The sequence below is a fragment of the Nomascus leucogenys genome, chromosome 23, assembly GCF_006542625.1.
Source record: "Nomascus leucogenys isolate Asia chromosome 23, Asia_NLE_v1, whole genome shotgun sequence".
NCBI classification, from domain to species: Eukaryota; Metazoa; Chordata; class Mammalia; order Primates; family Hylobatidae; genus Nomascus; species Nomascus leucogenys.
Genome location: NC_044403.1, coordinates 17,189,766 through 17,312,400, shown reverse-complemented (window position 1 = coordinate 17,312,400; position 122,635 = coordinate 17,189,766). Strand labels below are relative to the sequence as shown.

The 122,635-nt window shown below is 35.5% G+C and overlaps 1 protein-coding gene across 8 annotated transcripts; it reads right to left on the bottom strand.

Annotated features, from left to right (window-relative positions):
* Positions 1–10,796: 10,796 nt before the first annotated feature.
* Positions 10,797–73,444, bottom strand: LMO3 (LIM domain only 3). 8 transcript variants are annotated; one of them, XM_003265561.3, is made up of 5 exons: positions 71,119–71,395; positions 69,245–69,311; positions 63,834–64,047; positions 23,822–23,947; positions 10,797–13,744 (listed from the first exon to the last, which is right to left on the bottom strand). In XM_003265561.3, exons 3-5 carry the CDS (start codon positions 64,037–64,039, stop codon positions 13,639–13,641), a joined length of 438 nt encoding a protein of 145 aa, XP_003265609.1. In that variant the 5' UTR covers positions 64,040–64,047; positions 69,245–69,311; positions 71,119–71,395; the 3' UTR covers positions 10,797–13,638. The 8 variants fall into 8 exon arrangements, 7 of the variants coding, with proteins under 7 accessions (XP_003265609.1, XP_030660872.1, XP_003265607.1 ...); XM_030805012.1 differs by lacking the exon at positions 71,119–71,395 and adding an exon at positions 72,944–73,444 and having other exon boundaries at positions 10,835–13,744; XM_003265559.4 differs by lacking the exon at positions 71,119–71,395 and adding an exon at positions 70,002–70,425 and having other exon boundaries at positions 10,835–13,744.
* Positions 73,445–122,635: the final 49,191 nt, after the last annotated feature.

Below are 122,635 nucleotides of genomic sequence, written 5' to 3'. Positions count from 1 at the left end.
AGGCATTTCCATACATATTCTGAAATCTAGGTAGAGGTTCCCAAACCTCAATTCTTGACTTCTGTGCACCTGCAGACTCAACACCATGTGGAAGGTGCCAAGGTTTGGGGTTTGCACCCTCTCAAACCATGAGCTGAGCTGTACCTTGGCCACTTTTAACAATAGCTGGAGCAGCTGGGATGCAGGGCACCAAGTCCCTAGGCTGCACACAGCATGGGGATCCTGGGCCCAGCCCAGGAAACCATTTTTTCCTCCTAGGCTGCCAGGTCTGTGATGGGAGGGGCTGCTATGAAGACCTATTACATGCCCTGGGCACATTTTCCCCATTGTCTTGGAGATTAACATGTGGCTCCTTGTTACTTATGCAAATTTCTGCAGCCAGCTTGAATTTCTTCTCAAAAAATGGGTTGTTCTTTTCTACTGCATTGTCAGGCTGCAAATTTTCCAAACTTTTATGCTCTTTTTCCCTTTTAAAATGGAATGCTTTTATCAGCATCCAAGTCACCTCTTGAATCCTTTGCTGCTTAGAAATTTCTTCTGCCAGATACCCTAAATTATCTCTCTCAAGTTAAAAGTTTTCCAAATCAGTAGGGCAGGGGCAAAATGCCACCATTCTCTTTGCTAAAACACAGCAAGAGTCACCTTTGCTCCAGTTCCCAAGTTCCTCATCTCCATCTGAGACCACCTCAGCCTGGCCCTTATTGTTTGAATCACTATCATCATTTTTGTCAAAGCCATTCAACAAGTCTCTAGGAGGTTCTAAACTTTCCCACATTTTCCTGTCTTCTGGGCCCTCCAAACTCTTCCAACCTCTGCCTGTTATCCAGTTCCAAAGTCGCTTCCACATTCTCAGGTATCTTGTCAGGAACACCCCACTCTACTGGTACCAATTTACTATATTAGTCCATTTTCACACTGCTGATAAACACATACCTGAGACTAGGAAGAAAAAGACGTTTAATTGGACTTACAGTTCCATATGGCTAGGTAGGCTTCAGAATCATGGCAAGAGGTGAAAGGCACTTCTTTTTTTTTTTTTTCGAGACGGAGTCTTGCTCTGTCACCCAGGCTTGAGTGCAGAGGTGCAATCTCGGCTCACTGCAAGCTCCGCCTCCAGGGTTCACGCCATTCTCCTGCCTCAGCCTCCAGAGTAGCTGTGACTACAGGTGCCCGCCATGACGCCTGGCTAATTTTTTGTATTTTTAGTAGAGATGGGGTTTCACTGTGTTAGCCAGGAGGGTATTGATCTCCTGACCTCGTGATCCACCCGCCTCGGCCTCCCAACGTGCTGGGATTATAGGCGTGAGCCACCGCGCCCGGCCGAAAGGCACTTCTTACACGGCAGTGGCAAGAGAAAATGAGGATGATACAAAAGCAGAAACCCCTGATAAAACCATCAGATCTCGTGAGATTTATTCACTACCATGAGAACTGTATGGGGGAAACCACCCCCATGATTCAAATTATCTCCCACCAGGTCCCTCCCACAACATGTGGGAATTATGAGAGTACAATTCAAGATGATATTTGGGTGGGGACACAGAGCCAAATCATATCAGACAACTTTATTGAAATTAATATGGTGGGTTAGGGTAACATATAATCTATCACTCTGAACTCCTTAATTTCTTAATCTTTGTTTCCCATCAACTTCAGATTAAATTTAACACTTTAAATAAGATTTTTACATTTGAGAAGGTAAAATGTACCCTACGATTTTAACAGGTTGTCTGAGTAATACAATTTAAAGAGTAAGGGGGTATTACCTTTACCACCCAGGTACACAAATACTTAATTTCCATGGTATCCTAATCATAAATATTCTTTTAAATTATAAATACTTGTAATTACATGTTCTATCCCAAGACAATTTCAATGCAATGAGTCTAAAACTCATCTTCTTCCACAACAAATGACCACCTCCTCCTGTACTGACTGCCTCCTAAGTGTCATGGAAGTGTACCTTATCTCTCATTCTGCTACTCTATTCGTTTAAGTGTACCCATATTTGTCAACTGTATCAGCTGGTCCCCGCCGTATAATGCTTGCTGACTCTACCCCTGCTTTCATAAGGCCACCAGAGTGAACATCCTAAAATGTAAACCTGATCATGCCTTCCCCGGTGTTGTAAGTTTTCACAGGCTCCTCATCTTCTGTGTCAGTGGTCTTCATGTCTGATTGTTTTTCACTTGTATGGAGCTCAGGGCATGACAACATACCAACTGACTCAAAATACACACATACATATATTTTTAAAGATTTGGAGACTACTATTTTATAAAATAAGCAAGGCCCTTCATCACTGGATTTTAATCTGCAACTCCTCTACATACTAGTTTAAGTTCCTTTAACATACTGAAACCTCTCATACTTGGAAGCCTTTGTGTGTGTTTGGAATGACTTTCCTTCCTTTCCCTAACCCACTGGAAGCACCATTTTTTACTGCTCAAGACTCAGCTGCTTTTCTCAGAATATATAGCTGACACTCTTAAAGTTGAGCACTCCTTCCTCCCTGCTCCCAGAGTATCCATTCCAGACTTTAACAGCACCACTTTGCAATGGAGCTGTTTTGCCCTTGCTTTCCCCACAGACTGTGAGCTACTTGATGTTGGAGCCTTGATATCTCCTTCCTCTTTCTTCTCCACCCTTTTCTTTCCATGCTCCTGGATTTACACAGTGATTGGCCTAATTTATTTTACTTTTTAGAGCCAGGGTCTTGCTCTGTTACCCAGGCTGTAGTGCAGAGCTGTGATCATGGCTCACTGAAGCCTTGACCTCCTGGGCTCAAGCGATCCTCTCACTTCAGCTTCCCGAGTAGCTGGGATTATAGGTGCACACCACTGTGACCAGCTGGTGATTGGTGTATAAAAGGAACTGAATATGTGTTCTTAGAAGCATAAGAAAGAAGAAAAGAGGATGAGATGAAATACTCTTGAGATGATGCTTTGGAAGTTTGCGAATTATTAAATTATCTTCTCTATGGACAGAGGAAGCTATAGCACTTGGCATCTGGACAGAGCGACATTTAAGATTGGCTTGGAAGGTTGTTATAAAATAAAAAATTGTATCTGAGGCAAGGTGTGGTGGCTCATGCCTGTAATGCCAGCACTTTGGGAGGCTGCAGTGGGAGGATCACTTGAGGCCAGGAGTTCCAGACCAGCCTGGGCAAAATGGTGAAACCCCATCTCTACCAAAAATACAAAAATTAGCTGGGCATGCTGGCACATACCTGTAATCCCATGAGAATTGCTTGAACCCAGGAGGCGGAGGTTGCAGCAAGCCAAGATAGGGCCAATGCACTCTAGCCTGAGTGACAGAGCAAGACTCTCTCTCAAAAACACAAAAATAAAAATAAAGAAATTTTAGAGGGGCACAGGGTTAAAACCTGATTTTGGATTCACAACCAATAAAACCAAATTAATTGATTTCACAAATTTGTTATGCATATTTTAATACACACATATATTTAATAGGGAAAAGAATGAAGTGGCAGACTCTTTATTTCTTCATGTAATATTTTAAAAACTAGACCTATTATCTAAAATCACAATACTTTCATTAAAAAGTCTATTTGTATACCAAGACAAACAGGAAAAGTAAATATCAAATTAAATAACTTTTTTTAGTAAATACAGTTGAGTAAAATATATGTAAATATTATCTTTGTTTTTCTTTTTTTTCCCTGCAAACAGGAAAAACTTCATAGATCAGAAATGATCTTCAGATAGGATTTGGAAATAGGCAGAAAAACTTTCAAAACTTCTTTTATATCCAAGGCAAGGATCTGACATTATCTCCTCAAGGTGAAATAACCTTGAATGGCCTGACATTTGCACAATGGCTTTGTTTTTGATCTGTCTGTAGTTCTAACTAATTACTTGAAAATACCTTTGCTATTTCTCTGAATCCTTTTTCCTATATTGTTTTATGACAATATAACAATATAGGAAGCCTTCCCTACTAACCATACATCAAATTAGATAAATTGTAACATTCTAATGGAAATACTAACTTTACATTAAAAAGTTAGGGTAGACTTTTGGGATTATGCAAGATCAGAGAGAAGATAAGACACAGATACTAGAAACTATTCTCAGGTCTCTTTTTTTCAAGGATTATGGTTTCTCATGTGATAGGAGGGAGCCAAATTGGAAGGAGAAGTGACGAAATCATACTGTGGGCTCTTATAATGGACTCTGCAAAATTTCCCTTCTTCAAATCAGGCTAAATATGAATATCACAATATACTGTATCAATAAAATTCCTAAGTTTTGGTAAGCCAAGTATATCAGGTAGGTGTTGCTTTTGACTACATATAACAGAAACTCAACCAGAGTTACAAAAGTAAGTCAATCATGGTGACAAGATGCCCAGAGATAGCCTAGACAGTCCAAGTTCAAGTCAGTTTAAGTCCGCCCTGCTGCAGTGGCCCCAAAATCATCAGTGGAGCTTTTAGTTTGCGATTTCATTCTCTTGGTCATCTGTGCTTTAGATGGTTGGTCCACGTCTAGTTCCCATTTGCATTTTTCAGGAAAGAGGAAGGAAACAATAGCAAAGAGAGAGTAATTCCTACATCTGGAAAGACTCATAAATCCTCCATTGATTAATTTTCATCAATTAAAATGGTGTGAAATGGCTATTCCTGGGTGCAAGAAAAAAAGCTATGAAATAGAAACCCTTTGATTAGGCACAACACTGGTCCATACGCTGTTAGTAAGAATAAAAGAAAGAAAATACATTGAGTGGACAACTAGCAAATTCTGCCACTCCAATCAAAAGCATTTATTTATGTCATATTTGTCCTTAAAAGCCCAAAGAATTTTTGAAACAGGAATACAACTGCACTTTCGCTTGAAATACGGCATTCCTCATATCCAGGGAGTCATCGAAGTGCATACATTTCTTAGTCCCTCTTTTGTAAGTCTGTTTGCTACATTAACTATAATAATTTAGGGTAAAATTCTCAAATCTCAGAGTCATACTTGACCCTTCTGCATTGTTCCTTTCACGTTCAGTCAACTACCATTTTTGGTAAAATTTCCTCTTCTCCATTGCTATTTCCCATTCTTCTCATTCTGTGATGGCTACTATGAAATGTAGATGCTTAACTCTTTCTTTGGCTTTTACCAAGCCGTCTTGACTAAACTATCAACATCCTCTCTTGTCTCTCCCCAAGTCCATCCTGTATATTCCAGTTGAGTCAATCTTCTTGAACTTTGGCATTAGTTATGCTATATATCTGTTCAATATCTGTGATGGCTTTCTCTCTGTCAGATAGATGAGTCACCATGAAACTAATTACTAGTAAACTTAGATTGGGGTGGTCTCTGTACAAACACCCACATTCCCTTCATCCTCTGATGGTTCTTCAAGACTAAAGGTAAATGTCGATTGTGAAGCCTTTTCTAATGTGCCCAGACAGAATAAATCACTTCCTCCTGGGTGCGCCCCCAGCGCTTTGTAGATATCTCTACTTCCTCAGTTATTACGTGTTACTTTCTGTGTTAACAGTTGTTTGCCTGTCTTCCTCAAGTGCAGGGACTATTCATTATATTCCTCACAGAACATGGCAGAGAATCTGACATGCAGAAAGTGCCCAATAAATGTCTGAATGGCTCACTACATGAATATAGTGATTACTGAGTTCGTCTTGCTAAATATCAGAAGCAGAGGCTTCCCTAGTATAAATGCTAGACACATACATGGAACTTAAAACAAATTTTTTTTGAGACCAAAAGAAGGCATTTAAGAAAATACCTTACCATCCAATATCTCTGACTATGGCCTGAATCCCCAATTTACTGTCCTCTTTGAATCTCAATATTTCACTTAGAAGAAATTGCCTTGTTTGCTTGTTGAGTGCTCATCTGTAATTGTTATTATTTGGCCCACGTGTACCTAATGGAACGTAAACCATGCCTGATGCTCATCCAACGCAGATTAGCACATAAATGACTCTTCGAGAATTTGAGATTAGTAAAAATAATAGTAGTACTAATAACTTGAACACTGTGTATCAGACATTATGTTAAATGCTGCCTTAGATTGTTTCATTTAATCTGCAATAAAGCGCTATAAAGTAGGTATTACCTCCATTTTACAGATGAGAAAACTGTTACTAACATAAAGCTAAGTAATATTTTCAAAATCATTTTCTGCCTGATGGCAAAGCCGATGTTGCTAACCAAGATCTTCACAGTCTCAGTTTCAATGGGAAAAATGTAAGGGTGAATTGAGACTAAGAAAATTGTGTTTTGAGTTAAACAGTAATCAAGCTAACTTTAAAAATAATAACTAAAATATGGTCTTGTCAAATATTCTTAATTAAGACTGGGGATAAATTCTTAAGTCATCGTCTCAGCTCTTGACTTACTCTTCTGTTTCTTTATTGACATCTCGGTGTCCAACTAGTGTAAAACACTGATACTCTTCCTAAGTGTAAGCAGGTGGTTTCTTATACTGCTGCTTTATACACATTTGTTTGGTCGCTGCAGTTTTCAGGTTGAGTATTCCTTTCTGGAACAGTTCACAGCATCTTACTGTGCTGCACTGCGTTTTTCTCATGCCTTTTATTTTTGGATTTCTGGTTTTCTAAGGTATTGTCTTTCAAAACAAACTTTTTAAATTGACACCTTAAGTAAGAACTACACACACACACACACACACACACACACACACACAAACAATAACAAAAAAACATAACCTACTAGTCAATCTGCCTGCATTGCATCAGGGTCTATAAAAGCTATGGGTCCACAATTGTACTAAAAAGGGGAAGAGTTAATGTAATGTATACAAAAGAGTTGTCATACAAAAGAGAAAAGGCCAAATATGGTATATGTGGCTTGTTTCTTCTATTGAGTGTGTATTTACTTATATAGCATCAATTTGTATTCATCTCTATTTTCTAAGTAGATAAGATTAAATGTAGAGAATTAAGTCAAACCATGCCAAGAACACAAAGTGCTAATCAATACAACTGGGAATGAATTATAATCAGTTCAGAAGTGGTCCAATAATTTGTGTGAGAAAAAGAATTAGCCAAATATCTAACAGGAAATTTGACTACATAGGTTCAAGTCCTTATTTCTGACAGGACAAAAATATCAAAATAATCATATAGCTTATAATGAGATACTAAAATCGCATACATACGATTCCAGTCAATTTGGGAAAAAGCATTGAGTTATGAAAAATTATAACCTATATGAAAGACTTGGAATTATGAAAGTTCCATTGATGTGATAGGGAGGATGACTATTAAATTATTGGCTAACTTGATGTGCACTGGCTGAAGTTTGCGTCATTTTGGACAGCGTAGCTAGTTCTTGTGCCCCAACCAAGGTTCATACAGTCAATAACACAGATCCTGTAAGTTTAGCAAACACAATATTTTCTAAATTTTTAAAGGAATTACTAACCTTAGAAAGATATAAAGCGAAGTATAGAAATTTTAAATTAAATTAATATTTTTGTTACAGCTTTAAGTATATTTAAAAAATATGTTTGGCCCATTGTGAGAATTTTTGTCTGTTTTTAAAGTACTTGAAACTTATTACATGGGATTTTATTAAAATGTTTAGAAGAATTTGACTAAGATTCTAATCAATGTTTAAATGGTTGAATCTGATTTATTAAATTTACAAGTTTTGCTTTATTAGCTGCTTAAATGGTGTTCAAATGTTGAGATAAATTGTATTTATTAGAGTTGTATGTTTAATAAATTGGGCATTAAACAAAGAATAAGTAGCAGCAAACATTATATTTTATGCACCAATGTCTCTCAGGCAAATAAAATTTAAAGAGGACTGGTGTGCTGCTACACACAGGGTAGGTGCCCACAGTTCTGACATACATAGTTTCTCTAGGGCCTTTAATTTTTTTCATCTCATCTTCTGGAAGTTTTAAACTATCAAAGACAAATAACATACTCATTCTGGAAGTTATACCAAAGACAAATAGTGTACTTGTATTATCTTGATTCTGAGACTGTAGCCTCACATTATTATGGCATATTTATCCTGATGCTGAAACTTGCAGCTTTTTACTTCAATGTACCCTCACGTCGATGCTGACCACTCTTGTTTCCATTACTGCTATACGAAGAATCTTCTATTCTTGGTATCCTAGATTTACAGGCTCAAATAAATGCCTTCATGTTATGGTCGAAAGAAAGAGCTCCCAAACAGATTGCATCTAGGAAAATATAATCACTCTCATTCCCAATTTTTATCTTTAAAGATAATATTAACTCTGATATGTTTGGAATTTTTGCTCAAGCATCAATAACTCCTAGTTCTTGGCTATTTCCAGGAGCTAGAAAAAATAGTAGTGACAATAATAATGACAACCCTATAAAAGATGATATGGTAGAGTGAAAAGCACTAGACCCAGAAAACTTGTGTTTAAATCTCAGGCCCACTACTTTCTGACTGTATGACCTTGGGCAAGTTAAGTAACCTGTCTGTGCTTTCATTTTAATAGTACCTATGTCATAGGGGTGTTGTGGGAATTACATGGGTGTGCAGAACTACCTGATACATGGCAATTGTTTGGCAAATATTCGCTATTATTACTAAAAGTTATTGAAGATGGGTCATATGAAAATGTTACCTGTTTCAAATGAACTGTTTTACTTTAGGTGATTTAAACTCTTCTCCAGGGGCAGGGTGAAAAAAGATTTTGATAATGTATTATCTGAATGTCCCTTGTTCCCATTTTAATTTGTACTGTGTCCACTAAATTTGGTATAGTTAATGCCAACCACTTTGCCCATAAAGCCAAAATATTCTGTAATCACCCCCGTGATACCAATTTCGGGTATTCAGCTTCTGAGTCCAGAATACCAACTGTGTAAAAAGTGCAGAGAATTCCAATTCACTTTTGAATGTAATGATCTGAACCAAACACAAAACCTAGTTGATCCAAGATGATTTGGTCTTTATAATTTTGTGCATTACGTGATCTGCACGCCCGAAACAGGAGTATCTTTGAATTTAACATATTTTCCTTTTCAGAAAACAGAATTCTTTTAATTAAAAACATTTTTAAAAAGTTCAGTGTGTGTAATTGTTAACACCTGCTTTGTGTTACCAACAGATGTTTCTTACTTACCTAAGGGAACTGTTATAATTATTCTATAAGCTTACTGGAATGGCATTTACCAAGATAGTTGGGAAAGTTTAGTTGGTGACTTTTTATGTCAGGTTTGGTATTTTTTTAAATCCCTTCCCCTACTGCTGTCAATATCCACAAACCTACCCCAACCAAGCCTGCCAAAAGCAAAAATGTCATTTTGGGGTACCAAAATGCAAAACTGGCAATGATCATGCATATTTTAGTTTTTATGAAAAGTTACTGAAATTAAATCGTGTGTATACTAAAGTGTTGTAAAATTGACTCAAGTGTTTTAGCAGCTATTCTTTGTTCTGTTCAACATGGAAGTCTTACATCTTGATTATAAAAGTAAAAATATACCTTTCCGAATAATACCCTTCTAATAGCATGGCTTCAAAGGAAGCTCTAGTAAAAATGAGAGTTTTCTTTATTTTTCTGGCCATTGATAAGGTCTTATAAACCCTAGGCATTCTGAAATCTTCATTTATGATACTAATCACACAATTACCTACAGGCATGTGTTAAATTTGACACTGGTTTCAGCCAAATAATGGACCAACTGCAAACAATGAATAAAGAGAGGCAGCTTCATTTATAACCGCTATTTCAACAAAGCTCTATTGTAGTCATAGCAATCTGAGGGTGACTCATTAATTAATTGATGTTCTTTTTTATTATGTGCTATTGAATTAATGAGTAATTTGTGTGAGATAATTCTCTGAACACATTGATTACTTGAGATATTTTCTGGGGCTTTCATATCAATGACATGCTGGATAGGTAGAAGATGCTATTCACTTTTGTGTGCTCATTATTAGCAGGTTGGAGATGAGCACAAACCAGTGCAAAGACATGTTAAAGTTATTTGATATAAGCCAACCCTAAGTCTGCCCAACAGGAGGCTGAATGCTCAGGGAGAGGCCTGTTACATAGTAGGTGCTCAATAAATGTCAATTGAACTAATGACTATTAAATCTCTGCTTTACCTTAAATTACATTAAAACCACATTTTAAAAATATAACAATGTTTTTAAGAAAAAGTAATGATCAAAAAGGCTTTTGCTAAAATTGTATTTTGTGCTAATGGCCTATTACAATAAACATGCAGATTGTTTTTGCAACTTACTGAAGTGAACACTAAACATGTTTGGCCTATATAATTTCTATGAAATGGTTTAAGTGACGATTCAGAGAGTGGTTTGCCTAAAGTGATAGTTAAAAGGAAAACACTTTTGTATGGCATGTTTTACTACAGATACAATTTTCAGTGCCCTGTTTCAGTTAAGGTGCAACATCTCTTCTGTAAAAATGTAGAATTGAGTTTCCTGTTTTAATTCATTATAGAGAATAGAAAATTTGAAATTTAATCTGACAACAGCAACAGAGTTGCTTTCAGAAAGATCACTTAAAATTTGTATAAATGTGCAAAATTACACCCAGCAATTGCTACCTTCATTTTTGAGAGTTTTATTTTCCCCATAAAAATAAATAGCGGTAAACGACCTAGCTCAGAGATCCTACACATAACATTCAGAGAAACATTTGGGGTGCTTTGTCTATGTTTGTTATGACTTAGCTTTAGAAAGTAAATGTCCTTACACACCTTTTTTTTCTTTTCACGGACTTAACATATGCTTTCTAGAGATCATCTTAAATTTTGCCAATTAAGTGCAATCAAATAGTGTAACACCCCTTTTATTAAAAACATAAATCCAAATGTAAAAAAGTGAATGAAAGAATCCAGCAGATATTTATTAAGCAAGATGAAGGTGAAATTACAAACACAGGTCAGCTTTTAAACTCAGCACTCTGTTGGAGTGGAGGTGCACGGTCCTTCATCATAGGCAGCCTATGTGAGATGCATCTTAGGAAGGGAACTTTCGCTGCTCAGAAATCAAAGCTCCATCCGAGGTGTCCTACTGGAGGCATCAGACAACAAGCTAAATGACGTTAGGGCTACACAACACAAAGGGGAAAGTTGACAACAATTCAGGGGCTTTGAGTAGTCAAGACAATTAGCTTAGTACTTCAGGTCAATAAATGCTACAATTTATGGGCAATTAGCTGTAAAATGGCCTACAGCTGAAACACTATTCCTGTCTTGTTTCAATTTCATGGAGATTAAAGATAATCTAAACAGATTAAGGCCTTAATCTTTAATCCAGGTGAGTAATTTTGCTTGTAGTTAAAAGCATAAGAAATAATTCTCAGCATATTATGTAAAAGAAAAAGCAGTGAAAACCTTGTTTGGTCTTCCAGTGGCAAGGATAGCTGAACAGCTTCAAGAAGCTGACAGAAGTTTGTTCCCAATTTACAAGTATTTTGACATATATATAAACAAAAGCAAAACCAGTGAAACCTTAAAAGATCATCTGAATAAGATACTGACAATTATAATTTTACTTCCACATGAATTTCAAGCAATTGTTAATGGGGACCAGCAGGGCTGCATTAAGAAAACCACTTTTCACTGATCTCTCTCCCACACATTTTTAATTTGTCTTGCTTTGTTTATTTTGGTTATGCAAGTCCTTTCTCTTCATGAAACAAGTGTAAGGCTCTAAGGCTAAAATGATAGTTATTTTGTGGGCCCCAAATAGCTATTTTCGAATTTCTTTCTTTAGTATATCCCAAATCTGGGGAACACGGGACTTGAAGACTCCTAACCATGAAGCATTTGTAAAAATACATATCATTCACTTTTCACAGAACCATTTTCTTAAAAATAAGAGGCAATATCCAGATTCACATGCATGTTCATAATAAAGCTTTGTTTTAAAACAAATCCACACCAGCATTATTTTCAGCTTAATATTTTGGCCCCAACCCAAGAATCCAGGTATAACATTTAATTTTCATCTGTAATGCATATATTGGAAGGACAAAATATATATGCAAATAACACTGGAAAATATTGTTTCCTATACAAGTGATCAAGAAAAAACAAAGAAAAAGAAAACCCATAGCACTAAGTTTGCTGTAGTGAAAATATGGTTAATGGTGCCGTGCAGAATTAGATTTGTTGAAAAGTAGTTCCATTACAGGGAGCAAAAGCAAAGAAGCAAGTTTGCGGGCAACCCGGAAAAGGGGATCATATTCTTATTTCCTTAATTGTAATTTAAATAATCATTCTCCATAATTTCTGTTTCTAGAGCTTTCTTCTTTGTATGCTATCATGTAAGGTAGTACTATTTCACCTTAAAAAATGGAAAGACAAATTTCAGCCTAAGAGTGATGTATTCTGAGTTGGCAATTACTTAAAACAATGAGAGAGTAAAACACATCAAACTTAAAGTGTTTACTTTTTGAACATTAAAATAAAAGTCAGGTAAATACAGAAAAATATATAATCACTAGTTCTCAGCTTTGTATCAATCCCTTTGTTTCTCTTCTTCTAGAAGATTCTATGAGCATTATGTTGCTCCAATCAAAAGTAACCTCATTACTCAAATACCATCATAGCTTCAATGTGCATTATAGTGATTTCAGTAGATTCACACTCAAATCTTTTCAGTGTCATACATTTATTAAGCCATAAAGTTATTAAACCCTCAGCTCTTGTGGAGAGATCTGGGCAGAATTTATACAAGAAGTTTAATTTATCACTTAAAAATCATCTCATAATTGTGGTAACAGATTTTTAAAGTAACCCTTTGGAAAAAATTTTATGTGATACCCAAAGGCACTAGTTCACATAAGGGGTGTGGCTGAAAAAGCAAAACAAAGCCATTGTGTAGGTAAAGAGCACACAAAAAAAGGATATTAAAAGGAAACCTGTTAAGCTTTAAAGTTATTCTAAAAATGGCACTTTTCACGTTGGTATAAAATGAAAGTGCTTTAAAGATGAAATTTTTATGTATTTTTTTAAAGCTGATCTTCAACCCCCTGAAAATAGGGGGTTATAACAAGAACACTGATAGACTCTAACTCATAGCGGCAATAAGTAGTGGATGTCACTAAAATGCTCTGTGTGTCTTTATTTTTTAGTATTTTTAATGTTGATAGACTTGCTTTATCTATCTGTGTATCATTAGTGAGATTTGCTTTTCAATTCTTTACTAGAAAGTTACAGCTCATTTAAAATAGCTGGTAAATACAGAAAGCATAAATATACAGTAAGTTTAAACACTGATTGTACTAAATGCAACAATACAAAGAAGCAAACGGAACACAAATGGTAACACAATAAAACTGTATTACATTTGTGCTTCAAATATTACAATACATTATATACAATAGTCCAAAATAAACATCTCATGCCAAGTGACACAAAAACGAATAGCAAGCAAAAAAATCCAGCCATATGTACATTACTTTTTTTTTTAATAATAAACATTCAACTCTGAACTGGGGCAATTTCACTACATACAGATGCAGTCCGCCTTTTATTCCATATAACCATCCTGCCTTCCTATATCTACGCTATTCAGTAGGTTCCTGTGTCAATTCTTATATACATGTGGAGCAAAAAAGATAAAAGAATGTAGTGCTTTGTATTCTTAATGGGGTGATGTTGATAGATCAGCGAACCTGGGGTGCATAACCTTCTTTCATTAAACCTTCCTCGTAGTCCGTCTGGCAAAGGATCATGTTATTCTTTAGGAAAAATTTGTCTCCAACACAAAATCTGAAAATATTTTAAACAATAAAAATGTGGTTAAGACCATTTCACTTGGATCTATAAATTTGAAGATTTATTTTCCTATTAATAGTTTCGCATGGTAATTCCCTGAATCTGAAAACCTGGCTTAGACAGTTGTCTTCGTTATCAGAATTAAACCATTTACCATTTACTTCATTTAGTGAAATGTTGCACACATTTGAAATCTTGCCTTTGCATGCAAAACTTATAAGGATATTGAGATAAACACTTTGGGCACCAAAGATGACTTGCTTTTTTTTTTTTAACCACACTGGAAAGAAAAAAAATAAAAAGAACTGATCTGTATTTACACCCATTAAAATAAAAGAAAGAATGATAATAATGTTTCACTGCAGTAATTATGGATGATTTCATCTCTGGCCATTTAGGCACTTAATAAAAAAGTAAAAGGCATTAAAATGAATCAAACAATTAGAAAATAGCCCATTTTAAAGCTTCCCATTTAAAGCTTTCTTTTACTCTGTTATTAAAATGTGATTAAATTTTAGTAATCTAGAAGTGATCATTCTGAAATGAAAGTTGCTTTAGCATCAGATTCTGATGCTGAGCCATTTTCCTTTGTTTGTGGCAAGTTCACCAACGTGAAATAGTAGATGTCATTTCTTAGAGCACTTCCAATTTAACCAAAGGGAGTAACCTAAATGAACTACTTAATATTGATGTGATAAATTAAACTAGTTTCCAATAGCTAATTATGCATTTTATTTTATAAAGCATTGTTTAATGTGCAAGACTGTAATGTTTTTAATAAGTGTTCTTTTTGTATGATTTCCCCATGGTGACACTTTGGACACAATTAAGGTCAGAAATAAATGCTTTTTCTGTTTCCGGTACATTTAACAATAAAGTAACTCTGGGGAGATCTGTATATATATTTAATTGTAACAATTTAACCTTCAAACAGTGGTGTCTGGTAGAGTTGACCCAGTAAAACTACTTGTAATTATACAAGTTGACCTCTCTGACCTTTGATAGTAGTCTCTCTTTATCAGATAGTCAATTTCAAATGATGCTGCAGCAGAAATCTTAGTGGATAGATTAAATTGTGTAGTGAAAGCCACCCTTTAATGTTTTGTGAAGTTGAAGGTTTAAATGAGGAGCAGTTGGACTGATTTACATTTGCAAAGATTGGAATGCTAGACAAACAGTGAACCTATTTTTTTTCCAACTGGGTAGCTTTGGGAATTTATCCTTATACTAGCTAAGTAGATAGAGGGGAAAATAGTGTAATAAAAAAAGTAGATTGAAAAGAATTAGCTTTCCTCTTAAAGGAAAATTGGTCTGTTTATTTGTGGAATTTACTTTTTTTCCCCAGGATTACTGCCTGCTGATGATGTTGATTGAAAGCACAGACTATGCACTGATCTTGAAATCCTAGGGTTGTTTGTGGTCAAAGCTACTGGATACAATGAACATTCAAGTTTGGGGCTTTAAGTATATTTTCTTTGTATTAGTTGTAACCTGTATACTTTAAATGTTGCACTTCAATAATGGTGTTTGTGCAAACCAGTTTGATATCCTGATCACTAAAATATGTTGAATAAAAGGAAATATTTCTCTTGCTGAATAGACTTAAGTAGTCAAATTGATAGCTTATTTTTTATGTGAAATTATATAAAATAGAATGTAGAACATGTTTACTGTTCAAAGTTACAAATTTATATTACTGTTGAAGTTAATTTTGACTAATATGCAAATAATAAAATGTCACCAAAACCAAGTAGATTCAATAAAATACTCTGGTGTTCCAGCTGATATTACTGAATCATTTTTTCTAAAAACGATTTAATCCGGAAATACTCTCTTTTAACTCCATATTGTTTAAAATTTTGCTTTCCTTTTTTAGTAAGCCCTAAAATTCTACTAGCCATCAAATAAAAACATTTTCTTTGTCATGTTATCATGTTATGTCATGCCATTTATACCTTCAGAGGCCTTTGCATTTAGAAAATTTGTATTTGTAGAATAACAAATTCGAGGTAATTATAGTGAGAAAACACAAAACCAAGAGCCTGGGGATCTGTCTTGAGTCCTGCCTCTATCGCCTACCCATTGCAAGACCTGGGGTACAGTTCAGACTATCCCTGTCTCAGTTCCCCATGTGTAAGAGAAAAAGAACACTATAAGTAGATTATAGAGAAGTTCAAATGAAAAGTGTCTGAAAGGCAGAGAGGTATCCTGCAACCAGCAGGGTCCAAACTCTACCTTCCCACTTAGGATAATTGAAAATAAAACTTTGGTTTTTAATATCTGTGACATCAGTTGCCTTTGTAGGCTTGTGGGAAGGAGTAGAAATGAAATATCTAAAATCTTACCTCAATGTTTGAAATATAGGTAAAATAGCCATCTTTTTATACTTACCATGTGCTAAATGCTAAGCATGTATGTACATGATCACATTTATTCCCTACATCCAGCCTAAAAAGTAAGCATTATCGTGGCTTTTTACAGAAGAAAAACCTAAGAGTCCATTCCAGAATTTCAAAACCCTGCCCAAGATTCCATAGTTACAACGTATGTAGTAAAGGAAGGAAAATAACCCAGTCCTTTTTGGATTCAAGACTCAAGCTTTTACCTGAGGGCAGTAAAGCATGCAGGCTACAAGAATAATGTGAAGATTAAACGGTTATACAGGGTATAACTGGGGTTTCTGTATTACTATTATTCTTTTGCATAACTTTAAAAAAGTCTGCCTACTATTTAATTAGGTGGTATATATAGAGCAACAGAGAACTTTTCTAAAATATTTGTACCTGACAATTTTATTACTAATATGTTATCAACTGGAAAAGTGCATTTTATATGCATTTCAATTTATACTTAAAGGTCAAGACGAAACAGAACACGGATGAGGGATGTCACACTTGCACATATGACTCAAACAAAACAGCCTTGAAAGCTGTGGTTAGGAGCAGATTACGACTGGTATGCCATTAAGGTTGACATCCTCTTTAAAAAATGCTTCATATATAAATATAAAGAAATTTCAGAGACAGCAATACAGATAGTATGTATTTAACAAATTAATCTGTAACTGTGATTTTGTAAGAAATGCTAATTTCCAGTGTGATTTAACCAATCTCTTACGAGAGTCAGCATTTGCAGGAAAAAAAAAAAGTATTATGAAAGCAGTGATAGCCAGAGGATACTGTAAGTATATTAACAGGCTACAATTACTAAAAATAAACATAATCTTTCTTGTAATCTGACCCTAATTACTTGTAGTATGCTCAGTTCAATTAGTTTTACCCTCATTTAAAAAAATTATGGTAAGGAATAAGAAGATGTCGAATTGGATTATTAAACCATCTAATTCTGATGTTTTGGAATATTAGATTTAATTTCTAGATATTTTTGAGTGATTCTAGCTGACTTCATATAGTCTTAGAGACTTGAGAAGTATATGAAACAAGTATAACTAGTAAATCATCCTTATAAAATATAGTGCTTAGTTTTAAGCAGGTTATCAAAAGCCTATGCTAAGAAGCTTCCACTGGTAACATCCCTTTTAAGAAATAAAAATGTTAGCCTAGCCATCTTCTTTCCCTAATGTGAGTGACTGACAATTATGATTAATTTTATCTTACAACACTTAGATAAGAAGGGAGAGCCAATCCATATGTCTAGTGTCTATACTTTCCTATTCCACATCTTCAGTTAACGGTAAGTTAGAGATTTCTATACTACACTGTTTTCAGTAAGAAGTCCGGGTTGTGTACTCATTCCACCACTATACACCTGTGAACAAATTTACTGTCTTTCCCACAGACAGTCCGGCTGTCATTATACATCTCACTGCTAACAACCCTTAGTGTATCAAATGACACTACCCACACCCCAAATCTTGCTATACATTATTCAAAGTTTACCTTACTTTAAGTCCACTATATCTATTCACATTTATATGCTCTTAGTCACAAAATAAAGTACCTCTCTTGAAATGGGCCTGACTCCAGAGAGGGAGACCAGATTCCTTGGGTTTAAATCTTTTTTTTTTTTTTTTTTTTTTTTTTTTTTGAGACGGAGTCTCTCTCTGTCCCCCAGGCTGGAATGCAGTGGCGAGATCTCAGCTCACTGCAAGCTCTGCCTCCCGGGTTCACGCCATTCTCCTGCCACAGCCTCCCGAGTAGCTGGGACCACAGGCGCCTGCCACCTCGACCGGCTCATTTTTTTGTATTTTTTAGTAGAGACGGGGTTTCACCGTGTTAGCCAGAATGGTCTCGATCTCCTGACCTCGTGATCCGCCCGCCTAGGCCCCCCAAAGTGCTGGGATTACCGGCGTGAGCCACCGCGCCCGGCCGGGTTTAAATCTTGAGTCTACCATTTTCTTCTAACTGTAATCTTGGGCAAGTTACTTACATTTCCTACACTTTACTTTCCTCATCTGTCAAATGAAACTAATAACAGTACCTATTTATGGGATATTTTGAGTATTAAACGAATGAGTACATGTAAAACACTCAGAACAGTGTTTGGTGTTTGACTAATACTTTATCAGAATTCGCTATCATTATTATTTGGTAATGATAATGTTTTCACCTTTACTTAAGTTGTTCCCTAGCAAGAAATATTTCTCCCCTTTTTCTGTCTACTTAAATTCTAACAATCCTTGAGTTCCCATTCCCTCCATCAACATCCTCTGACCATGTAAATTTGCTTATTCTGATCCTTCCCAAAGCACTTATTTATTGGTGTATTGTTTATTTTGGTGTTTCGAAAGTTCTCATGAACGTGTAACCGGTTTCCCATTATAGTTGGCAGTTCTGCGGTAAATAACCACAAGTTTTATTTCTTTTGAACCCTTTGCAGAACCATCATAAACTGTACTACCACTTAAGGTGTGTGGTCAATAAAAATTGGTTAAGGTAGATTTATTCCAGAAACCAATAGCTTTAAATAACAAATGTATTTTAGATGACTAATTTAAATTTGTATTCACTTTGACTTTTATTTAATGGCTTTTCAAAGACTAAGTTTACAATTTCATTTCCTCTAGGTGCTTGCTCTTTCTACTCCTCCATGTGCCTACCAAACCGCTTCTCTAATCTCTGAACACACTGAGCTGCTTTTCACTTCCTAAACACGTCAAATGCTTTCACATCTGCATGCCTTTGCACGTTGCTCAATTTGCCTGAAAATTCCTTTCCTCACTGCTCCCTGGCTTCCTTATCTTCCCGAACCCCCAGCAGACACACTTCCTATAAGTCAACCAGTTCTAGGGAGTTCATTTTTTAAGACCCAGCATTTCAGGCCTTTGATGCTTCCCTAACACTTCAAGAAGGATGGCTCTCTCTTCCCTCGGTATAGATCTATTTAGCATGGATTACACTCTTTTGTGAGTCTTTGATGTCGTGTCTCTCCCATAGGTCTGGACACCTCTAAGAAATAAACTAGATTTCATCCACTTCAGCTTCCACAGTGCCTAGCACAGTGCTTTATTCTTAAAAAAAGAAAATTAATTGTTACATAATTTTACATATTTGGGAAAATTTCATCACAAGCTTTTTATTTTTGCTTTTCTTACAAAACTATCATTTAGTTTTATTGAGTTTTCTAAGAAGAAGGGGCTTATTCACCTTTAAGAAATTAACCTGTTATATAGAATCTTCCAATTCTGAATGAGATTCAAGATATCATAAAATAAGCTTAAATAACCCTCCTGCGGTACCTTTTAAAATAGAGAAACTAGCAGAATTTTAACGCAGGATTCACGTTTTAGCTATACTCCTCTAAAAGGGGCAGAGGAGATCTATATATAAGGGACAATCAATCCTGAAAAGTTATTATTACTGCTACTTTTTAAAACATTCAGAAATGCTTTGGATCTTAATGATACTTTGATTTAAAGGTAAAAATGAAATGACTGCTGAATACAATGCACAAACATGTGTAATTCCACAACTTCAGAAGTCAATAAAGTTTGCTTAAGGGAAAATGCCTACGAATTACCTATTTGCCTTGTGTTTCACTTGAAAAGTGCAATATTGCGACAATGATTTGGCTACTGGAAGTGGGATATGGGTTTCCTGGAGGGGACTGAAGCAAACTTCAGAGTAGAAGGAGAATCTCCTATATGAAAACCTTCTGTATCCTGGGTAACAAAATTTGTGTGCTTTGCTTGACTGATGAAGATTAGCTGACTTCCTGCATTAAATAAGTTTGTGTTGTAGGGGCTGAAGTGAAGACAATAACTAAGTGCTAATTGTGCATAACTGGCAGTAAAGATATGCAGTCCCATTATGGCATGTAATAAATGAAGCGAACACAGAAATATATTAGGTACCTTAATAATGATACTAGAATAGTATTTCACAGCAATAAGAATGTGAACAGTTTTAGAGTCAAAATTTAGGAGTGTTTGTCTTACTTGACTGAGTTCTCCTGAGGAGACAGACTTGATTGTGAATGCAACTTTTTATTTCAATGGTGAAATAAAACTGATATATGATTTGTAAATAGCATTAACAACCTACAATTACTTTGCATCATAATAGAATTTAGGCTGGCTTTAGCACTTGAATGATGTTTTTATTTTCTGTGTAGAACATGGATAAAATAGGTAAGCCTACTTAATAGAAGACAATGGACAAAGGACATAAACTGCCTACTTCTCTAAAAGAAAGAATACCAAAGGGCCACCAGGGATCAAATAAATGCCAATTAGAAATTATAATAAAATACTATCTTTCATCCCTCAAGGTGGCAAGGATTTTTCCTTAAAAAAACATAATTCCTAGTGTTAGAATGAATGTGAGGAAATGCATAGTTTTGTAGATTTCTGCTAGGAGAATAATTGGTATAAGTTTCCTGGAGATCATTAAGCAATGTATAGCATATGCCTTCAAACTGTTATACACCTTGTTTAATTAATTATGCTCTGTGAATTTAACCAGACAGAGATGTGGGCATTTGTTTTTATACAATCTGAATATCTACACTTAGCAAGAAACACTATTGTGATATATGTCTTGTGGGAAAGTCAAGTGAGTGGAATATTATTTGGTAAATTATGAAAATAACTAACTTTTGAGAACCAGTTGTGTTCCTGAGACTTAATATAAATTATTTTATTGAAGTTTGAGACTCTGCGAGAGGTATTAGTGTTTCTATTTTATAGGTGTGGGAATCAAATTCAGAGAGATTAAGTAACATACTCAAGATCACACAGTTAATATATCAGCTACTATATGGTGGTGCTGAAATTTGAATCTCGTTCTCACTATAAATGTCACATTCTTTCTACTATTCTACAGGGTCTCATAAGGTCCATTTTTATATTGATAATACTGATAATATTTACAGCACAAAAACTTTTGAAGATACAACTTATATATATCTGATGATAGAAGACATATGTGAAGCTCTGTCCATAAAACTGAACTCAGGAAAGCTTAAAATATCTTAAAAGAATTTTTAATGGCAGGTAAAAAAGGCACACAATATAAATTGAGTGAAAAAGTCCAAATATCAAACATTGGGATTCTCCCTTGTAACTTTAATTTGCTTAAATGTGAGTGTAATATTTATACAATGTCATTTGTCCTATATACATAGAAACATGTATAGCTGGCTATATATCAAAATATTAAAATGTTTTCTTTTAGAATAATGAGACACGGGACAATGTCTTGTTTTTATCATTTTCTATTTTCTAAATTTTCTACTACAAATATGTAATCTTTTATAAGTAGAAGAGCAATGACTTTACGATTCCATAATGGGAACTGCATGGTTACTGGCTGCTATTAGTTGATCAACATGACAAGTCAACAAAAGTATTCTAAATTTACTACTAAGACACCTTTAAAATGTATAAAATACACATATACATGCACATAAAGGTGTCTGTATGGATGTGGGAATGTTTGTGTTTGTGTATCCTTATCCCTACCAAAAACATGTGCATTTGCCAATTTATTTTCGTCTAAATGTTACCCTAGACTGAATGAACTTACTTTGATTCTCAGTATTTGCTGAGAAGAGTCAAGACATTGTAAGATAACATCTTAAGTGACTGTCTGGGTAACTATTATATTATAAGGTACACTAGGCCACAATCTGAATATCTACATTTAGCAAGAAACACTATTGTGATATATGTCTTGTGGGAAAGTCAAGTTAATGGAATATTATTTGGTAAATTATAAAAATAACTAACTTTTGAGAACCTGTTGTGTTCCTGACATTTAATATAAATTATTTCATTTAAGTTTCAAACTCTGCAAGAGAGATATTAGTGTTTCTATTTTATGGGTGTGGGAATCAAATTCAGAGAGATTAAGTAACATACTCAAGATCACACAGCTAATATATCAGCTACTATATGGTGGTGCTGAAATTTGAATCCAGTTCTCACTATAAATGTCACATTCTTTCTACTATTCTACAGGGTCTCATAAGAAGATTCTACATCAAATAGTACCTTTCAGAGTAAATTACAATAACTGAGAACTTGATGCAACTAATACTTACTGATTATATACTCTGTCCAGGTGTTCTCACAGAAACTCAGTGAATTCATTTTCATTAAAATATATCAAGTGTTCTAATTTTTGAAATGTTGTATTTTTAATATGTACATTTTAATATTCTAAAATCCTCTCCATTTATCATATAAAACAGGTGCCGGTAGTATATAGTTTTTACAGAAATAAGAAAATATATAACTTTCAATAAGTAAAAATGGAATTAAATGATAATACTTTTGAGCTGAAAGAATTCTCTGAGATGAACTAATTCAGCTTCATATGCTACAAATGAAAAACCTGAGGTCCAGAGAGGGAAAGTGTTTGGTTTAAGATCACACAGGTTATTAGTGGCAGAGCCCATACTAGAATTTAGGTTTCCAGGTTCCCTGTTCAACACTTTTTCAAATGCTCCTCTCCAATGATAATAATTGTTTAATTATTAGCAATATCTGGACTGATTCTCAAAGATATTTGAAGTAACTGCAAAAGTACATATAGGACAGGGTTAAAATTTAAGGTAAACATCTAGATTGGGTGGGGGTGGTGGCTCATGCCTATAATCCCTGCACTTTGGGAGGCGGAGGCGTGAGGATCGTTTGAGGCCAGGAGTTTGAGACCAGCCTGGGTAACATAGTGGGACTCCATCTCTACAAAAAATGAAAAAAAAAATTAGCCAGGCATGGGAGTGCACACCTGTACTCCCAGCTACTTGGGAGGCTGAGGCAGGAGGATTGCTTGAGCACAGAAGTTGAAGCTGCATGAGCCACGTTAGTGCCACTGCGCTCTAGGCTGGGTGACAGAGCCAGACTTTGTATTAAAAAAACAAAAACAAAACATGAGAGATAAGGAATTTAAAATATAAAAAATAATAAGAATATAAAATACCTGCAACAAATTCCTGTATATTTGCTTCATTGCTAATTTATTTACTCACATAAGTAGTACAAAAAAGTAGATATTTAAAACTACTTTTAAAAAGACAGGAAAATAATAAAAGAAGGAATGAGTAAAAGAAGTCAAAGTTTACAGAAGTGTTTCCATTTTCTATTACTTGCTCTTATATATTACTTGCTCTTTTCTTTCAGGTAGAAGTAAGTCTTAAGACCTTTCTTCTCCTTAGTGGTTTGTCTCTGGCATTGGATTAAAGTTTACAGAACAGAAAAACGCTGAGATTGATTGCTTTAAATGTATGAATATGGCCGGGCGCAGTGGCTCACGCTTGTAATCCCAGCACTTTGGGAGGCCGAGGCGGGCGGATCACGAGGTCAGGAGATCGAGACCACGGTGAAACCCCGTCTCTACTAAAAATACAACAAATTAGCCGGGCGTGGTGGCGGGCACCTGTAGTCCCAGCTACTCGGAGAGGCTGAGGCAGGAGAATGGCGTGAACCCAGGAGGCGGAGCTTGCAGTGAGCCGAGATCGCGCCACTGCACTCCAGCCTGGGCGACAGAGCGAGACTCCGTCTCAAAAAAAAAAAAAAAAAAATGTATGAATATAATTTCCACCGATTAAATAAATAGCCAGCACAGAGAGGTTTGCCATTTTTTAGAGACCAAAAAGAGATCTGCTTACCTCTGATTACAAAGCTGACATGCAAAGCAGTCCAGGTGGTAAACGTTGTCCTTGGCACGCATCACCATCTCAAAGGCAGGGATGAGCTTACTACAGGCAGCACAGTTTCCCGTCACACCGAAGAGCCTAGAATAAGAAACATTTTTTGTTTTTTACAAACTCTTACAGAGAAATCTGAGATCCTGAAGAGAGATGATGCTAATATACTCTGTAAAGCTACAATACACAATGCCTTATGACATACGCAAGTGGATCTAATCCTAGGTGTATGCATAAATATTCTTCTGCAATATATTCTCCATTGACCTTCCTTGATGAAAATCACATCTTGTTTGAGAAAAAAAGGAAAAGACAAATACATTAGGAAGCTTACATAACTGCACATAAACAGAAGTCAATGGGGTGAATTCATAGCAAAAATCTTCTCTGGGTTAGAGTATATAGAAAATATAAAAGCAATGTAATTTTGATCTTAATGCTATATATTAAACATTTTAGTTGGGAAAGGAACCAACTAATGAATGACTCACTATTTTTTGACATTTAGTTACTAAAAGGTTTGCCATTATTATTAAAAATACATTTATGAAGAAGCCATTTAAATAGTCAAAAAACATAGAGGCGCATGCATGCACCTTATGGCTGTATACCATAGTTATAGCTATGATTATGTTATTCAAGTAGCACATTAAAGTAAATGAGGCTGTAAACTATATATAGCTACACCAGAAATTGAAGGATAATATACTGTCAGAACCACTGGAATTGTCTAGGATTTTAAAAAATTCCTATTTGCTGCAGATTCCTGAGAATCATTATTGTAACGACCTAAAAAAAGTACAAAATAAAATGTCTCTCATTTCATAATGTGAAGAAATATTTTATCCATTTGCACTGGCAATATTTAAACCAAGTTTCTTTAAAGTTAATAATGGTGGGGAAGAATTATTATAAATAATATTCCACGCATAGTAGTTAATACACTTTTTTAGCAGGAAGCAAACTAGATGAAAAACACCACATCTGCCAGTTTTCTTTTTTCTCCAGCGTCAGGCTGACAGGAGGAAAATATAATGGCTCTCATGGGAAAGACCAAATTAAAAGCAAGTTCTAAACTAATGAATCCAAAGGTGCTATAGAGAAAACTCATTTTGGTTATAAAAATGTACTTTTAAAAAACTTGGCCTTTCATTTTATTGAATTTAAGGATTAGGCACAAATGTGCTGAAGTCTCTCTTACTACTTTCTACAGACTCCAAAGAGAAGTCTTTTCTTAAGGCATGCATATTCATTTTCAAGTTTATAACTGTTTCCTTTTAGCAGGATAATGACAATTGTTGGAAACAGTTGTGAGAATGGCTTCTAAGTGTCTGGCAAAATGTGCAATAAATATTTATGCTCATATTTTTGTTGGATTGTCTCTCGAAGAGCATAAGCGCCTTGAAGGTAGAAACAATAAACGCATTTTAAAGACTGTGCTAACATAGTCTGTGCACTTGATAAAAAGTAAGCGAAGTTTACATTCAAGAAGATCAAATTCACAATTGTTAGACACTTATTTTCCTTAATGAATTAAAAAATACTTTAGTATGCTTATTTTAAGGAATATAACCCAAATAACCTTCATGTTCTCAGTTTGTAATCTGTATTTTGATAAACAATATTTATTTAAAAAGAACTTGCTTGAAAATGTAATATCTTACATCTCCTACTGGCATCATCAAAAATGAAATCATCACAAACTAAAGCTTTCATCCTATTCATTTGTACGGAGAATGTTTTAGTTCATTCTAACATTTCATATTTATTTTTCAGTGTACTTAACAGGATCTGCTTAGGAGGCACATCACTTACATGTGCCATTGTTTCTTCTGTTCTTTATTATTTTTGAGAAATAAGAAAAACTTAAAAGTTCTTTATTCCATGAATATAGATATACTTGTGTATATAACATCTGGTTAACATGCGATAAAGCCGTTTGTAAGAATTATTCAGTTTGTTCATATCTAATAAACATACACACACAATGCCATTTTGAAATTCTGGACGTAGTTTCCCCCAATTTCAATTGCTCTCGCTAGCTGGGCATTTATCAGCTACCTGATTAGAATTTGTTTCCACACAAACCATTGATCATCAGCCTATTACTAGGCAAATGACAGTTAATTACCCACTACATTAACCACTGGGACCTGAGACCTGCTTCTGCTGCCATCAGTCAACATGATAAATGTGGCAAGTTCAGTAATGCATGGCCAGCCCTGAGCTGCCTGCTATACTGCGAACAACCCTCAATCTCACTTCCAGGCCCAGGAAAATCTATGGCAATCTGCATAATTACAAGCTCTGGGTTAATAACAGACAAATGATTTGTTGCATCTAAACAAAGTCCTTGGAATGGTCCGAGTCTCTGATGGCTGCCCGTACGGCGCACTGTTACGAGTGTACTTTCCACTACAATGTGCACAAAACAGTTCTCTGACTTTATAGCCTTCCAATTTGTTGCCCTCCAATTTATGGATTCTGCATATGTGATTTTTAATCATTAAAAGACTCTTGAAGCAATATTATCTTAATTATTCTCTGCTGTAACCAGGGAATTAGGCTTCAGATAAAATTTTCTTCTTCCACGCACTTTCCCTGCCTCGCTGGAGGCTCCATCAGTTTCCATCTACACCTGGACTCTGATATCCTAATGATGAATTATTGCCCCTTTTCCTAAGAGGGCGAACCTTACAAGGGAACATTTTACTGAACTGTCAGCTCACAGACTGAGTGCGGAGATGCGGAAATCTGATCTAATTTACTGCAAAGCGATGCATTTGTTAGACTTTTTCCTCAGTTTTGTCCAAGGATCAAGAGATCATTCTATAGCTACATTCGAGTTCTCTTTTTTCTCACTGGGACAAACCCAAGATTCTCTGAGAAAAGAAACAAAATATTATTTTATAAAATGGTTTTTTCAAATGCGTAATGTTATCCTTTGGTTTCCAAACATGACATTTGGATTTCGAGGCAAAAGAATTTTCATATATGTCACTTAAGCATAAGACATGCATAGTTCTCATTTGTAAGAATTTTTTTTCAGATTGTGCCTAGGAAATATTTAAAAACAGTCTCTTAACTATCTAATTCATTTTGAGTACTCATAATCCTGAAAATTCTTGTAACCCCTTCCTCTGCACTCTTTACTCCCACACTCGTTTATAAAGATATCATAGATCCACTTTTCCATTTAAGCTGGAGATCCTTGTAAATTCTTGTTTGTAGTGCTTGTACAGTCGCATCCCCTACATAAGAGGGCCTAAGAGTTCTTAGTCATACACTGAGACAGACAAAGCATTATTTTAAAAAGGAAGTCATTTTGAAATTTTGATCTAAATTAATCACAACATACCAGCTTATACATTTATGGTAAGGAAAAAATAAGCTCATTGATCTATTTTGCTCATTTTAAGATGTCTTATAGATTACTAAATCATGGTACATGGTAATTTGCCAATTTATGGGCTAGATTTTTCCCTATCATTTATGTTCATAGTAGGCCTTAAGCAATATGACCTTTATCTTGTTTCTGACACACTTCCAAAAGTAGGCCTATAAGGTAAAAGGTGACAAGTATCGGCTATACAATATCAGTGCATATAACTATTAATATCTGTAGAAATGCCAAAGATGTTTCTGTCCCCTTTCTATTCCAATTTTTGCTTTCACTACCTCGTTTTGTCTATCTAAAAACAGATATGAATACAAAAACCAAACAGACAACTTTCTAACTTTTTTATGGGTAAGAACTCAGCCTACCTGTATGCTGCATTACACCTGGCACACTGTAGTGAGCATGCAGAGAGAAATATTTAATAACTTTTGCGTATGAGTGGCATTGCAAGAACTAAAACAAAACAAGTTCAGATGTTTTTAAAGGCGCCAGAACATTTTGCATTTTTACTAAATGTTCAACAGCCTCGGCAACATTGCCATAAATCAAGCAAACTCTTTATGGTTTAGTGTATATCCCTTTCTAAAGTTCCTGCGGAATGGGGGTAGGGAAAAACTCAAGACATATAATCACTTAACATAGCAATAATGAATACGGTTTACTACAGGCATCAGGGGAAAATGAGTGTTCATTGTATTAGTGTCTTTTATTTCACAGCACCAGATGTTTCTATAGATCTTTTTTAACCAGGTCAGTGGCTCAAGTCACTAAATCAAATTCCCCCAAGCTATGGAAAGCATAGTATTCGACTCAAATTAATTTAATATTTGAGGAAAATGCACAAATATGTCACTGCAGTAAACCTTAATTCTGAATAAAGATCAGATCAGTAGTCAAGCAATCCTCATTTAATGAGATAAATATGCATAAATTTAGAAGTTATTTTATTTTAGACAGAGTCTCACTCTGTCACCTAGGCTGGAATGCAGTGGTGTGACCATGAGTCACTGCAGCCTTGACCTCCTAGGCTTAAGTGATCTTCCTGCCTCAGCTTCCCAAGTAGCTGGGACCACAGGTGCATACCAACACACTTGGCTAATTTTTTAAAAAAATTTTGTAGAGATGGGGTCTCTCTCTGTTGCCCAGGCTGAACTCACACTCTTGGGCTGAAGCCATCCTCCCAGCTTGGCCTCCCAAAGTTATCAAATTATAGTGTGAGCCACTATGCCTGGTCTAGTATTTGTTAAAATATTAAGGATAAGACTAGTTTAGTTATAATCCTATCTTTAAAAAGCTATAGAATAACTACAGATGAACAGAGAAAGGAAAGTTTGGCTTTTGAACAATATGAAATTGTGATCAATTGAAAAGATTTTTAACTTTTTTGGATGGAAAAGTTTTATTGAATATGTTTTGTGGGAAGGAATGAACATTTTCACAGGTTGAAGGACAATTGCTTTTTTGTCTATTACAAACATGCTTCTCATCTACTTTCTTCTTTTACTTTTTCAACTAAGGAAGGTAGTGATAGAAAATGAAAACACTTTAAACATTCAATTCTTTTGTTTTAAACTTAAAAAGTTAACCCATTACAGGCTGTAGACAGTGAGTCTATTGTTCTTTCTCTTTTTGGGTTCTCAGCATGTGCTCCACTGTCATAGAGATAAAAGTATTATGAGAGTTAAAGAAAAGTAAAAAAGAAAACACTGAACATTTTAGAATGTACATATAAAAATATAAATGCTTAACATTATTTTGAACTATGTTTCTAATTGTTGCAGTTAGGTCTACCACATATTAAATATTTTCATAGATGATTTTGAATTTTCCTGAAGTTAAGATTAAAAGGCTGAAAAAAGGAACAGTGACACTCTGTTGGTGAGATTACAAATGAGTACAGCCATTATAGAAAACAGTATGGAGGTTCCTCAAAAAATTAAAAACAGAACTACCATATGATCCAGCAATCCCACTACTGGATTAAAATGAAATAAAATCAGTATGTTGAAGAGGTATCTGCACTCTTCTGTTTATTACGGCACTATTTACAATAGTCAAGCTATGGAATCAACCTACATGCCCATCAATGGATGAATGGATGAAGAAAATGGAGTACTATTCAGCCATAAAAAAGAATGAAATCCTGTCATTTGTGACCATCTGGATGAACCTGGAGGGCATCATGTTAAATGAAATAAGCCAGGCACAGATGGAAAAATAGCTCATGATCTCAGTCATATGGAAGCTAAAATAAAAAGTCGACATCATAGAAGGAGAAAGTAGCATAGTGGTTATCAGAGACTGGGAAAGGGAGCAGAGAGGGGAGGAGGAAAGGGAGAGATTGGTCAGTGGGGCCAAAATGACAGGAGAAATAAGTTCTGGTGTTCTATTGCACAGTAGGGTGACTATGGTCAACAGTAAAGTACTGTATATTATAAAATAGGTAGAAGAGAAGCTTTTGAATGTTTTCAACACACACAAAAAAATGACAAATAATGTATGAAGCGATGGGTATTTGAACTACCCTAATTAGATCATTACCCAACATACATATGCATTGAAACATCAGACGGTACCCTATAAATATGTACCATTATAATGTGCTAATTAAAAAAAGAAATTTTCAAAAAAGCTTAAAAGTTGACCATAGATTAAAGAAAAGACATTTTCTATTTTAAAACCTGACATTATTTATTTCATAATTAATTCTATAATATTAACTCTAATTTAGCTTATTTAGTTCAGCCTTTGTAAATAATATTTTTCTTTATTAACATATACAGATCATGCCAAAACAGAAACATAAAAGCCATTTGCTGAAAGTTTAATATATAAATTCATTCTCTCTCCAAACAAGCACATACACGCATAATAGGCAGATATCACACTGAATGAAAAGGAAAGAGAAGAAAAATTAAGTTAAACTTGCTAAGTGCCTAACTAAAATTTCAGTAAAAAACTACCAAAAGCCCATGCTACATAGTAATATATATGTTAAAAACCAGCTTGGCACTTGAGGTCAGGAGTTCGGGACCAGCCTGGCCAATACGGCAAAACCCCATCTCTACTAAAAATATGAAAAATTAGCTGGGCATGGTGGCAGGCATCTGTAATTCCAGCTACTCAGGAGGCTGAGCCAGGAGAATCACTTGAACCTGGGAGGTGGAGGCTGCAGTGAACTGAGATCGCGCCATTGCACTCCAGCATGGGCAACAAGAGTGAAACTCCGCCTCAAAACAAACAAACAAACAAACAAAAAACTACAACTTGGTACCTGAAATCCCAGCAATAATTCATGGTACTGAGAGAAAGCTGAGTTTCAATGAACCTTTTTTAATGAAAGTAGATGCCTACTACGCGCAAGGTACTTCGTGGGAAATGTTCAGATGACTATGGGTGTGTGTTGCTAGGCAACCAGTGAGAAGGATAACCCAGGGATAGAATAGGAGAAGTGCTCTGCAATAAAGGGGAGGATGGTACATTACTTGGTAGGCTTGTGCTGGAGGATCAGGGAAGACAAACCAGCTGAAGCAGGACTTGAATGACAGATGGCATTTCACAAGTAGGGAACTGTGGGGAGCTGAAAGAAGGTCATCGTGGGATGATGTTAGAGGGTGAGCAGAAGCCTCTATATGGTCAAGATTAGGGTTTATTTAAAGACTGTTTTTTAAAATGACCAATATGGTAGTAGTGGAGGTTAGGTGGAGTAGGTAGAGAAACCTACACAGCCTGGATGGGTGATGACAGCTTGGATGGTAGAAGCTTCATGTTTGGTGAGTTGGTATTTTAAGAGGATCCTCAGAATATCATCCCTCTCCTACACTCAGGCAAAACTCCACACTTCCTTCAATCAGACAGAACACCACCAGGCAGCAGTGGGTGCTCAAGCCCACTCAGAGGGCTCATTCCTAAGATCCGCCAGCCACTAGTTGGACTTACTGGGTAGCGATCATGATCTGACCCATTTAAACAACATGGTGGAGGTAATAAAATTACAGGTAAAAATTATCGCTGAACAGGAGGGAGAAAGAATATTTAACTTTTTGATTTTTTGGAACTCTTGAGATCTAGACTTAGCACTACACTGGCAACAACAGAAAATTAAAAAGGAATACTAAAGGTGAGGAAAGAGATCTTAGTGAAAGTTATTGTCATCTGTTTCTCTGGGTATTGTATGCTAATGGAAACCTGATTTCCCATTAGAACTATACAAGACTTGTAAGAACCTAGCATTACAGAAGAATCAAGTCAAGCTCTATGAATAATCTGTATAAAATACCTGCCATAAACAATTACAGAATCCATTCCAATTTGAAGGTTATGATTCAAAATAGATTGTTTTAGACTTGAGATACTCAGAGAAACATAGAAAACAGAACAGCAATACCCTCCATACTCTGGATGTGGACCTTTCAGTTTTACCAAACGGCTGGTTTCTTCCTCACCTTGAATCCACTCATAATCCAAGCTAAGTACCCATTCACTTACTGTCTATTGCTGTACTGACTGGCATTTTAGCCACTAGCCACATGTGGCTATCGACTACTTGACACGTAGTGAGTCTGAATTGAGATGCTCTAAGTGGGGCATATGTACCAGATTCCAAAGCTTAGCACAAAAAAGAAAAATATTTCATGAATGATTTTTGAAAATATTGATTACATATTGAGATGATAATCTTTGGATACATTGTATTAAATATGTTGTTTAAAAATTTCACCTTGAAAACACTTTCCTTGGCTACTTTGGCTACTAGAAATATTAAAATTAATATGTGGATCACGTTCTATTTCTATTGGACAGTGCTGGTCTATAGCTTCAGCTTTCTTTACATCCCTGGATATATGACAATTATAACTTTCAAACAAATGGAGATCCAAAATTTTCTAACTGAAATCCATCCTAGAAATCTCTCTTGTAATGTTCTAAGCTTAAAGATGAGAAAAAATACAGGCCAGAGACATTTTTTTCTAACTTGAAACTTAAAAATATGTATGCTAATAGTGTGAATCATTATAGCTCTCTCATAATCTGAAATAGATGACAATGCCCCACCTATTGTTCCAGTTTCAGGCTTACTCAGTGTTAATTCCTTTCTAAACTTGCCATTTTCTGCTCCATGAAGACAGCAACAGAACAATATGTAAAGAAAAATGGGTTGACGCTTGGGCTAATTGGCCCTGTCTTAGCTCTGCTACAGAGAGCAGAAAATATCCCATGTCTACACACAAAACCTTACACAATTATTTAGTGTCAGAGCTAGCATGAGAACCTATGTCCCTTATCCAAATTTGTTTTTCCTTCTCACTATACTTCTTTGTTTTTCCCTGCAAAAATGGGGCAAGAAGGGGTTGCTTTGAATAAAAGTCTCTAGGTTTCTGGCCTGACAGAGGGTAATGGCTGATCTACATAGAATCATGTCTCTTTCTACACCTGACTCTTAAAAGTTGCAAACAGTGTTTAAACATTATACTTTCCCTTTCAACAAATAATTGTCAATTTTTTCTCATACCCATTTTCCAAAGCCTTACAAGCAGGTGTTACTGCTATTTATGATCAGAACAGCAGCCTACTGGGAGAAGCTATGCAGAGAAAAGTAAAATAGAATGTTTTTTCCTTAACATTTGATGAGAAAAATATTTCCAGGCAAATATGGCAATTGTACCAACATTTCATAGAATCACAAAATCTTAGATCTGAAAAGAATCTTTTGTTGCAAGAACAAAAGAAATGTGTCAAGCTTGGTATTTATTGTTTTGATATTTAAAAGACAGGATTTTTCAAACTTTTAGACATAGTTATGGAAAGAACTAGAATATTAAAAGGGAGAAGGGAAAAAGAAACAGTAAAATAAAGGATAACACATAGGTACTAAAACAGAAATATTTTAACTATATTTTTAAGTAGTAGAAACAAATATTTTATCTAATCACTATAGCTCCTTGTTCTAATTTTAAGGTAAGTTTATAATGAAGGGAAGGCCAATCAGCCACAATTACACGAGCATAAAAATCTACAACTATTTTAGATATCGTGGGCAATTTAGGTACTACACATCTCTCCCTTGATATAGCTCAGGAAGCTGCTACTTTAAGCCACAGTACAATTAATGCTAATTGGAATATGCTTTATACAATTTCATAATAAAAGGTTTTAAGAATTTTTTGTGATAGTCTATTCTGTAATGAGTTTCAGAAAGCTTTGTCGACTTAAAATTGAATAGGGTTTTCTAGGTGAAACTTTTTATGTAAGTAATACTTTCCTAAAAATCAGCATTGGAGTCTTTTGATATCTTTACAGACTTCTTAGAGACTCATAATTACCTTCTTTTCTATCTTTCTTTTTCATCCTTTTCTTTCCATACACTATATATAAAAGTGAACAAGAAATTAAGTGGAGAGGTATCTGGTTTGAAAATATTTTTTTTTACTCATCTCATAATTAAGGCACTTCAAATACTGAAATTTTCAACAGAAAAGAAAAATAAAGAAAATGAAAAGAAGCATTATAGGAAAATGATCATGGTCATTTTGTGAACAGTTGGGAAACAATCCTGGGAAAGACCTTGTCTTAGATCTTTGTCAAATAAGTCGTTTAATGTTTTCATGTGTCAATTTCACCATCTTTCCAAGAGCCACTTATTCACTCAGGCACTAGCACAGGCTTAGCAAAGCGCCACTGTGAAACATGAACGAGTGATTGGTGTAATCTGGACTGCAATGCAAAACTCACTTGTTCTGATGTAAAGGATATCTTTTATATCCAGAGATTGTGATTTAGTGACAATAGTCACCTGATTATTCATAAAAAGTTAACAAATCACTTACCTTGAATAGGTAAGGTATTATTTAATTCTTGCAGCTAGCCAGTAAAATTTCAGATGATCAAACATTTCCTCTAGGGTTAATTATTATGACTTACTTCAAAGAAAAAGTGCTATGTAGGAGAATAATGACAACCCATATAAGAATCTATTATCTAGAGTTTAGTTTGAAATTTTATTTAATATTCTATCTTACCTCCTTGAAGAAACAACCTAATTACTAGTGTTTTCTTTTAAGGTAAGTAGCAGGGTTTGGGGCATTGCGTCACCTATTTTATAAATTAAATTTTCCAAAGAAAAGGGATGCAAAAAGTGTTATCACAGATATTCATCCTTGTATTTAACTAAGGATATGATGTTATGAAGGCATCAGTATTGTATTGTACTGAATTTCTTTGACATAATCACCTAAGATTCATGAAGCATATGCTATTTGGTCACTTTTGTTAAAGTACTTTCTGCAAAGCAAATTTAATATCCAACACCATTTATCTCATTAGTATAAATAGTATACATATTTGTTTTCAAATTCTTTAAGAAGGTACTGTAAACACAATCATTTGAAAAAATATATAGATTGAATATCTCTAAAAGCAAGGGTATTCATATGTCACAATTTTTCTAGGACAACCCTGGATATAAACCTGTTGCCTAGTCTATATACTCATGTTATCTTTATCAAAAATGTCCTCTGTTGGGTAGAAAATTATATGGCAACCCTAGTAATAGCCAAAGAGCAATAAGAAATCAAAGGTTTCAAAATTTCTCTTCTTTGGTTCCTTCATTGATTCAAATATGCAGATTGAATTAAACACCCTTTCAAGATATTTATATAATTATAAAATTCTGTGATTCTTCATTCTAAACAAAGTGTAACTGAATCATTCAGCTAAAGCTAATTTAGAAAATCTGACTTAGTTTTCAGACTGAACTTGTAACATTGTCTCAAAACTCATTGAAAAGGGAAGGTATATAACTTTTATTTAATATAAGCTAGTATTTAAAATACGTACACATTTTTTAAATTTGTGAATCCTTAAAAGGATTTTTGCATTGCCTCAAAGTGGGATTTAAGAGAAAAATCCCACGTTATCAAAATAAAGCCATGAAAGCAATTATTTGTAGGATTAGATGAACTCCTTTTTGGAATAAGAAACTGACAAAAGGAAAGAGATTCAAAAAGACAAAATGGTTTTCTGCAAGAAAAATGTACATTTCATTAGTATTAATTTGTTAAAACTTGATGCTTTCCATAATAAATTACCACAACTCTCAATCCAGTATTAAGAAGGAGAAATTATTAAAGTTTTACTTTTACGTAGTAAAGCTCTGCAGAAGGAATTAAAATAAAACCTGTAGATTACATATTTATATGTTCACATACAATATTGTTCATAAACATTCTCTGTTTTCTGCATAGTGGTCCAAACTCTTTCTTTTTTCTTTTGTAAAGAGCTGTTTCTACAGTGCTGACTGTAAGTAATGATTTTGGAATGTGTATCTATCTTCTTTATTAAAAAAATAGAGCTACTAAGCTATTTCCTTTATTGTGTCACCTTTAGGACTTATTATTTGAAGTACTTCTTAGAAGCTGCTATGCCAAAGTGCCTAGAATTTTAACTGTTTCTTAAACAAATCTAAAACTGGATGTCAAACCCTTCATAAATAGAGTATGTATTAGGGCGTGTAACATCCACGTATATCCAACTTCCAACTTATAAAATATATTTAAGTCAGTTACCTCTAGAACCACACATATATTATAAACCATATAATGCTCTGCTCACTGTCAATAAACTAAATATTTTTGTAAGAAACAGAGACCAACCACTTTGGGAAAACCTGTTCACGAAATATAGGTTAAAGTAATTTGCTCCGAGGATACTACCTTAAAGCCAAACCTGCTAAGATATTTGATATGAATTTATTCATCTAATTTCTAACAGTGTGATAATAGCAAGTGGATATAAAATTGATCATCCAAATTGGAAATTATAAATATGAAATCCACAATGCTTGAAAGTAGAGACTTGTTAAAGGAGTGCGATTCTTAAAATTTTCCTGTTTTTATTATATGTTTCTGTATCCAGATACATTTTATAAAAGGAAAGAAAAATACCTTTTTTTTTCCTATGAAAGTTAGGAGTAAGCCACTCAGTCAAATCACAGATAGGAAAAAACATTAAATAAATATATTTCAATGTCTATTCATAAGTGCCCCGGACAAAAACCTCATATTAGCATATTATTCATATAAATACTATTTGGGGGTTTAGAGAGAATATTGAATAAGGCAGGTCCAATTTAAAATCATTAGTGAATAAAGTCAGATATAGTTGAAACAAAGATTTTGAACTCAGACATATTGAATATTAAAAACATGAGGTACTGGAATCATTTGACAGCTGATATTCAGTGGTAACCAGCGGCCCTGAAAAGACAACTTAAAAGATATTTGAACGTGTGTGTGCGTGTCTTTCTATGTGCTTGTGTGTCCACATGTATAAATAAAGTACTAACCTACTAGTTATCTCTTTTTACTCTCAGCCTGTCAAAAAAACCTGTCAGCTGCAAAGGCGATAAGGGGGGCAGTTAAAAGAAGATACTGGAGCCTTAAGCTTCTTAATGTGCCAAGAATCAATCCCATGAAAGCAAACAACTTGAAAAAGGGTTATATGTATTTAGGAAATCTCTGAGGCTCCCTTCCTTCTCTGCTCGAGCTGGAGCGAGTGCTCAAGTTTTCTCACCCTAATGACCCCTGAAGCAGCCCTGAGGGATTGCAAAACAAGGCCGTTACACAAGGCAGCTTGCTAATTGAGAAGTTGATCGGGGGTAGAGAAATCCTGCTTTACCACGTTAAGTGTCGAAATCAAGCATGACTAGATTGACGTCGCCAAATCACCGTCTGGAGGCCACTCCACGCCAGGAGCAGCAGGGCTTTTCACACCTGATAGGCCCTCACTCTATCTACATCAAGTCACATTAAGAAAGGAATGTATTACCGAACTGGAGTCCGTGCCCCTCAGAGCATTACTCCACTGCCTAATTGCTGCTTCTCCGCTTCCCCGAAGTAACAAATGTGTCCACGTGGACCTGCAGCCTACCTGATCCCTTTGGAAAACCAACCTTCCTCCACCTACTCTGCCGATTCGCTCCATTATAAAAATGCAACACCACCAAGACCCAGAGTAAGTTAGAGGAAGACAGTAGGGTTAGAAGTTTTGTATTACATATCTCAGTCACATTGATTTAAATTACAGGGACCTTGGAACAATGTATAAACGATGGCTCTTTAAACCTTTTATTTTTAAGTGAAGTTGCAGATGCAGGATGTCTGATCAATGAAAACGCCTGTCTCTCGGACAGTGATTTAGACACCACACGGTGTGTAGAGAGGAGAGACCTTCTGCTTTTGAACTTTGAGTCCCCAGTCACGGATTTGCTGCTCTCCAACCTAAAATCTCCTGTGACAGATGGCATAATAGATATTCCCAACAGCCCAGACTAGCAGGCTGATATTACTTGGTATTTTTTCCTATACTCTTTCTGACAGGTTCAAAGCACTTAACCAGTGATGTGTTTTAGATAGGGGATAAAAGGTGACTTAGGAACTTTCCCCCTATTTGTACCACTTTTTAAATTTTAAATCTCAGTTTTCTTACTGACACAATGGAGCTAATTCCTATCTGTGCTCTGTTAACTACAAGGCACATAGAGAAGAAAAATGGCTTGTTTCCAGCTGCAAAGGATTTACTGGCCATTAGAAAAGAAAGTCTTCTATAAATCTGTAATAGAAAAATTAATTCTTACCATACATTTTGAGAGGTGGTAAGTGGCATCCGTTCTGTGAGTGGGGAAACAGAAGTATAGAGGTCGCAGTGACATGTCTAAGATCTCAGAGTCACTAACAGCCGTGACAGAAACCTGGCCGAGTCTGAGTCTATGTGTTCTGATACCTAGAAGGGTGCTCCCTACATAAGGCACCTCCTTTCTTACCCTCAATTGAAGTATGATACATAGTATGACAAACTAGTAACAAAAAGAAACAAACACAAAACACACAAAAGGTGTTTTTGTTTGTTTGTTTTTACCTAGCAAAACATAACAGGGCAATCTACAGTATTATGTAACCTAGTACTGACTTCCAAGTTATAATCTAAACTTAACATTATGATGTCCATCATGTTTTTATAAAAAGCTCCGTATTCTCTTTTGCAGCTCAAAATTCATAAATAAACCCATATGAATTAAACCCCACTAAAATGGAAGCTTTGTTTATCTTCAAAAATATAGGCATAAGGTCAATTTCCACACACTAAACATCACACTGTCTACAAAGCCTTTTTAATGGAAAAAGCAACCAAAAGTCCAAGTCCTCTCTGATGATGATACCTCCGCAAATTAGACAAATTAGTCCAAAGATTTCCCTTTGCTTACATTTTGAAGAAACATCTGAAATCAATATCAATATGAAATTTGGTCAATTATGTAAGGGCTTAGTGTATAAGGGCTAATGTTTATTGGGCCCTGTCTCTGTACCAGACACTGTTCTAAGCATTTCACACGAGTTATTTCATTAATCCTCAGGACGACTGAATGAGGAGGGTGTATTCTTCCATTTTATGGATGAGGAAAATGAGGCAAGTAGAATTATGTAATACACCCAGCGTCACATAGATAGATGATAGGAGAGCTGGACTCCACACACTGCACCATTTAGGATTTCCCCTCTTGTCTCAAGAGAACAACAGAAGGAACCTCAGAGGCTATTCACTACTACCTCTTAAAGATCGCTTTTCATGTCCTGACCTGTAGGAAGTGCTTATACATAAAGCGAAATTCTTCAGACTTTCTACTCACCAGGGCCTTACAGTCTAGTTCTCCCTACACGACATCCTTCTCTTCTGCAGACTACATTACCCTCCCTCTCCCCATGTTCAATGCACGTAGAAATGAATGTCGGAACATTTGCAAGTCCCTCGAACCACAGGTCTTGAACTTAACTTTGAATTTGCCTCCTCTTCTCAGACCCCCAAATCTAGCCCTGCCGCTGTGTTAAAAGGGGATCTGTCCTCTTTTGTCTCAGTAAGCTACTTCTAGTGCACATCACTTTTCCCTTGCACTCATACTACAACCTCCCAGCTGAACATCTTTCCACCAGCCTGCCCTGCCCTGCTGTCCGCCTTCCACTCTGCAGCCGGTAGCCTTTCTATAACACAGATCCAACCCATTGATCCTGCTTATAACCTTCCATAGCTCCCCTACTGTATGCAGGATAAATGCAGGGAAGCATGAAAGGTCCATCCTGTCTGTCTTCTTTTCTGTCTTCTATCCCACCACTGAGCCTCACCCCCATTGTGCTGTCTACTCCCTGGACTCAGCATCTACTTTCACACCTGATGTCCTACCACTCCTGCCTGCTAAGTTCCTACTAAATCTATTCTTCCTGAAAGACTACTGCTCCTTTTTTTCATATTCAGATCAAATGTCAATGGATCTATGAAGCCTCTCTGATTTCCTTGAGGCAGAATAAATAACACACTTCTTTAGACATTTAAGCACTTGTTTTCATATACTACTTCATCTTTCAGAATCTGTATCAGTTATGTACCTATTTCTCTCTTTCTCACTAGATAATAAGCTCCCTGAAAACTTGCCTTCTCCTTTACTCTGCATCTAATACATGTGATGTTCATATGCTCCATAACTGCTGAATTAGAATGTGGAGATATAAATGGAAATTAATATTCTTGCATTGTCCAACTATATAGACTGCATACAGGGATTTTACTTATGACCCCTAGATTAGTACCACCTATTTTTAAGTAACATTTTAAATTCAGTGTACAATGGACATAAGACCTGTAGGTGGAAGTCAAAAATAAATTACATAAAGGTGTTACAAAGAAATGATTATACCACCCTTCCCATGTTCTTTCCTAAACTATCTATTTTAGACATAACCCAATAAGGACAAAGCTATATGAGTAAAACTACACCGGAAACTTGCTAGGCAACATGAGAATCTACTTGCTGAAACTCAGCACCAATTCCATCTGTCTTTGATCACACTCAAGATGGTTTAGGTGCCAACACATCAGAATTCTATTATTAGCAGATGAAGAAAACCTGTGACTGGTAACATCTGTATCCATCATATCTAGTGATATTTCTTTACCATCATTACCCCATTACTCTAAAGAGTTAACAAACAGCATGATATTATATACCTAACTTAGACAGACAGTCAGAAGGTGCACGAACATCCACCTGAATTCTGCAAGGAAGCAAACTTTCTTCTTTTTAGGATCATCTCCTAAATTTCCTTTTCAGCTTCTAGGACCATCTCTTACCACAATTCTTGCATGAAGGCCTCCTAAATAAGCTCAGTTATTAAAATCACATTTTCCTAAGTAGTTGGCAATTATTCTTCATTATTTTCATCATATAGGTTGTCATCTTATTGCATTTATTTCAGCATTCCTAAATATATTATTCTACCCCACTCCCTCCTCCTACCCTCCAGTCAATATTTATTGAGTACCTATTATCAGCCAGATTTTCTACTAGACATTGGATATAATAAAACAAATAAGAATTTCCCCTGTTCACAAAACGTTCGTGGTATAGTTTTGGAAGAGAAGGACAAGTAAGAATAATAACAAACAAACAGAAAGGACATTCTCATCTCCTAACAAATCATTCTGCACACATCTAGAGGAGAATTTTTTTCCTTAAGGCACTAATTTCCTCATTTCACTCATCTGTTCAATAACTTACAACGGCTCCATCTCACCAACATAATAATATTCAGGTTGCCCATGACGGTTCTCTGGATCAATTTAATAGGGCCACAGTTCTTTCTAACTTTCTTCTAAATGTGCCACCTAATTATGGTTGCCAAATTTAGGATTGCGAAATATTTCATGTGACATTTTTAGACTAAAATAATTATCCATTGTTTATCAGAAATTTGAGTTTACCTGGGTATCCTGTATTTCGTCTGGCAACACTACAACTAATTCCACCATCTCATTTGGAATTAGATGTACAATGGACTCCAGTCCTCAGTACGCAACCACTTTCATCAGAAATGCATTCTGTCCTCATTGTTCATGGCATCTCATCTCCTCCCAGAAGTCCTCCCAGGCAACAGAGACTGAGCTTTTCTTTAAACTCATAGTTTCATGAAACTTAGAAAATGTTAAGTAACTACCTAAAGTGACAGTACTGTAATTTTCTCAAATTCATGTACAATGAATGTTTAGGGGAATTCTAAGAGAATTTTTCTCTTCCAAAGCTTGTATAAACTACTCAAGTTTGAGAAAAATTGTATTTTACTTCGCTCACCTGAACAATATAAATTAAAAATAACTTCCTACTTTTAACTTTACATGGGGTAGAGGGAGAAAGGGGAGGGGTCAGGTAGAAGGGATGGAGGAGCAGGGAAGAGAAGTAGTTGTGCTCTCTTTGGAGTAGACAGTCTCAGGCTGGCCCATGCTCAGGTCTGACCTTAGATCTAAAAGTTTCAAAGTACTAAAATAAAAATCACATTAGGCCAGGCGCCGTGGCTCACGCCTGTAATCCCAGCCCTTTGGGAGGCTGAGGCGGGTGGATCACTTGAGGTCAGGAGTTCGAGACCAGCCTGGCCAACATGGTGAAACCCCATCTCTACTAAAAATACAAAAATTAGCCAGGCGTGGTGGTGCATGCCTGTAATGCCAGTTTCTTGGAAGGCTGAGGCAGGAGAATTCCTTGAACCCGGGAGGCGGAGGTTGCAGTGAGCCAAGATAGAGCCACTGCACTCCAGCCTGGGAGACAGAGCAAGATTCTGTCTCAAACAACAACAACAACAACAGAAAACATTAATTCACTAGAAGAATATATTCAAGGAGAAATAATTCATAGTTATATACGTAACAAAGTCTCACTTGAAATAAAAAGGAAAAGTTCTTTATTCTAATGAAGTATATTGCATTGTTAAGGTCTAGTATATTACATTTGTACACACTCTTGACAGACTGTATCATTGCAAATAGGTGACCTTTTCCAACCCAAACACTCTCTAGAGCCTAGTTTTTTAAAAAGGCATTGATTATAAAGGTCATAAACTTCCATAGGGATTTTTTTTTTGAAGAGAACAACATGTTTTCTCTTCTAGCATTAAATTATATATATATATATATATATATATATATTCCCTTAGATACACATAATTTAGATATTTAGGGTAACCTTCATTAAATGGTTTGGCTGTTTTCCAATAGAATTAGGAAACCAAGAACAAGAATTGTCCAAATTTGTTCAGATAATTATTACCAGAAAAACAATAGCTGTGTTTCACAAGGAGGTCTTTGGTGAGCCTCAGAAAAGAAGTAAAATCAAATGTGCCTGATGCCACTGATGAGAAACAATTTTTTGGTAGGATTTACATAAGCTTCCAAGTTTACATTTAATTGACTAACAGTTTGGTGATGGCATATCAGTAGCTTAAAAGGCAATGCAGATGTGTAAGTGAATAGTTCCCTTGCTTCTTATTTGTCAGCATTATGGCCTAATAATTTGAAAAAAAGGTTTTAGAATCTTAGCCAGGGTAATGGCTCTAAGTAAAGAAAGACCACGTTGGTGGAATCCTCTAGTTGAAATCTTACTCAGTAGGAAGGCTGAGGCTGCCTCTTGTCTCTCAACCCCACCTAGCCTACTAGGCACTCAGTAAGAATTCAGAAAATGTGTATCTTGTTTTTCCAGTAGAAATTGTATTTCAGAATGACCAACAGATTCAGTGGCCGAGTGAATGTGATACTTTACAGAAAAATACCAGCTAATAAATGTAGAAGTGATAGGACGACAATCTAATTTTTCAACCTGTACTGATTAAGATAAGGATTATCCATTGTTATTTATACCCACTAGGTTTAATTGCCAACAGAGAACCAGGTATCTGCTGGTATTTAAGTAATGTTGCACAGGGTGCTTTCCGGTCACAATGAGAAAGGTGTAACTGCACAAAAGCAGGATTAGTTTATCATCTCATGATCAATTTAAGTGTCACAAATAGTGAGATAAGAGATATTATGTATTTCCTGATATTATACAATATGACATCATTTATCATGTATCTAAAACAAAAGATACACCTATGTTATTTTTATTTTTTAATAGAGATGTGCTCTCTCTATGTTGCCCAGGCTGGCCTCCAACTCCTGGGCTCAAGTGGTCCTCCCACCTCAATCTCCCTAGTAGCTTAGACTACAGGTGCATGCCACTGCTTCTGGCAATATCTGAATTTTATCAATGCTTTAAAGCAACTTCTATTTTTACTGGGAGCACTAGGAACAAGAGCAAAGACACCACAAGGATGCAACCAACCAAATGAAGAAGGTGAAAAATTTTAGAGGACCACTTCTATGGTCTCTTTAATAAGTGGAATATCATGAAAATGACAATGCTCAAGATTAAGAGAAACTTAATAGACATAAAAATCAGATGTAAAGTGAAATCTTGGATTGGATCTTGATTTGGAAAACCTTTGGAGGACTTTTCTGGGGACAACTAGAGAAATCTGAACAAAGATCAGGTAGTAGATTATATAAAATTTCACTAGCATGGAAAAATGTAGATCATAGTCTAAAAAATTGGGTTACAAAACAGTAGGTAAATACAATCTCAATTTGATAAAAAATACATACATGTGCATAAATACGGGTAGAAAAAGATTTGGAATGATGAATAATTAGAGCAAACATTAGTAGGTTCTGGTAGAATCATGGTGCTTTTGTTACGGCATTTTTGCTAATCTCTATTGTTAAATTGTTCACGATGTTCTTATGGTTCCTTTGCAATAAAAGCTTTTATTAATTATACAAAGAAACAGAATTGACCACCCAGAATTGATCACTGTTAACACTTTATTTGTTTTAAATCTATTATGAATAAGTATATTGTGTATTGGACATGCTATATACAACACAGACATTCAGTCATCCCTCAAGTTTATGTTTTCTGTGCTATTTTATAACTAATGTTTTGATGAAATTGTAGCCACTAACATATTTTGTTTTCTAATCTATAATTAATCAACACTGTAAATAGTTAGGTACAAGAAAACCATTGGTTATCTGGAGAGAAACAAAGGAAGTTCATCAGTGCTTGAGTTTGAACGATTGAAAATTCAATTACAGATGACAGGATCAATTTATGGTGACCTCAGAGTAAGTCCCTGAAGCCATGTCCTCAGTCACTAAACACTAGAATACAGCTCATGAGGATGGGTTCTGGAGTCACACTGTCTGGATTTGAATCCTAGCTCCATCACTTGCACCTTGGAAACTTTGACTAAATGACTTAATTACCCTCAGCCTCAGTGCCTTCTTCTCTAAAATGGGTTTAATAATACTGTAGTTCCCAAGGGCTAGAGGAGATTACATCTGTACAGCACTTAGCACAGTACATAACTCATTGAGAATACCTGAAAAATAATGCTAAAATATAGGATACATAAAGGCAAGTATTTCTGTCCATTTTTTTAACTGCTGGAGCCACAGTTCCTATAACACTACCCATTATAGAGTAAATCCTCAAGAAATATTTGCCATGATCTGAGTTTCATTCTGTTGACTTTCTTTCACAATGTTAAAACAAACACTCAAAATTCCATTGCTATTATAACGGGCTTACCCTCAGTCTCATTGAGATTTTTCTGTGATAGTTATCTAGCAGGGAAGAACAGAAAAATAGAGGACATTTTTTTCAGCAGAGTTTTCCTTTAAAAAGATCTCTTCATATGAATGCTGAACTCTAAAGCATATGTATTTTAATAATTGTATTACTACTCTTTATTAATTTCTTTTCTATTTCTAACAAGCTATTTTTGGCATAGAATAAAACTATAAATTTGATTTACTTTTTTATTTAGCTGCTATGCTAAATGTACCTATTTCTTGAGTTTTCTTGATTTTCTGCAGATAAAATAATTATCTTTTTTACTATTTATATTGATTTACTTCATTTTCTTATCTTATTACATTGGCTAGACCCTTTAAAACATTAAATATGAGGGACAATAATGAGTATCCCTGGCTTTTTCTTGACTTTAATGAAAATTACTTTAGTATTTAGCTGTTTTATAAATTTGCAGTTAGGTTTCAGTAAATTTTCTTAATCATATTTAACTGGTTTCCTCCTGTTTCTCTTTCGTTGGAAGTTTTGAAATGGCTCAATTTTATCAATTGCCTTTTTGGTACACACTGCCATAACTATGGTGTTTCTTCCTCCAGTTCGATAATATAATGAATTAGATTGAGATATGTCCTGGTGTTCATTCTCTGAATTCTAGAAAAATCTTACCTGTTCCTACAGTATTATCCATTTTAGACAGTGACAGAGTATTTGCTAATATCTTTCAAGTTTTTATATCTGTATTCAAAAGTAGCATTAGTTTTTTATATTTTATATTGTCTTTATCAGGTCAAGGTACTGTATTAGAGTTATCTTACTTTTGTATAAGCTGCTTTACATATTTTGAACTTAAGTTTCCTGTGTAACACTTAATTGTGGATGCTATGGAAGTTGCTAGATATACATTGCTTAAGCTCGTTGGAGAGTAACGGGCTGCGGGTAGAGATTAAGTCATCACAATATGAGGAGGGACTGCAACCATGAGGACAAATAACATCTAGGAAAAATAAGTATACCACAACAAGATCACTGTTCCTAGGTATGGTCCTTCATTCTGGTAAAGTATCTGATGGGGATGAGACACCCAGAAAAGAATCAGAACTAGGCCGGGCACGGTGGCCCATGCCTGTAATCCCAGCACTTTGGGAGGCCGAGGTGAGTGGATCACCTGAGGTCAGGAGTTGGAGATCAGCCTGGCCAACAAGGTGAAACCCTGTCTCTGCTAAAATAAAAAAAATTAGCCGGGAATGGTGGCATGCACCTGTAATCCCAGCTACTCGGGAGGCTCAGGCAGGAAAATCTCTTGAAGCTGGGAGGCAGAGGTTGCAGTGAGCTGAGATCACTCCACTGCACTCTAGCCTGGGTGACAGAGCGAGACTCCGTCTCAAAAAAAAAAAAAAAAAAAAAAAAAAATTCTAAACTGTGTAGGGTCATGGCATCCAAGACAGTAGAAAGCTTTTAAAGAGAAGAAATGATCAACACTATTAAAAGAGAAGAGAGACTGTAAGATGATCCCTGATAAAATGCCCATTGGCTTTAGCAATTGGATGTCAGTAACGGTAGTATCAGCAGAGTGGTGAGAGACAGAAGCCAGATCACAAGTGGGTAAGGAGCGCAAAGGAGGTTGAGGGAGTATGGATGACAACAACAGACTGTTCTTTTTTTAAAAAAAATTAGACAATAGGGGAATTGATAACACTAACATAAATTTGAGGGATAAAGAATCTTTTTTCAGAACAGAAAAATCTTGGGTGCAGCCATATGTTGACAGTCAAGTAATTGTAGAAAAGAAGATACTAAAGACTGAAGAAAAACAAGATACCTCATAAAACGAAGACACACAGAATACTGGAGGGAATGGAGCCAAGGACATAAAATTGGCCTTAGAAGGAATAGGAAGACCTCATTCCCATGGACGGGATAAAAGAAATTAAAGATAAATGGAAAAGTAGATAAAATGTAAGAGGCTGATTTATATCAAACCTGATAAAAAACCTCAGGGAGTATCAATCTGTATGTTATTTGCTTATTTCTAGCAATGCTTAGCCACACTGTAGGAATGGATTAAAAAAGGGTGGCATACCCATGGCAATTTGTTAGACTGGAGCAGTGGCGAAAACCGAGCTAGCACAGGCATGGGAGGAGACACAGAAGATGGAAGTGAAGGGGACTTGCCTGATTGACAGCTGGGTTCATACTGGGCAGGAAAGATAGAAGCCTTAAAGGTTTGACCAAATTAGGAGAAAGAGACATAACAGGACAGCTGAATGTCTGAAATCAAAGATCAGTGCTATTACAAGTGAAACAGCACTACAGTGTGGAGTTTAAGATTTCTGAGATGAAATACTTTTCCATAAGGAAAAGACACTGTATGTAATTCTGGGATGGCAGGCTGATGTTCAGTAGGGTCAAGGAGGCTCAACAAGTTAGGGCTTGGTTTCAAATGAGTCATCTCTAAGCCTTTTAGAATCCCTAGAATTATGGTAAGAGGGAAATGACAGCAGTGAGAAGGGGTAAAAGGTAATATAATTAGATGTATGAGTTTTGTTGGAGGATGCATTTTTTCGTAGTGAGTGGGGAGAATTATGTGTATCTAAGATTGCCAGTTTCTCCTCTTGGCTTCATGGAATGTGGGATTTACATGAGTAACTAGTACCTTGCCCCTGTTGACAGCTGAAAGAAAAGTTGCCTCCTTAAAGGAGAGGCAAGTTTCAGGTAAGGCAACAGATGAAATTCAGTTAAAACAATATTTTGATGGGAAAGGCATCTGGCCAAAAGACTGTGGACAGAGCAAATGTTATTGACAAGGACATGAGGTTTCTGGAGGACCCAGTGGAAAAGTGTTGAGTGAAGGTAACGGCAGAAATATACAGAGAATGAGGCAAGGAATGGAAACAAGAGAAGTTTTAGATTAACATTGGCGAGTGGAGGAGTGGTAGGGGTGGATTTGCCTTGCATTCAGGAATGAAAAGTTATCAGGTTAAGAGGCCTGTTTAGAGGTGGATGGCCTCAAATGTCTTAGCTTTGGCACAGCGAGCATCCCAGAAAATATCCCACTTAAGTCCAAACATATTGTAATGGCTGCCATGAAGTTCAAGAAACAGCAAGAGATTTCTTTTCTCAGGACGGGCTGCTTCTCGCTTCACAAAGCAGTGCCAAGGCTCCTTGTTAGGCTGAAAGCTCCCGGGAGATTTCTGAAGCAGGAGTGTAACTGGTATACATTGGATGAAGGGCTGTGATCCTCTCTTCAAGAATTCAAGATGCGAGGAAATATTTTCAAACACCTTAGCGAACTGTACACATTAAAGGGCCTGATCAGTTATCTGAAACTAGAATTTTATGATTCTGACCAAAAAGTTACATACTAGTAGCTGTGTGCCACATTAGAATTAGTTGCCAATGTCTTACATACAAGAGATTTTACTGAAATATCTAGGAAAAAAAAATCTGGTTTATCCAGAAAAATCAGCAACATTAGGCCCACACTCGTACGGTGTGCTGGAATTAAGTCATGGCTTCCCCCTTTGGGTGGGGCATGCAAGCCCCAGTTAACATTATTTTTCCTGCCAGACCCTGAAACCTGGAGGCATTTGAGTTTGTAATTCCTGTCTTAGCCCTTGGCAAGATAAAAATTCAGCCTATTTTATCTACATTAAAGTATCATGGTAGAAAACAAGTTATTGATTACTGCTTCAAGAAAAAGGATTTGCATATTTGTGTATATATTTTTAAAAAGTGGATTAACTTTATGCTAAACAATCACTTGGCCACAAAGATTAATATTAACCTATATTAAAGGTTATATTTGCTATAATCTTTATCCTACATAGTGAGCATAAATGTTGTTTCAAATATTGTTCCCAAATATTATTCAAATTCACCTAATTTTACATATAATTGCAGATTAGAAAACTAATTTCATCACCATCTCCCCTTTCCTAAATTCCTCCCACTCAGCTCTCTGAGCATCTCTCATGCATCAGGCCCTCTGTTCCCACCTGTATTTTCTTTCCATTGAAGTCCACCCATTCCAATTATTTAAGTGATTTCATTTGAATGATGCCAAAAATAATCCTCTGGTGATGTAAACAGCTCCAAATATAATAACAAAAAGGAAAATATGGGTGAGAAATTACAAAAGTCTGGAGAATCAATTAACATATACACTTCTAAACAATTGTTAGAAAGTAAATTTGATATGGGCTTCCCAGGAAACAAAGAAAAGAGGGAAAATGTAAACAAGTATATGACTATAGGCCCAAGAAAAACATCATTTAGACATTTATAGTCTCAGAAATCTTGCTTATCCTAAGATCTGGGCGAAATTTCACCAGTGAGGCGGTAGAACACTGTGTGATACAGTAAACAAAGTCCCCAATAGCATCCTTAGGACAGTGATGTTTTCGCAGCTGTTAATGAAAATCTTCAACACAGGAAAACAGCAAAATTTTGATGTACAATTCCATAAAAAAGTTTTGAGGCACCAAAACAATAGAGGTCAAGATCAAAGACACAGGGAAGGATAAATTAAAAACCATCAGAAAGAATAATTTAACATCCAGTTTTTCAGGTAATCTGCTATAAATACTATTTCCTTCAGATGACTTCTTAAAACATAAGAATGGAAAAGCAGCATTTGAGGTTGTAATCTCTGGCAAGAACACAGGGTGCTAAGATGTCATGATACGATGAAGTCCACATACGGAACAACTAAGAAACAACTAAAACACGTGCATGAACAGAGAACTACTGCACGGCTGTGGTAAGGAGAGCAGAGGATCCCAATCTTCCCCAGCAAGCCTTTCTGGGTCTCCTCCAACACACAGCTGAGTCACGGAGGCCCTGGACAATGTGTCTGGACAAATCTCACTCTAAGCATTATCTTCTACATCCACAGAAAAAAATCTGTTGTATAATATTGTCAGATTCAGGCCAACTGAATTCTGGAGGACATCTGCAAAGACACTGCATTTCATCTTTGGACGTCCTTTCTTGGCAGGACCACTTGTCTCCCAAAGCCTGTCCTAGGATGTGGCAATAAGTCTATACCGTCGGGGTAGAGAATTCAAGATACACATCTTTTGACCGCCCCCCCCATCGCAGTAGATGATGTTTTTTTCCGTTTCTCTGATACTCGAGCTAAGCTCCTGTGGCTCAGATTATTTATTGCATTACTTTTGTAACCTTTCTCCCAAAGGAACATGTAAGCCATACACAGTTGGCATCAAATATTACTGGATGACAGATTTGTTTTTAAAATGGTAAAATTAGACAATACATCTCATCTAAATTCATGGAATTCTCCCCTCTAATAATAGAGTCATGGGATAGCTTAAAAACACATGCTTTATCATCATTCAGTAGCAGTTTATTCATTAGAACATTCTGTACTCCTCTAAAAATCCAACATATCTCATCACATCTCATATTTGGTTATTTTCCTCCTCAAAAGGTCTATGTTACAAATCTGATGCATTTAACTACCAAACTATGCCCACAAGGGTACTTGGACAATGGCTTACATTTTAAATTATAGCAATTGTGGGTGCTGCTGACCGGTCAATCTCAAATATATTCATAAGCCACACACACAAAAATGAAATGAACAAAGTGATTCAGATTAAACAGCTCTGACTACCCATTTTAAGAAAATCACTGGGTGTGCCTAGGATCCAATGCTAACAATTTGTTACGCACTGCAGTGTTACAGCTTTCTAAATGGTAAGTAACTGTTTAAAAATTCCAAAGCATTCTTAAAATGTTTCACTTAAACATTTCTGCAATAAAATCTTATTGAACTGTTGCTTTCATTAATTTTCTACAGACTAGAGAGCAAAGAATTCAAGTTCGATTTTTTTTTCTTTTAACTTTGCCTACTACTAGCAAATAAACTGTGCCTCTTTTTTTAAATAAACCCCTGGCCTTGAGTTTTGGCCCCTTAATAGTAGCCTACATGGTTGACTACCCTTGGTGTTAAATTTTCTTAAATTGTATTTCTGTCAGTGTATCATTTTTTTAAGCAATGGACCCTATAATAGCAAGCACTGGTCTGTCAGGAGTGCATTTTAGCAGCACGACACAAGTATTTTTCACTACAGGAGACAAACAATGATATGTATTACATGCAGTAAACACTGCCTTTGGTACACAGGGTTCTCTTAGCATTTATCTGTCTAAAAATCTCACTGTGTCCTGAATGGGGGGTTTCAGGGGGAGGGAGAGGAAACTTGTCTCATATTAATGCTGCCAGTAGCTATGATATAGCATTAGAAAAAGTCCACAAGCATTGCTACATTTCTCATGAAAGAAAACCTTGATTTAATTTTAAATGAACATAGCAAGGAATATTAATTCATGCTTAAAAAGTCCCTTTCTTTCAGATAATTACCCTGTCTTTCTCTTACGACTTCTTTTCCAAGCTTTGGTATTTTCCCCCTTTTATTCACAAGTATCATTATCAAACAACTTTCAATTAAACATAAAAAGCTACTAAGACATAGTGCTCTCCAAATTTAAGGTGCAATACTCCAAGAAATGCTTAAAAAATTATTAGCATTTCCATGCATTTTCTGCTTTTTCCTTTAAACATTGTTTTCATAATTTTTAAAATGTATAATAAAGTATTTACAATTTATAAATATATACAAATTGAAGGAGTGCAGTTAAATTCCTTTAAGAATAAAGATATATAATCAAATTGTTTAAGAGAACACTGTGAAAAATAATGTGAGTAAAAAAGTTGGTATTCAATTTCCTTGCCACCTGAGAAAAAGATGCAAAATCAACACTATAAAGAAAACCTAAAACAACCTAAAATCTTATAATATAATTCTACTCTATGGAATATTAAATATAATGCTTTACAAGGCCATAGAACTTTTATAAGCTAAAATAGGGAGAGCATGGGCATATAAGATATTTTAGAAAACCATCACCTCAGTTACAAAGGAAATAGAATTTTCAGTAATTTTCCCAAAGATCCAAATTCATCCTAATTTATATAAAGCACACTACACTCTTAATTTAACAATCCATTCCAAATTCCAGTAATCTCCAGTGTTGAGATATTTTTTCCATACAGCCTAAAGTGCACGTATTTAGACATTTCTCCACCCATCTCCTTTGTACATGAAAAGTTGGTAAATGATCTTATTATACTAGTAGCCTTTCATATTCTTCATTATTAATCACTCTTAAACCTCTTTTTTAATCTCCTCATGTTTAATTTCTCCCTTATCTTATCTTCGTAACTCAGTGCCATTCTTCCTTCATAACAACAGAAGCTGACATTGGAGGAGTATCAGCCAATGTGTACCGCTCTTTCCCTACTGTGTTCCACTGTCACCCCTAACTATTTTATGAACTGGATTCCTATTTCTAGAGAAGAAAACTGAGACTTGGAGAGGTTCAGTAAGTTGCCTAGGAACGTGAAGCTGGGGTGTAGCAGAAGGGGGTCGACGTCAGGTCTGGATACCTCACCGTGATGCTACCTGACATGCCTCTAAGATCTAGGAATTAAATGTAACCTCACCCAGTTTGGAAGATTTCAGGGAAGTGACAAGAACTCATGTAACTTTTTATTTTTTAATGAAGTGATATTCACAGAACATTAAAACAACAGTAGATGAATGCATCCTAATAGGAATACATGAGTTATCTGCCACTGATGATCATTGATGGAGGAGGGGCAATACCTAATGTACTACTACATTATTCTAATGTAGTAGAATAATGAGAAACATAAGGTGAGACATTTAAAATATACTGTACATATTACTATGAGTGCAGTATAAGCTTGTGGCTTTACTTTTACTTGTGACTTCACAGTAAAAGATTAGGTTGTAGTGCAGATGAAAGGCTCCATATAAATTAGGAAGGAAAAATTTAAGAAAAATTAATTTAAAATCTCCTGAAAAATTATATCTTTTTTAGGTTGCTGCAGAAATCAAGAGCTAACCAAGAAGACAAAGCATGTAACATATTTAATCAAATAAGCACATCTATTGTAAAGAGAGTGGTTTGTTTAATAACTATCACTGACAAGATTATTTCAGATTATTTAAACACCAAGCAAACTATCAGGTCAAGATCAAGCAACTTTTCTTTAAGATCAAGCTCAAATTGATCTGCCTTGGAAGACGAGGATCACAAAGTGATTAGGAATATAGGTTCCTCAACTCAATCTGGACAAGAAAAGTATCTGCCAGGAAGAACAGAGGGGGACTGTTAGAAATTGTAACACAAAAAAGCCCCCAAGACGCAGACCACAGTAGGAATTAAGCCTCGTAAAGCTCTTTGGCTACCATCTCCATCTAGCTTTCTGGGAAGTATGTGTTGGATTTTTTTTGTGCATGAAGTATAAATGCCACCATTTTTGAAAGCCCACCCATTCATCCTGTACCTCCTTTTAAGATTCAAAGCACATTTGCATAGCTTCTTAGCCAAGCACCCATGAAGACACCCCAGCCCATTTTACAAATATAAATACAAGCTCGAGAACTTTGATTTGTACCCAAAGTTTAAACTTAAACATTTTTAAAAGACACTTTGTACATACAAATCCCACTGTTATAAATAGAAATTAATATTTAACTTTTGGCTTTGAGGATTATGCTTAGATCTTCTTGAAGTGAAAGTAACATTAGTGAGCTAGGATTAAGGTTAGTGGGTTAGGTTAGTGGTGAGAAATATAAGCATAAACAAACTCTCATGTAACATTTGTCTTATCAGGAATGTAATTCACTAAATTGTTTTAAATAACAATATGTCCTTAATGTATCTTCTCTAAGTGCTGGATTTAGAAACATTTATCATAACTAGAGCAAATATGTTATTTTACATGTTTTATGACTATAAGATAATTAAATAGGGCTTGGCTTGACTTTTAAGAAGTGAAAAAAAGACAAGAATATCACCCTTCAGACCTAGAACAGCTGACTTCAAGAGTAGAAAATTAATGGCCTTTGAAAAATCCACATCTTTGCAATTTGTATTACCTAAGAATTAAAAAAAAAAAATCAGTGTCATTGTGATCAGGTCAGTTTGATGACATCTTTGGCCAAGATCTTACTCTCATAAATGCTGTGTTGGCAGTCCTAGCTCATCAATATAGGCATTTCCTTGTATTTCACACTGAAATACTATGATGTATAGATATTCCATTTGCCATATTAATAGATGAATGTAGACGCATCACTTTAAAATCAAACATGTGACTATATCATCCCTCTTAGACTGGCAACAGATCATCACATGACCAAATCCAGAAGCCTATTTTCAAATTCATATTTCACAACTATTACTTAATCACACAGGGTCATCAATGGGGCCAAATAAAAAGACATCCAAAAAAACTTCCAGTAAATAAATGAAAAATAATCTCATTCAATTCAGCAGATGAGTTCTATAATCCCAAATGAAATTGATTTCACAACTGCCTCACTGAATAAGCTTTACAATGGTTTTCAAATTGAAGTATTATCACTTTTCTAGGGGACATTTAGAAATGTATATGGGGCATGGGGCATTGTTTGTTGCAACAGTGATAGGTGGTACCATAGACCTACACAGTGGCTACCCCTTATTCTTGCCTCTCCTGCTCTCACACACCCCAGCTGCACTAGTATCTGTGATGTCCTTCAAACATACGAGAAAAACTCCCACCTCAGGGCCTTTGTACTGGATGTTCCTGAGCCCAGAATGTCCTTCCCATACGTGATCATGGCTAGCTCCTTCACTTTCATCAGGTCATTACTCAAGTCACCGTCTCAGTGAGGCTGTCTGCACCCCCTCCACACAAACCAAAATTCTACAAACCTCTTGTACTGCTTCATTTTCTCCTCATTGTGTTTATCATCTCCTCATGTCCTATACTTATATTGTTGATTATCTATTTCCCCTAAGTAGAATATAAACTCTACAAGGGGAGCAGGTATTTTTGTGTTTTATTTAGTGCTGTATGTCAAGGCCTTTTACAGTACTTAGAATATACAGAATAATCACATTTATTGAATGAAAAAATGGGAATGGGGATGATTAAGTGTTTTGCAAGAGGTATCAATTGTACAAGGAATGATAAGCATTTTGCAAGGGGTGTCAATTACTGATAACTTACTGATATCTGTGATAAGAGATGGAACAATACAAATAGCATGAAAGTTACAAGCTAAGTCTGTCTTGCTCTGCACCCAAAATATAACCCGTGAAGCTCAAAGCTCAGCTTTTATAAGAGGACCACTGGCTTAAGAAATAATTTTTATGAAGTCCAGATACTTTATAACCTCCCTGCTTCAGAATATTTTCTAATCTCTCCTGATCATACCTCTTGTCATCCTCTATATTGGTTCCATGGGACTTAATTGGAGTGCAACTCTTTATATATTCTACTTGGTTATTTGACAATAATAGTGACTATGTTTATCAGGTGTAGAAAATTTGAAAAATAACTTACTCTTAAGTTCTTTCCAATTTTCCCAGAGTGGATAGCTTTATTCTTCACAAAAGAAAATATTTATAACTTTGTACTTTATATATTATATAAAATTAATTAGAAATATAGTATTTCACATTCATTATTTATAAGAATGAAGTATTGGCACTCAAATGTTTGTCAAGTGACTAAATGGTTTCATGGTAAAACTGTTAAAGAGATAGCAAAGCAAGTAATCATAAACACAAACTCCAATCCCGCCTCTCAGCAAGGGTGCACTGTGAAAGAAGAGATTCTTCCAGCTCAGGAACTTTCTAATATTTTTCCTAATAAATGGTCACAGAAAATACTGGTTTATAAATTTGAAGGCAATTACTTATAATTTCTTTGTATCTCCCAAAGTGCAAATGTTCCTCAGTGGATATTCACATGCAATATTTATAGACTCTAAAATTACATTCACAGTACAAGTGAGCATCTCACCTGTAAAATGCAAATAACCTGCTCATGGAAACTAATACTTGCATGAAGTTATGACTGCTTTTTCCATCCGCTTCCCTTACTCCTACCCACCCAGGTAAAGGAACAGGTACTAATCCACTCATGTTACCATCTTTATACATAGATATTGGTAAGAATATATTTTTATTGAACAGTTAATAAACAAAAAATAAGTGGTATGCTCAATGTTGTAAGGTATTTTAAAATGTAACAGTCTTGAGTCTTGATTCTTCTATTTTTTGGTGAAATGTGAGCAGCATGTCAAAAAACACTATTCTAGAGATGGAAAATTAAAAAAAAATTAAAAATAATTACTAAAGAGATTTCAAAATCTTTTAAAAACAAAAAGAATAAAATAATTTCAAAAACAGGTAAATAAACATCTCTGTTAGAAGTGCTAAAATAAAAACATAACATTGTTCTAAAAGTTTTAGAAAGTAGGAGTAAACTAATGACATCTAAAATTAGCTTTTCCCTCTTGTTGCTTGCTGGGATCCCACCGCGTAAGAGATATGAGACAGGAATTTATTTTTTCTCTGTGGTACCTGGATTACCGTTAAACATTAGGATTAGCACATTTTATGAAGTTCCATGCCTGCTTACTAGTCCTTGTCATATCTGATATTTATGTTTACTAAAATTGATTTTCTCTTTTTATTAATAGGACGGGTTTAATGTGGACGATGCTTCGCTGCATTAATAATAACAATTTTACTTAAATATTGCTTTGGTGTGCGCTTCTGCAAATACTCTTTCAATTCCTAAGAGTCTTTTATTTTCCCAGTAGCCCAGTTGGAGAGTTTTAATATTAAATTGAATCATAACAACACATGCTGATTAGAGTCTAACTTAATACGTGTAGCTTAATGTTAATTTTCCAACTTCAAATCAGGGATTTGACTATCCCAAGATGATTATTCATCTCAAGTGTGATTTCATTTTAAACTTGTAAAGCCCACAACTAGAGATTTTTACATCAGAAAACACTAACATGATAGCGCAAAGGAATTCGGCGAAAAGAGAATCATTACATAACTACAAAAATACTGTTGAGAAGAAAAAGGTTTATCAAGAAGATTTTGTAATACAGCACAGAAGCAAAAAATGGCACAAGCAAATGCACAGTTGGCTGATATAGTTAGTTTGTGAAGATAGCAAACATGTTTGATTTCTATAATAAGAGGATATGCTTAGGTCCTAATTCCTTTAGAGAAAGTTATCCATTAATACTGATAATAAAGGGGGAAGGCATAAGCCAAAGGAATTGTTTTAAAGTTAGAAATGAAAACCTAAATGCCACATTTCTTGCTTCACAGCATAAACTTCTACTTCAAAATAAGCTTCGTGTAAGCACCTTGAAAAGGGAAATACATGGTTAATCATCAAAACAAGTATAGTATGATAGTAAAAGCAGAACTAGAGCAGGCAGTATCAAACTCCATCGGAGCTAAGAAAAACAGAATTAGGTATTTAAAATCACAAGGAAATAAATTTAGGCATTCTGTAGTTTTATAAAAGTTGTCTTACATGTTAGACTGATTAATATCCTGTAAGAATAGATGAGTGCTATAGTTTGCAATACTAATGAATTAGCTGGTGTCAAGTGTTTGAATTTTGCAAGTTTTAAAGCTTACCAAGCTATGGTGATTTGTTGGCTAAAGTCAATGATGATAAAAGGTAATGGCCATTCTAAGGTTACATAGATTCCAATCTCTGTATGTGCAGCATGTATATATATAGATCCACACCTCTTCAAATGCTTAACAAGAGGAAGTGCCATGTATCAGAAGAAGTAATCATATACATAAACCATTTTTTATAAGCCAATTAAACTAAAAAATAAAAAAGAAAGAAAAAGGCCATTTATAGAGACATGGCTAATACAAATGGAGTTTTATAAAAATACCTAGGAAATTGAACAGAGTATTACTATTTTTATTTTTATTCCCTTTGTTTTCCAGATCTTGTCCAGCATTTACACTTCATATATTGTATTTTTTATTGATAAAGGTGAGAAACATTGGCTAATTTTTTCAGAAGACGGGATGAAGATGCAGTACATGACTTTGAATAATAGAAGACATTCTCATACGAATTGGAAAAATCTTTTCAAACCAAATACCAAAGTAAGACTTCAATGCCTCACAGTGTGATGAAGGGAAATACAATGGTCATTTAGGTTGGTGCAATTCATTTTTTAGGCTATTTCATTTTTATGTGAGGCAGAAAACAGAACTACATAACACATTTCTACAATTTATATATTCATCAAAACCATTTACAAAATTACCGCTTTCAGCATATTTTAAAAATGAGATTGCTTAACAAATTATGTTTATGTAGTCAAAACACACCATTAAAATTTATTATTAGTCACTTAATGGAAGTTAATGGTGAGTTTACAAATGAAGTGCTGGCTTACTTTGATATAGTCTAAGAGCAACCAAAAATAGAAATTATTTCCCAGAATTCTATGTATTTATAAAGTGCAAAATAAGCAATTTTAGCAATTCTCAAATGTAGGTTTTCCAGATGCATTTAATCCTAAATACACTTGTAGAAACAGAATATTTTTCTGCTAAGTCAGGTATGTCTAACTTACCCATCTTACATGTAAAAACTATCCTGACTGAAGTATTTCATACATATTAAAAGATAAAAAACTGTAAAGATACAGAAACATTATAAAATATTTTTAATACTCTGGGGGGTGGTGAAATTTCCAGTGAAAATATCTCAAGTCTACAAAACAAACTAAAACAAAAAGCCACAAAGCTAAAATAATTATATTGGTAAATACTCATTGACTGAAAATGAATGCATTATAGAATTAAAGACAGAAAGATATTGTAGATAAATTTACCAAGGAGAAGAAATTCTGTATGTGCAGTAAATATTTTTAATAGAAGTTGTTTGGGGGCAGTTTTTGCTCAGGAAGTCTAGGGTGAATCCACCTACTATTTTCCAGAGTGAGGGGCACTCTTCTGAAGAATTATAAAAAAAAATTCTCACTCCTAATTTGTATTGGTTCAGGAGTAGGATAAACGCTAAAATGTTTAAAACAGAATTCAATAATGCTCTTCTACAATAAAGGGAAAAATGATCTTAAAATTGTAACTTTTTATAAAGCCACAAATAAGATAATTTATAAGGAATATAACAGTATTTTTGTAACAGATATGGAGCTCAATATGCTCATATATCAAAATATTTCATAATACTAATATTAACTTGGACATTCAAACATAAAAATTATGACAATAATATAGTGTTTAAAAGCTCAAATGAAGCTTATAGAAATAAAGCTCATTTGTAGAGTTGCATTTCATATAAAAGTTTATACTTTCAGAATTTAGAACAGTAAAAAGTGGTTTTTCAAATAATAAGAATACATTGCTTTCCTGGAAAAATACTTCCAAATGATTAATATTAAAAAGATGACAATGAAAGAAAAAAGAATGAATATTGTATCAACATTAAAAAAGCATCTGTGCTATAAATTGCCAGATAAAATAATACTAACAACATATTCCTATTTACCTTTACACTTATAATTATGTACCAATATAAAGTTGACCTTACATAAAAACTTAGAAGCACCAGGTTTGATCAGTGTGAGATAAAGTTACAGCTAGATTTATGCCCTATGTGGCATTTTATTTTTATTTTCTCTTTTAGAGTTATTATATTATTATATTAAAGCATATAAAATTTGTAGTCAGCATAGCAAGCTTCAAATCATTTTAGTTAATTAGCAACTATGGTGAAGCATGAAGCATCACTCTTTCCCAGTAGTTTCATTTTAAACAAATCATCCTCACATATAAAAATAGCGAATTGCATTAAATTTTATATAAGACATTTTACAGTTTCTTATATAGGAAAAGCTATAAGCAGCTTCCATGGCACATACCACAGCAAACAGCTTTGAATAAACTCTGGCAAGATATCATTCATAGAGATAAAAGATACATACAGCCTATATCGACTTAATGCTTAAAGTATGTCACAAAAAGTTGCAGGTTCAAAGAAAGAACAACAAAAAATTGCCCAGAAGTTGAGTTCTGGTTACATTCTGACATCCTTTACTGCCTTCAAGTTCAAAAAGAAAGTATTTTGGTATTTCTCCTAGTTCTATTTAATGCTTGCTGCAAAACATTAAATAAAAGCATGTAGAATTCCTAATTCTAAAACTCTGATTATGCACTGGCTGGCTACTTTATTCATATTTTTCAAACTGAAGTAAGGCTGATAGATCGCAGTGATAAGAGTCCCTTAAACATCATCGCTAAAACTTTGCTATTTTTACACAGTCATTTTTAATCTACTTTAGACAATATCAATTTTAAGCTCCAACTTAAAGTACAAATATGCTTCTATATCTAATTTGTCATAAGTTACTCTTTAAAAAAATAAAAATAATTATAAATGCATTGGATAGATTTTTAACAGATACATTTCTTGGTCTGCCTGGCATATAAATATTGACTGGGTAGACTTCATAATTTCAGTCAGAAACATGTTAGAGGAAGTTTTAAAAAGTCAGTCCTTCTCTTTCTTTAGCTAATGAGTTTCCAAAGGAGGAAAGCAATCCCACAAATGGGCAAATTCTGTCTCATCAGATATGTACATTTAATGTTCCACAGCTAAATGAATGATATGCCAGTCCAGTTCTGGAAAGTGAAAAATTCCACTGTTAAGATTTGGTACTTCGTGTACAAACTATGGAAGATTTTTCTTTCTTTTTCTCTTAAATATCGCTACTAGTGCCATAAAGGAGAAAAAAAAATGGAAAGACATCAAATTTTCCATAATAATAGTTTCTATAACCCTTAAGAAAATATGTTAGTCTAAATTATTATATTTTCATATTATTTAATATCTCAAATCATTCAAATTACTTATAAATCACATCATCATTGTCACTACTCAAAGTAACACAAATAAAACACAGAGCTTTAAGACTCATTGCTCATAATCAGGAGTGTTTCTTTCTTTCTGTTTATGGAGGGAGAAGTGTATTAAGAAGCTAAATGTAACTGGCAAAAATATTTTACTTTTCACTGTATGTAAAAAATTATCTGGCCCAGGACAATACTTGTAACTAACAATTTATGTGGACAGGCAAATTACTATTTTATTACTTTCCTTATTCTTACTTACGTTCTTAATAATTTAGACATGAAATATAAATATGTAAGTTATTTATGTTTAGTTCGGTGCCTCAGAGAAATTACATAATATCCAAGGGCCAAAAATAAAACAACTTTTAAAATAGAACTTAAGTGATTAAACATTCGTTGTATAAAATACAAAATGGAAGTATGCTGAATTTGGAGGAAAATGAGAAAAATTACTTTTAAAGCTCAGGAAAATAACCACAGAATATTACTTGTTCACTGATTATATTACAGATTCTATGTAATTAAATAAACAATTAGTAGCAATTTTAGGTGTACCTTCCTTTTTCCTTTAGCTAATTTCACCCATTGCCTGAAATCATACCTCTCACACAGTAAGCATTTAATAAACATTTTTGAACAACTATTTGTACCTAATCAAAGAAATTAATTTGTAAATAAAATCTGCTTGACTATATTTGTTGATTTACCATACAGAATCAGACTATTTTAATTTGCCAATCAGAGACATATGCTGTTGAACATCTACACAATTTCACTGAGACACATGCTTTCCACATAAAACTAAATACCACATCTGCGGCATAATCTATAACACGTAACACAGTGTTTTACACACACCAATTCTCCATTTCACTTCTGCAATTTTAAGTGTTGATGAAGCTGCCAAATAAGTCACATTATATACAACAAACTTTCCGTTTAAGTAAGGGGTAAGATTGCTGTTAACAACTTAGTTTGAAATGTTAACAACCCTTAGGCTGTTAACATAACAACTGGCCATTAATGTGGTAATGACCAATTTAAGAGGAAATCGTACTCTGAGAAATGAATATATTGGCAATCAGGACCAGGGTTTATATCTGAAAGAATATTACATACTTTTAATAAGCTAACCAGCATTAAAAGTTTGAGCCTATCAGGAGGTAACTAAAAGTTATTCTACAAAAAGCCACATACACTCTTATAGAGATACAAAAACTTCTGATATGAAAACTATTTTTGATAAATGCATTTTAGCAAAACACTTGAGACTATCAAATACCAGTTTAAAATCATATATTTTTACTACCACAAGGAAAAATAAAACAAAACAAATCTAAGATTACTGTCTTTGCTCGATAGTATGTTGACAGCTACAAAGCATGTTATACTCACAATATAGGTATTTCCTTGGCAAATTTTTATTTTTGGTTTTCAAAAACCCCAGATATTTCAGTTGACATTCTTTCAAGTTTACTTAATTTTTGTCCTTTGGTTTATTAAAACACCTTAACATTGCCCGGGCTATTTAAACTCCTTATTTGAAACGGTAACATAAATCCACTTCAGATACTGAAATTACAAACAAATGTAAAAGTCAAAAAGAGTCAAAAAGCTATGACTATTGGTTAGTACAGATAAAGCAAAACTAAAAAGCAGTATTAAATCACTAAAAGCAAATACAAATGCTTTATGTGGAAATGAGGCTCTAATTCACAATGGGCAGAAGAGAAATTTTTATTTCAAAGAGGAAAGTTCAAAGACTGGAGAGTTCTAAAAGAATGAACATTATACATTAATTTTGATTAGTTGTGCCAACACAATGAGGGAAATTCTGGCTAGAGAGAGTGACTTCTCATTGTTGGCACCTTGCATGTGTTTTACGCACTTGGAACACAGAGAAGTAGTAACAAGTGGCCATAATTAGTCAGGAGGCTGTCAGATGAGGCCGTCCTCAGAGCGAGAAAGAGTAGAATCTGATAAACAGTACCGCTTTCACCCTCTTGTAACTACCATTAATCAAATGATATATTTTTATATCTAAAGATTGGATCTGACTGAAAATAGCTGAATTATATACTAAGAACGACCAAATTTCCTAGAAAACACCTCACCAAATGACCAAGGTAATAAAGGAGTTACTGTTGATTGATAAATTTTGTCATAAGGGGAAAAATTCCAAATAAATCGCTTAATGTCAGACCAGAAAAATGATTAATTGTATTAAATATGAAAATCCCAATGATGCCATATATCATTTCTCTAATTTGATAGATCCTACTTTATTAATATAAGTAATTTGCAGCTGAAGTAAGTCACAAAGTTGCCTGCAAAGCAAAATAATTTTTCTTCAGCAGAAATTCTGTGTTGAGTACTTAGTGCTGGAAAACAAGCTTTAGTCGGCTTCATAGCTTCATAACTAAGAACACCCGCCTTGTCCTGAAAGTGTTCAGATGTTTACAGGTTGGAGAGTAGCTGTCATTTTCCTATAATGATGGAGGTCTTTACTTTGTTATTATCCATAAAACTACTGGCAAGTCTGAGGCGGTTCAATTGCTTAGTTGTATTTTTGAGATTCCCGTTTAGAATGTCATGGGGTGGGGCCGGGGGGAAGATGTATCTACACTTGGGGAAAGTTTTCAAAACTCTACAATAAATGCACTAATAGATATTAGTCAAAGATTTGCACCTGACTTCCTCTGACACACCTGAAACACAGAAGACAGCTGAATAACTCTAGAAGAATAAATTCAGGTCCAACTAAGAGGCAACAATTAAACTCTTTTACACAGTCCATTTTTTTCAAGTTGAACTTTTTAAAAATAGAGTTAAGATATTTTGCCAAATGGCTGATTAATTTCTTTGTGTTATGCTCAGCCCCCATTTCCCCTTAAGCTCCAAAAAAAAAGCAAAAATAAATAAATCAACCTGAATGCTGATTTCGACCAAATACATCCTTGACATTAACTGGCAGTTTCAATATAGGCAGCGCTATAACCAATTGCCTGAGTGTGCAGGCAAGCCAAAGTGAAATACTTTAAATATTGTGGTTTGTTGGCTATTCCTTAAGCATTAATTTGAGTAACACACACAGGGCAACGCTTTGAAGGCTGACAGGTCAGCTTCTTTCAGGAATATAAGCTGGCAGTAAGGAAATGAAACAAGCAAACAAAAAATACACTTACAAAAGTACTTTAAAAGGCATCCAGTCATCACTGGTGTGCAAGGATAATTCCTACCTCAGATAGTCTCTGCGACAAAGGATAAGATTAGCTTTAGTGTACAGGGTGGAGCCCACCTCTCCCAAGCGACAGTCACAGCAGGCACACTTCAGGCAGTCTTCATGCCAGTATTTGTCCAGTGCCTTTAGAAGATACCGGTCCTTGATCTTTCGGTTGCAGCCAGCACAACCTTTCGGCTTGGTGTCTGGCTGGACTGAGAGCATTTGTATACCTAAAGGAAGACAAAAGCAAAAAAGAGAGCTGAGACTACCGGACAGAATAAAAAGACGTCAAAAGACCTCAAACAAGTGAAATATTTAATATTTCCTTATTCTAGGAGTGTTAGCTCTTCTTGTTTAGGGCTATACTGAAATCAAACTAAATTTTGGAAACAAAAAGTCTCAAACTTTATCAAGTGCTTATTAAATCACTCATAAAGTTACACACATGCCAAGTGGCAATAATAATAAATTCATGTTGACCATGGTAAATTGACATTATAAATATGAAGTTTAATAACATTAAATAATTTTACAGTATTTTCATTCTCCCCATAGAGCAGTTCCTATAGAAGAAAATGTGAGTAAATATCAAACTGAAAAGAAAGCTATTTAACAAATTAATCTATGCACAGTCCCTAGAAGTAAAAAAATGAGTTTCGCTAAACTGTTTAAAAATTTCACTTAATATGTGCTTGATGGTGGAAGGAGAGTGCACCTGGTATGGGGTTACACTAACCTTATTCAGCAGTAGAGGTGTTTATAGTTAAGTACACAGAACAGCTACCCGAAAAGCTCACCAATCCTATATTGCTTGCTTGCATCCAAATACTTCCTTCTATGTCCTTGATATTTCAAAGTATTCATTGTGTTCAGATATAATATTTATACTCACAAGCATCAGTCAGCACCAATATTAATGGCAGTTACTTAACTATATACCATATGCTTTTATGTAAACCTATAGTATATGATTGTGCCATTTATTACCATAAACATGCAATTATTTGTTTTATAAAGGAAAGAAAAAATAGAAGGCAAGATCTAAATATATATACAATTATACAAACATATAAGTAAATATATATATTAAATATATACTATGCTAAACATAGGAACATTTATATATTTTAAAGATATAAATCCATCATAAATAAGCAATCCAGCTGGATTCTATGGGTTTTACAGTTTGATTGAAATCTTTTGAATGAATAGATATTCACCTTGAGTGTCTTCTTATTTCCTAGGTATTAAACACCCAGCTTTAGCAAGAAGCTGGACCAACTATCCAGTGCCTCATATTTATCAAATGACTCATTTTAAGCACTATAAAGTACTGCAGACATCATCAATTCCAAATTCCCTCATTTTACAAATTATGTCACACAGGCCCAAGAGAGGTTCAGAGACTTGCTCAAAGCTGAAAGACAGTTACGCTATAGACTCTGGCCAAATGGCCTTCTTACAGTCCAGAGACCCCTCTGCTGCATTATGTTTGCTCTCCTAGGCATAAAGTTTTAAACTTGCATGTAGAAGGATACAAAACACCAAATGTGCATGTATTATAGGATAAGAAATGTCAAGCTATAATCTGCACTTTTGTACATTTTCCTTCTCCAAAACAGCTAACCCTCTTCCAGTTTCCTCTGATACCTTATGATGAAGGCTTCACCCCCATCACAACCTTCACAACCTTTTTTTTAAAAAAATCCCACTGATAAGAGACATCAAGGCATCCGCAGAGCGGAATAACTTTTCTAACTACAAATAATACATGAGTTGCACAAAATATTGTTAGGATGTTGAACTTTCATTAGAAAATAACTTGTCTGGTAGAGTTGTGTAGGGAATGGCACGAAATAAAGCAGAGTAGCTGTTCTTTCTTTCTGCATCATAAGCATAGCTGTAGTCACCGGAGCTGCAGACTAACAGCTGGATTTGTAAGAAGAGCAGGTGGTATCCCTATAGCCTGCTTTCTGTTCCTTTCCTTTGAAGGAGCTAAGGGCCTAGTGTAGATTAATCACAACCCTTGATAGCTCTGCTAAATCTCACTCTCTAGAACTTCTAACAAATGAAGTTTCTTTGATCAGAACTAGTTATCCTCTTCTAGCAAGGTTCCACAAGGAATGAATCCCATTAATTACAGTGAACAACAGACCCAAGTGCCTGTTAACCATATATCTGGCGGGGGGGAGGGAGAAGTTTTGATTTACTCAGTGAAATTCTGGATGGTGTTACTGAAAACATCTAGATAATAAATATTAAGAGAAGTCATTCTAATTAAGCCATCCTAATTAATGGCCATTCTATTAAATTTATAAGGCTATTATTTTTATGTATCACAAAGCTTAAAGATGAAAAATCAAAAAAAAAAATTCCCAGTAGCAGCTAAGTTATATTTCCCATAGTTGTGTTTTTACCATCAAGCATAGAAGGTCAGCTATTTTATTCAAAATGTTTTGCAACCAAGACAGGGGATACCAACATTTGGCACAAGTAACACTACCCTACTTGTCTTCACAAAATGTTTTTGTTGTGTTGACATTTTAATTTAGCACTCAGAGGCCAATTAATATTTGAAACTCTTACATTCTGTTTGGCCTTGGGCATAAAAGGTGTTTGATATTTCACACTCCATCCTGGTACCTTCTTTTAGAGAACATCATGGCATTTCTCTTGAAAATGGAATCTCTTGAATTCCATGCAAGTTAACAATTGTAGCAAAAGAACTATTTTGCAGTCACCATGTTACCGTGTACTTAAAAGGCATAAAGCAGTCAGCGGCCTCCCCTCTTCCTCCAGAAGAACATGTCTGGGTAGAGTTATGTGTTTGTAGCTAAGAAACATTTCAGAAGTTGCTCATAGCACATCAGAACTCGTAACTAGTTTTAGATTGGCATGTAAATTGTTCTGAGGGAAATTCTTATTGCCTCTGAGACCCTGCCATTCTGAGTTATTTGACAGTTTAAGGGAAATCATAATTAAAAAAAAGACAGAAATAATAGCCTGTGCAGTGTGGTGTGCAGAAATAAGTAGAACCATTTCATTTAAACTCTGGTGAGCTTTTAATTGCCTGGATTGCATTGTGAGGCGGCCTAACGGTTGATTGCCTCCATTATGTTCCCTTGTTCTGTGCCATTCATCCGCACAGTCTCAGCTTCAGTAGTTAACACAACAAAGTAACCACAACTCCACAACACACAGGGGTTTAAAAAATAATAATAATAATGAAAGATTTGCAGCACTTAGACACAGTCTTACATTTTTGGACTAACTACACAGAGTGAACAGAAAACATTTTGTCCCTGTCGGAAAATTCACAGAGAACAATCTGGGAGAGGGAAGAGGAAGAGGGAATACATAAAGGGGGTTGGAAGAGATGAGGTGCTTCAGAAAGATGCTAAAATGGGAAGGCAGGTTCTGCAGCTGGGAGCATTGACACAGATTAAAAGAATTTGGCCAACATGGCCATTCGATTGCCAAGAGGCACCAGACAAAAGATTTTCTCTTCTCCTGCCCATCTTCATCCTCTTCCCAGCCCCCAACCCAGGTTGGAAAACTGGATTGGGCCTAAAAGCTTGTTTCTCTCTGTTCACTGGCCCAGAGCATCCCTACAGGCTGCAGCCCCCTAAGGGACAACAATGCAAATAGATGTCCCCAGATCTCAGGCACTGGAGCTGCTTAACTCTGTTCTGCCCCTTCAACTCCCAGCCCCCTCCCTATTCTTCACCCCCCCCTCCCCTTTTGAGCAATGGAGCTGGGAACCAATTTGATTCCCTTTTTCTCCAATGCAGCTGCAAGGCTCAGAGATACTGACATTTTTCCACTCTTATCAGTTTAATTACAGTTACCATGGCAGCAAAGTGCTAGTGCTTGGCAAAGGCCAACAAGAGATTTGCAAGACTGAGTTCAATTTTGATGCAGCTCACATGCAAAATAAAAAAAAAAAAATAAGAAACATACATACACTCTAACAAAGAATCCCTTGCGGAGTTTATGCTCCAGCCTTTTGTGGTTGTGTCTTTGCAGCCACACAGGGATGGTTTGCAAAGAATGTAGCAGTATTTGTTGCATCTAGCAAGATTAATTGGTTTAAGCAGCAGTCTTTCAAAGCAGTTACAACAATAATATTTCGGTTCTTTCAGAAAGACACAAAAGCAGCGGAAAAGCAGAAAGCCTTTTGAGCAGCCAAGAGTGCAGAGCGCCAGCAAAGTGCATCTATGATAGATTGTAACCTTACCAAAACTTTTCTCCTTTTTCTGCATGAGTTGACTTAGGCGTGCCTGAGTTGCAGCAGCTTCGCATTGAGCACCAAGCCCAAAGGTAGAAGTAGAAGGGGGTCTCCTTGATTTCGCTTAAGTGTGGACCTGGTGCGCAGCCTACACCCCCGAGGACCGACTATTGTGAAGCCACTTTGGGAGCGGGTCGGAGTGGCGGCAGGGGGTGGGGGAAGGGATGAGGACGGCCAGACAAGACAGGGCGCACACACGGAGCCCCTCGCAGTGTGCAAAATGATGGCGAATGACAAAGCCACATGCTTCCCTAACTCTGCCCGTAATCCTAAAATCCCAGCGGCCCCTTTTAGCTTCCTGGTAACAAATGGATTTGATTAAACTGTCACATGCAGCGTTAGCATAGCATATCATGTTCAATATGAAAAAGATCATAAATCTGACTTGTATTTCATAACAGCAATCTGGGTAGTCCCCGTAAAAAATGTGCTGCATCAGTTTGAATCTCAATCTATTAGGACATAGGCACCTTGGTCCAGGGATCTTCCCTCTTCTGGCCACTTCTGCCCCTACCCACCTGCCCCCCCATGCCCAAACACAGACACTTTTCCACGGCAAAGGAACAACATTTTGTTACTATGGCTGCGTGGAGAGAGGCAGAAGTGTCAACAAGGACCAAAAGATTGTAATATCAACTCTTTAAGAAGTGGGGGGTCATGAATTCCAGCAAGTAAGGGGGAGGGGTCCGGAAACCCACCCAGAACTGAATTCTTTTCCTATGGGCTGGGAGCAAACACTTCCTAATTCCAAACTCTCCCTGCCCCTCTCTCCCCGGGAGTCAGGGGTGTGGAAATACTGCAGTTCATGGTGAACTTTGACTATTATCCACTCGAGTCGTACTTGAGACGTTCCGCGCCGCAGCCGCTCTCCCTCCTTCCATCAACATCTTCCGCCTGCATCTATTTCATGTCTCATCATAAAAATAATGAAGCCTCACATGATTTAAACAAAACCGTCTCAGTAGAGCTGCAGCCCGAGTGAAAGTTGCAGTGCGGAGCTGGGTTGCAGCTCCAGTTTATGCCTCATTAGCAGAGGCTGGGGAAGAAAAAAATACCCACATCCGCACACGCACGCGCGCACCCGCAGACACACACACCACAAATAAGCCGACGCGTGTGTACACAGTTGCTGCACTTACCTTCTCAATTAAGCGATACAGGGGGAGGCCGTTCAGTAAGCACAGTGGCTGCTTTGTAGCGCTTCTCCTTGGGAAAGGTCAAAAAGAAGCATTGTTTGAAAAAAAAAAAAAAAAAAAAAAGACGGGGGAGGGAATGTCTATTTTTTTAAGTTTAAAATAATGAGGTCCTCAAGGATCCGCCAAGTAATGGTGTTGACCGCATCTGAGCCACAGGTGTCCTCCTTTTAGGCAACTGCAGTCCGAGGCTGTCTCTCTCCGTCCTGGTTCAAGACAACTTACCCCAGCAGCGTGCGAGGAGCCGAGCTGAAGGAAGCTCCGGCTCTCAGCTGCAAAATGCAATCCCTTCCCAGCCAGACATAATACAGCCAAAGAAAAGGTCACTCAGTTATTACTGAGCCGGCGGAGCCCAGGCAGCGCTTGTCAAGACCACAGAGAAGCAGCTCCCTTCCGATTTAAGACTATTTACCTCTCGCCCCCACCCCTCCCCTCTTCTTTCCTTCTCTCCCTCCCTCTCTCGCTGGCTCCCTCGCTCGCTCTCGTGTGCCTGTTCTGCAGCTCAGTCAAGTACAGCCGCCCTCGGAAAGTGCAAAGCAGCCACGAGACAGATCGGGCTTTGTTGCTAATTTCCCAGGGTGAAAATTTACAAGCCTGCGAGTGCAGTCAGCACAACCACATGCATATGCTACTCACAAACGCTGGGGACAAACCCGCACACAAAATGTGACCTCTGCAGGAGTCGACTGAGGAAGGACCCTACCTCCTGGACCAGTCCAAAAGAAGAACTCCTGCGAGAGAGCTCCGGAGGAAAAGGGTAGGGTTCCTAAAATAACCAGGGCATTTTGGAATAGGGGGCTACATTTAAAGCAAATTGCCTTCCAAAGCCATTTCTGAAGCTACCAATTATGGAAATTAAAATAAAAGCAAGAGAATCAAACTGCTACCAGAATACCCTGGAAAAGCACACAACCCTCCCCTTTAAGAAATGCCTGGAGGTGGCTGCAGTTGCTGGTCTCTCTGTGACTTCCATTCATGAACTATCTGAAGTCGCTGCTCCGCAAGTCCGCCACACAAGCCTGGTTCAGAGAATCACACACACACACTCTCCTTCCTCCCTTCCTCCCTTCCTCTAATGGCCCAAGACCCAAACTGTGAACTTGTTCTCCATTCACTAATGCTGACCCCCACCACCACCACCCCGAAACACACTTCCTGCAATTACTTGAATTCCTTACTACTTAAAACTCACACGCTCCAATGAAAAACAGCCAAGAGCACTGAGAAACATGTTTTCAGGACTAACTTGGTCAAAGAACCATAGTTTCTGCACCATTACCGCTTTGTCTTCACAGGCTTGTTTTAAGGCCTTGACAGATTTTGTTTTTTTTTTCTAATAGGTCCCATTCTCTCTAACCTCTTCTCCTCTTAACTTTCCTTGGCATCTATAAAGGCCACTGGTAGCTTTAAAATACCTTACTATTTTTCTAAGTTTTCAAACTTCAAAGTCACCCTCTCTTTGGGCTGCTCTTAAAGTACCCTCACCAGATTTTACAAAGCTTTGTCAGAGGTCAAGCTTAAAAATGGTCCACATTTGAATGACACTCACTGAAATGTTTAAGAGCCAAGAAATACTCAATTGTTGAACTACAAAAAAACTTTTTTCTTCTCTTCACCATCAGTTTTAATCTAGTTCTAGTTTTTAAAAAAATCATAGCACCCCCCATGAGTATTTAAGCTAAATTTTGTTTTTCTTCATAAAGAATAAAGGCACAACATTGATAACTAGTTTTTACCCCCTCCCTTTTGAAGGCTCATAATAAAATAGCCTGTGGTTTGCTTTCCTCTCCCTTTAAAAGGCAACAAAACTCAGAACTAACCTGAAAAATAACGATATTCACAGACGGTAGGTTAATGAGAACCCCTTAGTTGACTTGTTCTGTACATAGGCAGATTTCTTAAGTTTGGCTTTTCTGGCCCGTCTAGGCAGGCATACATGCACTTCACCCATCCGCACAGCTCCCCGCTGTTCTACCCCACCTCTCTGCTACAGCCACTCTGAAAACACCCCAGTATGTGTGAGTGTGTGTGTGTATGTGTGTGCGTGCATGTGTGTGTGTCTCGTGCGCTCTGTCTCAGCCAATGCACTGAGAAGAAGAAAAGAGGGAGGGAGGGAGAAGTATGTGTGGGGAAAGGGAGAAATAAAATCAAAACAAATGGTACAGCTAATGAGGACAATTAAATTAATTATGTTCAAGGAGATGAGATTTTTTTTTCCCTCCAACTGTATGATCTGTTACCCCTCGCTGGCAACTGCTGCTCTGTAATTCATGGCAACTGATTAGTGCATCTATGCAAATCTTTGTTTAAATCATTCAACTAATTAAATGATGGGATTATTCCTCTGCCTACGGTGACATCATTCGCAGTAATTAGTACTCTATTTGGATTGTGGCAGTAAGATTCCTGATATCAACACCAACCTGCAAAGACATTAACCACTTTGTCACCTTTTTTTTAAGGGACAAACACCCAGATCTCTAATTGCATCCCATCCCCTTCCTTTTTCCCCAATCTTCCTATTCCTCTCAATTTTACCATTTCCCCCACACTTATAAACAAGTAATACTGGCAAGCAAGGAGGCGAGAGAGAGAGAGAGAGAGAGAGAGAGAGAGAGAGAGAGACAGAAGAGAGAGAGAGAGACAGAGAGAGAGAGAGAGAGAGAGAGGAACTTAGTGAATAATATGCCAAACCACATGTGTAAAGGAATAAAATGGAATAGTTAACATTCAGCTCCATGCCATTCATTTTCCCCTAAAATGTAATGATAATTAGATGGGTCATAAAATGCTCTTCTTTTCATTATGACTGATGAAATGCATTAAAGCTGACAGGGTATTACCTGACAGTAATTAGGTTTTGTCATGAATTAAATTATTTGAAAGCAGGCTATCTCCCCAATCACGCAATTTACAGCAAGATTTTTTTTAATCTGTGCTACAGAAGAGAGAGAGATAGAAAATAGCAGTTTTTCTCTTCATAATCATATGAATTATTCACAGAAAAAATCATCAGAAAAACCCCGTGCAGATGAAGAGGCTTGCCACTTAATGTACTGCACAGATGTGATCATCAGCGGTTGCCGACAATGAAATATACAAGTGCACACAAAGTGATCTGGTGAACAAGAGGTGGAATTTAATCATCTTCTGTTGACACTTTGCGAAAAACACCATTAACCCTCAGCAAACCCCCTGTTTTCCTGGCTCCCCCCAACCCCAAAGTCTCACCCCTCCCGCGAGGGAAAAAGTGAAAGAAGAATTTGTGCTTTTGTTTACTCAGCCAAGCTAAAGGTTGGATCCAGCCAGGCAAGCAGTTTCTTCATTTCCTGAGAGTAAACTACCCAGTTTAATTACAGATCCTTTGGAAATCTTTGCGAAAGGATTGCCATAAAGAGCCACATCTTCTTGGTCCGATTACCTTTTGCCTGTGCCCTCTTTCTGCAACTCATCATCAGACGTTTGATGAGAGAATTTACTTCATCCAGCCCCCACCCCAACACTTATTAAAGGAAAAAAAAAAAGGCAGACTGTCTTCTTCAGGGGTCTTATATTGTGATACCTTGATGAGGGGAAAAGGGGAGGGGAATGACAAAATGGGGTGGAGGAGGGTGCTGAGGGGGTGATTAGATATATACTACTTACCTTTGCCCAAAGGAGATCTCCCACAAGAAAATAGTGTGTATATATGTATATTTCTAAACACGTCTTCAAGTTTTCAGCTGTTTCTTTCTTTAAAACACACCTCACAGATTACTTTTGTGTGCGGGTGTTCAGTAATGATTTCTGTGGCGTCCCAGAGATGCTCCGGTTAGGTTGCCGTCTTTTTTTTTTTTAATTTTTTTTTTTTAGGGCAGCAGACAGGTTGTGGGGGGGAGGCAAAGCATAGCACACCCTGAAAGTCCAGGAGCAGTGAAAGGTCTCGGTCAAGGGAAGGATGAGGTTGATACTGCCCCCACCACACACACTCCCACCATCACTCTTCGAAATTCAGCAACACAAATGAAAGAAACCTCTGCTTCAGCCTTCCTGTCTTTCTTATGTGCCTCTCCCTTTCTCACTTTCTTCCCGAACTGCATACAAAACCTGAGTGGGCCAGAGCTGCTCCTCCAGTATTTAAACACCTCGCCAGGTCCCTAGTTAGCAGCTTCCTTCAGCTCATCCAAGAAGCTGACAAGTACTGTTAGAGGAGGCTGTACATGTTGCTCTAATGGACCTCATTAAGTTCTACTTACAGATGTTCTCTTAACATAATTGATCTGCGGTGAGTTGAGAGGACTGCAACTTATTCCCTAGCCCCCAATTATGGTTGGGTAATTAGATCCCCAACCTCCAATTTTTCACATTCACCCTTCTAACATTCCAAAATATCAAAGTATCTCTCTCTCACCAAAGCTCCCCCTTACCGGACTCCACTCTGCTCACTGTATTGACAGTTAGATCTGCTCTAACCTTTGTAGTGACGCCAGTTTTAATGGTGCATTCAGTCCATTGACAGAGCTATGTTTTCTCCCTGAGCCTCTCTTCTCCTTTCCTCTCCACACTACCACCCCCACCCCACCCCCTTAACCCTCAGAAACAAAAGGGTAAAAAAAAAAAATCCTCTAACTTGTATAGTTTGTACTTTTGATAAAAGGTTTCAGTGATGAGCTTTGGCAGTGGTGCTTCCTTTCTAATGTCTTTTTATCTGTATTAATTCCTCAGATGAAAACTTTAAGGAACAATGAAGGAGAGAGGTAGTGCTCTGAAACGGTGAGAAGAAAAAAATTACACAGCACACCTGGGACAGATGAAGCCAAACTAGTGCTTTTATAATGCCAATCAGCAGGGCTGTTATCATCCCTCTAATTAGGAAAGCAGCCTAAAACAGAGAGCACTTGGGGAAATGGTAATGTTAGGGTTTTGCACTTAAAAGGAGAGACATTTCCTGCACTGTAAGAATCTAGGATTGGGGCTGACAAGTCCTTTAATTAATGGGCAGGATTCCCTGTGTGTGCAAGTGTGTGTGCATGTTTTAATTCATAAAAGTGGACAAAGGGTGTTATGAGGAGGGGGGAAGAGAGTGATGGGGGAGGGAGGGTGAGTCCATTAGTTTGAAGATGAACAGAGTTCATAGCTACCTTCATCTTTTTTTTTTTTTAACCCCCACAGGACTGAGGTGCAGAAGTGGAGTGAGCTGTTTTTCTAGGAATTTGAATGTTATACTGAATAAAAGCCCCAGGCCATAAGGCAAACACTAAGTTTGAGAGAACCCATATTTCAAGTTGGCAAACCCCTGTGTCCAGCTTGCCCCTGGTCGCTATCTCTTTGGGTTGGTGTTTCACCCAGCTCCTCTGGGCTTTGCTGTAGACTACTTTCCCACACACAGGTGCCTAGGATTCGCTTTCATTTTGCCGTGCTAAAGAAATATGTAGCTTAAATAATTCCAGCAACAAGATTACTCTTACTGGTAAAAAAAAAATGTGGCCTAGTATCCTAAGACAAAGAGTTAATATTTGTCTTTTTGAGGGTTTTGAAATTGAACACTTTGAACCTGGCAGTATCGAGTTCTCAATACTGTTTTAAATGGCTTTTTAACACTTAGGAGAAATTCTCCAATGACTCTAAGAGATACTTCTCAATTTTTTCATTCCCTCTCTCTGCTCTCTGCTATTATTCACGGATATGCATATTCCTACACATAAATACATATGCGGTAGATTGAGAGATAATTAATCTAAAATTTAGTAAGATCTTACCTAGTTTATTATTTCTTTTTTCCAGAATAAATTCAAATGCTCTATTGCCATCTCAGATATACTAGTGTGTCGCCTAAAAATTACACTTAGATATTACACTTACACCAACATACTAAAGGGATGCTGATTTTACAGTAGTCACAGTGATTGATTAAACAAATTTATCTTATATCAAACTAGTGCTTGGCTTGTAAGTCTAACTATGTAGAATAAACAAGATTCTTAAAAAGAACACACATTATTCATTTAATTTTTGTAATAGTATCAATGTCTTTTTAAGGGAAACATAGCCTCTGCTTTCAAAATATCACTAAATTTAGAACCCTGAATTTACCCTGGTCAGAAGAGAGCAGCTTTACAATAGTGTAATTTTATTTTAACATTTTGTGAACTAATTTAAGGTAAGAGTAATCCTTAAAGAAAAAAATGGGGTTAGTCGTTTTCTTATACAGTTGAAATGGCAAAGCAGCCTCCTTCTAATTTAATGGAAGCAGAAAGTGAAACCAAATAATCTAATATTCAATACCTTTTTAAGATAAAAAGAAGAAACTAAAATGAGGCCCCAAGATTAATTTTATAATTTACCAGAGATTATTTTCAGGAGAATTTAAAACAAAATAAATATCATGTTGTTTGTACTCATTTGAAAGAAAATTTTCATCACTTTGAAAGAAAATCACTTTCTGAACAAAGTAGTACATGGCATTCTCATATGCCTCCAAGCAGCTGGGAAAAATATGTAATTATTTTAAATATCCTTACACAATGTATTGAACTATTAAGAAACCATGCCAAGTTTTAATTCCCTGACAATTCTTTCCATGGGTAGTATTTTTTTAAAGACAATGAATACTTTTTGAAGAAAATGAAAATGAGTTTTAATTTCCAATAACCTAGGGTGGGTAGTAAGCCTAACAAGAGAAATAATATTGTAATAGGCAATACTTTACTTCAGTTTGTAAGAAAGAAAGAAAAAAGAAAACAACAGCTAAACAAACAAAACAAAGTTTCTAACAGGCTTGATACCTTTCCTCTGAATCACTCCACAAGAGCAAAGTGCTCTCAGTTTAAATTATATTGCATGACAAGTTGTTACTTACATGTTGTTAATATGCTAAATGAGCTTTCAAAATGTTTGCTAATTCTTTACCTATACAGACATCACTGCAGACTGGATTTCATGTAAAACAAGCTAAGAAGGCAAAGTAAAAATGACCCACCTGTCCCTCCTGCAAATTTTGTAAGTTTTCATTCATAAATGGAATTTTCTCTCCACAATTACACACTTCTGTTTCAATTTTCCACATATTGGACAGAATCATTAGCCACTGCTAAAAGAAAACTTATCTGAGGCTTTAAAATAATGGTATCTTTCAAGAATCTGGGCCAACCACAATTCTGGCTATTGCTAGTCCCTATTCAATTTGATTTAGAGTTGTTTTATTTTTAAGTTGTAATATTTATTTTTACATGGAAAACATTTGTCACCACTTCATATTTCAGAGACAAATTTAATATGTTTATCTTGGTTGAATTCTTTTAGAAGTTAGATGTATACAATCTAAAAGAAGATGGCACCTACTTTACAATCCTCTAACTATTTCTTTTTGAGTCTGGATACTGTTAGAAAGTTTACATCTTTATGTGGCTGTAAGCCAGGTCTGATAGGCAATGTAGTCTGCCAAAGGCGCTAAGTTTAATGCAGCTAATGGTTGCCCAATCATTCTCTAAGTACTTAATTTTTATTGTGTTTGCATCAAGTAATTGTCTTCCACTGAATCCCATCCGCACCCTCATTCCTCCCCAAGAAATGAGCGGAAAGATCTTTAAGCAATGTTTCAAAGGCATGCTATTCCAGTTTGGTTAGGCCCTCTGAACTGATGTAGATAACGCAAAGTTAAAAATATCTTCATTTTCCAAGATTAGAGACAATGTACAGAAAACATCTACTATAGTGATTAGCTTATATAAGCATCTTAATAAATGGTACTAATTATTATCATATTCAATATAGCCCAGCTCAATTTTTTACTCTTCATTGTACAATCATTCTCGTTGTGATCTTCTGTGTTTCTGTGCTTCTTTAACACTTTCTGTGGTTTATTGAAAGTGAATTATGGATAGTCTGTATTCCCTGCTAGTCTAAAAACCTGGAGGATTCATATATTGTCTTATTTAGCCTTGCATACCACACAGTGCCAAGTAGAGTGTCTTGCTCACAGTAGACATTTATTAAATGCTGATCAAATTGATTTGAATTAAACGAAGAAGATACAGTGCTAAAGAAAATGTTTAGAATGAAAATTTTAAATCTAAGTTATTGATAAAAATAAAAATCTAAACATAGTAAAGTCAGATGTTAGTTGATAACATTTCGATATTTTATGGCTGGCACGGTGGCTCACGCCTGTAATCCCGGCACTTTGGGAGGCCGAGGCAGGCAGATAATTGCTTGAACCTGGGAGGCAGAGGTTCCAGTGAGCCAAGGTCATGCCACTCACTGCACTCTAGCCTGGGTGACAGAGTGAGATCCTGTCTCAAAAATAAAATAAAATACAATAAAATTAGATATTTTTACATTATGCAAATATTTAAAAGGATTTATTAGAGCATACTGTAAATGTTGATTTTGTCATCTGTCTTCGTGAGTAGACCACAAGTTCTTAGAGGCAGAACATATATTTTAGTATCTGCAGGGCACAGTCTAGCACACAGTAAATACTTAAATGTTTACTGCATGAATAGCAAAATAGAAAAATAAGAAGAAATAGAAAGATTCAATGGACAGTTAATCTAAATAAAATTATCATTACTTAAAATCACTAGCTTTCTGTGACAAGTAAAGGAGATACAAAATGGAGGTCAATGGAATTTTAACACAAACTAGAAATACAACAGCTTCCTGTAATATACAGAAATTTAGAAGTTTTACAAGGTTTATAGTGGTAAGAATGCTTAGGCTAGGCAGATGATATTTATTAGTTATTACTATCAGATATCAAATAACACCTTTAAGAATCTACTTATAGTGATGCAACATCTTAGGTGACATTTAAAAGGATGTAGCTTTTCCTAATTATGTCCTAAAATACTTAAGAAAACACTAAAAAGACAAAATCATGGCATCAAGTCTCAAATATACTAAAGCTAAGCATCTAGGTGAAACACCTACCAATTACAGTTAGGCCAATTTTCTTGGCACTCTCAGGTTTTATCTCATGACAAAGTCAACACCTAAAGTGGAAAGGAAGGCACTTTGGAGTTTTATCATGTTATGCCTACTGGTCTATACCCAGAGTATATTTTAACCAAAGAAAAAGAATGCCCAAATGTTGATTGTTGAGGCAATTTTAGGTCAATTCTCAGATCTCCATCCGGTTCCCCAATTGCCATCCCACTCCCCATTTAGAAACAACATCTTTCAGAAACAGGTAAGCAGGAGCTATAGAGGGAGACTACTGATTGCTCATTGCATCCTGGCTGCTTCTCCCTCCAGAAGAAATGATCTGAAGATGGTGAGAGAAACATCCTAAATACATTGAATGCTGGGACTTTTAGACCGTTGTGTATTATACCTTCTCAAAGTTTCAAAGGACCAGGCAGGAGGTAAAAGAGAAATCACCATCTCAGTTAAAAACTGAAACTAATATTGGAATCTGGGCAATTAACTTCCTTTCTAGATGTGAATCTGAGAAGGAGATTTTGTTGTCATTGTTGCCATGCTATTTTTTTGGTCAGAGGGTGTGTCTAAGGACAATCCACCCATCCTATATTCTGAGAGTCACTGAGTTTAGAAAGTACTCCATTTAATCATTTGTAAAGAGAGGTAAAAAGAAACAAAACATTAAGCACCAAGAATTACTGTGGAATAAGGGAAAAATAATTACCAACCTGGAAGCCCAAAGGAAGAATATGTTTTTAAAATTGATTTCTTGTAAGACTCAAGAAAACATTTCTGGAACCTGTTTGCTATATTCAACAAAATGCAAAAAGAAATGCTTCATGAACCTCCATGGAGCAGGATAATCAGCCTACAAGGAAAAGGGTGAGGTACAAAAGAGAGACAGAAAAGCTAAAAGAAAATTTCAATAAAACTTAAGGTGTAACAGAAAAATTAAGCCCCACACTTTAAAAGGTACTGAGAATACTAAACTCTAGTAATGGTAATACCGAAGTAGGAATGAAGTGACAGGGAGGATGGGCTGAGAAGCTGTCATAAAATGTACAGGATGAGGACAAACAGATGAAAAGTATGAAAGAGAACATGATAGATTATAAGACCTATTATGGAGCTTCAATATAATTAACTAGTGGTCCTGAATAAAGAATTACAACATAATAAACAGAAGCAGTAAATACAAATATAACAGAAAAATTGACTGTTTGACCTACATATTCGGAATTGATTGACTTTACTAACTTCAAGATAAAACGATAAAGGAGACCCACAAAACTCATATTAAAAACTTTAGAATTGTAAAAGAAACAAATAATCATTTAGAAACTCAAGTGTCCAAATAAGGGGGAAAAAGGAAAAGAAGGGATTTTCACCAAAGAAAAATGTATCCAGCTAGCTTCAGACACTGTAACTGTAAATATTTCAAAAAAAGAAAAATAAGAATTTTAAAAGGATGATATTGTGAACCAAGAATTTCATATCTACACAATGTATTTTCTTGTGTAAAAACCATTTAAGGATGGTTCGTATGTATAAAGGTCAGCAAAATGAACATTTATGTACCTTTACAAAACAAATGACTTGAAAGATTGCTCTAAATGAATCTAAAAGAATCAGATTTTAAAATCCAAACATGGGAGGGTCATGGCACAAAAGGATTGGGGGTTTTGCCTTTCTCTATTTGGATCAAAATTTTAGGTGCAACATTAGATATTTCATCAAGCAGTAGAGTATTTCTGTAATCCAGTGATTTCATTTGATTCTCTTCAACTCCCACCACTTCCCCATCACCAGGAAGTATATTTCTTATGTCTCATTGCAAACTTCACAGTTCAGATGGAGCCTCTTGTTAGGTCCAACGACCTAGGAAACTAGCACTTGTGAGATGTCCAAAATATCATACAGTTGGCCCTCTGTAACTGTAGGTCCCATATCCATGGATTCAGCCAACTACAGATAAAAAATATTTGGAAAAAACTGCATTTGCACTTAACATGTACAGACATACTCTTGTTGTTATTCCCTAAACAATATAGTATAACAACTATTTACATTGTATTTGGTATTACAAGTAATCTAGAGATTATTTAAACTATACAGGAAAATGTGCATAGGTTATACACAAATACTACACCATTTTATATCAGTGACTAGAGCATTTGCTGTTTTGATATTTGCGGGAGGTCTTGGAACCAATTCTACATGTATACTCCGGGACAACTGTATTTACATGGCTGAGAATTGTGCTTGACAGTTTCTGTTTGCTATCTATATGGCAATATATTGTCAACTTTTTAAAATAATTTATTTGTCTCACTAATGAGGCCTTTATCACGACTAGATTTGTTTTACAGATTAGGAAATTTAGGATGCTTGGCCAACTTTCTCAAGACACCACGCTAAGTAAGAAATAAATTTGAACTTACATTTTCTGACTTCAAATCAGATATATGCTCCATATCTTGCCTAACATAGGAATGCTTCATAGACTTTTAGAAAATAGTACTTTATATTATTTTTCTTGGTTGTATCCCATCATTTGAGTTGGAAAAAGGTAATGATCTTAATGTCACTTAATACTTCAATCAGTTTAACCTTATTGTTCAACTCTCAAGTGTACAATTATTGTACATAATGGTATTAACATCTAAAAAATTACTTTTATAATATTCAGTTGATATGACAGTAGGTTCCAAACTGCTTTTTTGACATCTGTTTGTTTGATTACTCTGAATCAGATAGTTCAGCATTACATTTTTTGGAAAGAAATTTGAGGACCCTTAGTTTCAGCTACAGTAAAGCTTTTTTCAAAACAATAAATTTTGACATAATTTCAGACTTACAGAAAAATTGCTAAAACAGTATAAGAAACTCCTATATACCATTTACCCAAATTCAACGATTATTTGTATGCTGACTCATTTACTTTATAAATCTCTGCCTCCCTCTTCATATGTATACATACATGCAAATTTTCCTTTAAATATTTGAGAATACATTGGAGACATTGTGCCCCTCTACCCTTGAATAGTTTATCATGTGTTTCTGGGAAAACAAGAACAAAAAATGAAATCTCAATGTTCTCTTAAGTAGTTAAAACCCAATTATAGAAATCAGAAAAACTTAACATCCATAAAATACTGTTATCTAATTCACAGGCCATACACAAAATTCATCAATTGTCCATTAAGATCCTTTATAACCCACCCCATTCTGTCTCCATCCAGGATACAATTCAGCATCAGGCACTGCATTTAGTTATCAAATCTCTTCTTTTCTTTCTTTATGAAGAAGCTTGAAGTCCAGAACACATTTCTTCTTATGGCCAGTAAAGTTTGGAGGCAGACCAGTTGTTGACCATCCTGGTTTACATTTAGATTTATCTGGGGAAATTTGCAAAGCCATTTTACTATTCCCACATTACCCTTGCTGACTCAGAATCCCAGGGAAGGAATTGCCCCAGAACAGATATTTGTTTGTTTTATTCTTCAAAAGATCTAGTCACTCTGATGATCAGCTAGCTTTGAAATCCCTGAGGTCAACCAATGATAAACTTAGAGAAGGAGAGCAACACTGCTGAGGCTAGCCAGAGAGGCAATATTAGAGAGAGAGAGAGAGAGAGAGAGAGAGACAGAGAGAGAGAGACAAGAAAGATGACATGAGAGAAGAGGAATGACACAGAGGAATCAGAGGGATGTCACAGAAGGTGGAAGCTTTTCCAGTAGGTACTTAAGAATATTTACCCCAAAACGACCACTAGTAAAGACAGCTCTGGAAAGAGCAAAACAGAGACCCTTTTGGCTTTCATAATTTTAAGATATCTGTAAGCAGCTTGTTTCTTGAACAATTATAACCTCTTTGGCAAGAAAACATTTCTGTAACCATGTAAATCTGAAGAACAAAATTAGTGTAATTACCTTCTCACCACCTTTAATATATGAAAATTCATCATAAATCTGCAAGAGTACAAAGTATTTCCCCAATTTTCTTGACATCACTTTTTTGGAGGCATGCCTATTAGTTAACACATCCACTTCACTGCCTAAGTGGCTCTAGAAGTTGCATTAAATTCTGAAAAACTGCACCATATAACTCAGGTAAATTTTGGTAAGGACATTCATAAGGGCAAAATTATAAAGAAATATCTTTTCTTTAACTGTTTTTAGTTTAGGATTACATATAAGCAAAGAACAGCTAATACTATCAACGAAGTCACATAAGAGTATAAAATGATGAGCAGAATTATACATGAACCATACAAGTGACTAATGAAGAACCATATAAATTGCTAACAGCAATGAAGATGATGTTTGCCAGATCAAAAAAGATGTATTCTGAGGCAAAAATACACAATGTTGAGTCCTTTACTCCTAAAGGTTATTATACACGACTTTCTTCACTAGAAGATACAGACTAATATCAAATTTTAAAAACTTGTTGTATTAAAAACTCTTCCTAAATACTCTTTGAGTTCCTATAATTTAAAAAAGTTCCATAAAGTTAAAAAAAGTAAAATCTTAAAGCAATAGTTCAAAGATCCAAGCCACCTTTGTTTTTCCTCCAATAAGAAATACTAGAGTTGTTCCTATAGAGCCCAGTCGTACAAAATATTAAAAAATAGGGCTGATATACTGGATTATCTCCATAATTGCTGCTTAAGGAAAATATACAGTTTTATACTTTTAGGAGTCTATTGTGTTTACATTATTACCATATGATATGACAAAATGAAAATTAAGAAGTAGCTTTAGGTTGGCTGTGCTCAGCTGGGGTGGTTTTCTATTATTTGTACTATAGCTGAAGTTATTCATGTGCTTGCATTTAGTTAGGTCTCTGCTGGGCATGTCTAAGATATCCTCATCTTCCAGGGTCTTTCCTCCATAAAGTTCCCCTTTAGTTCAACCTACAGCATGGCAGCTGGCTTCCAAGAAGAACCATTCCAAGAAGACAAGTCCCAGTGTACAAGTATTTATTTGTCAAGCTTCTGCTTGCATCACACTTGCCACTGTCCCTTTGGGCAAAGCAAGTCACATGGCCAAGCCTAGAGTGAGAAAGAACTATACCAGAGTGTGAATACTATGAGACACGGTGCTCATGGTGCTTTAGAAGCCATCAGTATAATAGCCTGCCAAGCAGAAGGGTTTTTGATGCATTTCTGTCTGTGTTGGCTAATAATTTGCATCTGATTATCCATCTTCAAATATTGCAACTCTAGATAAGGATAAAGCAAGAAACAGAGAAGATAGGTATATATTCATAAAAGTGCTTAGAAATATCCATTGAGATATATAGATTTTTTGGCTAAATATATTAATTACTCTAAATGGAATCACATATTATTTGATTAGCCAAGATTAGAACTGATAGTTGAGCTGTTTCTAATATGTTGACTACTAAAAGTAATAGCACAGCTAATATCAGAGTGTAATAAAACAGAAATATTAGGCTAGGACATAGGACCACATAAGTGTCATTAAACTATGTGCCTGTAAGGGTATCATTTAAATTCCTTAGGCCTCAGTTTTTTATATATTAACACAAATGTCTTAAACTATATTTCTTCTTAGCATTTTTTCAGCTCAAAAATTTGCCACATCTTTAAAAATTCTTTAAGTATTATTAGCAACACACACACACACACATACAATGTCACCCAAAGTCCCTCATTAATCAGTTAGCTATGCCAGGGATTGTGAGAAATATGTAAACGTTAATTTGTGGTTATTAAAGATTTAATTCAACCAATTGGGCCCTGTTAGTTACCTATTAAAATCTCAGTCACAACCGATAACATGGTCAAGAGGGTGTTTCCATGTTCTAGGTTCCCCCGGATATTACCAGATAGCATCGTGATTAGAAATAAACAATAAACAAGGTTTTTACTGGGGGGCAGGCTAAGGATACTCTGTATAAATGTGTACATATTATAATTAAAAGAAGAAAAAGGGGGGTTACAATGTCCTAATGTACTGGGAGCTAAGAAGTGCTTGTAATCTCTGGTCATCAGAGATGCTGTACAAGAAATGTTTCTTACTTTAGAATTCTTCTTCCCAGATTTTTATCCTTTTCAACACGATGAGGCGACTGAAGCAACAGAATATTCATAACTCCTCCTCCTCCTCTGCCCCAATTAATTCTTTCCTCCTCCAGCCATTTAGTTTAGCTTTTCTTTTACTCTTACAGACAAACCACCAGAAGTTTACAGCAATCTAAGGCATTAGCTGTGTCTACAGGTGAGCTGATACTTGCAGGATAGAACTTTTGTCAGATCCATAAATTGCTTTCTATTGTTCCTTTCTCTAGTTCTTATATTCTTGCCCTTGGACATTGCTAAATTGTTATTCCACTTCCCATATGTATATATGGCATCTCCAAATAAGCTAGTTCATTCCCTTCCTTTCCTCCTCCTTATATGCCATATCCTTCATACTAATTGGTCCATCCCTCTGAGAAGGTAAGTTCTACATGACATATAGGCTTTATGGAGTGCTGAAATACGCTTTGCATCCACAGTGGAATTTCCATGCAGGACTTTTTTTTGTCTTGGCTCATTGATTATTAAATCGAGTTTTCTGTGTCCTGCACTGAGTCTTCTACATCTTTTAGGTTGATCTTGCTGTGAAGTAAATACTATATAGAGTTGTCTGAAATGACTTTCTAGGATGATAGATATGGTCTCAATCTGCATTGTACAATACTCTAGTCTCTAGCCACATGTGGATATTGAACACTTGAAATATATTTTGTGTGACTGAGAAAGTGAGCCTGTATTTTAATTAATTTTAAATTAAATAATTATGTATGACTAATAGCCACCATGTACCGGTAGTGTAATGGCAGAGAGAGTAGTCATTTTGCACTTTAAGAGTTATTTTCTTGACTTCCTGACACATGTTTCTTACACATTGAATGTCCAACCTTAGAAAATGTTACCCAGTCTGATAGATCTAGATCCAGATTTATCTTCTACAGAGTATCTTCTTGCCTTTGAGTCTGTACTGATCCTCTTTTTGTTGAAACATTAAGTGTACCACGCCTCTGGCACTTAGAGGAGACTATTATGCATTGTAATTTATCTGCAACACAAAAGTGTGATTTTTTTCCATAATCAGATTTAAAACTCTTTGAGGTCAGAAACTCTAACATTTCTTTTGCATTCCTCTTGGCAACATAGCCTATGCTGGGTACCTGGTTGTTGCTCTATAAATATTTATTGCATGGATAAATAAAGTAGGTTACATCAGGGAGTACGGTGACGGGGCAGATGGTGTCCAAATGACAAAAGCCCCACTTCTTCCTGCTTGAAGTGATGGCATATTTTGATAAATTTCCCATAAGGTCCTAGAAAAGTCTCTGAGAACTAGAATATGCAGTTAAGGAGGCTGGCAAGGAGAGAGCCAATTTCATGGAACTTGCAATGTGTAGTTATACAATTGCAGTATGTTGCATACAAGGGCCTCTCTGATTTCCTCCCAGTATAAAATACACTTCAGCAGAACAGAGAACTGGAGTGAAATTGTAAGCTTCCTCTCATGTGTGTAGAAAGCCACATGGTGGCTCCCACCACTACTGATTTCAGATCTGTGTAATAGTTTCTGCTTTGACTTTTTACAAGTTCTTGAAATTGTTGGCTATGTTATTCGAATATACTGCGTAGTCAAACTGTTATTGTAAAGACTATTTTCCTGAACTTTCTAGAGCTGAGTAGGATAAGAAAACAAAATGATAAAGCAAGGAATACAAACAATGCAACACACTGCTAATGATTTTAAATCATGCTGACAAAAAGTTTCTGAATAGCTCATGAAATTCTTGATATGTTTGAAAAAATATACCATTTGAAGTAACAATACAGTGTCACTAACATTTTTGAAAACAGTCAACAATGTTTAGAATTTGTTTATATATATGGCATGCATTTTAGATGTAACAGCCAGGAAAATCTCATTATTGTAGACTTCACTGGAAGATCTCTGAGGTCCCTTCCAGCTTTAAAATGCTGAATATAATTCAGAATTTATGATAATTTGAACTAGGCAAGGCTGAAATTTACTTTTGTATGATCTATGAAGCAAGGATTTGCTAATAGTGTAAACAAGATTGCTTGAGGCTTTTAACCAAGCTGTTTTTAAAGATTTTAACACATTGTGTGATACAAATGGGTCTAATTTCAAATGATTCCCACCTATTTATTAAAGCACGCAATGAAAGACTGTTACTTAGAAGTGCTTTTATTAGCAGCTAAATGTACACTGTGAGTTTGAAAATAATAAATCTGCATTTCTTATTAGAGGATATAGTTTGTGTTGTACTTAATTCTGTTTGGTTTCTCTAATGGTAGAAGATATCAATGAAGGTTTTCTGTAATTAGAAATGACTACTTCAAATACAATTGTCTATTTCATTAGTTTATTTTTCCCCTTCTTACTTTATGCATTCTTTATCACCTTGATCTGTTTAAAAATATATTTATGAGGCACTGATATTTCACAAGCAATGTAATTACTCTTTGAGGAATAATTAAAAACCTAGAGCTTCTTAAATTTGGCTGTAATTCTGATATCTATTTACAATTATTCAAGAGTACAATGGATTAATATAGAAACTGTAAGATTAGGTTGATTCCTGTAAAGCTTTAATTTTCTTCTTCAAAATGTTATCATAATTTGTTTCTCTTGATTTTAAAACAATTGTCTGTGTACAAAAAGGCTAAGAAATATTCTGTACTACACTATGAAACTAAGATTCTACTCTAGGCAACAGAGCTTGAAAATGTACTTCACTTACAAATAGCAAAAATCCTTCTAAAGGGTATAGAGATAATACATATAGTATAATTTATAAAAATGAATATAAAAAGATTTACTTTGTAAAATCTTATATACCATTTAGAATGATAATTTGAAATTGAAATTGAATTTAAAACACAATGTAGGAAATATTTGATATCACTTGCTGTACGTTGACAAAGCTAAAACACAAAATCATTTCTATTAGAAGATGTTTGTGTAAAAATCTTTATGGTTTCCCTTCACAAGTGTATTTTTAAAATAACATATTTTTATAGCATGTAGGATGGTGGTATTTTATAACACCATTTTCTAGATTCTATAGTCCATGTTTATACTAATACAGAGTGATGCTATAATAATAACAGTCACGATTTACTGTAAAACTTTTACATCATAGTCCTTTGAACATATAAAAAACTTTAAAAACATGCATTATTGTACACTTTAGTTAAATAATATTTGCTAAATATCTAATGTGTTGCTTAAGCTGGCCTAAATATTCTGTATTATCATACTTAATCCTCACAAAAACCTATGAAATAAGAACTATGACTGTCTCCAAGTTATAAATGGGGAAATTGAGGACTTGAAGGAGACAGTAACTTCCATAAGAGATTGACATGGTTGAGAAAACATTTGAATGTACATGTCTGACTCTAAAACTTATGACTCTAAAACTCTTATGCCTCTAGTTTTTCTGAGTAAAGGGTTTTATTTTATTTTCTCATGGTGTCACCCTAATCACCTTAATGCCTTAATATTGCCATATATTAAATACAAATTTCATTATTGTTGCTAAAGAAAGGGAGCTCTTTTTTTGAGAAGGGATGAAATTACTCTATTTGGAAAGGTGAAGAAAGTAGTCTAGGGCATTAAACGTTTTCAGTGGTGGCTTAACAAAACTTGAATACAGTTATTGACAAATTATTTTGCTCACCAATCCAATTGGGTACTTTTGAAATCCCATCTGGTTGCATCTACTTGTTTTGTTCCATCTATTTTTCAATGTTAAAAATTTCACCTGAAATTCTTTATACCAATGAAATGATTTCTTATATCTCATTCAATTCAGGACTTCTGCTCCATGCCAATTGGTCTGAGATGGTAAGTTTCACTCATTACGTCTTAGCATAAAAGAAGTGCAATGATGTAGAAAATATAATCTGTTGAAGAAATATTGGTTGCTAGAGATTCCCATATATGAGGCTTAAATTTTAGTGATCTCAAAATCCTTTTCTGTTTCATCTTTTTCATTTTGCTTCCTAAAATGAGTATTACTTCAGATTTTGCAGTAAGTACCCTCTAAATGCAGATAGTACCCAATTCAAAGCAATCTCGGTTTTGACGCTACCATTTTAACCCCAATAGTGTTTTGGTTGGGTGACCCCTAATAAGTGAAATTGCTAGGAATAATCAACACCAAATAAAACAGAAGGGCTAGAACTGCACAAGAAATAAAATGTGACTAAATAAAATTGGATACAGTATAACATCTTATTGAAATATTCATCCATAATATTCGATCCAGGAAAATTTGTCTTAGTAGAATAATGACCAAAAGCAAGCAATCAGAAAGTCTAAACATTAAGACATTTTTATATGAGCAAAACTGATTGATTAATCAGCTTTCTATCATAAAATTTACTGATCAAAATTAAAATATTTTCAGTAAAAGAAAAATGGTAATTGACAAGAGGAAATTATTTAACTATAGTCTGTAAGAAGTTGACCATTGGATTAAATTGGTTCATGGATTTACTCTAAATAACCTTCCAATAAAGTTTATAAATATTTCAATAATGATAAATTATTTTATTGTATTAAAAAACTGTTTTAGATAGGATCTTGCTCTGTCACCCAGGCTGGATTCCAATGGACTGATCATAGCTCACTGCAGCCTCAGCCTCCTGGGCTCAAGTGATCCTTTCACTTCAGCCTCCTAAATAGCAGGGATTACAGGTGCTCACCACCACACCCTGCTGAATTTTGTATTTTTTGTAGAGATGGGACCTTGCTTTGTTGCCCAGGCTGGGATAAAATACTTATTTTTATAAGTAGAGATTCAAAGTATCAAAAGCTGTAAAAGCACCAGGGTTGAAATATTTTGTGTTCTCCTCAAATCTATTGTTTCCATTCCTAAATCTATTTATGAAATGAATTTGATTATGATAAGATTTGTCCTGACTATCAACTCATAGGGTTTTTGTGAAGATCAAATGAGATGATAACTACAAAAGCACTTTGTTAAGTTTAAAGCATTATTTAGTAGTACTTATTATTTTGAACCGCCTGTTAAACATTCTTTGTTGAATGTATGACTGGCACGGATCAAACTTATGGCATTTTCCCAAAAAGTGAACCTCTCTCTATGACTTGCCCACCCTGTCAATGATACTACAATTCTAACACTTCTTCAAAATTCAAGGGTTGAAACCTCAGCCTTTCTTTTCTTTATTTTCTTTTTTAATTTTTTTATTTTTTTTTAGTTCCTTTAAACTCCTTTTCTATCATGATTATAGAAGGCAAATAGAGCCAAATAGTCTAATCAACCAGACTATATGTGATAACCAAATTGTTGTCACATCTCAACTGCTACTCAGTTATAACTTTATCTCATTTTTATAATAGACATATTTCTGAAAATGTGCAGAAATGGATTTTTTTTTACAAATGAAATTTTATTCTATAAACAATAAAATGATTTTAAGGAGTTCTCCTTTGAAATTTTGAGTAGAGTGAAAAATTCATTATCACTCTAGATTTTTCTATATGTTATGTCATTAAAACATGACATGCAAATATTATTTTCCTTTTTCAAAGAAACTCTTGCAAAAGACATGCCAAATGTAGTTCATTGAAGATTCTCTTCTCTGGCAAAGCTAGCAATTCAATGACCCATTCAATTAGTGTCATTGTGGTTATGTGGTTTGGTTTTCTGCTTTATATTAAACCCCAAAGCTTTAAATAAATGAGTGTGATTATTTGAAAGTTTTAAGCAATAGTAAAACAAGGGCAGAGAAGAAGGAACAAAGAGTTATCCTGTAATTTATATTTGAGACAGTATGGATGACATTTAAGATATAACTGTAAGAAGCAAATTATAGTGACCATAACTCAGCTGCATGATCAATTTTATTTTCAGTGGGACTTGGAATAAAATAATATAACTCAGTAGAACAAATTTTGTTGCCCAGGATAACTGTTGAAAGTATTTGAATTCATTGCATGGGAAAGAGGCATCTTAAGTTTTTTTAATGATAAAATTTAAAAAAATGGTAATCATGCATGTTATTAAAATTAGTGCAATAGAGTCATGTTAAGCATTGACTTTCCTATGGTAGGAAGTTTTTATTTGAAGAGTTTCTGAGGATTATTTTGTCGTCTCATATATTCCTTAAAAATTTCTAAGAATATCAGTGAATCCACATGACGCAATTATGGTCAACTTAAATGACATGGTCATGGTTCAATCATAGAGGTTAATTGTGCATGTAAGCTTTCCTATGTAACTACTGAAATTAAAAGCTGATAGACCTAGGTTTTAATTTGCCCAGGTTTTAGGTATTTCTGTGTGTCTACTATATTAGAAACCAAATTGACATTTGGAAAATATTACAATATATTGTAGTATAATTCTTTAAATATTTTAATAAAATCTGGGACTGGCCATACATTAAAATACAGTTCAAGCCTGTAATCCCAGCACTTTGGGAGGCTGAGGCGGGCAGATCACAAGGTCAGGAGATTGAGACCATCCTGGCTAACATGGTGAAACCCTGTCTCTACCAAAAACACAAAAAATTAGCCAGGCGTGGTGGTGGGCGCCTGTAGTCCCAGCTACTTGGGAGGCTGAGGCAGGAGAATGGTGTGAACCTGGGAGGCAGAGCTTGCAGTGAGCCGAGATTGCACCACTGCACTCCAGCCTGGGTGACAGAGCAAGACTCCACCTCAAAAAAAAAAAAAAATACAGTTCAAAATATATGAAGACATATAGACTAGCAGGACAAGCCATGTGCAATTAGGTTACAGCTTCTAAAATGAAAAATGAAATTGTATGGATTTCCACGTTTCTCTAGGAAGAAAAAAAGAAGCAAACAAATAAAATTAGAACAAAAATTTTATGTTACTCACCCAAAGCCACTGTGGACCAAGTGGCATCAGAGTGGTACAAGCAGCACCTGGATCCTTAATGCCTAGACTAGGTATGGAAAGAGAGTAATTCACTGACTAATGACATTAATATCTGAACTGGTCTTAAGAGATAACATACATTAGCATGTTGAGTCACACTGTTATTTTCAAACTGTAGGGTTCAAATAGATAGTGATGATAATAAGGTTTAGCCCAGTTCCAGAAAAACACAGATATTTTTTCATAAAATGGTTGAAGGTTTTATGACTAAAATAATGTTGAAATGTGTTTTTTAAGTTTTAGTGATCAATTCTTCTATGGTTAGTGATTGCATAGTCTGGATTTTCCAGTTCAGTTTAGACTTCATAAAAATGTTCTTTTTAAAATAAAGGTAATTCAAAAGGTAATTCCCTTTTGAATTATTTTTGTGTAATTAACTTCACAAATGAGAAAGAAGAAAAAAAGCCTATTATCAAACCACATATTTTGGTTTTAGGGCCAGAATATATGAATATTTTACCCACAGCCTAACACCATTTTATTTTAATATTGTTTTCATTAATTATTGACCTATATAATACCCCTTAAATATTGATGAAACTATAAGCTCTAAAGTCCTGAGCTATTATTTTCTGTTTGTAAACAAGAAATGTTTAAAGTCTGAATTTAACCTAAACAAACCGGGCACAGTGGCTCACACCTGTAATCCCAGTATTTTGGGAGGCCAAAGTGGGAGGACCACTTGAGGCCAGGAATTCAAGACCAGCCTTGGCAACATGGTGAGACTCTGGTCTCTACTAAAAATTAGCTGGGCGTGGTGGCAAGCGCTTGTAATCCCAGCTACTCAGGAGGCTGAGGCAGGAGAATCACTTGAACTTGGGAGGCGGAGATTGCAATGAACCGAAATCGTGCCACTGTGCTCCGGTAACAAAGAAAGAAACAGAAGGAAGGAAGGAAGGAAGGAAGGAAGGAAGGAAGGAAGGAAGGAAGGAAGGATGGATCACCTAAACAAGGTGGGTGGGATGAAAAACATTTGCTTTTTTCAGCCTTCAGTGATATCTTTTCTCTTTTCCTTCAAAACTTCTCTTCTATGTTCCTTATGCCTTTTATTCCACAGGACTAGAAAGCAAGTGCTGATGTTACTTTCTATCTGTCTGTCTGCCCTTTTGTCATTGTTCTCATTCAGGCTCTTGGTATTCTTCAAGATAACTATTAAACTCTGGGCTTTCTAGGCCAGGCACGGTGGCTCCTGTCTGTAATCCCAGCACTTTGGGAGGACAAGGCCAGCGGATTGCTTGAACCCAGGAGTTCGAGACCAGCCTGGCCAACATGGCAAAACCCCATCTCTACTAAAAAGACAAAAATTAACCAGGCATAGTGGTACACACCTGTAATCCCAGCTACTCTGGTGGCTGAAGCACCTGAATCGCTTGAACCTGGGAGGCAGAGATTGCAGTGAGCGGAAATGGCTCCACTGCACTTCAGCCAAGGCAACAGAGGCAGACTCGAAAACAAATGAACAAACAAACAACTATGTGCTTTCCGCTTTCACTCTTGCTTCCATTCCCCAATTTGTGAACTATTTTGCTACCAGAATTATCTATCTAAAATCTGAATCTGATCTGATTATTTCCTCTTTTATTACCTTTCAATACTGCTCTTGGGTAAATGATCACCCACTCCAGACTTAGCTCCAATGACTCCATGCCTCGCAATGAATAATCACAGCGAGTTATATGGCCCTCCATCGTGAGTCCACACCACATTTGGTGTGCATCCTCCTACCATATTATCCATTCATTAAGAAGCAGGGATTTGTCTTTTAATGAGCTTCTTTCTCTATCTCTTGCAAATGTGAACTGGCCCTGGAATTTTTCTTAAGCCCCTCTAGGGAAATTATTTAAGGGGAGAAAAGAGGGGTTAGCACTATCTATAGGCACTTGCTATGTGTGAACCACTTCTTTACATGACTTTGCTTAAGACCTCACAGCCACTTCATGGCCCAGGTATAATTTTCATTTTGTAAATAAAAAGACTAGAGCTCAGAGAGTCTATCTACATTGTCAGAGGTGATACCTTTGTTTAAAAAGTAGTACCCCCACAGGCCACAATGGGCCAACAGCCTCCACACTTTGTACTCTGATATTTTTGCTCAAAGGTGCACTAAATCCCAGTACAGCCCCTCTACATGAATCTTGGGCTAGATCCTGTGTGGGTCCACATTCACAGGCCAACCCATTCGGAGTAGTAGGCTCCAAATCACAAGTCAAACACATATCACGGGAAATGTCAGTAAATTGTACAAATTTCAGGATCCAGAGAAAACAACGTATGATCCTTTGAAAACCATTTTTTGAAAAATGCAATGTATATAACTTCAAAACTTTATGCAGAGTATTTGGCTAAAAAATATATGGAGAGTAGATTCAATTTATAATGTTAAGACAGCTTTATTTATTCATTATTTTGAGAATGGACATGAATACTTTGACATGAAGATGGCCAGGACATGGCAAAATGAGGTTAGACAGAGAAAAGCACTGTGCCCATTCCTTTGTCAAATGTAGGATCCACCATGTTGCTTTTGCAAAACGAGGTTAGAAGGCAAAAATGAAGTTAGAAGGACAGAGAAAAAGCATTGTGCCCATTGCTTTGCCAAATGTACTTGAAAAAGAGAATTTCCCAAGGCCTGTATCTCTATGATAGAAATCTATGAGTTTGGGAAAGAATAACGTGAGTAAAGATCATAGCTATCTAGCAGGAAAACTACTTGTCACCAAAAATAAATAAATAAATAAATACATGAATAAATAAATAAATACAGGTATATCCAAACAAAAACATTGTGTTTTAGTCTATTAAGGAGAATTTCAATCAAAGTTTATGATTGATTGGTTGTCACAATGGAAAATAATTTCCCTGATTTTGCATTATTTTCCCACTCTCCCCATCTTTTTCCTTGTCTCTTGATTTCTATTTTTTTTTTTTTTTTTTTGAGATAGAGTCTTGCTCTGTCACCCAGGCTGGAATGCAGTGGCGTGATCTCAGCTCAGTGCAACCTCCTCATCCCGGGTTCAAGCAATTCTCCTCCCATAGGCTCCTGAGTAGCTGGGACTATAAGCCTGTGCTAGCATACCTGGCTAATTTTTGTATTTTTAGTAGAGATGAGGTTTCACCGTTTTGCCCAGGCTGGTCTCCAACTCTTGGCCTCAACTGATCCTCCTGTCTCAGCCTCCCAAAGTGCTGGGACTATAGGTGTGAGCCACCATGCCCAGCTATCTCTTGATTTTTTTTTAACATTCTCCTCTAATCCCTTGTACCTAAAAATTACAAAGTTTGTGACACATAACTTGGAAATTTTAAAATTCTATGGGTACTAGTACTGTTATATTTATTTTAGAACTGAAATGGAGTTTCCCAGACACTCCCTGTGTTTCACAGTAAATAATGTGTTAAGCATAATAACCAGTCAGAATATATTCAGCTAGATTTCATGCAGGTCTGGGGTGAATTTTAAATTTTTCTCATCTCTAGCTTATTTAATTTTCTAGTATTTGACCTTCCTAAAAGCAGGCAACTGTTAACTTAATGCTAATGGTGAAAGCAAAAGCAACATGGTGGAGCCTTCATTTTATTCTACTTTACCGTCAATTTGTATAACTGGGAAGGACGTAAGTTTTGCTCTCTGAAAAAAGAATATATTTATTACATCTCTTCCTTTGCACAGAATGAGTAAGAATTTATATTGGGAATAAAAGGATAATAGCTGTTTCTTTCACTTGCTACTTCAGTGGAAGAAAGTAGGCAGGTAAAATCTTTTACCAGGTGGGCTGGTAAAAAATTACTATCTTTATTCCATGCACATACACAAAATATTATTTTTATATATATATATATGTATCTTTCTGAAACAGGGTCTCACTCTGTCACCCAGGCTGGAGTGCAATGGTGTGGTACTGGCTCACTGCAACCTCAGCCTCCTAGGGTCAAGTGATTCTCTCATCTCAGCCTCCCATGTCTGGGGCTACAGACATGTGCCACCATACTCAGCTAAGTTTTGTATTTTTTTTAGAGATGAGATCTCACTGTGTCACCCAGACTGGTCTCCAATTCCTTGACTCAAGGAATCAACCCACCTTGACCTCCCAAAGTGGTAGGATTACAGGCATGAGCCACTGTGCCTGGCTGCATGTTATAAAATATTTGCCAATTTCAATATACTCACAATTCTTATTTATATACAAATTACTTGCAATATGTTTTTCTTCTAGTGTGACTTGAGATTCTCTTTCATTGATAGGACTTAATAATCACAAAAATTAAGTCACATATTTTGAATTATTTCAAATATGTGGGAGGACAAGTATATGTAGAGGGGAAGAACTTCTAAAGTTGATATTTTATAATACTCAATGAAATGATTCACACACACATATATAATACGTAAACATCCATATTAGTAGAATATTTCCATATATCTTATACAGATGTTGAGCTATTTATTGACATGTATGTGGAGAGGACTAAGACAAGTTTCCTGGTGAACTATGTTGATATTAGGCTATTCCTATACATAGTAATATTGCAGAAGAAAAGTGGGGAATAGGGGTGGAAGATGGCCAATTATAATACCAAATTTACATAATAAGGACAGGATTTGATTGGCCAGTAATGTAGCACACAGTCTTTTGTAATATATTATATTATGTTAACATTAAGATAAACGTATGACAAATAAAAAATTAAATGATTTGAATAATTTGTGTCCAACTCAGCATTAAAATATGGTTGCCTTTCATAAAATACTATTTTATGATCCACTCACACAGACTTTCTGTATCCAAATCATCCAGAAGATACCAACTTTTCTTATGGAACAAATCAATTTTAAACTCTTTCTTCCAAAATTTATAATAAAAGAAAGCTATCAGAATAATGGTATAAATTATTAATAACTATGAATATGTATAGATATTTCATTACAGGTAGAGGCAGTTTGTGGGGATTTTAAACACAGAGATATTAGAAGTCCAGGATAGGATTTTTGTATTTAGAGAAATGTTTGTTTTATGTGTGTGTTTTTTTTATGATGGGAATAGGAGGAAAGTACTCAATAGACTAGGACCTCTAATATGAAATTTACCAGCAGTGTAAATAACTATTCCCAGAACAACTTTAGATCTAGAATTTAATGTCATATCATAAGAGCTTCTTTACTTTTGTAGGCATGTTATTATTTCCCCATATGTTGAACTTTCATATAGTCAGTTTCTTTTAGGAAGAATAATGCTATATTGTGTTATTTATATGTCAGAGGGAGATGGATACATTTAACTGATATTATGGAATAGATATATAATCACTATTGTCACCTATTTTAATGTACTTTTAAAAGAAAATCAATTTTATTATTTATAATATACATGACTGCATTCTCTATTTCAAATCTGTAACATTGTGTGTGACCACTTACTATTATTCTGGTTATCTAAATTAATTTTAAAAATTCATCATCATATATATAGTTAAATATTTGCCTTTGTTTCTTTGCTGAGCATATATATATAATATTTTTGAAAGAGCTGAATTTAGATTTTTATTATGCTTTTGCTATCACTGTCTTGAATTTTACTTGTAGAGTACAAATATGAAGTCCTAAATGAGCTTGAATTAAGTTACACTATATTTTTCATTAAATAGATTTTTTAAAAGAATAGGCTTTGGGGAGACAATAAATATACAATATTATAAAATTATATTTTGCTTTTAACTTAAAGTAGAAGTTTAATCCTGAATGATGGAAATGGTACCTGAAATTTTTCCCTCGATGTTTTAACAAATGAGACTGTTATCTGTTATAAATTCTGGATTGTGGTTGTCACCAATTTTGTGAAAGAAAAAAGAGCATTGCATTAGCCAATGATTCTTTGTCAAGTTACACTATAAAGTATTATTGCATTTTGCAACCATTCACTGATATTAAAAGCTTTGATTTTAAAGAAAAGCTTTAGATTCAGGGCCACCAAACATAAGGATTCTCAAATTTGGGGACATTGTATGAGAGAAGCCCAGGTAGGCAGTTTCTTTCTATTCTTATTCTTACCTTGAGGAAAAAAATTTAGTCATTAATATGCAAATATTCCCCTGACTTTATTTTATTTTTAACTTATTTCTAGGTTCCCTGTTTTTCTCTGGGATTAAACTCTATATTAATAAGTTTTTATGCTTTATTAAACTATTTATTATTGAAACTATATTAATACATTTAATATGAAAAATTAAAATCAAAATCTATTCAACTGTACTAGAGAGCTGATTTGAATACCTAGCTATTCAGGAAACACACATACACACAAATCACATTTTACTAAAAAAACCTAATATATTTTTGCAGTTGTTTGTTTTTTATATTTTAGTCTTGAATAATTTAAAGTCTGTTGATTTATTTGTTATACTCGTTGGTAGACTGATCATTCATTCAGGCCACAACTTATTCTGAGCATCCTTAAATAAGATTTATCAAGAACAACCATGGATATAAAAGTAGAAGTATTTTTTTTCCCTTAAGGGATTTCAAATCTAGCTGTAGAGAAAAGTATTACGTATGGAAACCAAGAAGAACTATTTTGGTCGATGGTGCCCCAAACACAGCTTCTTCTAAAGGAAACATCACTGGGATAGCCCCTGATGGGGGCTGCTTCTTCCCAGGCTGCCATCTTCTGAATCAGGAATGGTTGGAATGAAGGAACTCTTGATCTTAGAGAAGCCAAATCACAGATTTGCCAGCAGCCAGTTAGCTAGAATAAAGGATGAGTAAAGCTAAGCAGATACATTTTTGAGTAATCAGGTTAATGCCTCAGGAATCAACTTAGCTAATCAGATTTGCTACTCCAAACAGGCCATGAAAGCTGCATTTAGACTAAGGTGCTTGTGTGGGACCACATCAAAAGTCAAGTTTTGAAGTAGCACAGAGCTAAAATAAACCAAAAGAGGCGGTTGATACTGGAGAACAAGAAACGCTTGTGAGGAGTATGGCTGTTAAGTATGATGGAGCACCAGGAAAAAGGTGATTGAACTCTTGTTTCGAAAGTAGCCAGGGCTAACTAAAATTCAGAAACATCCTTTAGCTCCAGCCTCTGGGAGGGCTTTTCAGTGATATCTTGATTTTGGATTTCCATGAGTTCCAGCTCCATCCTTGGCCAATTCTCTTAAGCTTGCTTGGATGTATCTCTAGTCCATGCAACCAAACTAAACTTGCCTAAAACAAAGAACTATTCAGGCCCAAATAATGCAGGAAATAAGTCTTTAGGAGCTTTCTGAATACGCTTTAAAAAAAATCTGAGTTTGACAAATGAGAAATTTTGTACAGGTTATTTTTTGGTGAATGTAGAAAGCAGGCTTCAGGATTTAATTTTTTAACTCGTTTCTTAAGTCCTTGGTCAACAAACATTTTCTTTCAAAGGCCAGATGGTATTTTTTTGGCATGGTAGGTAGTACAATCATTGTCGCAGCTACACCACTCTACTGTTGTAGTGAAAATTATTCTTTTTAAATATTTTTAACCACTAAATGTATATAAGTCATTCAGCCCTAACAAAATCAAGGAGCAAATTCAATTTAATCCATGCATCATAGTTTGCCTGGCTTAAAAGCATGAGTCTGGGATTCCAGATTTCTCTACTTAGCGCTCATTCACAACTAGGTGACGCTGCGCAGGTGGCATTCCTTCTGAGCCTTGATTTTCCTCTTCACAGTGGGACAATTGGATTATATGAGCTTACAGATCCCTATCCCTCTAAATGCTAAACTTATTTTCTCTCTCTCTCTCTATATATATAGAGAGATATCTAGCTATCTCTATATACAGATATATATATAATATATATTTATCTCTCTATATATAGATATCTAGCTATCTATATATAAATATATATTTCTCTCTATATGTCTATATATAAAATATACTTTTCTCTCTATATAGATAGGTATCTAGCTATCTATATATAGACATATATAAATTATATATAAAATATATAAAATTTCTCTCTCATATATAGCTATCTAGCTATCTATAGATATGTATAAAAATATACATATTTATATATAGGTACACAAATATACATATTTATATATAGATACACAAATATACATATTTATTTTTATATATATATTTTTGAGACCGGATCTCAGGATCTCATTCTGTCACCCAGGCTGGAGGGCAGTGGTGTGATCAGGTGTACATCACCACATCTGGCTAAATTTTTTTTGTTGTTGTATTTTTTGTAGAGATGGGGTTTCACTCTGTTGCTCAGGCTGGTCTCAAATCCCTGAGTTCAAGCAATCTGCCTGCCTCGGCCTCCCAGAGTTCTGGGATTACAGGAGTGAGCCACTGCACCCGACTGTATATTTTGGTTAAATAATTATAAAAGTTTATTTTATGCTTTAAAACTTATATCCCCATATTCTATGTTAATGTCTATAAAAATTCTACTCTTGTTTTGTCATTATGAAATAAATGGAAACATAAACAAAAATTTATCCAGCCAAGATATTTTGTGAGCATAAAACGTGTTTATGTCTATTTTACAAAGCAGGTCCTGGACTCTGTTTTCACTATCTCTAGGTTTAAGTAGTGATCTTCTGACAGTAAGTCTTCCAGTTTCTGTTTATTATTTGTAGTTCTGCATGAAGTGTGCTCATCAACTGATTTTTTTAGGGGGTAGGGATGCCAAAGCTTCATAATTTCTATGTTTATTCAGGTACCCATTGTGGATACCAAAAACCAGAAAGTAATTAGGATTTAAAGATTTCCATCAGTTTTTTTTTGGGGGGGGTGGTGAGGGGAAGCTTTTCATTATTGTAAGAGCAAGTTGAGTGCCAAAGATAGAAAGATAGTTAATATTTTTAAAGCTTTCTGCGTAGTTTTCACTTCCGTCTTTCTAAGTTATTATAGTTTACAACATGTAGAGAACTGAGAGTGACTGAGAGTACTGAGAATTTAACCTTGAGTACTGCTTAACACATGATTTCTTTTCAAAACTAGACCGTTACAGTCACAAGTCCAGTTTATGCCATGGTTTGAAATCTCAATTTCATATTCTTTCTGTATTTTTATTTTCATCCCAACTATGAAATATACTATGCTTCCCTATTTTCACTCTAAATTATAAACATTTCTTAGTATTACTCTATGTTTTATTTAAAAAGCAACCTGGGCTGGCCACGGTGGCTCACGCTTGTAATCCCAGCACTGGGAAGTGGATCACCTGATGTCAGGAGTTTGAGACCAACATGGCGAAACTCTGTCTCTATTAAAAATACAATATTAGTTGGGTGTGGTGGCATGCACCTGTAATTCCAGCTACTTGGGAGGCTGAGGCCGGAGAATTGCATCAACCCTGGAGGCAGACCATTGCACTCCAGCCTGGGCAACAAGAGCTAAACTCCGTCTCAAAAAAAAAAAAAAAAGCAACCTGGAAAACAGAAATTATTATGCTAACATTCAAAATGTAAATGTCTTCTCACTTTAGAGATTAAGGAAACTGGTTGGAATTTGTTTCGTAGGCTTCCAAAAGGCACTTACCTTCTGTCAGAATTGACTGGATCAAGGAACACTGTGACATAGATGAAGTTAAACCTGAGCATATTGTTAATGACCCAATACCTTTTTAGAGACATAGGTCTTCACGTTGGGCACACATTCACCTCTTTTCCTTGTAGGACTCAAGCCCCAGAGCTTTCCTATCTTCCTTTTCTTTCTCCGATTCCACTCCTTACACCCTGTTCTGCTCTACATTAATCTAATAACCTAAGGACTATATGTGTCAACATTTGTATTAGAATAGGAACTTTTTCAGAATCCAGTGGCTATCTCCAAAGTGAGTAGAGGTGATATCCAAGGTAGGTGGCCTTAAGCCCAAACCCACTCTGCCTATACCCAGGAGTAGCTCTGCTGGGTCCACATTACAATATTTTATTTTTACTTAATCCAAAAATCAACTTCATTCATTCATAAAAAGAATTATATGAAGATCCTTTATAAAACAAACTAGGGAGTCCTCAATATTAGTGTGAAAATGAAAACGACAGGATATTCTCAGTATTAAAATCTTTCTTGCCCCCATGATGTGCTGAGCACTATATTAGAGAATTCACTAAAAAGTAAATTATGGTCTGTGCTTTCCAGTCACGGGCTGTTTGGTAGGAAATGCAGATACAAGTAAATAATTGCAATAAGATATTTAAAATGCTGTAATTTGAGGTCCTAGATACATAGATGACACAAAGATAGAAGTGGTTAACTCTGTTGGTTGGGGCAGACAAGACTTCATAGGAGACCACTGAGTTAGATTTTGAAAAATTAACTTTACAGATGAAGAAAGTAATGAGGAGTTTTGTGCCAAGATGTGGTGGCATGAAACACATTTGCCTTCTATTTTGAATAAAGAACTAGTCTTGCGAAGACTTGAAGTCAATAGAAAATCCATTTGCACAAAGGTAGTAGCTACCTCCAATATTCAGGGGATAGTGGCACTGAATCAAGCTTCAATACACAGCCGTCAGTGGCATTAATAACGCAGTGATATATGTATTGGATCAATTAAATGGTATAATCACAGCTACTGCTGTGTCTACCTAGTTTCATTTTGTCCTGCCATTTATGGAGCCTCACTCCAATCTTCCAAATTATTCCCTTAGTTACCCAATTTCCTTTCAATAATGTTTCATTTTTGCTTAACATAGCAACAGTTAGTTTCTGATGTACCTAGATACCCTGGCTCTTGCAGCAGTAAAGAATAGAAGTCTTGAATTTTGTGGTTGTTTTTTGCAGAGGTGGAGCAATTCACAGTGATATGCTTTTGTGTACTGCATTAAAAGACAGTTTAGTGGAGACACTGGGATTCAGGAGGCCTGTGGGACTAGGGTGTTGGGTAAATTATTCATATGAACTTGGAATTACTCATGACCATGACTGTATTTGGGATAATAAAGGTTTGGTGGTTTTTTTTTTTTTTCGGAGTCTCGCTTTTGTTGCCCAGGCTGGAGTGTGGAATGCAGTGGCATGATCTCGGCTCACTGCAACCTCTGCCTCCTGGGTTCAAGTGATTCTCCTTCCTTAGCCTCCCGAGTAGCTAGGACTGCAGGCGCCCATCACCACGCCTGGCTAATTTTTAAATTTTTAGTAGAGATGGGGTTTCACCATGTTGGCCAGGCTGGTCTCAAACTCCTGACCTCTGATAATCCACCTGCCTCAGCCTCCCAAAGTGTTAGTATTACAGGCTGAACCACTGCGCCCGGCCGAGGTTTGGTGTTTTTGAGATAAGTGAGGACTTTCCATATAAAATAAGTGACTCTACTCCCCTGTATTCCAGAAATTTCCTTTCTTTCTTTCTCTCTCTTTCTTCCTTCCTTCCTTCCTTCCTTCCTTCCTTCCTTCCTTCCTTCCTTCCCTTCCTCCCTCCTTCCTTTCTTTCTTTTTTTCTTTCTGTTTTTTTTTTGAGACGGAGGTTCACTCTTGTCACCCAGGCTGGAGTGCAATGGCATAATCTCGGTGCACTGCAACCTCCACCTCCCGGGTTCAACCGATTCTTCTGCCTCAGCCTCCAAAGTAGCTAGGATTACAGGCGTCTACCACCATGCCCGGCCAATTTTTTTTATTTTTAGTAGAGACAGGGTTTCACCATGTTGGCCAGGCTGGTCTCGAACTCCCAACCTCAGGTGAGCCACCCGCCTCAGCCTCCCAAAGTGCTGGGATTACAGGTGTGAGCCACCGCACCTGGCCTATTCCAGAAATTTAAGCCTTGAGCAGACACATGGAAACCAATGGCAATTGGTATTGGTGCTGAGTCATTTGTGGCCAGCTCTCTAGAGAGATGATATCTGTCTTCCAAGAGTTTTACATTAATTAATCTAGAGTCCATTCAGTGAGCTCCATTTTTACTTTAGTTAACCAGCTTTTATTTCCATTTACTTAAAACTAAAGAAACTTCTCTAGTAAAAGCTACAGGGAATTTGGTATTATGAGCAGACAAAGTTGTAAGTATATGATGAAAACTGAAGCTAAATATGTGAGTGGGGCCAGGTCATAGAGGACTTCCTTTTTCATGTTACATGCTTAGTATTTATTCTGTAGCTTACAGAGTTTTAGGAAATAAAAAGAAGACTGTCAAATTTTAGTTTTTGATCAATCATTCTGACAGCAGTATTAAAGATGGATTTGAAGAGAATAAACCTTGAGAGGGAATGAACAATTAGATTCTACTTAAGCTAAAAGATACTGAAGACCTAAACTAGTATATTAGTTTTCTATTGCTGCTAAAACAAATTACCACAAACAACACAAATTTATTATCTTATAGTTTGTAGGTTAGAAGACTAACATGTATCTCACTGAGTTAAAATCAAGGTGTCATCACAAACCATGCAAGCAAGAAGATCATGGAGTAAAATATTTATATATTGAAAGAAAAAATACCCACCAGCTTAAAGTTTTGTTTAAAGGAATTAACATTTAAAAGCAAAGGAGAAACAAAAACTTTCTCAGGACAAAAAAAAAAAAAAAAGAAATTTGTCATCAGTAGACCTGCCTTGCAAGAATTATTAAAAGTTCTACAGAAAGAAGAATGACATTACTGAGAAACTTGGACATATATATAAAAAAATGATGAGCATTAAGAAAGGAATAAAAAAGGTAAAATAAATATTTTTAATTTTCTTATTCCTAATTGGTATTATAGATAACTGGGTTCAAAATAATAATAGCAATGATGTGTCAAATGTTTATAGCTTATGGGCAAGTAAAATAAATAATAGCAATATAAAAATTCCTGGAAAAAGAAATAGGAAGTATTCTACAATAAAGTAACTTGCATTACACATGAATTAATATACTGTTATTGGAATGTGTACTTACATTAATTGTAAATATATACTGCAAAATCTATAAAGACCACTAAAAATATTTTTAAAAAGGATAATATTCTAAGCAAATAGAGAACATGGAATCATATAAAATGCTCAGTTAGAAAAGGCAGAACAAAAGGGTAATATTAAAAAAAAGCAAAAAACAAGTGCAATAAGGGCAATGACAGTTTTAATGGTTACTAATGTGGTAGATATTAATTAATCTATATCAATAATTGCTTTTTGTTTGTTTGTTTGTTTTTGTTTGTTTTGGAGATGGAGTCGTGCTGTCGCCCAGGCTGGAGTGCAGTGGCACGATCTTGGCTCACTACAACCTTCGCCTCCCGGATTCAAGCAATTCTCCTGCCTCAGACTCTCGACTAGCTGGGACCACGGGCACACACCACCATTCCTGGCCAATTTTTTGTATTTTGGTTGAGATGGGTTTTCACTGTGTTGCCCAGGCTGGTCTCGAATTCCTGAGCTCAGGCAATCCACCTGCCTCGGCCTCCCAAAGTGCTAGGATTACAGGCATGAGCCACTGCACTTGGCCAATTACTTTAAATGTGAAAGGTCTGAATATATCAATTACAAGACAGAGACTGACTGAGTATTTAAAAAACAAGATTTAATTGGCCAGGCGCCGTGGCTCATGCCTGTAATCCCAGCACTTTGGGAAGCCGAGGTGGGCAGATCACGAGGTCAGGAGATCGAGACCATGGTGAAACCCCGTCTCTACTAAAAATACAAAAAAAAAAAAAAAAAAAAAAAAATTAGCCAGGCGTGGTGGCAGCCGCCTGTAGTCCCAGCTACTGAGGAGGCTGAGGCAGTAGAACGGCATGAACCCGGGAGGCAGAGCTTGCAGTGAGCAGAGTTTGCGACACTGCACTCCAGCCTGGGCGACAGAGCTAAAAAAAAAAACAAAAAACCAAGATTTAACTATATGTTATTGACAAGAAATGCACTGTGTAAAACACAAGATGCATTAAAAGTAAAGGGATGAAAAAAGATATACCTTGCTAACACAAATCAAAAGAAAGCTGGAGTAGCAATATTAATTTCAGAGAAAGCAGACTTAAGAATAAAGAAAATTATTAGAAATTAAGAAGGATATTACATAAAGATAAGGGGTCAATTCAATGAGAGCCTCAAAATATAGGAGGCAAAAATGGAAAGATCTGCAATGAGAAATAGACAAATTATGCTATTATAGTTAGAGGCTTCAACATCCATCTATCTGTAATTGACAGATACAGCAGGCAGAAAATTAGTAAGGATATAATTGAACTAAACAGCACCATCAATCAAATGGATCTAATTGACATTTATAGAATATTTCATTTAACGACAGCACAATGCACACATTTTTCAAGGTCACGTGTAACATTCACCAAGGTAGACTACATTTGAGGTTATAAAACACACATCAACAAATTTAGAAGACTAGAAATCGTATAAAGTATGTTCTTAGAACACAATGGAATTGAATTAAAATCTAACAGATAGATAGATAGCTGTGAAATATTATTTGGAGGTTACACAACACACTTTTAAATAACATATGGGTCTGAAAAAGAAATTTCAAAAAATCTTTAAAAATATTTTGAACTGAATGAACAAGAAAAATCTGAGGAATGCAACAAAAGCAGCACTAAGAGGGAAATTTATAGCATTAAATGAATGTATTAGACAAGAAGAAAGACCTAAAATTAATAGTCTAAGCTTTCATCTTTGGAAAATAGAGAAAAAAGAGCAGTATCAATAAAGTTGAAAATAGAAAAACAATAGATGGTATCAATGAAGCCAAAAGGTAGTTCTTTGAAAAGATCAATGAAATAGAAAAATCTCTAGTTAGGCTCACCAAAGAAACCAAACAGAAGACACAAATTACTAATATCAGAAATGAAAGAAGGGCCATTATTACCAATCTTATGGACATCAGCAAGATAATAATAGAATATTATGAATGACACTATGGCCCACAAATTTGATAACTTAGGTGACATGGACCAATTTTTTCAAAGTCATAATCTATAAAACCTCAACAAGGTAAACTACATAATTTGAATATGTGCATGTCCATTAAAAACATGTAATCTATAATTAATAACCTTTCAAAATGGAAAGCACCAGGCACAGATGGTTTCCCTCATAAATTCTACAGAACATTAAGAAAGAAATAATACAAATTTTCTACAGCATCTTTTAGAAAATGGAAGCAGAATGAACAATTCCTAATTCATTATATAGGGCCAGCTTTAACCTTATATCAAAACTGTATAAATTATGCAAAAGGAAACTATAGACTGAAATCTCTCATGAATATTGACATCTTCAACCACATATTAGCAAATCAAATCCAATAATCTAAAAAGAGAATTATAAACTATGATTAAATAAAATTTTCTCCAGGTATTCATAACTATGTCAGCATTTGAAAATCAATTAATGTAATCAATCACATTAATGATCCAAAGAAAATTCACGTAATTATATCAATAGATGCAGAAAACAACTGACAACAGTTAACATTATTTCTTGATACAAACTCTCAGCAAACTAGGAATAGAGGGGAACTTCTTCAACTGAGTAAAGAAGGTTTACAAAAAACTTACAGCTAATGTCATATTTAATGGTGAGAAACAAGATGCTTTTTTTCAAAGACTGAGAAAAAGCCAGAGATGTCTATTCTCACTACTGTTATTCAACATCATATTGAAAGCCTGAGCCAATTCAATAAGACAGGAAGAGGAGATTAAAGTATATGATTGGGAAAGAAGAAATAAAACTATATGTTTGCAAATGACAATCGTCCATGTAGAAATCTCCCCCAAATTGCCAAAAATTCCTTTCTGGAACTAATAAGTGAACGTAGCAAAGTTGCAGTGTGGAAGGTTAATATACAAAAGTCAATTGCTTTCCTGTATACTAGCAATAAAAAAATTGCAATTTGCAATTAAAAACCTAATAGCATTTCATTAGCACCATAAAGTGAAATTTTGAGGTATAAATCTATATTAGTCTATTCTCACATTGCTATAAAGAAATATCTGAGGCTGGGTAATTTATAAAGACAAAGTATTTAATTTGCTCACGGTTCTGTAGACTGTCCAGGAAGCATGATGCTAGTATCTGCTTGACTTCTGGTGAGGCCTAAGGAAACTTACAATCATGGTAGAAAGTGAAGGGGGAGCAGACATATCACATGGTAAGAGCAAGAGCAAGAGAGGGAGGGGAGAAGTGCCACATGCTTTTAAGTAATCAGAGCTCATGAGAACTCATTCACTATTACAAGGACAGTACCGAAAAGATGATACGAAACAGTATATGAGAAATTTGCCCCCACGATCCAATCACCTCCCACCAGGCCACCTCCAACATTGGAAATTACAATCCAACATGAGATTTGGGTGGGGACACAGATACAAGCCATGTCGATATCTAACAAAATTTTTATAAGATCTCTATGAAAAAAAAACTACAAAACTCTGACAAAAGAAATAAAAAAGGAGATAGATAAATAGATATTCATTTTGTGGATAGAAAGACTCAATATTATTTAGTTGTCAGTTCTTTCTGACCTGAGCTACAGGCTCAAGCAATTTTTTTTCAAACTTTCATTTTAGGTTCAGAAGTACACGTGCTGGTTTGTTACATAGGTAAACCTAAGTCACAGGGGTTCTTTGTGCAGATTATTTTGTCACCCAAGTACTAAGCCTGGTAGTCTGATCCTCTCTGTCCTATCACACTACTCTCTCAAGTAGCCCCCAGTGTCTATTGTTCCCCTCTTTGTGTCCATGTGTTTTCATCATTTAACTCCCACTTATAAGTGAGAACATTCAGTATTTGCTTTTCTGTTCCTGCATTAGTTTGCTAAGTATGATGGCCTCCAGCTCCATCCATGTTCTTGTTAGGGACATGATCTCATTCTTTTTTATGACTGCATAGTATTCCAAAATGTATATGCACCATCTTCTTTTTCCACTCTACCACTGATGGGCATTTAGGTTGATTCCATGTCTTTGTTATTGTTAGTAGTGCTGCAGTGAACATACAGGTGTATGTGTCTTTATGGTAGAATGATTTATATTCCCTTGGCTCTATACCCAGTAATGGGATTGTTGGGTCAAATGGTAGTTCTGTTTTTAGCTCTTTGGGAAATTACCACACTGCTTTCCACAATGGTGGAACTAATTTACACTCCCACGAACACACCAACAGTGTATACATATTCCAATTTTTCTGCAAACTTGCAGGCATCTGCTATTTATTGACTTTTTAGTAACAGCTATTGTGACTGGTTTGAGAAGGTATCTTGTGGTTTTGATTTGCATTTCTCTAATGGTTAGTGATATTGAACTTTTGTTCATATGTTTGTTGGCCACATGTATGTCCACTTTTAAAAAGTGTCTGTTTATGTTCTTTGCCCACTTTTTAAAACTTTTATTTTAAATTCAGGAGTACACATGCAGGTCTGTTATATAGGTAAGCTTGTGTCATCATGGTGGGTTGTACAGATTATTTCATCACCCAGGTATTAAGCCTAGTACCTATTAGTTATTTTCCCTGATCCTCTGCCTCTTCCGACCCTTCAACTTCCAGGAGGCTCTGGTGTGTGTTATTTCCTTCTATGTGTTCATGTGTTCCCATCATTTAGTTCCCACATATAAGTGAGAACATGCAGTATTTTGTTTTCTGTTCCTGCATTAGTTAGCTAAGGATAATGGCCTCCAGCTTTATCCATGTTTCTGCAAAGGACATGATCTCATTCTTTTTTATGGGTGCACAGAATTCCATGGTGTATATGTACCACATTTTGTTTATCCAGTCTATCATTGATGGGCATTTAGATTGATTTTATGTCTTTGCTATTGTGAATAGTCCTGCAATGAACATAGACATGCATGTATCTTTATAATAGAATGATTAATATTCCACTGGATATATACCCAGTAATGGAATTTCTGGGTTGAATGATACTCCTGTTTCTAAGTCTTTGAGGAATCACCACACTGTCTTCCACAATACTTGAACTAATTTACACTCCCACCAACAGTGTATAAATGTTGCCTTTTCTCTGCAACCTTGGCAGCATTTGTTATTTTTTGACTTTTTAATAATAGCCATCCTGATTGGTGTGAGATGGCATCTTATTGTGGTTTTGATGTGCATTTCTCTAATGATTAATGACATTGAGCTTTTTTCCATATGCTTGTTGGCTGCATGTATGTCTTCTTTTAAAAAGTGTCTGTTCACGCCCTTTGGTCACTTTTTAACAGGGTTGTTTGTTTCCTCTTGTAATTATGTTTAAATTCCTTATAGATGCTGGATTATAGACCTGTTTCAGATGCATAGCTTGCAAATATTTTCTTCAATTATTTTGGTTTTCTGTTTACTCCATTGATTGTTTCTTTTGCTCTGCAGAAGTTCTTAAGTTTAGTTAGATTCCATTGGTCAATTTTTGCTTTTGTTGCAATTGCCTTTGGTGTGTTCATCATGACATCTTTGCCAGTTCCTATATCCAAAATGGTATTGCCTGGTTGACTTCCTGGCTTTTTATAGTTTTATATTCTACATTTAAGTCTTTAATCCATCTTGATTTGATTTTTGTACAGTGTAAGGAAGGGTTCTAGTTTCAATCTTCTGCATACAGCCAACCAGTTATCCCAGCACAATTTATTAAATAGGGAGTCCTTTCCTCCTTGCTTGTTTTTGTCAGCTTTGTTGAAGAGCAAATGGTTATAGGTGTGCAGCCTTATTGCTGGGCTCTTTATTCTGTTCCATTTGTCTTTGTGTCCGTTTTTTTACTAGTACCATGCTGTTTTGGTTACTGTAGCCCCGTAATATAGTTTGAAGTCAGGTAACATGATGCTTCCAGCTTTGTTCTTTTTGCTTAGGATTGGCTTGACTATTTGGTCTTTTTGGTTCCATATGAATTTTAAAATAGTTTCTTCTAGTTCTTTGAAGAATGTCATCACTAGTATGACAGAAATTTTATTGAATCTGTAAATTGCTTTGGACAGTGTAGCCATTTAAATGATACTGAGTCTTCCTATCCATGAGCATGGAATGTTTTTCCATTTATTTGTGTTATCTGTGATTTATTTGAGCAGTGTTACTTGTAATTCTTATTATAGAGATATTTCACCTCCCTGGCTAGCTGTATTCCTAAGTATTTTATTCTTTTTGTGGCAATTGTGAATGAGATTGCATTTCTGATTTGGCTCTTGGCTTGGCTGTTGATGGTGTATAGAAATGCTACTTATTTTTGTACATTGCTTTTGTATCCTGAAACTTTGCTGAAGTTGTTTATCAGCTGATAGAGCTTTTGAGCTGAGACTATGGGGTTTTCTATGTATAGAATAATATTATCTTCAAACAGAGACAGCTTGACTTTCTCTCTTCCCGTTTGGATAGCCTTTATTTCTTTCTCTTGACTCCTCTCTGGCCAGGATTTCCAATACTATGTTGAATAGAAGTGGTGAGAGAAGGCATCCTTGTCTTGTGTTGGTTTTCAAGGGGAATGCTCCCAGCTTTTGCCCCTTCAGTGTGATGTTGACTGCAGGTTTGTCATAGATGGTTCTTGTTATTTTGAGGTATATTTCTTCAATACCTAGTTTATTGAGAGTTTTTAACATGAAGGGATTTTGAATTTTATTGAAAGCCTTTTCTGCATCTATTGAGATAATCAAGTGTTTTTTGTCTTTAGTTCTGTTTATGTGATGAATCACATTTATTGATTTGCACATGTTGAACCAAACTTGCATCCCAGGAATAAAGAGTACTTGATTGTTGTGAATTAGCTTTTTGATGTACTGCTGGATTTGGATTGCAAGTATTTTGTTGAGCATTTTTTCGTTAATGTTCAACAAGTATATTGGTCTGAAGTTTTCTTTTTTGTTGTTGTGTCTCTGCCAGGTTTTAGAATTAGGATAATGGAGGCCTCATAGAATGAGTTGGGGAGGATTCCCTCCTCCTTGAATTTATGGAATAGTTTCAGTAGGATTGATACCTCCTTTGTACATCGGTAGAATTTTGTTTTGATTCCATCTGTCCTGTGCTTTTTTAGTTGGTAAACTATTTATTACTGATTCAGTTTTGGAGCTCATTATTGGTGTGTTCAGGGAATAAATTTCTTTCTGCTTCAGTCTTGGGTGTATGTGTCTAGGAATTTATCCAACTCTTCCAGGTTTTCTAGTTTGTGTGCATAGAGGTATTCATAGTAGTCTCTGATGGTTATTTGTATTTCTGTAGAGTCAGTGGTAACATCCCCTTTGTCATTTCTAATTGTGTTTGTTTGCACTTTCTGTCTTTTCTTCTTTATCACTCTAGCTAATGGCCTATTATATTAGTCTGTTCTGACACTGCTGATAAAGACATACCCGAAAAAAAAAAAAAAAGACATACCCGAAACTGGGCAATTTACAAAAGACAGAGGTTTATTGGACTTACAGTTCCATGTGGCTGGGGAGGCCTCACAATCACGGCAGAAGGTGAAGGCACACCTCAAATGGCAGCAGATGAGAAAAGAGAGCTTGTGCAGGGAGACACCCATTTTTTGAAAACCATCGGATCTCATGAGAGATTTATTCACTATCACAAGAACAGCACTGGAAAGACCTGCCCCTGTGAGTCCATTACCTCCCACTGGGTTCCTCCCACAATACATGGGAATTCAAGATGAGATTTGGGTAGGGACACAGCCAAACCATGTCACCTGTGTATCTTATTAATTTTTTTTTCAAAAAAACCTCTTTGATTCTTTAATGTTTTGAATAGTTTATCTTGTTTCATTCTCCTTCAGTTTAGCTCTGATTTTGGTTATTTCTTCTCTTCTGCTAGCTTTGGGGTTAGTTTGCACTTTGTTCTCTAGTTCTTTTAGTTGTGATGTTAGGTTGTTAAATTAAGATATTTCTAACTTTTTGATGTGGGCATTTAGTGCTATTAATTCCCCTTTTAACACTGCCTTAGTTGTGTACCAGAGACTCTAATATGTTGTATCTTTGTTCTCATTAGTTTCAAAGAACTTCTTGATTTCTGCCTTAATTTCGTTATTTACCCAAAAGTCATTCAAGAGAAGGTTGTTTAATTTCCATGTAATTGCATGGTTTTGAGTGATTTTTTTAGCCTTGATTTCTATTTTTATTGTGTTATGTTCTGAAAGTGTGGTTGGTGTGATTTTGGTTCTTTGCATTTGCTGAGGATTGTTTTATGTTTAATTGTGTGGTCAATTTTAAAGTATGCACTATGTGATGATAAGAAGAATGTATATATTTTTTATTTAAAAAAAATTTTTTTTGGAGAGTTCTGTAAAGGTCTGCCAGATTTGTTTGGTCCAATATTAAGTTCAGGTCCTGAATATCTTTGTTAATTTTCTGCATTGATGATCTGTCTAATACTGTCAGTGGAGTGTTGATATCCGCCACTATTATTGCGTGGAAGTCTATGCCCTTTTGTAGGTCTCTAAGAACTTGCTTTACCAATCTTGGTGCACCTGTGTTGGGTTCATATGTATTTGCAATAGCTAGATCTTCTTGTTGAATTGAAGCCTTTGCCATTACGTAATGCCCTTCTTTGTCTTTTTTAAAATCTCTGTTGGTTTAAAGTCTGTTTTGTCTGAAATTAGGGTTGCAACCTCTGCTTTTTCCCGATTTCCATTTGCTTGGTAGATTTTTCCTCCATTGCTTTATTTTGAGGCTATGGGTGTCACTGTTTGTGAGATTGGTCTCTTGAAGACAGTGTAACATTGGCTTTTGCTTTTTTTCCAGCTTGCCACTCTATGCCTTTCAAATGGGGCTGTTAACCTGGTTACATTCAAGGCTAGTATTGTTATGTGTGGATTTTATCCTGTCCCTGTGTTGTTAGCTGGTTATTATTCTGGCTTGTTTGTGTGGTTGCTTTATAGTGTCACTGGTCTGTGTACTTAACTGTATTTTTATATTAGCTGGTAATGGTCTTTCCTCTCCATTTAGTGTGCCTTCCAAGACCTCTTGTAAGGTAGGTCTTTGGTAATAAACTCCCTCGGCATTTGCTTTTCTGAAAAAGATCTTATTTCTCCTTTGCTTAGTAAGCTTAGTTTGGCGGGATATGAAATTCTTGGTTGAAGATTCTTTTCTTTAAGAATGTTGAATATAGATCCCTAATCTCTTATGGCTTGTAGGGTTTCTGCTGAGAAGCTGGCCATTACCCTGATGGGCTTCCCTTTGAAGGTGACCTGCCTTTCTTTCTAGCTGCCTTTAACATTGTTTTTCATCTTGACCTTGGCAAATCTGATGATTATGTGTCTTGGGGATGATCTTCTTGTGTGTAATCTTGCAGGGATTCTCTGTATTTTCTGAATTTGACTGTTGCCCTTTCTAGTGAGTTTGAGGAATTTTTCATGGATGATATCCTGAAATATATTTTCCAAGTTGTTTGCCTTTTCCTCATCCATTTTAGGGATGCTATTGATTCACAGATTTGGGCTCTTTACATAATTCCATATTTCTCAGAGGTTTTGTTGATTCCTTTCCATTTTTTGTTATTTATTTTTGTCTGACTGTCGTATTTCAGAGAACCAGTCTTCAAATTCTGAGATTCTTCTCAGCTTGGTCTATTCTGCTGTTAATACTTGTGATAACATTGTGAAATTCTTGTCATGTGTTTTTCAGCTCTATCAGATCAGTTAGGTTCTTTTTAATACTGGCTATTTTGTCTGTCAACTTCTGTATCATTTTATGGTGATTTTTAGTTTCCTTGGATTTCCTTTGCTGTTCTCCTGAATCTCAATGATCTTCATTCCTATCCATATTCTGAATTCTATTTCTTTCATTTCAGCCAACCCATCCTGGTTAAGAACCCTTGTTGGAGAACTAGTGCAGTTGTTTGGAGGACATAAGACACTGGCCACTTGAGTCACTGGAGTTCTTGCGTTGGTTCTTTCTCATCTCTGCATGTGGGTGTTCCTTTAACTGCAGTGTAGATTGGGCATAATCATAGACTTCCTTTCTGGATGTTTTCACAGGGCCAAGGCTTTGTGCAGGGTCTTTATTTGTAGCTGATTTCTTGTCTTTGGTTTCACAGAGGGGTATGTTAGTGAGGTATTTTTGGCATTGAAGCTTTGGTATGTGATCCAGTAGGTGGTACTTAGCCATAGTCATCAGCTGGTAGATTCTTGGTCACTTGTGTAGCTCCCGTATGTTTCTTCACAGTTCTAGCTCTCAATGCTCTGAAAGTGTGGGCTCCTCTCCCGCTTGAGTGCTGGCTGTAGATCATGACTTGGTACTCCTGGGCTGCCCACTGCAGCTCTGGGGTAATGTTTCCTCCCCAACTTTGAGGCAGCAGAGGAAGGGACTTTAGTAGTGGTTGTGCCAAGGGTCTTCTGTTTGTCTCCTGGGGGCTCCACCCCAGAGAGATGCAGGTCAGCAATCACTCAGTGTAATCAGCTTGGGATGGGGGGATCTGTGCTGTGGGTCCAAGCCAGAGGTTCCCTGCCTCGTAATGAGCAGGGCAGGTGGGTTTGATCTGTGTGAGATGAACTGGCCTCCTCTCCTGATGCAAGCAATTCCTATCAAAGTCCCAGCCATTTTTTTTTCTTTTTGATATTGGTAAACTGATTCTAAAATTTATATTCAAAAGTAACAAACTCTGAATAGCCAGTGCACTATTGAAGAAAATGAAAGTAGGAGGACAGGCTGGGTGCAGTCCTGTAATCGCAGTACTTTGGGAGGCCAAGGTGGGTGAATCGCAAGGTCAAGAGATTGAGACCATCCTGGCCAACATGGTGAAACCCCATCTCTACTAAAAATATAAAAATTAGCTGGGCATGGTGGCGCACACCTGTGGTCCCAGCTACTTGGGAGGCTGAGGCAGGTGAATTGCTTGAACCCAGGAGGCGGAGGTTGCAGTGAGCCAAGATTGCGCAACTGCACTCCAGCCTTGCGACAGAGTGAAACTCCGTCTCAAAATAAATAAATAAAATAAAAAAAGAAAGAAAATAGGAAGACAGACAGTACTCAACTTCAAGGCTTATAAAGCTATAATAAGATAGCGTGGCATTGGTGAAAGAATAGACAAGTAGATCAGTGGAGCAGACTGGCTAGCCCCCAAATAGACACAAGCAAATACAGTCAACTGATCTTTGACACAGGAGTAAAGGCGATTCAGTGGAGAAAGGATAGCCTTTTCAACAAATGATGCTAGAACAATTGGTCATCTACATGCAAAACAAACAAACAAAAAGTCTAGATACTGACCTTACACCTTTCATCAAAATTAATTCAAAATATATCACAGACCTAAAGCAAAAATACTAAACTATAAAACTTCTAGATGATAATGTAGGAGAAAATCTAGATGACCTTCTGGTTTTGTGATGAGTTTTTAGATATAACACCAAAAGAATGATCCATGAAAGAAAAAAATTGATAAGTTGGACTTTATTAAAATTTAAAACTCCTGCTCTGTAAAAGGTACCTCCCAGAGAATGAGAATACAAGCCTCAGACTGGGAGAAGATATTTGCTAAAGACATAGCTGATAAAATATTGTTATTCCAAATATACAAAGAGTTATTAAAACTCAACAATAAAGACACAAAAAACCCAATTAAAAATGGGCAAAATACATGAAAAATCACCCCACCAAAGAACATATAGAGATGGCAATAAGCTTATAAAATGATGTGTGATATCATATGTCATGAAGGAATTGTAAATTAAAACAATGAGATATCGCTATCTAAAAATTAAAAAATATATATGATAGTACCAAATGCTAGTAAAGATGTGGAGAGACTCTTATTTTTTGCTGGTGGGAATGCAAAATGATACAGACATTTTTGAAGATGGTTTAGTAATTTCTTACAAAGCTAAACATAGTCTTATAAGATCCAGCAACAAGAGGATGCATGGTACTCAACTTCAAGGCTTACTATAAAGCTATTATAATCAAGACAGTGTGACCACTGGTGAAGGAATAGACAAGTAGATCAATGCAGCAGAATAGTTAGCCCCCATATAGACACACACATATATACTCTAAAGATGTACTTTTAGGTATTTACCCAAATGAGTCGAAAATACATCCACACCAAAACCGCACATGAATATTTATTGCAGGTTTATTCATCATTGCGAAAAACTGAGAGAAACCAAGATATCTTTCAAGAGGTGAATGGGTAAATTGTGGCACAACCATACAATTTACCAGCAATATTATTCAGGAGTAAAAATAAATGAGTTATGAAGCCATATAAAGACATGGAGGAATATTTACTGAATATTGCTTAGTAAAAACAGGCAGTCTGAAAAGACTATACACTCTATGATTTTTACTCTATGACATTCTAGAAAATGCTACAGAGACAATAAAAGATTTGTGGTTGCCAGATTTTCAAGGGAGGAGAGAGTTGACTAGATGGAGCACAGGACATTTTTAGGAGAGTTAAATCATTCTTTACGATACTTTATCAAGGAATACGTGGGATACATTTGTCAAACCCCATAGAGTGCACAACATAAAGAGTAAACCTTAGTGTGAACTATGAGATTTAAATAATAATGTATCAATCTTGGTTCATCAATTGTAGCACATGTATCGCACTAACGCAAGATGGTAGTAACATGGGTAACTGAGAAGTGGGGAGAAGTGGTCTGTGGGAACCTTTTGTACTATCTGCTGAGTTGACTGTAAAACTAAAACTTCTCTAGAAAATAAACTCCAGTAATTTCTTAAATGAATTAGGGTGTTGAGAAGCTGCATTTCTTTCTGGAGGCTGCAGAAAAAAATCTTAACTTTTTTCAGCTTTTAGACATCATTTACATTTCTTGGCATGTGGCCCCTTCCTCTGTCTTCAGAACCAGCAAGATGTACTTAAAAGTACATTAGGTTAAAGAAAGGCGTTTCTTTTACGATAATTAGTTATCTTTCTATCTATATCTGTCACTATTTTTGTAAAACAGGAGAGAAACTTGAAGAACTTGAAAAACGTTACCAAGAATTAAAGTTTGAAGACAGGGGAGTTGGAAGGAATACCTGGTAGAGGACGTTCTTGAAGGTGTGGAAATAGAGTGTAGAACACAGCAGAATAAAGAAAGCTCCCCATTTTGTGAGATTGGAGGTGAAGAGGGAAATTTGTGGAAAGAGGAAGTTGACAAGGATGACCACGGTAATCTCAATCTCTTGTTTTGAAATAAAAATCAAGGTGTTCCACTGGATTAAAATGTATTTATTGATTTAATGCTATACTTGTTTATTTGATAATTGGATACTAAATATAACCCCTTTTTGATAAAATGCGTATAGTTCAAGTAAAAAGAAATTAAAGAAAGAAGAACCTGAGTTTAATGAAAGAAAAAATATTTTTGCAGAAATTTATTTCAGGTGTTCTTTGACATCTTGCAGAAGATGCATCTGATTTGCTTTTAATTTTAAAGAATACATCAGGCTGTTCTCAATCATCCTCTCCTCCTCAAGGTTATTATTCATCTCAAAATTTAATGTCAAATGTTTTCATGCTTTGATATCAAAATATCTAGCTGATAATACGTACCTGAGTGTAATCTGTATGATTAAAATATTTTGGGAATATAAGCTAAAATTGGTATGAAAAATCTATATGTATCCTCTACACTGAAAACTACCTCAAGAGGCAGTGATAAGTATTAGAAGAATTTTTAATGATGAAATTATACACATTGCTTGTATGGTATTTGTGGCAAATGGACTAAAAAAAGAACACATAGCAGAGTTCTAGAATTATAAAATAGTTAAATCTATTGTTAAGTATTTGTAATACTAGAAGCAATAGAGGCACAAAGGCACTGATAACATGTTGGATTATCAAAACTAATTACAACTTAGGGTTGGGCTATGTTTTTTGTACTGATGGTTGAATAAAGGGCTTCCTAATATTTTGGGCAATTTCTTTGCACAAAATAATCCTAGAACAATGGAAAAACTTGATTTAGAAGAAGATTTTCATTATCTATGTATCTATGTGCCAATATCTCTATCTATCTATCTATCTATCTATCTATCTATCTATCTATCTATCTATATGTCTATCTATCAATCATCTATCATCATCTATCACTCTATCACATCTATCTGTTCATCATCATCTATCACTCTATCACATCTATCTATCCTTTTATTCAATGGCCATCTACAATGTACTTGTTGCTGGGAATTTTCTGTGCTCCCTCAATCATGCACAAGACCTACCTCTTCAAATCTTTCCTAAATCTAGGTACGTGGTTAAGTATTTGGTTTTCAAAGGCCTTCTCTCTAAACAAAGTCTAGTAAATCTAAGTAAATGAAAGGCATTCTTAAATCAACAGATCTGGAATTAGTAGGTGCTAATTGTCTATAATGATTGTCTAGCACATTAATAAAACATAAAAGGTGTGATGGATGCTATAAACAAGCTCAGGATAAATAAAAAGTTTATTTATTTATTCTCTAAAAGTGCATTTTAGAGAAATCACTCTGACTTCTGTGTGAAGAAGAGACTGGATGGGGATAAGACTGAAAGAACAGAAACTAGTTAGGAGGTTGTGGTATTAATCCAAATGTATGATAATTGCAGCCAGAACTAGCGTAGTTTAGTAAGAAAGAGGAAATTATGCAAATTTGAGAGACACAGAGACCTGATGACAAAGGACTTGATTAATTGATTCAGTAGGTGAGAGAGGGGGAAGAACTAAGAATAACTCAAGCTGCCTGTGATGTGATCAATCCTCTAAATCCGACAGAGTTTACAAGAAGTATGTCAGGTGAAAGAATATATTACATTACACCATGGAAATGCAATCAGTAAAATCCAGACTGTGGAACATTCCACACAACGAACCTCCCAAGCTCTTCAACAAATAGTCTGCAAGTGGGAAAAGTATGAAGATGGAAGGAAAAGCCTATAGATCAGTGGCTCTCAACCATAGGTGATTTTGTCTTTGACAGGACATTTGGCAGTTTGGAGATATTTTTGGTGATCACACCTGGGGAGATGCTATTGGTAACTAGTGGACAGAAACCAAGAATTATCTGGTAGGTGAGAGAGGGCGAAGGTGAGGTGAGAGAGGGGAAAATCATCTGATTTTACACAGAACAGTCCCTTACAACAATGATTGGACTAAGAATGTCAATAAGATGAGGTTCAGAAACTTCCATAGATTACAAGATAATTTAAGAAGCATATCAACCAACATGATTTATGGCCTTTTATATTAAAACATGTATAAAAATGACATTTATGAGAAATTTGAACATTGACTAGATATTTAATAAAAGTAAAAATTATTGTTATATTCTAGATGTGATGATAATGTTATTATATTTAGTTTTCAAAAGTCCTTATTTCCTGAAATGTATATGGAAATACTTCCGAATTAGATTATATAATATCTAAGATTTGTTTCAAAATAATGTGGGAGGAAAAATAGATAAGGACAATTGACAATTGATGTTTACTAGGACTGGGTGAGGGTACATGGGGGTTCGTTATGTTATTCTGTCTTCTTTTGTGTATGTTTAAGAGTATGCGTGACAAAAAATAACTCCAGCTTTCTGTTTTGCATCATACCATTTGTTAAAACAAAGAAATATAAATCATTAAATCTCTTTCTTGTTTAAATTCTTTCTCCTTTTTTTTAAAAAAACCAATTCATAAAATGGTATATATACTCCTTTATAATATGTTTTGTTAGCAACAAATTTTTTTCAACATTTCTTCATATAATTAATTTTAAAAATATTAAAATGCTTCATTCTATTTTATGTTATATAGGTATCATTCATGTATTTTTGCTTTAAAATAAAGTAGTAAAATAATTGTGCATGTGAGCATGACTCTTGTGAGGCGCTCTGATTATTTACTCAAGATACATTCTTCAATATAGAATTATTGAATTAAATATACTAATGTACATCAAACTATTAGTATAACCTGCTGCCAAATTTCTGTCCCTATAATTATTATTGATCTATACTCTGAAACCATTGTACTAAAGTGAATATTTTGTTACACACTTATCTCTAGATATTGTCATTTTGTGAACTATTTTCTAATTAATTAAGTATAATGAGATTTTATTTTAATTTTTTTAGAGTTTTTTTTAGCTATTGTTTTTTGGACAACTAGAATCAATCATTGACATTTTAAAATTATTGTATTAGGCCCTTGAGTTCGAGACCAGCCTGGCCAAGATAGCAAAACCCCGTCTTTACTAAAAATTCAAAAAATTAGCTGGAAGTGGCTCATGCCTGTAATCCCAGGTACTCATGGAGGCCGAGGCATGAGAATAGTTTGAACCTGGAAGGCAGAGGCTGCAGTTGAGCTGAGATCACATCACTGCACTCCAGCCTGGGCAACAGAGTGAGACACTGTCTCAAAAAATAAATATAAATAAATAAATAAATAAATAAAAATAAAGTAATTCTATTATGCCTTTGAAATTGTCTCGGATATATAAAGAAATTTGGAGATAGTCCACATCTTTAAATTATTTTCTCTTCACAGGTAAAAGGTTTCTCTCTACATTCTTTCAATTGTCCTTAAGAATCCTTCGTAAAAGCTTCAGTATTATTTTGGTAGATATTGTACATTTCTTGTTAAGTTTATCACTGAGAATTTTGTGTTTTGTTTTTATTGTAGATGAGATTTTTAAATATTTCTAACTGCCTATAATAATATATGAGAAATCTCCTGAATTTTTAGATTATATTTCCTTTCTGGTTATTGACATTCACTATTTTTGTTTGATTTCTGAGATTAAATTAATGTTCTTGAATATTTGAATGAGGCAAATCAATAATTTGCATTTAATAATAATTTGCAGCCATCTTTCTGATAGTTAGATAACTATTTTTGGGGTACAACAGATTTTCCAGAATCCACATATAGACAGCATTTCTGCTTCTTGTTTAATGCATAGCTCTTTTGTGTGGACTTTTAAAGGAATTTGAAATTCAATAGATTAAGTAAAATTATTTCATATAAAAATACCTCAGTAGGCACAAAGACAATCAAATGAAAAACCTTGAACCACCATGTTTATAATCTTCTAAAATCTGTATTCTTTACCTAAACTCTTTTCTGCTACAATGTGATGGTGATATACTATCCACAATGAAAAATAGTGAAACCTAAGACTGCAAGTGAGGAACATTATTTCTGGCAATAGTAAACATTTCTGACTGGGGGTCGTAAAATAAAGTAGCTTGGTAGGAGCAGAGATGTCTTCGGGGAAGTAGACTGTGCATCATTTAGGTGGAGGAAAGCAGTGGAGATAAAGACAGCAAGAAGCCACATGGAAACTAGGTATTCTCAGATAATCGGTATCAGGATAACTGAAATCCACAACAATTCCCAGATCTCACTTTCTTATGCTCCAAGGAATACACATTCTGTGTTGCCTACGGTATATTTATATAGATTAGTATTTTTCTCAGCTTGAATTTCGAAATATGAGCCACACAAATGGTAAGGTTTTCTAAAAGTATGTATCTCTTAAAAACTTTAAACCTAGAAAGAACAGGTGAAAATACTTTTCACTCAATGCTTTCTGGATAAATAAAAAAAATTCACTTTCAGAAGCATTAAGTATTATAAACTGATGTATACCAAGTAAATGCTAAATGAATGTCAAATGAAATATAAACTATGAATGCATGTCTTTGTTTTTGTAAATAGTATTCAAACACCTTTAATATTTTTGCATCTTGGTCATATGCTTAAATAAGGATCACAATGTTAAAATATCTAGGAGAAGAAAATTTTATACTAAATTTCCAGTTGAATTATTGCAATGGACATGTTTGAAGAGAATCAAATTTTTATAATATCTTGTTCAGTTACAGCCCTAATCAAGTCTGCAAATCATGCCTTTCTATAATGTAAGATAAATGATTAAGGGTCTATTTTGTTGTTAATTTCCATTAGCACTGATGAGAGCCGAGCACATGTATGAGAGGCAGAATAGACTCTTTAAGAACTACGAAACATTAAATATATTAAACAGATAAGATATTTAAAATGTCTAGACTTTGATAGCACTTTCTTCAAGATCATCATAAGCAGAATACTGAAAGGTGTTAGCAATTCAATCAATCGAAGGCATCTCTTTTCTCTAACCCAGCAGTGAGAACAATTGCTCCTGAATGACAAAGAGGGAAGCTCTTCTGAAAATGCTATCATTTAGTTGTACCCAAAGCTCTTCTGCAAACACTGCCAACTACTTGTAGTCTTTGAAGACTTTATAGCACTAGAAAAATAAATGAACCTGAGTACCACATTGCTCTCCACCAACTTGTGCATGGATCTGTCTCAGTTCTGCAGGTTATCTTTTGTATTGAGAAGCATGCTAGTGCTGCCTTCTGTTTTTCTGTTTTAGAAACAATTTGCAGGATCTGTTTATACTAGCAGGGAGAAAGATGTTTTCCTTGTAGGGGGCCGATGTACTAGGAATCCCTCATTTTGGTCCTATAGTTTCTACCTAGCTAATAACTATTAAGTAAAATTTTAAAAGAAACAATTCCAATAATGTCTATTTATTTCTTCCTAATTCTTTTTTCTTGTGAAACATCATGATGCCTATCTGTGGAGCTAAGATGCTGAA

What these genes read in the sequence shown, in the direction of transcription:
- LMO3 (XM_030805015.1), bottom strand. Translation starts at nt 68,079, where the DNA reads ATGCAGAAAAAGGAGAAAAGTTTTG. An exon ending in GAAAAAGGAGAAAAGTTTTG is followed by an intron (nt 64,048 to 68,054) that starts GTAAGGTTACAA and finishes GTCTTCCTTTAG; the next exon opens with GTATACAAATGCTCTCAGTC. An exon ending in CAACAAATCACCATAGCTTG is followed by an intron (nt 23,948 to 57,324) that starts GTAAGCTTTAAA and finishes TTCTTATTCTAG; the next exon opens with GCTCTTCGGTGTGACGGGAA.